General features: G+C 49.6%; 3 protein-coding genes across 7 annotated transcripts; 2 read left to right on the top strand and 1 right to left on the bottom strand.

Moving 5' to 3' along the window:
- The first annotated feature begins 38982 nt into the window (after positions 1–38982).
- nr2c2ap (nuclear receptor 2C2-associated protein) lies at positions 38983–52732 on the top strand. 3 transcript variants are annotated; one of them, XM_070860749.1, is made up of 5 exons: positions 38983–39061; positions 41332–41422; positions 47508–47613; positions 51141–51224; positions 52342–52732. In XM_070860749.1, exons 1-5 carry the CDS (start codon positions 39024–39026, stop codon positions 52377–52379), a joined length of 357 nt encoding a protein of 118 aa, XP_070716850.1. In that variant the 5' UTR covers positions 38983–39023; the 3' UTR covers positions 52380–52732. The 3 variants fall into 3 exon arrangements, with proteins under 3 accessions (XP_070716850.1, XP_070716849.1, XP_070716851.1); XM_070860748.1 differs by having other exon boundaries at positions 51141–51208; positions 52340–52732; XM_070860750.1 differs by having other exon boundaries at positions 51141–51205; positions 52339–52732.
- Positions 52733–55391: 2659 nt separating this feature from the next.
- Positions 55392–83169, bottom strand: rfxank (regulatory factor X-associated ankyrin-containing protein). 3 transcript variants are annotated; one of them, XM_070859532.1, is made up of 10 exons: positions 82916–83166; positions 68420–68502; positions 67670–67994; positions 66636–66755; positions 65109–65174; positions 64288–64388; positions 62892–63017; positions 61506–61572; positions 57891–57971; positions 55392–55857 (listed from the first exon to the last, which is right to left on the bottom strand). In XM_070859532.1, exons 3-10 carry the CDS (start codon positions 67977–67979, stop codon positions 55733–55735), a joined length of 996 nt encoding a protein of 331 aa, XP_070715633.1. In that variant the 5' UTR covers positions 67980–67994; positions 68420–68502; positions 82916–83166; the 3' UTR covers positions 55392–55732. The 3 variants fall into 3 exon arrangements, with proteins under 3 accessions (XP_070715633.1, XP_070715632.1, XP_070715634.1); XM_070859531.1 differs by lacking the exon at positions 68420–68502 and having other exon boundaries at positions 82916–83165; XM_070859533.1 differs by lacking the exons at positions 55392–55857; positions 57891–57971; positions 68420–68502 and adding an exon at positions 60676–60873 and having other exon boundaries at positions 82916–83169.
- Positions 83170–83785: 616 nt separating this feature from the next.
- LOC139228482 (uncharacterized) lies at positions 83786–114057 on the top strand. Its single transcript, XM_070859530.1, has 9 exons — positions 83786–83866; positions 86942–87094; positions 88028–88133; positions 90248–90374; positions 92894–96355; positions 97875–98037; positions 103875–104034; positions 109996–110125; positions 111664–114057. The coding sequence occupies exons 1-9, from the start codon at positions 83805–83807 to the stop codon at positions 111834–111836; spliced, it is 4536 nt and encodes a 1511-aa protein (XP_070715631.1). The 5' UTR covers positions 83786–83804; the 3' UTR covers positions 111837–114057.
- The last annotated feature ends 9017 nt before the right edge of the window (positions 114058–123074 follow it).

The raw sequence follows: 123074 nt of genomic DNA on the forward strand, positions 1-123074 counted from the left end.
GCCATGGGATCTTTTACGTCCACCTGAGAGAGCAGACAGGGCCTCGGTTTAATGCCTCATCCGAAAGACGGCACCTCTGACAGTGTAGCACTCCTTCAGTACTGCACTGGGCATGTCAGTCTGGATTTATGTGCTCAGGTTCTTGGAGCGAGACTTGAATCCACAACCTTCTGACTCAGAGGCGAGAGTGCTGCCCACTGAGCCACGCTTAGGCAACACTGCTTATAAATATGGATTTATAATGGGAATACAAAAATAAGGACAGAATGTATGACTTTAAAATGGGGATTGAATTATGTCTGTATATGTACGTGGTCCAATTATTCTGCGGCCTCTAACCCCCCCCGAGACTACACTAGCCGTGACTCTCCGTATGTAACCCCTTGGGAGATTGACTGGTGCACAATATTGTTTTGGCTTTATTTTAAGCGCCTTGACGTACTGAGTTCAACATCCCCAAATTGCTCCGAGGTCTCGCCCCACACTATCGCTCTACCAGGGCTGGATTCGGGGAAACTGATCCCCACGGGCCGATAGTTATCTTTGTTCATGTTCATTACATTACATACAGGATTCTGATTCTGAATATGGAAATATAGGCCAGGATATTCAACAATGAAAGCAGATATATCAAATGCATAAATATAATAACAAATTACTCTGGTGGACTTATACTATAATATAACGATCTTGGGCTAGACATTGATAATATTTTTTTTCAGGATTGCCGGAATATCACCCATTTTAAAACCCACTGGTTTCCATTTTTTAACCTGGGCGTTAGGCATAGCGGTGTGAAACGGGCGTTAGTGATTTACTCCATCGTGCAAGGCGTTAAACTCAATCTCAGCAGTTAAATGGGAGGTAACTGGGCGATCCCGATGGATAGTCTAGCCCCTTGTCTCTGCAAAAATCGGTATGTACACGTTCGGCCAATAAACAATATTTTACTCGGTCGTGTTTTTCCTCTGATTGTCGATTCTATACAGCCTATTTGGGAGGCCTTATATTTTTTTCTCCTACATTTATTTGATGGGCCTGGAGCTGCAGCCCCATCCGTCCCGCGGTTAATCTTCCTCAATGTTAATCCTCCTCACAGTTAATCCTCCCCGTGGTTAATCCGCCCCACGGTTAATCCTCCTCACGATTAATCCTCCCCATGGTTAATCCGCCCAACGTTTAATCCGCCCCACGGTTAATACACCCCACGGTTAATACGCCCCACGGTTAATCCGCCCCACAGTTAATCCTCCCCGTGGTTAATCCTCCCCGTGGTTAATCCTCCCCGTGGTTAATCCGCCCCACGGTTAATACGCCCCTGCTCTCCACCCTCCTCCAGTCTTACATCCTTGCCCTCGCCCATCCCTCTAAGTGTGGCCTTTTCTGCATCCTCCCTTCCTTTAAGCCCAGTGTTTGTGGGAGAGCTCTGAGCCTCCTCGATCTTTCTCCCTCACCCTCACCCAATCCCAACCCTCTCTGCACCTTTCAAAACCTTCTCAAATTCTAATCTGGAGTGGGGCTCGGTCAGGCCCTCCCCCCGGAGTAACTGCATCAGTGCTGGCCCTCGCCCCGCGCGGAGGATATGTCGGCCTTGGAGGGGGAGTAGCGCAGAGTCACCAGAATCATACCGGGGGCTTGAGGGCTAAATTGTGAGGACAGGCTGCACAGACTGAGTTGTACTCCCTTGTTTATAGAAGATTGATGGATGAGGGGTCTTGTCTCTCAATCCCACACAAAGGGTAGTGGAAACCTGGAACCCTCTCCCCAAAATGCTGTGGGAGGTGATGATCAATTGGAGCTTTTCAAGACAGAAATAGATGGATTTTTGTTAGACAACGATATAGATTTAAAGTAATGGCTAGAGGGATTAGAGGAGATTTGAGGAGAACTTTTTTCACCCAGAGGGCGGTGGGGGTCTGGAACTCACGGCCTGAAAGGGTGGTAGAGGCAGAAACCCTCACCACATTTAAAAAGTACTTGGATGTGCACCTGAAGTGTCGTAACCTACAGGGCTACGGACCCAGAGCGGGAAAGTGGGGTTAGGCTGGGGAGCTCTTTGTCGGCCGGCGCGGACACGATGGGCCGAATGGCCTCCAGTTCCTAATGTTCCCATGCTCCGGTTTTTTGACGAAGATTTTGTAGCGTCCTAACTCTGACACCAGGTGTCTAGTCATCTTTTCTCCCCCTTCACGGCTGAGTGTCAAATTCCACTCCAGGAACAGGAGCACAAAATATCTAGGCTGACACTCCCAGTGCAGTACTGAGGGAGTGCCTCACTATCAGAGGGGTAGTACTGAGGGAGTGCCTCACTGTCAGAGGGGCAGTACTGAGGGAGTGCCGCACTGTCAGAGGGGTAGTACTGAGGGAGTGCCTCACTGTCAGAGGGGCAGTACTGAGGGAGTGCCTCACTGTCAGAGGGGCAGTACTGAGGGAGTGCCTCACTGTCAGAGGGGTAGTACTGAGGGAGTGCCTCACTGTCAGAGGGGTAGTACTGAGGGAGCGCTGCACTGTCGGAGGGGCAGTACTGAGGGAGTGCCACACTGTCAGAGGGGTAGTACTGAGGGAGCGCTGCACTGTCGGAGGGGCAGTGCTGAGGGAGCACCGCACTGTCAGAGGGGTAGTACTGAGGGAGCGCTGCACTGTCGGAGGGGCAGTGCTGAGGGAGCGCCGCACTGTCGGAGGGGCAGTACCGAGGGAGTGCCTCACTGTCAGAGGGGCAGTACTGAGGGAGCGCCGCACTGTCGGAGGGGCAGTACTGAGGGAGTGCCGCACTGTCGGAGGGGCAGTACTGAGGGACTGCCACACTGTTGGAGGGCCAGTGCTGAGGGAGCGCCGCACTGTCGGAGGGGCAGTACTGGGGGAGTGCCGCACTGTCGGAGGGACAGTACTGAGGGAGTGCCGCACTGTCGGAGGGGCAGTACTGAGGGACTGCCGCACTGTTGGAGGGCCAGTGCTGAGGGAGCGCTGCACTGTCGGAGGGGCAGTACTGGGGGAGTGCTGCACTGTCGGAGGTGGTGTCTTTTGGATGAGACATAAAACCGAGGCCCTGTCTGCTCTCTCAGGTGGATGTAAAAGATCCCATGGCACTATTTCAAAGGGGAGCAGGGGAGTTATCCCCGGTGTCCTGGGGCCAATATTTATCTCTCAATCAACACAACAAAAAGAACAGATTATCTGGTCATGATCACATTGCTGTTTGTGGGAGCTTGCTGTGCGCAAATTGGCTGCTGCGTTTCCCACATTACAACAGTGACTGCACTCCAAAAGTACTTCATTGGCTGTAAAGCGCTTTGAAACGTCCGGTGGTCATGAAAGGCGCTATATAAATGCAAGTCTTTGTTTCTTTCTAAAATGATTAGGCTGGATAGCTCTTTGTTGGCAGCATGAACACGATGGGCCGAATGGCCTCCATCTGTGCCATAAAGTTCTACGATTGTATGATCAAAGGACATGGAGCGAAGGCAGGTAAATGGAGTTGAGGTGCAGATCAGCCGGGATCTAACTGAATTGCAGAATAGGCTCGAAGAGCCGAATGGCCTCCTCCTAGAACCCTAGAAATGTACAGCACAGAAGGAGGCCATTCGGCCCATCGAGTCTGCGCCGGCCGACAAAGAGCTACCCGGCCTAATCCCACTTTCCAGCTCTCAGTCCGTAGCCCTGTAGGTTACAACACTTCGTGCACATCCAAGTACTTTGTAAATGTGAATAGGTGTTCCTCATGTTCCTTCTTTTTGATCCAGATTTTTGGAGCCGCCTAACTTTGACACCATGTCCGGGTGTCTAGTCATTTACTGTATCGTTTCTCCGCCCTCTCTGTATTAAAGGTGCGGAGTGCAAGTCGTTGTTCGATCTCATTCATCAATAATAAATTCTGACATTTCTGAATGGCCATTTTTCCACTGATCCCGAGGAGTTGTAAACGGACTGCCCTTTACATCACAGCTTTATTGCGGTGGCAACGCTTGTGTTGTTTCGAACTGACGTGCTGCTCTGCTGGTTGTGCTTCACTGCATTTCTATTGATTCCTCTTTTGTCAAAAACATCCTGCAGCACAAAATAAAAAATATATATATTTTTTAATAATAGTTACTTCTCATACAAGAACTCACTTTTAGAGGGTGCCTTACAGCTCAAGCAAAGGATTTGCATTTCCTCAGGACATCCCAAAACATTGTCACAGCCAATGAGGTGCTTTCGGAGTATAGTCACTGTTGTAATGTGGGAAACGCAGCAGCCAATTTGCGCACAGCAAGCTCCCACACACAGCAACGTGATAATGACCAGTTAACTGGTTTAGTGATGCTGGTTGAGGGGTGAATACTGGAAAAGACACCAGGAGAACTAACCTACGCTTCTTTAAATAACATTAGGAGAGTTTTATATCCTCTTGAGAGCAGACGGGGCCTCGGTTTAATGTCTCATCCGAAAGCTGGCACCTCTGACAATGCGTCACTCCCTCAGCACTGCCCTGGGAGTGTCAGCCAAGATTTATGTGCTCAAGTCCCAGGGATGGCACTTGAACACACAACCTTCTGGCTCAGAAGCGAGGATGCTGCCCACTGAGCCACAGCTGACACTACATCCCAGCTGGTGAATGGACCACCCAGTTGGCACAGAGACATACAGACACAGAGGTCCATCCTCACAGAGGAGACTTTGATCACATCTGGGGCAGGGCCCTTGACCGGAGTATTTTCTGGGCTAAGAGGTGGGGCAGGGGTGAGGGGGGGATTGTCCAAGATTCCTGTGTGAATGTGCATTTATGGGCTATGGGCTCGGTTGTGTTAAACACCCCATGCCCGAATAGGCTGTCGACACTGGGACTCCCACACGAAGAATGGCCAATTGGCAAGATATGGAAGAACATAACAAAAGAACATAAGAATTAGGAGCATGAGTAGGCCGTTCGGCACTTCGAGCCTGCTCCACCATTCAATCAGATAATGGCTGATATGTATTTGAAGTCCATCGCCCTGCCTTGGTTCCGTAACCCTGAATACCCTTGCCCGACAAAAACCTATTAATCTCAGTTTAGAAATTTTCAACTGACCACCCCGCGTACCCCCTCCCCCCCTACCCCAACACACCAACCCGACCCCCACCACCCACCGAAAACCCGCCCCAGCCCCACCCTCAAAAGCTAGTTCCAGATTTCACAGGATGATACAGCACAGGGTGATACAGCACAGGATACAGCACAGGGTGATACAGCACAGGGTGATACAGCACAGGATACAGCACAGGGTGATACAGCACAGGGTGATACAGCACAGGGTGATACAGCACAGGATACAGCACAGGGTGATACAGCACAGGGTGATACAGCACAGGATACAGCACAGGATGACACAGCACAGGGTGATACAGCACAGGATACAGCACAGGGTGATACAGCACAGGATACAGCACAGGGTGATACAGCACAGGATGATACAGCACAGGGTGATACAGCACAGGATACAGCACAGGGTGATACAGCACAGGGTGATACAGCACAGGGTGATACAGCACAGGATACAGCACAGGGTGATACAGCACAGGGTGATACAGCACAGGATACAGCACAGGATGACACAGCACAGGGTGATACAGCACAGGATACAGCACAGGGTGATACAGCACAGGATACAGCACAGGGTGATACAGCACAGGATGATACAGCACAGGGTGATACAACACAGGGTGATACAGCACAGGGTGATACAGCACAGGATACAGCACAGGGTGATACAGCACAGGGTGATACAGCACAGGATACAGCACAGGGTGATACAGCACAGGATACAGCACAGGGTGATACAGCACAGGATGATACAGCACAGGATACAGCACAGGATGACACAGCACAGGGTGATACAGCACAGGGTGATACAGCACAGGATACAGCACAGGATACAGCACAGGATGATACAGCACAGGGTGATACAGCACAGGATACAGCACAGGGTGATACAGCACAGGATGATACAGCACAGGATACAGCACAGGATGACACAGCACAGGGTGATACAGCACAGGGTGATACACCACAGGATACAGCACAGGATACAGCACAGGGTGATACAGCACAGGATACAGCACAGGATACAGCACAGGATGATACAGCACAGGGTGATACAGCACAGGATACAGCACAGGGTGATACAGCACAGGGTGATACAGCACAGGGTGATACAGCACAGGGTGATACAGCACAGGGTGATACAGCACAGGATGATACAGCACAGGGTGATACAGCACAGGATACAGCACAGGGTGATACAGCACAGGATACAGCACAGGGTGATACAGCACAGGGTGATACAGCACAGGATACAGCACAGGGTGATACAGCACAGGGTGATACAGCACAGGATACAGCACAGGGTGATACAGCACAGGGTGATACAGCACAGGGTGATACAGCACAGGATACAGCACAGGGTGATACAGCACAGAATGACACAGCACAGGGTGATACAGCACAGGATACAGCACAGGGTGATACAGCACAGAATGACACAGCACAGGGTGATACAGCACAGGGTGATACAGCACAGGGTGATACTGCACAGGGTGATACAGCACAGGATGATACAGCACAGGGTGATACAGCACAGGATACAGCACAGGGTGATACAGCACAGGATGATACAGCACAGGATACAGCACAGGGTGATACAGCACAGGATACAGCACAGGGTGATACAGCACAGGATGATACAGCACAGGGTGATACAGCACAGGCTGATACAGCACAGGATACAGCACAGGATACAGCACAGGATGATACAGCACAGGATACAGCACAGGATACAGCACAGGATGATACAGCACAGGATACAGCACAGGACGATACAGCACAGGGTGATACAGCACAGGACGATACAGCACAGGGTGATACAGCACAGGATGATACAGCACAGGGTGATACAGCACAGGATGATACACCACAGGATACAGCACAGGATACAGCACAGGATGATACAGCACAGGATGATACAGCACAGGATGATACAGCACAGGGTGATACAGCACAGGATGATACAGCACAGGATACAGCACAGGGTGATACAGCACAGGGTGATACAGCACAGGGTGATACAGCACAGGATACAGCACAGGGTGATACAGCACAGGGTGATACAGCACAGGGTGATACAGCACAGGATACAGCACAGGACGATACAGCACAGGATGATACAGCACAGGATGATACAGCACAGGGTGATACAGCACAGGATGATACAGCACAGGGTGATACAGCACAGGGTGATACAGCACAGGATACAGCACAGGATGATACAGCACAGGATGATACAGCACAGGATACAGCACAGGCTGATACAGCACAGGATACAGCACAGGCTGATACAGCACAGGATACAGCACAGGGTGATACAGCACAGGGTGATACAGCACAGGATACAGCACAGGATGATACAGCACAGGATACAGCACAGGGTGATACAGCACAGGGAGATACAGCACAGGATACAACACAGGATACAGCACAGGGTGATACAGCACAGGATACAGCACAGGATGATACAGCACAGGATACAGCACAGGGTGATACAGCACAGGGAGATACAGCACAGGATACAACACAGGATACAGCACAGGGTGATACAGCACAGGGTGATACAGGACAGGATACAGCACAGGATGATACAGCACAGGCTGATACAGCACAGGATGATACAACACAGGATACAGCACAGGATGATACAGCACAGGATACAGCACAGGCTGATACAGCACAGGATGATACAGCACAGGATACAGCACAGGATACAGCACAGGGTGATACAGCACAGGAAGATACAGCACAGGATACACCACAGGGTTATACAGCATAGGATGATACAGCACAGGGTGAAACAGCACAGGATGATACAACACAGGATACAGCACAGGATGATACAGCACAGGATACAGCACAGGCTGATACAGCACAGGATGATACAGCACAGGAAGATACAGCACATGATACAGCACAGGGTGATACAGCACAGGATGATACAGCACAGGATACAGCACAGGATGATACAGCACAGGATACAGCAGAGGATGATACAGCACAGGATGATACAGCACAGGATACAGCACAGGATGATACAGCACAGGATACAGCACAGGATGATACAGCACAGGGTGATACAACACAGGATGATACAGCACAGGATACAGCACAGGATGATACTGCACAGGATACAGCACTAGATAATACGGCACAGGATACAGCACAGGATGATACAGCACAGGATACAGCAGAGGATGATACAGCACAGGATGATACAGCACAGGATACAGCACAGGATGATACAGCACAGGATACAGCACAGGATGATACAGCACAGGATGATACAGCACAGGGTGATACAGCACAGGATGATACAGCACAGGATACAGCACAGGATGATACAGCACAGGGTGATACAGCACAAGGTGATACAGCACAGGATGATACAGCACAGGATGATACAGCACAGGGTGATACAGCACAGGATAGAGCACAGGGTACAGCACAGGGTGATACAGCACAGGATACAGCACAGGATGATACAGCACAGGGTGATACAGCACAGGATACAGCACAGGGTGATACAGCACAGGGTGATACAGCACAGGATACAGCACTAGATAATACGGCACAGGATACAGCACAGGATGATACAGCAAAGGGTGATACAGCACAGGATGATACAGCACAGGGTGATACAGCACAGGATGATACAGCACAGGATACAGCACAGGATGATACAGCACAGGGTGATACAGCACAGGAAGATACAGCACAGGATACATCACAGGGTTATACAGCACAGGGTGATACAGCACAGGATACAGCACAGGATGATAGAGCACAGGGTGATACAGCACAGGATGATACAGCACAGGATACAGCACAGGATGATACAGCACAGGATGATACAGCACAGGATACAGCACAGAATGATACAGCACAGGATACAGCACAGGATACAGCACAGGATGATACAGCACAGGATGATACAGCACAAGATACAGCACAGGATGATACAGCACAGGATACAGCACAGGATGATAGAGCACAGGGTGATACAGCACAGGATGATACAGCACAGGATACAGCACAGGATGATAGAGCACAGGGTGATACAGCACAGGATGATACAGCACAGGATACAGCACAGGATGATACAGCACAGGATGATACAGCACAGGATACAGCACAGGGTGATACAGCACAGGATACAGCACAGGGTGATACAGCACAGGATACAGCACAGGGTGATACAACACAAGGTGATACAGCACAGGGTGATACAGCACAGGATACAGCACAGGGTGATACAGCACAGGGTGATAGAGCACAGGATACAGCACAGGATGATACAGCACAGGGTGATACAGCACAGGAAGATACAGCACAGGATACAGCACAGGATGATACAGCACAGGATACAGCAGAGGATGATACAGCACAGGAAGATACAGCACAGGATACATCACAGGATGATACAGCACAGGATGATACAGCACAGGATGATATAGCACAGGGTGATACAGCACAGGGTGATACAGCACAGGGTGATACAGCACAGGATACAGCACAGGATACAGCACCGGATGATAGAGCACAGGGTGATACAGCACAGGATGATACAGCACAGGATACAGCACAGGGTGATACAGCACAGGATACAGCACAGGGTGATACAGCACAGGATACAGCACTGGATAATACAGCACAGGATACAGCACAGGGTGATACAGTACAGGATACAGCACAGGATACAGCACAGGATACAGCACAGGGTGATACAGCACAGGATACAGCACAGAATGATACAGCACAGGATACAGCACAGGATGATACAGCACAGGATACAGCACAGGATGATACAGCACAGGCTGATACAGCACAGGGTGATACAGCACAGCATGATACAGCACAGGGTGATACAGCACAGGGTGATACAGCACAGGTAGATACAGCACAGGGTGATACAGCACAGCATGATACAGCACAGGGTGATACAGCACAGGGTGATACAGCACAGGGTGATACAGCACAGGGTGATACAGCACAGGATACAGCACAGGGTGATACAGCACAGGTAGATACAGCACAGGGTGATACAGCACAGGATGATACAGCACAGGATACAGCACAGGGTGATACAGCACAGGTAGATACAGCACAGGATACAGCACAGCATGATACAGCACAGGATGATACAGCACAGGGTGATACAGCACAGGGTGATACAACACAGGGTGATACAGCACAGGATACAGCACAGGGTGAAACAGCACAGGATACAGCACAGGGTGATACAGCACAGGGTGATACAGCTCAGGATACAGCACAGGATACAGCACAGGGTGATACAGCACAGGGTGATACAGCACAGGATACAGCACAGGATACAGCACAGGGTGATACAGCACAGGATGATACAGCACAGGATGATACAGCACAGGGTGAAACAGCACAGGATACAGCACAGGGTGATACAGCACAGGGTGATACAGCTCAGGATACAGCACAGGATACAGCACAGGGTGATACAGCACAGGGTGATACAGCACAGGATACAGCACAGGATGCAGCACAGGGTGATACAGCACAGGATACAGCACAGGGTGAAACAGCACAGGATACAGCACAGGGTGATACAGCACAGGATACAGCACAGGGTGAAACAGCACAGGATACAGCACAGGGTGATACAGCACAGGATACAGCACTAGATAATACGGCACAGGATACAGCACAGGATGATACAGCACAGGGTGATACAGCACAGGATGATACAGCACAGGGTGATACAGCACAGGATGATACAGCACAGGATACAGCACAGGATGATACAGCACAGGGTGATACAGCACAGGAAGATACAGCACAGGATACATCACAGGGTTATACAGCACAGGGTGATACAGCACAGGATACAGCACAGGATGATAGAGCACAGGGTGATACAGCACAGGATGATACAGCACAGGATACAGCACAGGATGATACAGCACAGGATGATACAGCACAGGATACAGCACAGAATGATACAGCACAGGATACAGCACAGGATACAGCACAGGATGATACAGCACAGGATGATACAGCACAAGATACAGCACAGGATGATACAGCACAGGATACAGCACAGGATGATAGAGCACAGGGTGATACAGCACAGGATGATACAGCACAGGATACAGCACAGGATGATACAGCACAGGATACAGCACAGGATGATACAGCACAGGATACAGCACAGGGTGATACAGCACAGGATACAGCACAGGGTGATACAGCACAGGATACAACACAGGGTGATACAACACAAGGTGATACAGCACAGGGTGATACAGCACAGGATACAGCACAGGGTGATACAGCACAGGATGATACAGCACAGGGTGATACAGCACAGGAAGATACAGCACAGGATACAGCACAGGATGATACAGCACAGGATACAGCAGAGGATGATACAGCACAGGAAGATACAGCACAGGATACATCACAGGATGATACAGCACAGGATGATACAGCACAGGATGATATAGCACAGGGTGATACAGCACAGGGTGATACAGCACAGGGTGATACAGCACAGGATACAGCACAGGATACAGCACAGGATGATAGAGCACAGGGTGATACAGCACAGGATGATACAGCACAGGATACAGCACAGGGTGATACAGCACAGGATACAGCACAGGGTGATACAGCACAGGATACAGCACTGGATAATACAGCACAGGATACAGCACAGGGTGATACAGTACAGGATACAGCACAGGATACAGCACAGGATACAGCACAGGGTGATACAGCACAGGATACAGCACAGGATGATACAGCACAGGCTGATACAGCACAGGGTGATACAGCACAGCATGATACAGCACAGGGTGATACAGCACAGGGTGATACAGCACAGGTAGATACAGCACAGGGTGATACAGCACAGCATGATACAGCACAGGGTGATACAGCACAGGGTGATACAGCACAGGGTGATACAGCACAGGGTGATACAGCACAGGATACAGCACAGGGTGATACAGCACAGGTAGATACAGCACAGGGTGATACAGCACAGGATGATACAGCACAGGATACAGCACAGGGTGATACAGCACAGGTAGATACAGCACAGGATACAGCACAGCATGATACAGCACAGGATGATACAGCACAGGGTGATACAGCACAGGGTGATACAACACAGGGTGATACAGCACAGGATACAGCACAGGGTGAAACAGCACAGGATACAGCACAGGGTGATACAGCACAGGGTGATACAGCACAGGATACAGCACAGGATACAGCACAGGATGATACAGCACAGGATACAGCACAGGGTGATACAGCACAGGGTGATACAGCACAGGATACAGCTCAGGATACAGCACAGGATGATACAGCACAGGGTGATACAGCACAGGGTGATACAACACAGGGTGATACAGCACAGGATACAGCACAGGGTGATACAGCACAGGATACAGCACAGGGTGAAACAGCACAGGATACAGCACAGGGTGATACAGCACAGGATACAGCACAGGGTGAAACAGCACAGGATACAGCACAGGGTGATACAGCACAGGATACAGCACAGGGTGAAACAGCACAGGATACAGCACAGGATACAGCACAGGGTGATACAGCACAGGGTGATACAGCACAGGGTGATACAGCACAGGGTGATACAGCACAGGATACAGCACAGGATGATACAGCACAGGCTGATACAGCACAGGGTGATACAGCACAGGGTGATACAGCACAGGATGATACAGCACAGGGTGATACAGCACAGCATGATACAGCACAGGGTGATACAGCACAGGGTGATACAGCACAGGGTGATACAGCACAGGATACAGCACAGGGTGATACAGCACAGGGTGATACAGCACAGGGTGATACAGCACAGGATACAGCACAGGGTGATACACCACAGGGTGATACAGCACAGGGTGATACAGCACAGGGTGATACAGCACAGGATGATACAGCACAGGATACAGCACAGGGTGATACAGCACAGGTAGATACAGCACAGCATGATACAGCACAGGGTGATACAGCACAGGGTGATACAACACAGGATACAGCACAGGATACAGCACAGGATGATACAGCTCAGGATACAGCACAGGATACAGCACAGGGTGATACAGCACAGGGTGATACAGCACAGGATACAGCACAGGATACAGCACAGGGTGATACAGCACAGGATACAGCACAGGGTGAAACAGCACAGGATACAGCACAGGATACAGCACAGGGTGATACAGCACAGGATACAGCACAGGATACAGCACAGGATGATACAGCACAGGATACAGCACAGGGTGAAACAGCACAGGATACAGCACAGGATACAGCACAGGGTGATACAGCACAGGATACAGCACAGGATACAGCACAGGGTGATACAGCACAGGATACAGCACAGGATACAGCACAGGGTGATACAGCACAGGATGATACAGCACAGGATACAGCACAGGATGATAGAGCACAGGGTGATACAGCACAGGATGATACAGCACAGGATACAGCACAGGATGATACAGCACAGGGTGATACAGCACAGGATACAGCACAGGAAGATACAGCACAGGATACAGCACAGGGTGATACAGCACAGGATGATACAGCACAGGATACAGCACAGGATGATAGAGCACAGGGTGATACAGCACAGGATGATACAGCACAGGATACAGCACAGGATGATACAGCACAGGGTGATACAGCACAGGATACAGCACAGGATGATACAGCACAGGGTGATACAGCACAGGATACAGCACAGGAAGATACAGCACAGGATACAGCACAGGATGATAGAGCACAGGGTGATACAGCACAGGATACAGCACAGGAAGATACAGCACAGGATACAGCACAGGATGATAGAGCACAGGGTGATACAGCACAGGATGATAGAGCACAGGATGTTACAGCACAGGGTGATACAGCACAGGATGATACAGCACAGGATGATACAGCACAGGATGATACAGCACAGGATACAGCACAGGGTGATACAGCACAGGATGATACAGCACAGGATACAGCACAGGGTGATACAGCACAGGGTGATACAGCACAGGATGATACAGCACAGGATACAGCACAGGATGATACAGCACAGGATACAGCACAGGATGATACAGCACAGGGTGATACAGCACAGGATACAGCACAGGATGATACAGCACAGGGTGATACAGCACAGGATACAGCACAGGAAGATACAGCACAGGATACAGCACAGGATGATAGAGCACAGGGTGATACAGCACAGGATACAGCACAGGAAGATACAGCACAGGATACAGCACAGGATGATAGAGCACAGGGTGATACAGCACAGGATGATAGAGCACAGGATGTTACAGCACAGGGTGATACAGCACAGGATGATACAGCACAGGATGATACAGCACAGGATGATACAGCACAGGATACAGCACAGGGTGATACAGCACAGGATGATACAGCACAGGATACAGCACAGGGTGATACAGCACAGGATGATACAGCACAGGATACAGCACAGGATACAGCACAGGATACAGCACAGGGTGATACAGCACAGGATACAGCACAGGGTGATACAGCACAGGATACAGCACAGGGTGATACAGCACAGGATGATACAGCACAGGGTGATACAACACAGGGTGATACAGCACAGGGTGATACAGCACAGGATACAGCACAGGGTGATACAGCACAGGATACAGCACAGGGTGATACAGCACAGGATACAGCACAGGGTGATACAGCACAGGGTGATACAGCACAGGATACAGCACAGGGTGATACAGCACAGGATGATACAGCACAGGATGATACAGCACAGGGTGATACAACACAGGGTGATACAGCACAGGATACAGCACAGGGTGATACAGCACAGGGTGATACAGCACAGGATGATACAGCACAGGATACAGCACAGGGTGATACAGCACAGGATGATACAGCACAGGATACAGCACAGGATGATACAGCACAGGATGATACAGCACAGGATGATACAGCACAGGATACAGCACAGGATACAGCACAGGGTGATACAGCACAGGATGATACAGCACAGGATACAGCACAGGATACAGCACAGGGTGATACAGCACAGGATACAGCACAGGATGATACAGCACAGGGTGATACAGCACAGGATGATACAGCACAGAATGATACAGCACAGGATGATACAGCACAGGGTGAGACAGCACAGGTGGCCATTCAGCCCATTGTGTCTGTGCTGGCTCTGTGAAAGAGCGATCCGTTCATTCCCACTCTTTGTCCATAGCCCTGCAGACTGCAACGACCCACTGTGCAAAACGCTAGCACTCAGATGTTTTTAGTGGCTCAGGTTAAACCTCCTTCATCCATGACCCTCGGGACCTGGCCTGTTCTGGATAAGGGATTTTTGCCAGACGCGGGGTGGTCATGTTAAGCCGAATGGTATGGGTACTGAGCAAAGGGATATCAGGGCTGGCTGGCTTGGGGCTGGGAGAGCGGCAGAGAGATCATTGAGGGAGAAGGAGGGGGTGGTCAGGCCAGCGATTGCGGGAGTCGGCAGAGAGGAAGGACTTCAATTTGTTCATGTCGGAGTTCTGCGCATGCGCCATCCCGTGGCCGGGAATGGTTCTGGACAAGGGATGGTTCCGGATAAGGGAGTTCTGGATAATGGAGGTTCTGCCTGTAATACGTATCTAAGTGTGAGCATAGAATAGTCAACTCCCCATTGACCAAGTATCTATAACCGACTTCTAAGATTCTGAATGACCTTTAGTAACCTTGTACATGGAATGCTGAGGTTTGCAAAGACAGGCAGGATGATGGGATCTTGTGAGAGCCCACGATGGGATCTTGTTAAAGACCATATGTGGACATTAATTTAATCAAACGTTGAGCAAGAAAAAGGATGAAAAACCCGGAACACAAAGGAGAGCGTAACACTGACACTCACACTCACACTCACACTCACACTCACACTCACACCGACACTCACACAGACACTCACACTGACACTCACACTGACACTCACACTCACACTCACACCGACACTCACACTCACACTCACACCGACACTCACACTCACACTCACACAGACACTCACACAGACACTCACACTGACACTCACACTGACACTCACACTGACACTCACACCGACACTCACACTCACACTCACACTCACACTCACACTCACACCGACACTCACACAGACACTCACACTGACACTCACACTGACACTCACACCGACACTCACACTGACACTCACACTGACACTCACACTGACACTCACACTCACACTCACACCGACACTCACACTCACACTCACACAGACACTCACACTGACACTCACACCGACACTCACACTCACACTGACACTCTCACCGACACTCACACCGACACTCACACTCACACTCACACTGACACTCTCACCGACACTCACACTCACACCGACACTCACACCGACACTCACACTCACACTCACACTGACACTCACACCGACACTCACACCGACACTCACACTCACACTCACAGACACTCACACTGACACTCTCACCGACACTCACACTCACACTGACACTCACACCGACACTCACACTCACACTCACACAGACACTCACACTGACACTCTCACCGACACTCACACTGACACTCACACCGACACTCACACTCACACCGACACTCACACTCACACTGACACTCACACTGACACTCTCACCGACACTCACACTCACACTCACACTCACACTCACACTCACACTCACACTCACACTGACACTCACACTGACACTCTCACCGACACTCACACTGACACTCACACTCACACTCACACTGACACTCACACTGACACTCTCACCGACACTCACACTGACACTCACACTCACACTCACACAGACACTCACACTCACACCGACACTCACACTCACACTCACACTCACACTGACACTCACACTGACACTCACACTGACACTCACGCAGACACTCACACCGACACTCACACTGACACTCTCACCGACACTCACACTCACAGTCACACTGACACTCACACAGACACTCACACAGACACTCACGCAGACACTCACACCGACACTCACACTGACACTCTCACCGACACTCACACTGACACTCTCACCGACACTCACACTTACACCGACACTCACACTCACAGTCACACTGACACTCACACTCACACTCACACTCACACTCACACTCACACTCACACTGACACTCACACCGACACTCACACTCACACTGACACTCTCACCGACACTCACACCGACACTCACACTCACACTCACACTGACACTCTCACCGACACTCACACTCACACCGACACTCACACCGACACTCACACTCACACTCACACTGACACTCACACCGACACTCACACCGACACTCACACTCACACTCACAGACACTCACACTGACACTCTCACCGACACTCACACTCACACTGACACTCACACCGACACTCACACTCACACTCACACAGACACTCACACTGACACTCTCACCGACACTCACACTGACACTCACACCGACACTCACACTCACACCGACACTCACACTCACACTGACACTCACACTGACACTCTCACCGACACTCACACTCACACTCACACTCACACTCACACTCACACTCACACTCACACTGACACTCACACTGACACTCTCACCGACACTCACACTGACACTCACACTCACACTCACACTGACACTCACACTGACACTCTCACCGACACTCACACTGACACTCACACTCACACTCACACAGACACTCACACTCACACCGACACTCACACTCACACTGACACTCACACAGACACTCACACTCACACCGACACTCACACTCACACTGACACTCTCACCGACACTCACACTCACACTCACACTCACACTCACACTCACACTCACACTCACACTCACACTCACACTGACACTCTCACCGACACTCACACTCACACTGAAACTCACACTGACACTCTCACCGACACTCACACTCACACTGACACTTACACTGACACTCTCACCGACACTCACACTCACACCGACACTCACACTCACACTGACACTCACACTGACACTCTCACCGACACTCACACTCACACTGACACTCACACTGACACTCTCACCGACACTCACACTCACACTGACACTCTCACCGACACTCACACTCACACTCACACTCACACTGACACTCACACTGACACTCACACTCACACTCTCACCGACACTCACACTCACACTGACACTCTCACCGACACTCACACTCACACTGACACTCACACTGACACTCTCACCGACACTCACACTCACACTCACACTCACACTGACACTCACACTGACACTCACACTGACACTCTCACCGACACTCACACTCACACCGACACTCACACTGACACTCTCACCGACACTCACACTCACACTCACACTCACACTGACACTCTCACCGACACTCACACTCACACCGACACTCACACAGACACTCACACTCACACCGACACTCACACTCACACTGACACTCACACTGACACTCTCACCGACACTCACACTCACACTGACACTCACACCGACACTCACACTCACACTCACACTGACACTCACACCGACACTCACACCGACACTCACACAGACACTCACACTCACACTCACACTCACACTCACACTCACACAGACACTCACACTGACACTCACACCGACACTCACACAGGCACTCACACAGACACTCACACTGACACTCACACTCACACCGACACTCACACTCACACCGACACTCACACAGACACTCACACTCACACTCACACAGACACTCACACTCACACTCACACTGACACTCTCACCGACACTCACACTCACACTGACACTCTCACCGACACTCACACTCACACTGACACTCTCACCGACACTCACACTCACACTGACACTCTCACCGACACTCACACTCACGCAGACACTCACACTGACACTCACACAGACACTCACACTCTCACCGACACTCACACTCACACCGACACTCACACAGACACTCACACTCACACTCACACTGACACTCACACTGACACTCACACCGACACTCACACAGGCACTCACACAGACACTCACACTGACACTCACACTCACACCGACACTCACACTCACACTCACACTCACACTGACACTCACACCGACACTCACACCGACACTCACACAGACACTCACACTCACACTGACACTCTCACCGACACTCACACAGACACTCACACTGACACTCACACCGACACTCACACAGGCACTCACACAGACACTCACACTGACACTCACACTCACACCGACACTCACACTCACACCGACACTCACACAGACACTCACACTCACACTCACACTGACACTCACACCGACACTCACACAGACACTCACACTGACACTCACACTCACACCGACACTCACACTCACACCGACACTCACACAGGCACTCACACTGACACTCACACTGACACTCACACTGACACTCACACCGACACTCACACTCACACTCACACTGACACTCACACCGACACTCACACCGACACTCACACAGACACTCACACCGACACTCACACCGACACTCACACTCGCACCGACACTCACACTCACACTGACACTCACACTGACACTCTCACCGACACTCACACCGACACTCACACCGACACTCACACCGACACTCACACCGACACTCACACCGACACTCACACCGACACTCACACTCACACTGACACTCACACTCGCACCGACACTCACACTCACACTGACACTCACACCGACACTCACACTCACACCGACACTCACACAGGCACTCACACTGACACTCACACTGACACTCACACTGACACTCACACCGACACTCACACTCACACTCACACTGACACTCACACCGACACTCACACCGACACTCACACAGACACTCACACCGACACTCACACCGACACTCACACTCGCACCGACACTCACACTCACACTGACACTCACACTGACACTCTCACCGACACTCACACAGACACTCACACCGACACTCACACCGACACTCACACCGACACTCACACCGACACTCACACCGACACTCACACCGACACTCACACTCACACTGACACTCACACTCGCACCGACACTCACACTCACACTGACACTCACACCGACACTCACACCGACACTCACACAGACACTCACACCGACACTCACACCGACACTCACACTCACACTGACACTCACACTCGCACCGACACTCACACTCACACTGACACTCACACTGACACTCTCACCGACACTCACACTCACACTGACACTCACACTGACACTCACACTGACACCCTCACCGACACTCACACTCACACTGACACTCACACTGACACTCACACAGACACTCACACTCACACCGACACTCACACTCACACTGACACTCACACTGACACTCTCACCGATACTCACACTCACACTCACACTCACACTCACACTGACACTCACACTGACACTCTCACCGACACTCACACTCACACTGACACTCTCACCGACACTCACACTCACGCAGACACTCACACTGACACTCACACTCTCACCGACACTCACACTCACACCGACACTCACACTCACACTGACACTCACACTCACACTCACACTCACACTGACACTCACACCGACACTCACACCGACACTCACACAGACACTCACACTCACACTCACACTCACACTGACACTCACACTGACACTCTCACCGACACTCACACTCACACTGACACTCTCACCGACACTCACACTCACGCAGACACTCACACTGACACTCACACTCTCACCGACACTCACACTCACACCGACACTCACACTCTCACCGACACTCACACTCACACTGACACTCACACTCACACTCACACTCACACTGACACTCACACCGACACTCACACAGACACTCACACTCACACTCACACTCACACCAACACTCACACTCACACTCACACTCACACAGACACTCACACTGACACTCACACTCACACCCACACTCACACTGACACTCACACCGACACTCACACTCACACTCACACAGACACTCACACAGACACTCACACAGACACTCACACTCACACCGATACTCACACTCACACTCACACTGGCACTCTCACCGACACTCACACTCACACCGACACTCACACTCACACTCACACTCACACTGACACTCACACAGACACTCACACTCACACTCACACCGACACTCACACTGACACTCTCACCGACACTCACACTCACACCGACACTCACACTCACACCGACACTCACACTGACACTCTCACCGACACTCACACTCACACCGACACTCACACTCACACTGACACTCACACTGACACTCTCACCGACACTCACACTCACACTGACACTCACACTCACACCGACACTCACACTCACAGTCACACTGACACTCACACAGACACTCACACAGACACTCACACTCACACTCACACTGACACTCACACTGACACTCACACTGACACTCACGCAGACACTCACACTGACACTCACACTGACACTCTCACCGACACTCACACTCACAGTCACACTGACACTCACACAGACACTCACACAGACACTCACGCAGACACTCACACCGACACTCACACTGACACTCTCACCGACACTCACACTGACACTCTCACCGACACTCACACTTACACCGACACTCACACTCACAGTCACACTGACACTCACACTCACACTCACACTCACACTCACACTCACACTCACACTGACACTCACACCGACACTCACACTCACACTGACACTCTCACCGACACTCACACCGACACTCACACTCACACTCACACTGACACTCTCACCGACACTCACACTCACACCGACACTCACACCGACACTCACACTCACACTCACACTGACACTCACACCGACACTCACACCGACACTCACACTCACACTCACAGACACTCACACTGACACTCTCACCGACACTCACACTCACACTGACACTCACACCGACACTCACACTCACACTCACACAGACACTCACACTGACACTCACACCGACACTCACACCGACACTCACACTCACACTCACAGACACTCACACTGACACTCTCACCGACACTCACACTCACACTGACACTCACACCGACACTCACACTCACACTCACACCGACACTCACACTCACACTCACACTGACACTCACACCGACACTCACACTCACACCGACACTCACACTCACACTGACACTCACACTGACACTCTCACCGACACTCACACTCACACTCACACTCACACTCACACTCACACTCACACTGACACTGACACTCACACTGACACTCTCACCGACACTCACACCGACACTCACACTCACACTGACACTCACACAGACACTCACACTCACACCGACACTCACACTCACACTGACACTCTCACCGACACTCACACTCACACTCACACTCACACTCACACTCACACTCACACTCACACTCACACTCACACTCACACTGACACTCTCACCGACACTCACACTCACACTGAAACTCACACTGACACTCTCACCGACACTCACACTCACACTGACACTCACACTGACACTCTCACCGACACTCACACTCACACCGACACTCACACTCACACTGACACTCACACTGACACTCTCACCGACACTCACACTCACACTGACACTCACACTGACACTCTCACCGACACTCACACTCACACTGACACTCTCACCGACACTCACACTCACACTCACACTCACACTGACACTCACACTGACACTCACACTCACACTCTCACCGACACTCACACTCACACTGACACTCTCACCGACACTCACACTCACACTGACACTCACACTGACACTCTCACCGACACTCACACTCACACTCACACTCACACTGACACTCACACTGACACTCACACTGACACTCTCACCGACACTCACACTCACACCGACACTCACACTGACACTCGCACCGACACTCACACTCACACTCACACTCACACTGACACTCTCACCGACACTCACACTCACACCGACACTCACACAGACACTCACACTCACACCGACACTCACACTCACACTCACACTGACACTCTCACCGACACTCACACTCACACTGACACTCACACCGACACTCACACTCACACTCACACTGACACTCACACCGACACTCACACCGACACTCACACAGACACTCACACTCACACTCACACTCACACTCACACTCACACAGACACTCACACTGACACTCACACCGACACTCACACAGGCACTCACACAGACACTCACACTGACACTCACACTCACACCGACACTCACACTCACACCGACACTCACACAGACACTCACACTCACACTGACACTCTCACCGACACTCACACTCACACTGACACTCTCACCGACACTCACACTCACACTGACACTCTCACCGACACTCACACTCACACTGACACTCTCACCGACACTCACACTCACGCAGACACTCACACTGACACTCACACAGACACTCACACTCTCACCGACACTCACACTCACACCGACACTCACACAGACACTCACACTCACACTCACACTGACACTCACACTGACACTCACACCGACACTCACACAGGCACTCACACAGACACTCACACTGACACTCACACTCACACCGACACTCACACTCACACTCACACTCACACTGACACTCACACCGACACTCACACCGACACTCACACAGACACTCACACTCACACTGACACTCTCACCGACACTCACACAGACACTCACACTGACACTCACACCGACACTCACACAGGCACTCACACAGACACTCACACTGACACTCACACTCACACCGACACTCACACTCGCACCGACACTCACACAGACACTCACACTCACACTCACACTCACACTCACACTCACACCGACACTCACACAGACACTCACACTGACACTCACACTCACACCGACACTCACACTCACACCGACACTCACACCGACACTCACACAGACACTCACACTCACACTCACACCGACACTCACACAGGCACTCACACTGACACTCACACTGACACTCACACTGACACTCACACCGACACTCACACTCACACTCACACTCACACTGACACTCACACCGACACTCACACCGACACTCACACAGACACTCACACCGACACTCACACCGACACTCACACAGGCACTCACACAGACACTCACACTGACACTCACACTCGCACCGACACTCACACTCACACTGACACTCACACTGACACTCTCACCGACACTCACACTCACACTGACACTCACACTGACACTCACACTGACACCCTCACCGACACTCACACTCACACTGACACTCACACTGACACTCACACAGACACTCACACTCACACCGACACTCACACTCACACTGACACTCACACTGACACTCTCACCGATACTCACACTCACACTCACACTCACACTCACACTGACACTCTCACCGACACTCACACTCACACTGACACTCTCACCGACACTCACACTCACGCAGACACTCACACTGACACTCACACTCTCACCGACACTCACACTCACACCGACACTCACACTCACACTGACACTCACACTCACACTCACACTCACACTGACACTCACACCGACACTCACACCGACACTCACACAGACACTCACACTCACACTCACACTCACACTGACACTCACACTGACACTCTCACCGACACTCACACTCACACTGACACTCTCACCGACACTCACACTCACGCAGACACTCACACTGACACTCACACTCTCACCGACACTCACACTCACACCGACACTCACACTCTCACCGACACTCACACTCACACTGACACTCACACTCACACTCACACTCACACTGACACTCACACCGACACTCACACCGACACTCACACAGACACTCACACTCACACTCACACTCACACCAACACTCACACTCACACTCACACTCACACAGACACTCACACTGACACTCACACTCACACCCACACTCACACTGACACTCACACCGACACTCACACTCACACTCACACAGACACTCACACAGACACTCACACAGACACTCACACTCACACCGATACTCACACTCACACTCACACTCACACAGACACTCACACAGACACTCTCACCGACACTCACACTCACACCGACACTCACACTCACACTCACACTCACACTGACACTCACACAGACACTCACACTCACACTCACACCGACACTCACACTGACACTCTCACCGACACTCACACTCACACCGACACTCACACTCACACCGACACTCACACTGACACTCTCACCGACATTCACACTCACACCGACACTCACACTCACACTGACACTCACACTGACACTCTCACCGACACTCACACTCACACTGACACTCACACTCACACCGACACTCACACTCACACCGACACTCACACAGACACTCACACTCACACTCACACTGACACTCTCACCGACACTCACACTCACACTGACACTCTCACCGACACTCACACTCACACTGACACTCTCACCGACACTCACACTCACACTGACACTCTCACCGACACTCACACTCACGCAGACACTCACACTGACACTCACACAGACACTCACACTCTCACCGACACTCACACTCACACCGACACTCACACAGACACTCACACTCACACTCACACTGACACTCACACTGACACTCACACCGACACTCACACAGGCACTCACACAGACACTCACACTGACACTCACACTCACACCGACACTCACACTCACACTCACACTCACACTGACACTCACACCGACACTCACACCGACACTCACACAGACACTCACACTCACACTGACACTCTCACCGACACTCACACAGACACTCACACAGACACTCACACTGACACTCACACTCACACCGACACTCACACTCACACTCACACTCACACTCACACTCACACAGACACTCACACAGACACTCACACAGACACTCACACTGACACTCACACCGACACTCACACAGGCACTCACACAGACACTCACACTGACACTCACACTCACACCGACACTCACACTCACACCGACACTCACACAGACACTCACACTCACACTCACACTCACACTCACACCGACACTCACACAGACACTCACACTGACACTCACACTCACACCGACACTCACACTCACACCGACACTCACACCGACACTCACACAGACACTCACACTCACACTCACACCGACACTCACACAGGCACTCACACTGACACTCACACTGACACTCACACTGACACTCACACCGACACTCACACTCACACTCACACTCACACTGACACTCACACCGACACTCACACCGACACTCACACAGACACTCACACCGACACTCACACCGACACTCACACAGGCACTCACACAGACACTCACACTGACACTCACACTCGCACCGACACTCACACTCACACTGACACTCACACTGACACTCTCACCGACACTCACACTCACACTGACACTCACACTGACACTCACACTGACACCCTCACCGACACTCACACTCACACTGACACTCACACTGACACTCACACAGACAGTCACACTCACACCGACACTCACACTCACACTGACACTCACACTGACACTCTCACCGATACTCACACTCACACTCACACTGACACTCACACTGACACTCTTACCGACACTCACACTCACACTGACACTCTCACCGACACTCACACTCACGCAGACACTCACACTGACACTCACACTCTCACCGACACTCACACTCACACCGACACTCACACTCACACTGACACTCACACTCACACTCACACTCACACTGACACTCACACCGACACTCACACCGACACTCACACAGACACTCACACTCACACTCACACTCACACTGACACTCACACTGACACTCTCACCGACACTCACACTCACACTGACACTCTCACCGACACTCACACTCACGCAGACACTCACACTGACACTCACACTCTCACCGACACTCACACTCACACCGACACTCACACTCTCACCGACACTCACACTCACACTGACACTCACACTCACACTCACACTCACACTGACACTCACACCGACACTCACACCGACACTCACACAGACACTCACACTCACACTCACACTCACACCAACACTCACACTCACACTCACACTCACACAGACACTCACACTGACACTCACACTCACACCCACACTCACACTGACACTCACACCGACACTCACACTCACACTCACACAGACACTCACACAGACACTCACACAGACACTCACACTCACACCGATACTCACACTCACACTCACACTGGCACTCTCACCGACACTCACACTCACACCGACACTCACACTCACACTCACACTCACACTGACACTCACACAGACACTCACACTCACACTCACACCGACACTCACACTGACACTCTCACCGACACTCACACTCACACCGACACTCACACTCACACCGACACTCACACTGACACTCTCACCTACACTCACACTCACACCGACACTCACACTCACACTGACACTCACACTGACACTCTCACCGACACTCACACTCACACTGACACTCACACTCACACCGACACTCACACTCACAGTCACACTGACACTCACACAGACACTCACACAGACACTCACGCAGACACTCACACTGACACTCACACTGACACTCACACAGACACTCACACTCACACTCACACTGACACTCACACTGACACTCACACTGACACTCACACTCACACTCACACTGACACTCACACTGACACTCACGCAGACACTCACACCGACACTCACACTGACACTCTCACCGACACTCACACTCACACTCTCACCGACACTCACACTTACACCGACACTCACACTCACAGTCACACTGACACTCACACTCACACTCACACTCACACCAACACTCTCACCGACACTCACACTGACACTCACACTGACACTCACACAGACACTCACGCAGACACTCACACTCACACTCACACTCACACCGACACTCACACTCACACTCACACTCACACTGACACTCACACTGACACTCACACAGACACTCACACTCACACTCACACTCACACCGACACTCACACAGACACTCACACTGACACTCACACTCACACTCACACTCACACAGACACTCACACCGACACTCACACCGACACTCACACTGACACTCACACAGACACTCACACAGACACTCACACTCACACAGACACTCACACCAACACTCACACCGACACTCACACAGACACTCACACAGACACTCACACTCACACTCACACTCACACTCACACTCACACAGACACTCACACTCACACAGACACTCACACCAACACTCACACTGACACTCACACCGACACTCACACCGACACTCACACAGACACTCACACTGACACTCACACTGACACTCACACTGACACTCACACAGACACTCACACAGACACTCACACTGACACTCACACCGACACTCACACAGACACTCACACTGACACTCACACTGACACTCACACAGACACTCACACAGACACTCACACAGACACACACAGACACTCACACTCACACTCACACAGACACTCACACCGACACTCACACAGACACTCACACAGACACTCACACTGACACTCACACCGACACTCACACCAACACTCACGCAGACACTCACGCAGACACCACAAAAAGCCAAGAGCGAGAGGATAGACTGAAGACAACATCATCTGTGTCGGAGAGGCTCCAGAAACTAAGGGCTGTGAGCAACTCATCAAATTGTTGTTCAATAGATCACACTGTGAGCTTGATAAACTCCTGATCTAATATTCGAACATCAGTTGTTGCTGCCTGTTTTTATGTCTTGTCCAAGAGAACTCTGAAAAATCTTACGCCATTGTGTGAAGAGGTGCTTCCTGACATCGCCCTGAGTGGCCCCGCTGTAATGTGCTGTCTTGTGCTGGGTATAACAGAGTGATTGGAACTAGCAGAAGCAGGCCCAGGAACCAGTGGGCAATTAGACCCACGGACCAGAGCTTCCAGCAAGTCAGGTTGATTCACCCGCGACAGTTGTGTTTTTAAACGCAGCGATGAACGAGACAGTAACTGGATTACTTTCCTACAGCTTTTCACTCTTAGTTCCTCCTCTCCAAACTCCTCCCCTCAACGGAGCGATTTCCCTGCCCTTTGCCCTCAGGGGCTGGGCGCCGTCCCTGATTAAAGGCAATTAAGGCAAACGGTTTCCTCAAGTCTAGCCTCGGTCAGTCTCAGAGTTTATATAACTTCCTAAAGTTGTAGCCCTATCGCGGATACAGAGTTCTCAAAATTCCGTGGCTCACATATCTTTCCCTCTCGCGCTCTGTTACAGCACATATTTTGGGGCATGGGAAAAGGCCATCACTCCATCTGGCTGACCCTTCCAAACATCCTAACTGTGATTCTGGAACTAACCCCCTTCCGACCAGGAATTAATTCAGTCCTTTTGTAAAACCCTCCATAATCTTGTCCGCCCTCTCCATCTGGTACTCTGTCTCATAATCCTATCACTCCTACCTACCCCACCCTCGTTCTCCAGAGCCACGTCAGTTGTGGCTCAGTGTGAAGCACCATCGCCTCTGAGTCCACTGACACTTAGTGCGGTACTGACAGTCTTTTCTTCTTCTCTCGGGCAGTCCCTCGGAGGCGAGGATGACTTGCTTCCACACTAACAATGAGTTCTCCGGTGACTGATGAGCCCAATGCAGGACCGACAGTCTCTGTCACAGGGGGGCAGACGGTGGTTGATGGAACGGGTGGGCGGGGGGCCTGGGTTGCCGTGCGCTCCTTCCGCTGTTGGCGTGGGCTTCAGATCACTCCCGGCGATGGCACTCCAGCTGTTCGGCACCTTCCCTGGGGCTTTTCCTCCACTTTGGTCTTGGGTCAGGGACTCCCAGGTATCGGTAGGGATGTTACATAGAAACATAGAAACATAGAAAATAGGTGCAGGAGTCGACCATTCGGCCCTTCGAGCCTGCACCACCATTCAATAAGATCATGGCTGATCATTCACCTCAGTACCCCTTTCCTGCTTTCTCTCCAAACTATATCATATCTAACTCCCTCTTGAATATATCTAACGAACTGGCCTTAACAACTCTCTGTGGTAGAGAATTCCACAGGTTAACAACTCTCTGAGTGAAGAAGTTTCTCCCCATCTCGGTCCTAAATGGCTTACCCCTTATCCTTAGACTGTGACCCCTGATTCTGGACTTCCCCAACATCGGGAACATTCTTCCTGCATCGAACCTATCCAGTCCCGTCAGGATGTTCTATGTTTCTATGAGATCCCCTCTCATTCTTCTAAACTCCAGTGAATACAGGCCCAGTTGATCCAGTCTCTCCTCATATGCCATCCCGGGAATCAGTCTGGTGAACCTTCACTGCACGCCCTCAATAGCAAGAACGTTCTTCCTCAGATTAGGAGACCAAAACTGCACACAATATTCCAGGTGAGGCCTCACCAAGGCCCTGTACAACTGTAGTAAGACCTCCCTGCTCCTATACTCAAATCCCCGAGCTATGAAGGCCAACATGCCATTTGCCTTCTTCACCGCCTGCTGTACCTGCATGCCAACCTTCAATGACTGATGTACCATGACACCCAGGTCTCGCTGCACCTCCCCTTTTCCTAATCTGCCACAATTCAGATAATATTCTGCCTTCATGTTTTTGCCCCAACAGTGGATAACCTCACATTTATCCACATTATACTGCATCTGTCATGCATTTGCCCACTCACCTCTTAGCATCGTCCTCACAGCTCACACCACAATCCGGCTTTTTGTCATCTGCAAACTTGGAGATATTACACTCAATTCCTTCATCTAAATCATTAATGTATATTGTAAATATCTGGGGTCCCAGCACTGAGCCCTGCGGCACCCCACAAGTCACTGCCTGCCATTCTGAGAAGGACCCGTTTATCCCGACTCTCTGCTTCCTGTCTGCTAACCAGTTCTCTATCCATGTCAGTACATTACCCCCAATACCATGTGCTTTAATTTTGCACACCAATCTCTTGTGTGGGACCTTGCCAAAAGCCTTTTGAAAGTCCAAATACACCACATCCACTGGTTCTCTCTTGTCCACTTTACTAGTTACATCCTCAAAAAATTCTAGAAGATTTGTCAAGCATGATTTCCCTTTCATAAATCCATGCTGACTTGGACCGATCCTGTCACTGCTTTCCAAATGCGCTGCTATTTCATCTTTAATAATTGATTCCAACATTTTCCCCACTACTGATGTCAGGCCAACCGGTCTATAATTACCCGCTTTCTCTCTCCCTCCTTTTTTAAAAAGTGGTGTTACATTAGCTACCCTCCAGTCCATCGGAACTGATCCAGAATCGATTGACTGTTGGAAAATGATCACCAATGCATCCACTATTTCTAGGGCCACTTCCTTAAGTACTCTGGGATGCAGACTATCAGGCCCCGGGGATTTATCGGCCTTCAATCCTATCAATTTCCCGAACACAATTTCCAGACTAATAAGGATTTCCTTCAGTTCCTCCATCTCGCTAGAAACTCGGTCCCCTAGTATTTATTTGTGTCTTCGTTTATGAGACAGAACATAAGAACATAAGAACATAAGAATTAGGAACAGGAGTAGGCCATCTAGCCCCTCGAGCCTGCTCCGCCATTCAACAAGATCATGGCTGATCTAGCCGTGGACTCAGCTCCACTTACCCGCCCGCTCCCCATAACCCTTAATTCCCTTATTGGTTAAAAATCTATCTATCTGTGACTTGAATACATTCAATGAGCTAGCCTCAACTGCTTCCTTGGGCAGAGAATTCCACAGATTCACAACCCTCTGGGAGAAGAAATTCCTTCTCAACTCGGTTTTAAATTGCCTCCCCCGTATTTTGAGGCTGTGCCCCCTAGTTCTAGTCTCCCCGACCAGTGGAAACAACCTCTCTGCCTCTATCTTGTCTATCCCTTTCATTATTTTAAATGTTTCTATAAGATCCCCCCTCATCCTTCTGAACTCCAATGAGTAAAGACCCAGTTTACTCAATCTATCATCATAAGATAACCCCCTCATCTCCGGAATCAGCCTAGTGAATCGTCTCTGTACCCCTCCAAAGCTAGTATATCCTTCCTTAAGTAAGGTGACCAAAACTGCATGCAGTACTCCAGGTGCGGCCTCACCAATACCCTGTACAGTTGCAGCAGGACCTCCCTGCTTTTGCACTCCATCCCTCTCGCAATGAAGGCCAACATTCCATTCGCCTTCCTGATTACCTGCTGCATTTGCAAACTAACTTGTTGGGATTCATGCACAAGGACCCCCAGGTCCCTCTGCACCTCAGCATGTTGTAATTTCTCCCCATTCAAATAATATTCCCCTTTTACTGTTTTTTTTCCCAAGGTGGATGACCTCACACTTTCCGACATTGTATTCCATCTGCCAAAGCTTAACACATTCGCTTAACCTATCTAAATCTCTTTGCAGCTTCTCTGTGTCCTCTACACAACCCGCTTTCCCACTAATCTTTGTGCCATCTGCAAATTTTGTTACACTACACTCTGTCCCCTCTTCCAGGTCATCTATGTATATTGTAAACAGTTCTGGTCCCAGCACCGATCCCTGTGGCACACCACTAACCACCGATTTCCAACCTGAAAAGGACCCATTTATCCCGACTCTCTGCTTTCTGTTCGCCAGCCAATTCTCGATCCATGCTAATACATTTCTACTGACTCCGCGTACCTTTATCTTCTGCAGTAACCTTTTATGTGGCACCTTATCGAATGCCTTTTGAAAATCTAAATACACCACATCCATCGGTACACCTCTATCCACCATGCTCGTTATATCCTCAAAGAATTCCAGTAAATTAGTTAAACATGATTTCCCCTTCATGAATTCATGCTGTGTCTGCTTGATTGCACTATTCCTATCTAGATGTCCCGCTATTTCTTCCTTAATGATAGTTTCAATCATTTTCCCCACTACAGATGTTAAACTAACTGGCCTATAGTTACCTGACTTTTGTCTGCCCCCTTTTTTAAACAGAGACGTTACATTAGCTGCTTTCCAATCCGCTGGTACCTCCCCAGAGTCCAGAGAATTTTGGTAGATTATAATGAATGCATCTGCTATAACTTCTGTCATCTCTTTTAATACCCTGGGATGCATTTCATCAGGACCAGGGGACTTGTCTACCTTGAGTCCCATTAGCCTGTCCAGCACTACCTCCCTAGTGATAGTGATTGTCTCAAGGTCCTCCCTTCCCACATTCCTGTGACCAGCAATTTCTGGCATGGTTTTTGTGTCTTCCACTGTGAAGACCGAAGCAAAATAATTGTTTAAGGTCTCAGCCATTTCCACATTTCCCATTATTAAATCCCCCTTCTCATCTTCTAAGGGACCAAAATTTACTTTAGTCACCCTTTTCCGTTTTATATATCTGTAAAAGCTTTTACTATCCGTTTTTATGTTTTGTGCAAGTTTACCTTCGTAATCTATCTTTCCTTTCTTTATTGCTTTCTTAGTCATTCTTTGCTGTTGTTTAAAATTTTCCCAATCTTCTAGTTTCCCACTAACCTTGGTCACCTTATACGCATTGGTTTTTAATTTGATACTCTCCTTTATTTCCTTGGTTATCCACGGCTGGTTATCCCTTCTCTTACCGCCCTTCTTTTTCAGTGGAATATATTTTTATTGAGCACTATGAAAGAGCTCCTTAAAAGTTCTCCACTGTTCCTCAATTGTGCCACCGTTTAGTCTGTGTTTCCAGTCTACTTTCGCCAACTCTGCCCTCATCCCACTGTAGTCCCCTTTGTTTCAGCATAGTACGCTCGTTTCTTACACAACTTCCTCACCCTCAATCTGTATTACAAATTCAACCATACTGTGATCACTCATTCCGAGAGGATCTTTTACTAGGAGATCGTTTATTATTCCTGTCTCATTACACAGGACCAGATCTAAGATAGCTTGCTCCCTTGTAGGTTCTGTAACATACTGTTCTAGGAAACAATCTCGTATGCATTCTATGAATTCCTCCTCAAGGCTACCCCGTGCGGTTTGATTTGACCAATTGATATGTAGGTTAAAATCCCCCATGATTACTGCCGTTCCTTTTTTACATGCCTCCATTATTCCCTTGATTATTGCCCGCCCCACCGTGAAGTTATTATTTGGGGGCCTATAAACTACGCCCACCAGTGACTTTTTTCCCTTACTATCTCTAATCTCCACCCACAATGATTCAACATTTTGTTCTTAGAGCCAATATCGTCTCTCACAACTGCCCTGATATCATCCTTTATTAACAGAGCTACCCCACCTCCTTTCCCTTCTTGTCTATATTTCCGAATCGTCAGATACCCCTGTATGTTTAATTCCCAGTCTTGGCCACCCTGCAACCACGTTTCTGTAATGGCCACCAAATCATACCCATTTGTAATGATTTGTGCCGTCAACTCATTTACTTTATTTCGAATGCTGCGTGTGTTTCGGTAGAGTGTTTTAATACTAGTTTTTAAACCATGATTTTTAGTTTTGACCCCTCCTGCAGCCCCTTTATATTCAGTGGCCCTTTTTGTTTTTTGCCTTGGGTTTCTCTGCCCTCCACTTTTATTCATCTCTTTTCGGTCTTTTGCTTTTGTCTCCTTTTTGTTTCCCTCTGTCTCCCTGCATTGGTTCCCATCCCCCTGCCATATTAGTTTAACTCCTCCCCAACAGCACTAGCAAACACTTCCCCTAGGGCATTGGTTCCGGTCCTGCCCAGGTGCAGACCGTCCAGTTTGTACTGGTCCCACCTCCCCCAGAACCGGTTCCAATGCCCCAGGAATTTGAATCCCTCCCTGCTGCACCACTGCTCAAGCCACGTATTCATCTGAGCTATCCTGCGATTCCTACTCTGACTAGCACGTGGCACTGGTAGCAATCCCGAGATTACTACTTTTGAGGTCCTACATTTTAATTTAGCTCCTAGCTCCTTAAATTCGTCTCGTAGGACCTCATCCCTTTTTTTACCTTTATCGTTGGTACCAATGTGCACCACGACAACTGACTGTTCACCCTCCCTTTTCAGAATGTCCTGCACCCGCTCCGAGACATCCTTGACCCTTGCACCAGGGAGGCAACATACCATCCTGGAGTCTCGGTTGTGGCCGCAGAAACGCCTATCTATTCCCCTTACAATTGAATCCCCTCTCACTATCGCTCTCCCACTCTTTTTCCTGCCCTCCTGTGCAGCAGAGCCAGCCACGGTGCCATGAACTTGGCTGCTGCTGCCCTCCTCTGATGAGTCATCTCCCTCAACTGTACTCAAAACGGGGACCCCTGCACTACCTTCCTTGCACTGCTCTTCCTGCTGGTCTTCCATTCCCTAGCTGGCTGTGGACCCTTCACCTGCGGTAAGACCAACTCACTAAACGTTCTATTCACGTCATTCTCAGCATCGTGGATGCTCCAAAGTGAATCCACCCTCAGCTCCAACTCCGCAACGCGGTCTGTCAGGAGCTGGAGGCGGATACACTTCCCGCACACGTAGTCGTCAGGGGCACCGGAAGTGTCCCTGAGTTCCCACATGGTACAGGAGGAGCATAACATGTGACCGAGCTCTCCTGCCATGACTTAACCCTTAGATACACTTAAATTGGCAACAACAATGCTAAAGTTTACTTACTGTTATAGAAGAGAAAAAAGAAAAACTACTCACCAATCACCAGCCAATCACTTACCCTCTTGGCTGTGATGTCACCTTTCTGTTTCTTTATACTTCTTTTTTGCCTTCTCCCTGTAGCTGCACAAGCCTCTCGCCGACCCCGGACTCACGCTGCTCCGAGTTCCCGCCTCCTCGACTGACTGCTCGAACTGCCTGACTCCCGCTGGCCTTTATAGGCCTCTCGCCGACCCCGGACTCGCGCTGCTCCGAGCTCCCGCCTCCTCGACTGACTGCTCGAACTAAAGTATTTGCTCAATTGGTCTGCCATTTCTTTGTTCCCCATTATAAATTCACCTGATTCTGACTGCAAGGGACCTACGTTTGTCTTCACTAATCTTTTCCTCTTCGTATATCTATAGAAGCTTTTGCAATCAGTTTTTATGTTCCCAGCAAGCTTCCTCTCATACTCTATTTTCCCCCTCCTAATTAAACCCTTTGTCCTCCTCTGCTGAATTCAACATTTCTCCCAGCCCTCAGGTTTGCTGCTTTTTCTGGCCAATTTATATGCCTCTTCCTTGGATTTAACACAATCCCTATTTTCCCTTGTTAGCCACGGTTGAGCCACTTTCCCCGTTTTATTTTTACTCCCGACAGGGATGTATAATTGTTGAAGTTCATCCATGTGATCTTTAAATGTTGCACTTTATCAAGGAGGCTTTGAGGGTGTCCTTGAAACGTTTCCTCTGCCCACCTGGGGCTCGTTTGCCGTGTCAAAGCTCCGAGTAGAGCGCTTGCTTTGGGAATCTCGTGTCGGGCATGCGGACAATGTGGCCCGACCAACGGAGCTGATTGAGTGCGGTCAGTGCTTCGATGCTGGGGATGTTGGCCTGAGCGAGGACACTGACATTGGTGCATCTGTCCTGTCAATGGATTTACAGGATCTTGCGGAGCCAGCGTTGGTGGTATTTCTCCAGTGTTTTGAGCGCTGCACTGTCGGAGGGGCAGTACTGAGGGAGTGCCGCACTGTTGGAGGGGCAGTACTGAGGGAGCGCTGCACTGTCGGAGGGGCAGTACTGAGGGAGTGCCGCACTGTCGGAGGGGCAGTACTGAGGGAGTGCCGCACTGACGGAGGGGCAGTACTGAGGGAGCGCTGCACTGTCGGAGGGGCAGTACTGAGGGAGTGCCGCACTGTCGGAGGGGCAGTACTGAGGGAGTGCCGCACTATCGGAGAGGCAGTACTGAGGGAGTGCCGCACTGTCGGAGAGGCAGTACTGAGGGAGTGCCGCACTGTTGGAGGGGCAGTACTGAGGGAGCGCTGCACTGTCGGAGAGGCAGTACTGAGGGAGCGCCGCACTGTTCGAGGGGCAGTACTCGAACTAATCTTTTTCGGAGGGGCAGTACTGAGGGAGCACTTCACTGTCGGAGGGGCAGTCCTGAGGCAGCGCTGCACTGTCGGAGGGGCAGTTCTGAGAGAGTGCTGCACTGTTCAAGGGGCAGTACTGAGGGAGGGCCGCACTGTTCGAGGGACTGTACTGAGGGAGCGCTGCACAGTTGGAGGGGCAGTACTGAGGGAGTGCTGCAATGTCTGAGGGGCAGTACTAAGGGAGCGCCGCACTGTCGGAGGGACAATACTGAGGGAGCACCGCACTGTCGGAGGGGCAATACTGAGGGAGCGCCGCACTGCCGGAGGGGCAGTACTGAGGGAGCACTGCACTGTCGGAGGGGCAGTACTGAGGGAGATCCGCACTGTCGGAAGGGCAGTACTGAGGGAGCACTGCACTGTCGGAGGGGCAGTACTGAGGGAGCACTGCACTGTCGGAGGGGCAGTACTGAGGGAGCACTGCACTGTCGGAGGGACCGTCTTTCATTTAAGGCATTAAATTGAAGCCCTGTCTGCCCTCTTAGGTGGATGTAAAAGATCCTATGGCACTATGAACTTCATCAGCAGGTTTCAGAGTCGGAGATGTGTACCGATGGTTCCTTTTTTCTATATGCTAAATGTGCATCCAATCTATTGCAGCTTTGGAAAGGTGACTAGCTCCATCTTGTGGTGCGCTCTAGGGTTAACCAACACTAAACAGTGTTCCTGTGAGATCTGAATGGTGCACCTTTGCATGGGTGTGCATGTGTATATTCACACGTATGTGGATATGCAAAGTATATATTGTATGTGTGAAAAAGAGCCAGGCTGTATTTGGGGCGGTGATTGTGGACATTAAACCGAGGCCCCGTCTGCTCTCTCAGGTGGATGTAAAAGATCCCACAGCACTATTTCGAAGAAGAGCAGGGGAGTTCTCCCCGGTGTCCTGGGGTCAATATTTATCCCTCAATCAACATCACTAAAACAGATTATCTACCCATTATCACAATGCTGTTTGTGGGAGCTTGCTGTGCACAAATTGGCTGCTGTGTTTCCCACATTACAACAGTGACTACACTCCAAACAGTATTTCCCTGGCTGTAAAACTCTTTGGGGCGTCCTGAGGCCATGTAAGGCGTTAAAGAAATTCAAGACTTTCTTTCCTACTCCTTTTAAATCCACAAAAAAGCGTTTTAGAAGTTTGGAAGCCTTTTTTTTTTTGACTGGCCTTCAGTCAAAAGATTGTGGCTTCAAGTTGCACTCTCTGAATTGTGGCCATGATCTGGGCTGACACTTCAGTGCAATACTGCAGGAGTGCTGAGGTGCCATCTTTTGGTGGAGCTGTTAAACCGATGGCCTGTCAGTCTGGTGAAGTGGATGGAAAGGACCCCATGGCACTATTTAAAGAGCAGGAAGGTTCTCCCCGGCCATAATCGATTCCTCAATCACTGAAAGAAAAAGCGAATCACAGCTCTTTAACTTATTGCTGTTTGTGGGAGCTTGCTGTGCACAAAGAGGCTGATATGCTCGTCTCCTTAACAACAATTACTGTGTTTTTATTTATTGGGCGTGAGGTGCTTTAGGAAGTTTTGAGGAGGCATTAAGGCACTCTATAAATATATTCTTGTGCCTTTGATAAAATAGCTTTACTTTGCCATGCTTAACTGCAGAATAGAAGTATTCTATTAATAAAAACTTCTATTTGCAATAATTTATTGCTGCGATGCTTCAATGCATATACATTTCTATTAAAAATATTTAGTTTATTTAGATCCTCCCCCTAAATATTTTTAATAGAAATGTATATGCATTGAAGCATAGCAGCAATAAATTATTGCAAATAGAAATTTTTAGTCTATCACTAATGTGCAGGAATGCAGGAGGGGAATGCGGCTGCGCAGCGCCTGGGGTGATTGACAGGGTCACGTGGAGGGCCCGGGAGCGACAATCCGCTTTACGGCGCTTCGCCCAAAGTGTCGCAAAGGGAAGGGCAGGATGGCGGGATCGGTGATTTGTGGGGAAACCGGGAGCAGGTGATGGGGGAGGGGAGAGAGTGGGGTACCAGGGGAGAGGGGGAATGGGGTACCAGGGGGGCGGGGGAGAGTGGGGGGAGGGGAGGGGAGAGAGTGGGGGGAGGGGAGAGAGTGGGGGGAGGGGAGAGAGTGGGGGGCGGGGAGAGAGTGGGGGGAGGGGGTACCGGGGGGGAATGGGGTACCGGGGGGGCGGGGGCACCGGGGGGGGAATGGGGTACCAGGGGGGCGGGGGGAGGGGCTACCGGGGAGGCGGGGTGACGGGAGAGAGTGATGGGGGGGAGGGGGGTTCAGGGATAATGGAGGGCGGGTTTGGGACAAAAACCCCGTCTGAGGGATATCTGTGCTATGGGGAGGGGTCCGTGCGGTTGCTATGGGGAGGGGTCCGTGCGGTTGCTATGGGGAGGGGTCCGTGCGGTTGCTATGGGGAGGGGTCCGTGCGGTTGCTATGGGGAGGGGTCCATGCGGTTGCTATGGGGAGGGGTCCATGCGGTTGCTATGGGGAGGGGTCCATGCGGTTGCTATGGGGAGGGGTCCATGCGGTTGCTATGGGGAGGGGTCCATGCGGTTGCTATGGGGAGGGGTCCATGCGGTTGCTATGGGGAGGGGTCCATGCGGTTGCTATGGGGAGGGGTCCATGCGGTTGCTATGGGGAGGGGTCCATGCGGTTGCTATGGGGAGGGGTCCATGCGGTTGCTATGGGGAGGGGTCCGTGCTGTTGCTATGGGGAGGGGTCCATGCGGTTGCTATGGGGAGGGGTCCATGCGGTTGCTATGGGGAGGGGTCCGTGCTGTTGCTATGGGGAGGGGTCCGTGCTGTTGCTATGGGGAGGGGTCCGTGCTGTTGCTATGGGGAGGGGTCCATGCGGTTGCTATGGGGAGGGGTCCATGCGGTTGCTATGGGGAGGGGTCCATGCGGTTGCTATGGGGAGGGGTCCATGCGGTTGCTATGGGGAGGGGTCCATGCGGTTGCTATGGGGAGGGGTCCATGCGGTTGCTATGGGGAGGGGTCCATGCGGTTGCTATGGGGAGGGATCCGTGCTGTTGCTATGGGGAGGGGTCCATGCGGTTGCTATGGGGAGGGGTCCATGCGGTTGCTATGGGGAGGGGTCCATGCGATTGCTATGGGGAGGGGTCCGTGCTGTTGCTATGGGGAGGGGTCCATGCGGTTGCTATGGGGAGGGGTCCGTGCTGTTGCTATGGGGAGGGGTCCATGCGGTTGCTATGGGGAGGGGTCCATGCGGTTGCTATGGGGAGGGGTCCGTGCTGTTGCTATGGGGAGGGGTCCATGCGGTTGCTATGGGGAGGGGTCCATGCGGTTGCTATGGGGAGGGGTCCATGCGGTTGCTATGGGGAGGGGTCCATGCGGTTGCTATGGGGAGGGGTCCGTGCTGTTGCTATGGGGAGGGGTCCATGCGGTTGCTATGGGGAGGGGTCCATGCGGTTGCTATGGGGAGGGGTCCATGCGGTTGCTATGGGGAGGAGTCCATGCGGTTGCTATGGGGAGGAGTCCATGCGGTTGCTATGGGGAGGGGTCCATGCGGTTGCTATGGGGAGGGGTCCATGCGGTTGCTATGGGGAGGGGTCCATGCGGTTGCTATGGGGAGGGGTCCATGCGGTTGCTATGGGGAGGGGTCCATGCGGTTGCTATGGGGAGGGGTCCGTGCTGTTGCTATGGGGAGGGGTCCATGCGGTTGCTATGGGGAGGGGTCCATGCGGTTGCTATGGGGAGGGGTCCATGCGGTTGCTATGGGGAGGGGTCCGTGCTGTTGCTATGGGGAGGGGTCCATGCGGTTGCTATGGGGAGGGGTCCATGCGGTTGCTATGGGGAGGGGTCCATGCGGTTGCTATGGGGAGGGGTCCATGCGGTTGCTATGGGGAGGGGTCCGTGCTGTTATGGGGTGGTCCATGCTGTTGGTATGGGGAGGGGTCCATGTGGTTGCTATGGGGAGGGGGTCCATGTGGTTGCTATGAGGAGGCGTCCGTGCTGTTGCTATGGGGAGGGGTCCGTGCTGTTGCTATGGGTGATGGGGGCTGATCATGCACAGTGTGTATAAACAGATTACCTGGTCATTATCACATTGCTGTGTGTGGGATCTTGCTGTGCCCAAATTGGTTCCTGTGTTTCCCACATTACAACAGTGACCACACTCCAAAAGTACTTCATTGACTGTAAAGTGCATTGGGACGTCCTGAGATCGTGCAAGGCGCTATAGAAATGCAAGTTCTTTTCTGATCATGTTGTCAAGCCTGTGTTCCATTCTTTCTTCACAGGGTGAGTTCTGTCCTGAACCGTGATGTGAAGCTATTTGGAAAGAAGTTCTTGTTTGACCGAAATGAGGAGACCTGCTGGAACTCTGACCAGGTAATAACTTGGACAGACTGGGAAGAGATGGGATCGAGGGAGCTGTTTTACATTGCCTCGCTGTTGATAGTTAACTTCAAAGAAAAGACAAAATGGTTTGCATTTATCATGGAATCATAGAAATTTACAGCACGAAAGGTGGCCATTTCGGCCGACAAAGAGCTACCCAGCCTAATCCCACTTTCCAGCTCTAGGTCTGTAGGTTACAGCACTTTGTGCACATCCAAGCATTTTTAAAATGTGAGGGTTTCTACCTCTCCCACCCTTTCAGGCAGTGAGTTCCAGACCCCCACAACTCTCTGGGCAAAAAGGTTCCCCTCAAATCCCTTCTAAACCTCCTACCAATTACTTTAAATCTATGACCCTGGTTCTTGACCCCTGGATGGGTCAGTCCTGTTCCATCCTCTCCTGACCGCGTTGTCTCCTTTCACACAACACAAAAGCAAAATACTGCGGAGGCTGGAATCTGGAATAAAAACACAAAATGCTCGAAACACTCAGCAGGTCGGGCAGCATCTGTGGATAGAGAAACTATAGAGTTAACGTTTCAGGTCTGTGACCCTTCGTCAGAACTGGAAAAAGTTAGAAATTTAACAGGTTTTTAAGCATGTGTTGGGTCAGGGAAAGTGGGGGTGGGAGGGGGGAGGAGGAAAGAGCAGAAGGGAAGGTATGTGATCGGGTGGAAGGCAGGAGAGATTAGGGAGATGGGATTATGGTGCAAGGCAAAAGGAGATGGTAATGGGACAAGTTAAGAAACAAGATGAGTCTGGAGAGGGTGTAAATGGAGATGGCAGTTCTCTTGGTCAGATGCAGTTCCACATACCTTGTACATGAGGCTATTCTGTGATCATAAGCAGTGTATTTGAGTGTTCGGAGACGACGTATCCTTGTCTGATATCCATTTTGCAGCAGGGATCAATGAATTACGATTGTGAGCAGGGACTTTGGCTGTTTTTTCCCTGACCCGGCAGTGTGGAGCCAAATTATCCCTCGGATCAAACCTGCGAGCTCCCTGCTATCGGAAGAACTAAAGCGAATCTTTATGATGCTGGTTTTTATTCCGAATGTATCACTCACTCCTGATTTCTCCTTCCCCTTTTATTTGTATGTCCCATGCGACACATCTCCTCGGCGCAGAGAATGATGAAGGGAGATTTAATAAAGGTGTTCGCCCATTTAAGACAGAGTTGAGGAGGAATTTCTTCTCTCAGAGGGTCGTGAATCTTTGGAATTCTCTGCCCCTGAGAGCTGTGGAGGCTGGGTCATTGAATATATTTAAGGTGGAGATAGACAGATTTTTGAACTATAGGTGTCAAGGATTATGGGGAGCGGGCAGGGAAGTGGAGTTGAGTCCAAGATCAGATCAGCTATGATATTGAATGGCGGAGCAGGCTCAAGGGGCCAAATGGCTGACTCCTGCTCCTATTTCTTATGTTCAAAATGATATGGGGTTCTGGTCGAGTAAATCATCATCATCATCATCATAGGCAGTCCCTCGGAATCGAGGAAGACTCGCTTCCACTCTAAAAATGAGTTCTCAGGTGACTGAACAGTCCAATACGGGAATTACAGTCTCTGTCACAGGTGGGACAGACAGTGGTTGGAGGAAAGGGAGGGTGGGACTGGTTTGCTGCACGCTCCTTCCGCTGCCTGCGCTTGGTTTCTGCATACTCTCGGTAACAAGACTCGAGGTGCTCAGCGCCCTCCCGGATGCACTTCCTCCACTTAGGGCGGTCTTTGGCCAGGGACTCCCAGGTGTCGGTGGGGATGTTGCACTTTATCAGGGAGGCTTTGAGGGTGTCCTTGTAACGTTTCCTCTGCCCACCTGAGGCTCACTTGCCGAGTAGGAGTTCCGATTAGAGCGCTTGCTTTGGGAGTTTGTGTCGGGCATGCGGACAATGTGGCCGCCCAGCGGAGCTGGTCGAGTGTGGTCAGTGCTTCGATGCTGGGGATGTTGGCCTGATCGAGGACGCCTGAGGAAGAGAGTGTTCGAAGATCAGGCCCTCAAATCTGGCACCAAGCTTATAGTCTACAGGACGGTAGTAATACCCGCCCTCCTGTATGGCTCAGAGACAGCAGAGTAAATAGGGATTAACGGTTTCCAGGGGCAGGAGGGTCGGTAACCAGAGGGCACAGATTAAAAATGATTGGCAAAAAAGCCGGAGTGGGATGAGATTTTTTTTAACAAAATGAATTTTAACCCAGAATGCGCTGCCTGAAAGAGCGGTGGGAGCAGATTCAATAGTAACTTTCAAACGGGAATTGGATCCCTACTTAAAAAGGAAACATTTGCAGAGCTATGGGAAAAGCTCAGATCATCTAAATGGCCGATTCCTGCTCCTAATTCTTATGCTCTTATGTTCGAAAAGCACAGCGGGTGTGGGTCTAAATGGATGGCTCTGTCACACAGGCACGATGGGCCGAATGGCCTCCTTCTCTGCTCTGACTCTCCTGCCAATGACCGGAATCTGCGCAGAAGCACACTGCACATTCATCTGGAACCCGAAGATTCTTTTTTTTCCCCACACTGAGCATTTATCCCCCGCAACCCGCTCCCCCCAACCCAGTCCCCTCCCCCCCACCCCCCCCCCATGACAAACCGGCAGCACACATGCGCAGTCTGCTTCCTGTTTGTTGGCAGCAGTCGCATCCATAATATTGGTCTCCGTATTTAAGGAGGGATATACTTGCAATGGAGGCAGTTCAGAGAAGGTTCACTCGGTCGATACCTGGGATGAAGGGATTGTCTTATGAGGAAAGGTTGAGCAGGTTGGGCCTATACTCATTGGAGTTTAGAAGAATGAGAGGTGATCTTATTGAAACATATAAGATTCTGAGGGGGCTTGACAGGGTAGATGCAGAGAGGATGTTTCCTGTCATGGGGGAATCTAGAACTAGGGAGCATAGTCTCAGAATAAGGGGCCGCCCGTTTAAGAAGGAGATGAGGAGGAATTTCTTTGAGGGTCATAAATCTTTGGAATTCTCTGCCCCAGAGAGCTGTGGAGGCTGGGTCATTGAATATATTCAAGGTGGAGATAGACAGATTATTGAACAATAGGGGAGTCAAGGGTTATGGGGAGCGGGCGGGGAAGTGGAGTTGAGGCCAAGATCAGATCAGCCATGATCTTATTGAGTAGCGGAGAAGGCTCAAGGAGCCGAATGGCCGACTCCTGCTCCTATTTCTTATGAAACATAGAAACATAGAAAATAGGTGCAGGAGTAGGCCATTCGGCCCTTCGATCCTGCACCACCATTCAATGTGATCATGGCTGATCATGCAACTTCAGTACCCCATTCCTGTTTTCTCTCCATACCCCTTGATCCCTTTAGCCATAAGGGTCACATCTAACTCCCACTTGAATATATTTAGTGAATTGGCCTCAACAACTTTCTGTGGTAGAGAATTCCACAGGTTCACAATTCTCTGAGTGAAGAAGTTTCTCCTCATCTCAGTCCTAAATGGCTTATCCCTTATCCTTAGACTGTGACCCCTGGTTCTGGACTTCCCCAATATCGGGAACATTCTTCCTGCATCTAACTTGTCCAATCCCGTCAGTATTTTACGTGTTTCTATGAGATCCCCTCTCATTCTTCTAAATTCCAGTGAATACAGGCCCAGTCAATCCATATGTCAATCCTGCCATCCTGGGAATCAGTCTGATGAACCTTCGCTGCACTCCCTCAATAGCAAGAACGTCCTTCCTCAGGTTAGGAGACCAAAACTGCACACAATACTTCAGGTGAGGCTTCACCAAGGCCCTGTACAACTGCAGTTATGAGGGGCCTGGATAGAATGGACAGTAAGAACCTGTTTCCCTTAGCAGAGGGGTCAATAACCAGGGGGTGGAGATTTAAAGTAATTTTTAGAAGGTTTAGAGGGGAGTTGAGGAGAACTTTCTTCACCCAGAGGGTGGTGGGGGTCTGGAACTCAGGCCTGAAAGGGTGGTTGAAGCAGAAACCCTCACCACATTTAAAAAGTACTTGGATGTGACCTTGAAGTGCCGTAACCCACAGGGCTACGGATCGAGAGCTGGAATGTGGGATTAGGCTGGGTAGCTCTTTGTCGGCCGGCACGGATACGATGGGCCGAATGGCCTCCTTCTGTGCAATAAATTACTGTGACTCCTGAGCTTCATCAGTGCAACTCCCATGGCGGCCACCGAGAGGCGCAAGAGAGCAGCTAAGCTTTGACCAACTTCAGACCTTAACTAAAGGACGCAAATCCTTCACTTTGTCAATTGCGACACTGTCACTAAAATAATAGAGAATGCTGATTGTCTGTAAAGAGAAAAGACGGTTTGATGTTTTGGAGGGTGCAAGACTTCCTCAGAATTGAAAACTGAAAGATAAATAACAGGAACACAACATTCTTCTAAGTCTCTTGAGCAAATTGTTGTGATCAAACAGCAGATATATATTCCAAGTCGGGAAATGTATTCCTCCTTCTGGTGATCTGGGGTCCTTGTACATGAAACACAAACCGTTAGCATGCAGGAAAGCAAATAGAATGTTGGCCTTTATTGCAAGGGGGATAGAGTATAAAAGCAGAGAAGTCCTGCTACAACTGTACAGGGTATTGGTCTCCGTATTTAAGGAAGGATATACTTGTATTGGAGACTATTCAGAGAAGGTTCACTTGGTTGATTCCTGGGATGAAGGGGGTTGTCTTTTGAGGAAAGGTTGGGCCTGTACTCATTGGAGTTTAGAAGAATGAGAGGTGATCTTATCGAAACATATAAGATTCTGAGGGGGCTCGACAAGGTAAATTCTGAGAGGATGTTTCCCCTCATGGGGTAATCTAGAATTAGGGGGCATAGTTTCAGAATAAGGGGTCGCCGATTTAATTTTTGAATGATAAGGGAGTCGAGGGCTTATGGGGAGCGGGCAGGGAAGTGGAATTGAGGCCAAGACCAGATCTTATTGAATGGCCTCCTCCTGTTCCTATTTCTTATGTTCTTCCTCCCTGTCTCCCTCCCCCGAATCCTAGCTGCACCAATGTTCTGTAGCTCAACTGGCCAACCGACAGCTCGAACAGCCTTGGCTCAATGGGTAGCATGCACGCCTCTCATAGAATCTCAGAATGATTACGGCACAGAAGGCCATTCGGCCCATCGAACCTGTGCCAGATACAAAAGTTGATCTTGCTGCTAGCAAAGAATGTCAGAAGAAAGACTGACTTGCATTTATATAGCACCTTTCACGACCACTGGACGTCTCAAGGCGCTTCACAGCCAATGAAGTACTTTTGAAGTGTAGTCACTGTTGTAATGTAGGAAATGCAGCAGCCACTTTGTGCACAGCAAGCTCCCACACACAGCAATGTGATAATGACTGGATAATCTGTTTTAGTGATGTTGATTGAGGGATAAATATTGGCCCCAGGACACCGGGGAGAACTCCCCTGCTCTTCTTCGAAATAGTGCCCTGGGATTTTTTATGTCCACCCAAGCGGGCAGACGAGGCCTTGAGCCCACAACCTTCTGACCCAGAGGCGAGCGTGCTATCAATTGAGCCACGGCTGACCCTACAGGTCATGGGTTCAAGTCCCACTCTGGAGACTGGAGTAGAAAATCTAGCCTGATACTGCACTGTGGGAGGTGCTGTCCTTCGGTTGGGACGTTAAACCGAGGCCCCGTCTGCTCTCAGGTGGACGTTAAAGATCCCACAGCACTATTGGAAGAATAATGTCCTGTCCAACATCTATTATTCAACCAATATAACAAAAACAGATTCTCTGGTCATTCAGATTGCCGTTTGTGGGAGCTTGCTGTGCGCAAATTAACTGCCACGTTTCCTACATTACAACACTTCAAAAATACGTTATTGGCCGTGAAGTGCTTTGGGAGGTCCTGAAGACATGAAAGGCGCTATATGCAAGTCTTTCTTTAACTGATGTGTTCTTTACCAGCTCTGAATCATTCCCTTATCTTGCTCTTTCAGAATCTAACTGACCTGCTGTGCATGTTTGTTTTTTTATTACCAGGGTGTGAGTGAGTGTGTGAGTGATTGAGTGTGTTTTCGCCCATAGCCTGCGTTTCTATGTACTTACCATGATCCTTACTGTGTTTTCCTCCCCACATTTCAGGGATCTGCCCAGTGGGTGATACTCGAGTTCCCTCAGTCTGTAAAGGTGACTGAATTGCTGCTCCAGTTCCAAGGTGGATTTACAGGTAGAGCGTGCAGGCTCGAAGGTAAATGCAGACTGAACCATGAGTAACATTCCCCACTCTCCCGCACAACCGCACCCAGTACTGCCATCGCCTGACGTCCTCGCGCAAGCACACATTCCAACCAATGAGCAGTGACCCCGACTTATCTCTCCCCCTGCACCCACCCAACCATCCCCACTCTTTAGCCCAGAGTTACTGAGACCAAGTACGGTGACCCCCTTCTCCACCCTGGCTCACATCAAGGGATTGAACCATGGACTGTCCAGGGTCCTTGTAGGAAGAATAAAAAAGCAAATGATTATTTAAATGAAGAGAGACTGCAGGATGCTGCAGTACAGAGGGACCTGGGGGTCCTTGTAAGTGAAACACAAAAAGTCAGTATGCAGGTTCAGCAAGTAATTGGGAAGGCCAATGGTATGTTGGCCTTTATTGCAAGGGGGATGGAGTATAAAAGCAGAGAAGTCCTGCTACAACTGTACAGGGTATTGGTGAGGCCACACCTGGAGTACTGCGTACAATTTAGGTCTCTGTATTTAAGGAGAAATATACTTGTATTGGAGGCAGTTCAGAGAAGGTTCACTAGGTTGATTCCTGAGATGAAGGGGTTGTCTTATAAAGAAAGATTGAGCAGGTTGGACCTATACTCATTGGAGTTTAGAAGAATGAGAGGTGATCTTATTGAAACATATAAGATAATGAGGGGGCTCGACAGGGTAGATGCAGAGAGGATGTTTCCCGTCGTGGGGGAATCTAGAACTAGGGGCATAGTTTCGGAATAAGGGGTCGCTCATTTAAAACTGAGACGAGGAGGAATTTCTTCTGTGAGGGTTGTAAATCTGTGGAATTCTCTGCCCCAGAGAGCTGTGGAGGCTGGGTCATTGAATATATTTAAGGTGGAGATAGACAGATTTTTGAGCGATAAGGGAGTGAAGGGTTATGGGGAGCGGGCGGGGAAGTGGAGCTGAGTCCATGATCAGATCAGCCATGATCTTATTGAATGGTGGAGCAGGCTCGAGGGGCCAAATGGCCAACTCCTGCTCTTATTTCTTATATTCTTATGTCGGTTCTTCAAAAGAACCATGAGTGAGATTACAGGAAAGTAGTGCATTGTTACGATCGGGAACTGGCTGAAATGGCGTTCGAAGCAGATTCAATAGTAACTTTCAAAATGGGAATTGGATCAATACTTGAAAAGCCCAAATTTCAGGGCTACGGAAGAGCTGGAGAGAATGTAGGACTAATTGTATTCAAAGACCCAGCACAGACAAGATGGGCCAAGTGGCCTCCTTGCGTGCTGTAAGATTCTATGGCTCATTTCCACCCTGAATTCGTCAACTGCGCTATCGGAAGAGGCCCAGTCTTAAATGTTCGAAAGGGCGATGCCAGGTTGGTGTCTGCCACTCTTCTGTTTTGTGTTTTAATGATGCCAATTAGAAGCAGCCAGATAGCGTGAATGGCAACGCAGGGCCATGGGTAGCATCTCCCGTCTTACTCGAGGTCAGTATCCAAGCTTAATTGCATGGAGCCTCAGACACTGCGTCTAAAGTTTAAATCCCTGTCCCCGTTAAAAAAGAAAGACTTGCACTTCTATAGCACCTATCATGATCACTGGACATCTCAACACGCTTTACAACGAATGAAGTACTTTTGGAGTGCAGTCACTGTTGTAATGTAGGAAACACGGCAGCCAATTTGTGCACAGCTAGCTCCCACAAACAGCAACGTGATAATGACCAAATAATCTGTTTTTTGTTATGTTGATTGAGGAATAAATATTGACCCAGATCACCGGGGATAACTCCCCTGCTTTTCTTCGAAATAGTGCCCTGGGATCTTCTACAGCGACCTGAGAGGGCTTCAGTTTAACATCTCATTGGAAAGACTGCCCCTCCGACAGTGCGGGGCTCCCTCAGCACTGCCCCTCCGACAGTGCGGGGCTCCCTCAGCACCGCCCCTCCGACACTCCCTCAGTACTGCCCCTCCGACACTCCCTCAGTACCGCCCCTCCGACACTCCCTCAGTACCGCCCCTCCGACAGCGCGGCGCTCCCTCAGTACCGCCCCTCCGACAGCGCGGCGCTCCCTCAGTACCGCCCCTCCGACAGCGCGGCGCTCCCTCAGTACCGCCCCTCCGACAGCGCGGCGCTCCCTCAGTACCGCCCCTCCGACAGCGCGGCGCTCCCTCAGTACCGCCCCTCCGACAGCGCGGCGCTCCCTCAGTACCGCCCCTCCGACAGCGCGGCGCTCCCTCAGTACCGCCCCTCCGACAGCGCGGCGCTCCCTCAGTACCGCCCCTCCGACAGTGCGGCGCTCCCTCAGTACCGCCCCTCCGACAGTGCGGCGCTCCCTCAGTACCGCCCCTCCGACAGTGCGGCGCTCCCTCAGTACCGCCCCTCCGACAGTGCGGCGCTCCCTCAGTACCGCCCCTCCGACAGTGCGGCGCTCCCTCAGTACCGCCCCTCCGACAGTGCGGCGCTCCCTCAGTACCGCCCCTCCGACAGTGCGGCGCTCCCTCAGTACCGCCCCTCCGACAGTGCGGCGCTCCCTCAGTACCGCCCCTCCGACAGTGCGGCGCTCCCTCAGTACCGCCCCTCCGACAGTGCGGCGCTCCCTCAGTACCGCCCCTCCGACAGTGCGGCGCTCCCTCAGTACTGCCCCTCCGACAGTGCGGCACTCCCTCAGTACCGCCCCTCCGACAGTGTGGCACTCCCTCAGTACCGTCCCTCCGACAGCGCGGCGCTCCCTCAGTACCGCCCCTCCGACAGTGCGGCGCTCCCTCAGTACCGCCCCTCCGACAGTGCGGCGCTCCCTCAGTACCGCCCCTCCGACAGTGCGGCGCTCCCTCAGTACTGCCCCTCCGACAGTGCGGCGCTCCCTCAGTACTGCCCCTCCGACAGTGCGGCACTCCCTCAGTACTGCCCCTCCGACAGTGCGGCACTCCCTCAGTACTGCCCCTCCGACAGTGTGGCACTCCCTCAGTACCGCCCCTCCGACAGTGCGGCGCTCCCTCAGTACCGTCCCTCCGACAGTGCGGCGCTCCCTCAGTACCGTCCCTCCGACAGTGCGGGGCTCCCTCAGTACCGCCCCTCCGACAGTGCGGGGCTCTCTCAGCACCATCCCTCCAACAGTGCGCACTCCCTCAGTACTGCACTGGGAGGGTCAGCCTGGATTTTTGTGCGCAAGTCCCTGGAGTGGGACTCGAACCCACAACCTTCTGACTCGGAGGCGAGGGTGCTGCCCACTGAGCCACTAATACCCGTACAGGAAGTTGTTGAGAATAACTTGGGATTTATCCATCAGTGAGACAACAACGCTAAAATCAGCCCTTTCCAAATCTTCAGGTCCCGGAGATTGAAACAGGGCACACCAGAGAGTGAGAAATATTGATGCCAATAGATGTGAGCAACCCAAGCTTTGTGAACTTGGGCTGATAAAGTTTGGTTTTGTCTTTCCTCTGTGACTTGAAACCCAACAGGTCTCACGGTTTGCCATGGTCTTGCTCATGTTGGAAATAGCTCCAGGACTGAAGTTATTTATCTTTTCTCTTAGGTGGCAGGAAGGGAGCCGATTTGGTGAAAATAACTGATTTCTACCCTGAAGACACCAACCGCCTGCAGATATCCTTCAGAGAGTGTGAATCCGCAATCGGTTCCTTTTGCACATAAGAACACAAGGGGTTGGCCATTTCGGACTGAGATGAGGAGAGATTTCTTCACTCAGAGGGTTGTAAATCTTTGGAATTCTCTCCCCCAGAGGGCTATGGATGCTGAGTCGTTGAGTATATTCAAGGCTCAGATCGATGGATATTTAGACTCGAAGGGAATCGAGGGATATGGGGATCGGGCGGGAAAGTGGAGTTGAGGTCAAAAATCAGCCATGATCTTATTGAATGGCGGAGCAGGCTCGAGGGGCCGAATGGCCGACTCCTGCTCCTAATTCTTACGATCTAACAGAAGAAATAGCAGGAGTAGGCCATGCTTGCAATGGGCCACGCACTGAAAAAAAACCTTGATGGGGTGGGGGGGGGACATGGAGCGTTGTTCTAAACGGCAGTGGCAGCCCAGTTGGCGCTCTGAATATGTGGTGCCACAGAGCTGAAGGATGCCATATCCTATCCTGCACAGCAAGCTCCCAGTCTCGGCTACACCGCAATGCAATGCATTGCCAAAACAACGGGCATTGCACCAAACGGAAGCAAACCACATCTTGGATGACTGCTTATTGTATTCAGTGCTGTCGATGTTTAGCATTGTCAAATCAATGGAATGGATTGCTATCCCCACAAACCCCTCCCACTCCCGCACCTGGTACCACACCCAAATAGCCATTTTTCATGCACCTATCCAGACATTGAGTGTAGTGCATGCTATTTGACCATGGAAGCATCACAGCAGCGCCCAATCCCATTCTCACCTTACGTTCACACACGGCACTTTCCTGCTATGGGGGAATTAAGCGGGGTGAGTGGGGGTAAGGAGAGAGAGAGCCTGGTTTATTCTTGTCCGACCCTCTCGCCCCGGGCCAGCTGCTGCCCAACTGAGCAAATTCAGCCCAGACTGGGGACTGAATGATGGGCTGTGTGGATGGGTTTAACAATGGACAGCACCTTTATCCACTGGTCCATCAGCAGTGCTCCAGGAGTGCTCTTTAATGGTGAATGTTTGCATTTATGGACGCTGGGAGTGGGTTCTCTATAAATTGTTCTTCGTCAAATAAATCACACTCTTCTTCCTTAACCTGCGACTCACAGATTCTCCATCCAAGAGGTATCCATCGCCGACAAACTAAAAGTCATATTTGAGAAAAGCACGGACTTCTTTGGAAGAATTGTTCTCTATCATCTTGATGTTCTTGGTGAGAAATTGTTGTGACGCATCAGATTACACACGCGGCCAGGAGAACTAAGCAATGGACCAAAAACCAGCCGGATATTGGGGTGCCCCGATCACACTGTATCAGTGCCTCATGAGCCATAAACTCTAGCCTGATGCTTTGCCTGGTTTTCGCTGTTTGGCTAATCAATACTGAAACTTGCCTTGGATCAATGAGAAGGGGAAAAGACTATGTCTGATAAAGATGGAGAAAAAATGGCTGGATTAATGGTATTTTAAAAAAAAATAAAGTAGCACACATTTTTATTACATTTTTTCCACATCTGATGTGTTCACAAATTAATTTACTTTTGGAGTACGGTGTAGGGTCATAGAATAGAATCACATAGCACAGGAGGCCATTCGGCCCATCATGCCTGTGCCTGTGCTTTGACAGAGCGATCCAATCAGTCTCACTCCCCCCCGCTCTTTCCCCACAGCCCGGCACATTTTCCCCCTTCAAGTATTTATCCAAGTCCCGTTTGAAAGTTACTATTGAATCTGCTCCCACCGCCCTTTCAGGCAGCGTGTTCCCGATCACAACAACTCGCTGAGTTAAAAAAAAATTACGTTTCCTCATCTCCTTCTCTGGTTCTTTTGCCAATGACTTTAAATCTGTGTCCTCTGGTTACCGGGCCGCCTGCCAATGGAAACCGTTTCTCCCCATATACTCTATCAAAGCCTCTCAGAATGTTATTATAATATACCAGCAGTGATCGTTGTTATGTAGGCAGACATACTGGGGCAGCAATGTCCCACAAACAGCAATGAGATTAATAACGATGTCCTAAATCTAGTTTATTGTTCGATGAGAAATGTTGGTCAAGAGACTGGAGAACTCCCTGTTGTTGCTTCATGGTGTACAAGGCTCTGGGGTATCCTGTATATCTCTATCAAAGTCCATTCTTAATTGCCTCCTTTCAGACTGAAGAGTTTATAACCTTTCCTTATTGCTCAGCCCACTGAGACTTGGGGATTAACCGTCTATCCTTTCTCATTATAACTACTTTGGCTCACAAAGGATTGGCGTACAAGAGTCAAAAAGTCTTACCACACCTGGAGTATTGTGCACAGTTCTGGTTTCCTTGCCTAAGGAAGAATATACTTAATGTGGAGGGAGTGCAACGAAGGTTCTCTAGGCTGATTCCTGGGATGGGGGGATTGTCCTCTGAGATTGAGGAGATTAGGCCGATATTCCCTAGAATTTAGAAGAATGAGCAATGATCTCATCAAAATCTATAAAATTCTTATAGGGTAGATGCTGGGAGGATGTTTCCCCCGAGCTGGGGAGTCCAGAACCAGGGGTCACAGTCTCAGGATAAGGGGTCGGCCATTTAGAACTGAGATGAGGAGGAATTTCTTCACTCAGAGGGAGGTGAATCGTTGGAATTCTCTGCCCCAGAGGGCTGTGCAGACTCATTAAGAATATTCAAGACAGAGATCGATATATTTTTGGATAGTAAAGGAATGGGGGATATGGGGATCGGGCGGGAAAGTGGAGTTGAGGTAATGATCAGCCATGATCTCATTGAATGGCGGAGCAGGCTCAAGGGGCCGAATGGCCTACTCCTCCTTCTATTTCTTATGTTCTTATGTAATGTATTACTTTGTTGGTAAAATGGAGCTGTGTGTAACCTTGTTCATCCCTTTAAAATTACAAGATGTATTTGTAAAGTCACTTAGAGGCTAATTGCACACCCAGAGGTCAATGAGAGACTAATTGCTCCGCACCGTAGAGAGAGGGTTGCCACCTTTAAGTCAAGTCCAAAACAGCGCGGAGAACGGTATCCAGGCTTCAGTTCTTGGCTCAGTTGGTAGCGCTCCCTCCTGAGTCAGAAGCTCATGGATTCAAGCCCCACTCCAGGATGTAGGCACCTAATCTAGGCTACCACTTCAGTGCTGCACTGTCGGGGGTGCCCGTCTTTTGGATGAGACGTTAAACCGAGGCCCCGTCTGTCTGTTCAGCGTAGTATTCCAAGAAGAACGGGGAGAAAGTTTTGGTTTCCATATTTAAGAAAGGATATACTTGCTTTGGAGGCAGTTCAGAAAAGGTTCACTCGGTTGATTCCAGGGTTGAGGGGGTTGACTTATGAGGAAAGGTTGAGTAGGTTGGGCCTCGACTTATTAGAATTCAGAAGAATGAGAGATGATCTTATGGAAACGTATCAGATTATGAGGGGGCTCGACAAGGTGGATGCAGAGAGGATGTTTCCACTGGTGGGGGAGACTAGAACTAAGGGGGCATAATCTTAGAATAAGGGGCCACCCATTTAAAACTGAGATGAGGAGAAATTTCTTCTCTCAGGGTTATAAATCTGTGGAATTCTCTGCCCCAGAGAGCTGTGGAAGCCGGGACATTGAATAAATTTAAGACAGAAATAGACAGTTTCTTAAACGATAAGGGAGTAAAAGGTTATGGGGAGCGGGCAGGGAAGTGGAGCTGAGTCCATGATCAGATCAGCCATGATCTTATTAAATGGCGGAGCAGGCTCGAGGGGCCGTATGGCCTGCTCCTGCTCCTATTTCTTATGTTCTAAAAGGTACCTTGACCAACATCATTGAAAACTTCTTGTGTTGCTGCTGGTGGGATCTTGCTGTGTGCTGCTGCGTTTGCCTACGGAACAACAATGGCCGCATGCCAAAAAGTAATTAGTCCGCTGAGCAGCGCTCCGGAAGGTCCCGAGTATGTGAAAGGTGTCGTATAAATGCACACCGCTCTTCCCATGACCATTGACACAGATGCTAATCGACAGGAAACTGTAACCACATCACGAGCAATGTTTCCCGTTAATCTGCGCGGCGGTCTGGAAGTCACGCACAGGCCGTTCACTAGGGGGGGGGGGGACAACCGCGCACAAGTGCAAATTGACGGGGCCGCACACCCAAAAAATAAATTAGAGGGAACATTGATCACGAGACGGAGAAGTGACTGGGAAGACAAAAAAATTGACTTTTTAATTATTATATTAAAAAAATAAACTTTTACATGTCTTTAGAAATCTGCAGATAGCCCACTCCCAAAATAAAACCTGACCAGTGCAAATTGGTCAGCTACAAGCCCGTTATTTACAGAGCAGTTTGTGTAACAGTTACTGTGTGTCTGGGACCGGTCCACCTCCATCAGAAATCGCCTCCGGCTGTTCCCCTTGATCTTGTAGGCCTTTAAAGCCCTGTTGATTTTATTTCAATGTAGCAGATGGGCAAGAGTTGCCCTTCGAAAGTCTCTGAGGCTCCCGATGAGCTTCACGCAGGCCACGAGGAAATGCCTGACTAGTGTTTGTTGACTGTTGTTGCTTGTACCTGCGGCTGTTGTCTGGTTCCGTTGCTCGCGCCCTTTGAGCACTCTTTGTTGTTCCCAAGCAGCTTCAGGACGTGGTTTTCAATGGCTTGTTGCACTAAAACACAAAGAATCAACAAAGTGAAAGTGAAAAGTGGCAACCAGTAACTAGTGGGGTGCTGCAGGGATCATTGCTGAGACCCCAACTATTTACAATCTATATTACCGACTTGGAAGAAGGGACTGAGTGTAATGTAGCCAAGTTTGCTGACGATACAAAGATGGGAGGAAAAGCAATGTGTGAGGAGGACACAAAAAATCTGCAAAAGGACATCGACCGGCTAAGTGAGTGGGCAAAAATTTGGTTGATGGAGTATAATGGTAGAAAGTGTGAGGTCATGCACTTTGGCAGAAAAAAAATCGAAGAGCAAGTTATTATTTAAATGAAGAAAAATTGCAAAGTGCTGCAGTACAGCGGGACCTGGGGGTACGGTGCATGAAACACAAAAGGTTAATATGCAGTTACAGCAAGTGATCAGGAAGGCCAAATGGAATCTCTGCCTTTATTGCAAAGGGGATGGAGTTTCAAAGCAGGGACGTCTTGCTACAGTTATACAGGGTATTGGTGAGGGTACACCTGGAATACCGCGTACAATTTTGGTTTCCATATTTAAGAAAGGATATACTTGTTTTGGAGGCAGTTCAAAGAAGGTTCACTCGGTTGATTCCGGAGATGAGGGGGTTGACTTATGAGGAAAGGTTGAGTCGGTTGGGCCTCTACTTATTAGAATTCAGAAGAATGAGAGGTGATCTTATCGATTATGAGGGGGCTTGACAAGGTGGATGCAGAGAGGATGTTCCCACTGATGGGGGAGACTAGAACTAGAGGGTATGGTCTTAGAATAAGGGGCCGCCCATTTAAAACTGAGATGAGGAGGAATTTCTTCTCTGAGGGTTGTAAATCTGTGGAATTCTCTGCCCCAGAGAGCTGTGGAGGCTGGGACATTGAATATATTTAAGGCGGAGATAGACAGATTTTTGAGCGATAAGGGAGTGAAGGGTTATGGGGAGTGGGCAGGGAAGTGGAGCTGAGTCCATGATCAGATCAGTTAGATCATGTCTGATCTGTATCTTAATTCCATCTACCCGCCTTAATTCGATAAACCTTAATACCTTTACTCAACAAAAATTGGTCAATCTCAGTTTTGAAATTTCCCAATTGACACCCAGCCTCGAGCATTTTGGGGGAGAGAGTACGGATGAGGCTGGCAACACACGCACACACTCAACTCCACTCTCAAGCACTGACCACCCTCAGCGATCCTCACCGAAGTGACTATTCTTCATGTGTCAGTCTTGGCAGCAGGTTATTCAACCGTGACCAGCTCAGCCTAGCCTTAAAGTGTTCTTACCACACACACACACCTTCCAAAACTGAACAAAACCTCCAAAGGCCATTCCTTCATCGTCGCTGGGTCACAATCCTGGAAACTCCCTCCCCAACAGCACTGTGGGAGCACCTTCACCACAGGGACTGCAGCGGTTCAAGAAAGTGGCTCACCACCACCTTCTCAAGGGCAATTAGGGATGGGCAATAAATGCCGGCCCTGTCAGCGACACCCACATCCTGGAATGAATAAAAATAAAACTGGATAGCAATCAGGAGTAGAAGCCCTAGCTGATTATCTCCATGCATGATGTTTGCAGGGTGACCAGTTCTGGTGATTAAGCAACCCTTTCTTCATTATCCACATAGCTGCTGATTTGCTGCGACTCTTTAATGAATCAGCCCAGTGTGTCCCCAGGCCTGTCGGTTCTCACCTGGACCATTGATGGAGCATCTTGGCTGAGAGGGAAGGCGAGACCCTCATTTCAAACCACCTCAAATGCACCCCCTTGCTGCTGGACAGCTGGTGACCTGTAGAACGTGAATAGGATTGGACAGAGCCAACACAATTTATGAAAGGGAAATCATGTTTGACAAACCTTGAGGTTGTAACTAGCAGAATAGATGAGGGGGAACTAGTGGATGTGGTGTATTTGGATTTTCAGAAGAGAGGGAAGAAAATTGGGAGTGAGCTGCGGGTTGGGAGGGAAAGATGATGAACAAGGAGCTGGAAGAGATTGCTGAAAGGAATGTTGAAGACTTGCCTTTTTTAAAGCCCAGAGCTACAGCCAGGTCCATCGGACTGTAGCCAGAGTCTGCCTCCATTGTTAAATCTGCCCCATTGGCTGTTGAAATAGAGAAACACAAAACTACCATTAAACTCAATCACTCAATAAATCTGCACTAAAACACAGACAATGCTGCAACTACTCAACCAGTCGGGCAGCATCTGTGGAGCCATGTTGTAGGTTTGAAGAGATAATGGGGGTGCATAGATTATCATCTTTCAAAATTCTGTTGATTCTGGAACGGTTCCTGCAGATTGGAAGGTTGCAAATGTAACCCCGCTTTTTAAGAAAGGAGGGAGAGAGAAAATGGGGAACTACAGACCAGTTAGCCTGACATCTGTAGTAGGGAAAATGCTAGAATCTATTATTAAGGACGTGGTAACAGGGCACTTAGAAACTAATAATAGGATTGGACCGAGCCAATACAGATTTATGAAAGGGAAATCATGTTTGACAAATCTGTTAAGAGTTTTTTGAGGTTGTCACTTGCACAATAGATAAGGGGGAACCAGTGGATGTGATGTATTTGGATTTTCAGAAGGCATTCGATAAGGTGCCACACAAGATGTTATTGAACAAAATTGGGGCTCATGAGATTGGGGGTAATATACTAGCATAGATTGACGATTGGTTAATGAATAGAGACTAGGAATAAACGGTTATTTTGGGGTTGGCAGGCTGTAACTCGTGGGGTACCACAAGGATCGGTATTGGGGCCCCAGATATTCACAATCTGTATCAATGATGTGGATGAGGGGACCCAATGTAATATATCCAAGTTTGCTGATGATACAACGCTCAGTGGGAATGTAAGTTGTGAGGAGGATGCAAAGAGGCTTCAAGGGGATATAGACAGACTGAGTGAGTGGGCAAGAACATGGCAAATGGAATATAATGTGGAGAAATGTGAAGTTATCCACTTTGGTGAGAAAATAGAAAAGCAAAGTAATTTTTAAATGGTGAGAGATTGGGAAATGTTGGTGTTCAGAGGGACCTGGGGGTCCTTGTACACCAATCACAAAGTTAACCTGCAGGTACAGCAAGTGATTAAAGCAAATGGTATGTTGGCATTTATTACAGGAGGATTTGAGTATAAGAGTAAAGAAGTCTTACTGCAATTATATCGGGCCCTGGTGAGACCTGGAGTATTGTGCACAGTTTTGGTCTCCTTACTGAAGGAAGGATATACTTGCCATTGAGGGAGTGCAACGAAGGTTCACCAGACTGATTCCTGGGATGGGGGGATTGACCTATGAGGAGAGATTGAGCAGACTGGGCCGATATTCTCTAGAGTTTAGAAGAATGAGAGGTGATCTCAGTGAAACATACAAAATTCTTACAGGGCTTGACAGGGTAGATGCAGGGAGGATGTTTTCCCCGGGCTGGGGAGTCTAGAACCAGGGGTCACTGTCTCAGGATAAGGGGTCGGCCAATTAGGACTGAGATGAGGAGAAATTTCTTCACTCAGATTCACCATCTTTGGAATTCTCTGTCCCAGAGGGCTGTGGAGACTCAGTCGTTGAATATATTTAAGTCAGAGATCGATAGATGTTTTTGATATTATGAGGATTGGGCGGGAAAGTGGAGTTGAGGTCGAAGATCAGCCAGGATCTTGTTGAATGGCGGAGCAGGCTCGAGAAGCCGAATGGCCAACTCTTAATTCGTATGTTCTTAAGCAAGTGCAGAGGCAGGGAAAGAGGGGAGCGAGGAAAGAACAAAAAGGATAGGGTGGAAGGCAGGAGAGATTAAATGACAAAAGAGCTGATGGTGTGAGGCGAAAGGAGATGGTAATGGGACAGGTATAGGAACACAAGATGGGTCCAGAGGAGATGTAAACGGCAGAATCAGCCACAGCTTCCATCAGAAAAACTGGAGGTTCTGGTCTGCAATTGTTCAACTCAGTGTTTAGTCCGGAAGGCTGTCATGGCCTAATCGAAAGATGAGATGCTGTTTCTCTGCACGCTTGGTACAGGCCCTCTAGGGGTCACTGTTTGCTTCTGTCTATTTGCAATGAGCTTATAAAAGTAAGAATTCAACGCAACGTTTTCAAGATGATGAAGGGAACTGACAAATTGATTTCTATGGTGAAGGGTTCAAATCCCAAGGGACCCGAGTTAAAAATGAGTTTGTAAGAAGGAAAGTTGGACAAAACTTTTAAACACAAAGGGTGGTATCGCGAAGTTGTGTAATAATTTACCAGAGATCTTCTTTGAAGCGGAACAGGGTAAAAAGGGATTAAGAAATAGTTGGATGGGTTTCTGGAGAAACGGGTTGAGGGACATGGTGGGCAGCACCCTCCATAAAATCCGACTGGAAATTCTGCCGCACACATCCTGTCCCACATGGTAGTTCTGCTCGCCCATCACACTGCCCCCACTGCTTCTCTGTCGAACACGTTCAAAATCCTCATCCTGTAAATCCTTTCATGGCCTTCCCTTGCTCTGTATCTGCAACTTTGTCCCTTCCCAAACTCAGGTTCCCAACTCTGGTTGGAGATATTCCTGGAGGTGTCATCACATGACCTGTCTCCAACCATCCCATGCTCTCACGCCATTGGTTGCCCAACATGTCCATCCTTGCGGAGCCCCACCTTCCCACGACCAATCGGAATGCAAACAGACTCTTCGCTACCCCGATTGGATAATTTTTGACTGTCAGTCGAACAGACGTTTTCCTTATCTCTGATATTTTTATGACTTAAAAAAAAATGTTTTAAAACACAATTTTTAACGGCCTATGATTTTTCTTCCGGGAGTTGCTCACATCTGAGTCCTGGAGATTGATTTTTCATTGCTGGAGACACCAGGGAAATCCTGGAGAGTTGGCAGGTCTTCTCCCGATCACTCTCTTCCTCTCGACCCCAACCTTCTGCGCGTCCTCTCTCCCTTTGCTCAACCTTCAGCCACCTCAGCCCGACTCTCTGGCTCTCCCTCACACTCACGGCCGTGCAGCACCTGACCTGCCAACGTTTGATGCCGATTGTATTACTGTTGAAGTGCCATCACTGGTTTTATGCAGGAAAACACGGCAACCGGTTTGCACACAGCAAGTGTCCACAAAGAGCAACAAAATGAGCGACCACTTAATCACTTTTATTTTTGGTGTTGTTGCTGGGGGGAGGAATATTGGCCAGGACACCAGGAGAACTCTCTGCGAAAGCACTTCAGTCCTTGGCACTCAAGTTTTTAAAATTTGTTCATGGAATGTGGGCGTCGCTGGTGAGGCTGGTATTTATTGCCCATCTCTAATTGCCCTTGTCCTTCTAGGTGGTGGAGGTCATGGGCTTGGGAGGTATATTGTGGTGAATCTCTGCAATTCTCTGCCCCAGAGGGCTGTGGATGCTGAGTCTCTGAGGTGGGTAGATTTTTGGGTCCAGGGGAATCGAGGGATATGGGGATCGGGCGGGAAAGTGGAGGTGAGGTCGAAGATCAGTCATGATCTTATTGACTGGCGGAGCAGGCTCGAGGGGCCGAATGGCCGACTCCTGCTCCTGTTTCTTATGTTCTGCCAAAGTGCTTTATAAATGCAAGTTCTTTCTTTCTAAATGAACACTCCCCCAACCCACCCCCTCCCCCATCAATTCAGACTTACCCAGTAGAACTTCCACACACCGTACGTGATTTCCATGCACTGCGTATAGCAGCGGAGTTCCCCCATTCTGCGGGAAGGACACAAACAGCTTGTTACAGGCTCGGTACCACAGGGTCTAAGGAGACACACAGCTACCCCCGTAACTCTCAGCTGTCCCAATTACAGCCCATAAGCTGTAGGTGCATTTAACGGGAAGCTGGATGAACAAAGAGGGAGAAAGGAATCGGAGGATATGGTGATGGGGGGAGAATGAAGAGGGGTGGGAGGGAGGGGAGAGAATGAAGAGGGAGGGAGGAGGCCCGTGTGGAGCATAAACACCGCACGGACCGGCTGGGCCGAGTGAGCCGTTTTGGTGCTGCCCATTCGATGTAATATATATCCGACCATTTCTGGTGTGCAAATACTTTGGTGCTAGCCCTCCTCAATTGTCTGTGAAACAGAACATTAAATTCATGAACTAGTACCAGCAGATTCAAACAGTTTGTAACTTAACCTGGGGTCAGCCAAAAGGACTTTAAATTTACCGTTTGGTACATCTGTACCATAGGGCGTTGGTGAGGTCACACCTGGAGTACTGCGTACAATTGTACAGGGTATTGGTGAGGCCACACCTGGAGTACTGCGTACAACTGTACAGGGCATTGGTGAGGCTACACCCGGAGTAATGCACACAGCTTTGGTCTCCTTATTTAAGGGAGGGATACACTTGCATTGGAGGCTGTTCAGAGAAGGTTCACCAGGTTGATTCCTGAGCTGAAGGGATTGTCATTTGAAGAAAGGTTGATTAGGTTGGGCCTATACACATTGCAGTTGAGAAGAATGAGAGGCGATCTTATTGAAACATAAGATTCTGAGGGGGCTTGACAGGGGAGATGCTGAGAGGATGTTCCCCTTGTGGGGGAATCTAGAACTAGGGGGTATAGTTTCAGAATAAGGAGTCTAAAACAGAAATGAGGAGAAATTTCTTCTCTCAGAGGATTGTAAATCTGTGGAATTCTCTGCCCCACAGAGCTGTGGAGGCTGGGCCATTGAATATATTTAAGGCGAAGATAGACAGATATTTGAATGATAAAGGAGTGAAGGGTTATGGGGAGCGGGCGGGGAAGTGGAGCTGAGTCCATGATCAGATCAGCCATGATCTTATTGAATGGTGGAGCAGGCTCAAGGGGCCGAATGGCCGACTCCTGCTCCTATTTCTGATGTTCTTTATATACAGTCCGCAGGGCTCCACCGTGCAAAGCTAAGTGGCCCAAACCAAAGACAGAGGTGTCACAATGTTTTAACAGTCTTCATTGTTTAAAAACGGCGTCCACAGCAACGTAATCCCCTTGCCCGCCTTCCCCCAAGGCACAAGTGTCGGGCAGGACAGCAGGAGTTTAACCTCACCCAGTCATAAATGTTGACATCCACCCCGTGTTCCAGCAATAGCAGGACGATGTCCATGTAGCCCTGGATGCTCGCCAGTGACAGCGTGCTCTCGCGCTCCTTGGCCAGAGAGTGTGGGTCAGCACCCTGTAAGAACAGCAACATCAGTGCGTCGGGTAGACTATTTCACCTGCAACACTCTGTTTATCCATTTACATTCGTTATGTATTGGGGTTCAATTCAATTCAAATCCCCCTCCCCCTTTCCTTGGCGTACAGTTCCACTGGGCGCTGGCAGTGCCCTGGTTCCTCACCCGGGTGGCTATTCTGTGCCTAGTCACTGAGTAGTCCATTGGCTATTCAACTGCGTAGTACTTCACAACGGACCACAATCCTGTCCCATTGCTTTCTCCGATAGATCTTCCAGCGGTGCTCACAAGATTATTACTTGTAATAATAATAATGAGTGATTACGCTCACTAATACAGGGATACTGAGGACAGTTGCAGTGCTCCGACTGTGCGCTCAGACTGGGATCGAGCCTGCGGCCTTCGCGGTCTGCGCACTTCAGTAGGACACCGGGCATTGCTATTCGACAAGGAGCTGCTCGCAGAGCCCACAGCAGGCAGCTTGAACTCTATCTGACGGGCAGAACGGCAGGTAGGAATGGCACACAGCTGATCCCGAGATCCTAGTCCCGGCTGTTGGGCTGTGGGGGCAGCACCTAGCACACGCTGGACATGTCCCCCCTTCCCATCCCTTCTAGTGTAGAGGGAGCTTTACTCTGTATCTAATCCCTGTTGTTCCTGAGTTGGGAGTGTTTAATACTGACATTTGTTGCCTGAAATGAAAAGTGTTCCTTTCTTCATTGTTGCAAATTAATGTGTAAAATTTCCCCAAACAATGGTTTAAGCGGCCCTGGCATTGCGACTGACTGCACCGCCCCCATCGATGGGCACGGATGCCTTTTCAAAGCAGCGCAGTGAAAAACCTGATTTCAAAATTTTCATCCTTATTTTCAAATCCCTCCATGGCCCTCGCCCCTCCCTATCTCTGTAATCTCCTCCAACCCCACAACCCCCCCAGATCTCTGCACTCCTCTAATTCTGGCCTCTTAACCATCCCTGATTATAATCGCTCCACCATCGGTGGCCGTGCCTTCTGTTGCCTGGGCCCCAAGCTCTGGAACTCCCTCCCTAAACCTCTCCGCCTCTCTACCTCTGTCTCCTTCTTCAAGATGCTCCTTAAAACCCACCTCTTTGACCAAGCTTTTGGTCACTTGCGCTAATTTCTACTTATGTGGCTCAGTGTCAAATTTTTATCTTATAATCCTCCTGTGAAGCGCCTTGGGTCGTTTCACTACGTTAAAGGCGCTATATAAATACACGTTGTTGTTGTTAATGATGCCTTGGACTCACCATTTCCAGCAAAAACTTCACAACAGTAATCTCCCCAAAAGCTGCGGCCCACATTAGTGGCGTGAAACCTCTCTCATCCGCCACATTGAGCAGGGAGCTCCCTGAAAGATGGAAGAACAGGAACATCGGCATTTTGCAGGAAGAGAGCAACAGGACCGGAGCCATTCAGCCCATCAAACCTGCCCGCACCATTGTCTTCACCATGACAGGTGACTGGAGCATCACATGATTACTATTGGCCAATGAGATTGCATACAGAGAGCGAGAGCGACACACACACAGATTTAGGAACAGGTGGAGGCCATTCTGCGCTCCTCTAATTCTGCCCTCCTGACCATCCCTGATTATAATCGCTCCACCATCGGTGGCCGTGCCTTCTGTTGCCTGGGCCCCAAGCTCTGGAACTCCCTCCCTAAACCTCTCCACCTCTCTACCTCTCTCTCCTCCTTCAAGACACTCCTTAAAACCGACCTCTTTGTCACCTGCCGTAATTTCTACTTAGGCGGCTCGGTGTCGAATCTATTTATTTTGTTTTATATCACTCCTGTGAAGCGCTTCGGGACGTTTTACTACATTGTCCTTGCCCGGCCTGACTCTAATCCCACACCAGCATGGTTGGCTTTTAATTCCCCTCAACAGTTGTATCAAAGCAGCAACTACTGGTTTAAGAAGGGCAGCCCATCACCTTCTGGGGGATGGGCAATAAATGCCGGGCTTCCCAGCGACACATCCCGAGAGTGAATAACCGACAGAACTCGCGAGGAGACCACACAAGCCTCCATAAGAGTTGGCATCAAAGCAGCTCAATTTCCAGTGCTCACCTTGATGAAGATGTTCCATTAGTTGGGACAGGTCTCCCTGAGCAGCGAGCTGGTGAATCGATAGTGCTGTGAGAGGAGCAAGAAGAATATTTGTCACATTAAGTATCAAAAGTCTGGTGGGGTTCCGAATTTTATAAATGTCTGGATTTGAATCCCTCTCCATTGGACCTGTCTCCTCTCAGACTCAGGTATGAGTCCAGCCCTGAATGGTAACACGAGTATCTGTGTCCTCTTGTGTGGCTGTAAGCCGTGACTCAGTGGGTAGCACCCTCGCCTCTGAGTTAGAAGGTTGTGGGTTCAAGTCCCACTCCAGGGACAAGCACAAAAATCTAGACTGACACTCCCAGTGCAGTACTGAGGGAGCCCCGCACTGTCGGAGGGGCAGTACTGAGGGAGTGTAGCACTGAGGGAGCCCTGCACTATCGGAGGGGCAGTACTGAGGGAGCGGCACACTGTCGGAGGGGCAGTACTGAGGGAGCGCCGCACTGTCGGAGGGGCAGTACTGAGGGAGCGCAGCACTGTCGGAGGGGCGGTACTGAGGGAGCGCTGCACTGTCGGAGGGGCAGTACTGAGGGAGTGCAACACTGTCGGAGGGGTAGTACTGAGGGAGTGCAACACTGTCGGAGGGGCGGTTCGGAGGGGCAGTACTGAGGGAGTGCAACACTGTCGGAGGGGTAGTACTGAGAGAGCGCTGCACTGTCAGGGGGGCAGTACTGAGAGAGCGCTGCACTGTCGGAGGGGCAGTACTGAGGGAGCGCCACACTGTCGGAGGGGCAGTACTGAAGGAGTGCCGGAGGGGCAGTACTGAGGGAGTGCCGCACTGTCGGAGGGGCAGTACTGCGGGAGCCCCGCACTGTCGGAGGGTGCCGTCTTTCAGATGAGACGTTCAACCGAGGCCCCGTCTGCTCTCTCAGGTGGACGTAAAGGATCCCATGGCACTATTTCGAAGAAGAGCAGGGGAGTTCTCCCCGTTGTCCTGGGGCCAATATTTATCCCTCAATCAACATCACTAAAACAGATTATCTGGTAATTTATCTCATTGCTGTTTGTGGGAGCTTGCTGTGCACAAATTGGCTGCCCCGTTTCCCACATTACAACAGTGACTACATTTCAAAGCAAGTACTTGATTGGCTATTCAGCGCTTTGGGACTTCCTTCGATTGCGAAAGGCATTATACAAATGAAGTTCTTTCTTTTAAGCATCCTAAGTTAGGGGCATTCTAAAGCCTGTTAGAGACTAATTGGCATCAATTTACAGTCTCATTGGGACAGGCGACAGGTTGGTTCCTGTCGGAGGTGTAAGTATCACGCTGATGTCATAGTGTCCCAGCTTTTGGTATTTGCAGCCTGCAGGTAAAAATAAAGTCTTGCATTTCTATAGCGTCTTTCACGACCTCAAGGCGTCCCAAAGCGCTTTACAGCCAATGAAGTAGTTTTTGAAGTGTAGTCACTGTTGTGATGTGGGAAACGCGGCAGCAGAAAGCCGGTTCAGAGTAGCCGGTGTGGAAACAGTTGCCGGGGTGCTCACTGTCCAGATTTGCCGGCCGCGATGAGATCTCGTTCCCTCGCTGTCTGTTAGTGAGCGTCGTGGCGTACTTGTACGTGGCACTGGATTTCTCCGGAAGCGAGCTTGGTATCGTTAAAGGTTCTGGGGAAAGAGAAACCATCCACAGCAGTTAGTACAACAGAAGGCAATAAGAACATAAGAAATAGGAGCAGGAGTCGGCCATTCGGCCCCTCGAGCCTGCTCCGCCATTCAATAAGGTCATGGCTGATGTTCAGCTGTACTTTGCTGCCCGATCCCCATATCCCTTGATTCCCTTAGTAGGTTGGGTGAAGGAACAGCGATGGGTTTTGACATGTCACTATTTGGGACCAGCGCTCCCCTTTCCTCCTGCCAAGGCTTCAATCTGAAGTAGCAGGTCAAGATTTACCTTTCCGATATCATTTAATATATTTACAGCTGGAAGATCGTCTCAGCCCCTCCTTATATAGAATTCGCAGCACTGAAACTGGCCCAATAAAAGACTCAATTAAACCCCAGCCAGTCGGGTTCGGGGGATCCACGATGGGGCAAGTGGTTGTGAGCCTGGTGGATTAACCGGTAATGTGTCGTGTGATTGTTAAACCTTTGCTAATAAACCAACTAGTTCTTAATAGCAATGTGTTGCTATGAATTCTTAAGCAAAGAACCCGTGAGGCGAGTTCCACATTCTCACCACTCTCTGGGTAAAGAAGTTTCTCCTGAATTCCCCATTGGGTTTATCGGTGACTGTCTGATACTGATGGCCCCGAGGTTTGGTCTCCCTCACAAGGGGAAACATTCTCTGTACATCTATTGAGCTCTTTCATAAAGATCTGTATCAGGTCACCCCTTGGCCCAGCCTCTTCAGTCTTTCCTGATACAGGGTAGTTAGAACTCTCAGTTCTGGTATTTCAAAGACTAAAGAGGCCCAGTTGCTGTAACTCCACCCTCTTGGCATTAGGGACCGGTCTCGTGACTCCCACCTTTTCTAAAAATGGACATTAGCTTTCGCCAAGGTGCCTTACGTTGTGACTTACCATTGGGTAGTACAGAGACCACCTCAGGTTCAGAGGTCATTTGATCCTGCTCCCGTTCTTGAATGCTTTCAAGATTAAGTGTTATGACTTGTTGTAAGTGCTCATTGAGCTGCAGAGTTGCACACTTTATCTGGATTATGCTGCTTGGTGCAACTTCTGCTGCTGGTTCCTTCTTGACAGGTTTATTTGAAAACGTGTTCTGACTGTGAGCGTGATCTCCATTACGGTACGGCAGTGGTTCGCCAGTTGGGCCTTCGACAACACTGATGGTTCCACCTGCAGGTCGGGGATCACTTTCCTCTTCATCCATTTAGCCGTGGTTCCTCTGAAATGGTATCATGGAGTCAAGAGTTTACAGCAGTACGTTGTAGACTTTTGTAATACAGATTGAACCTCCCTTACCCGGAATCCTCGGGACCTGCCTGCTCTGGATAAGGGATTTTTCCGAGGGAGGGATGGTCACGTTAAATTGGATGATACAGGTACTGAGCAAGGAGATATCGGGGCTGGCTGGCTTGGGGCTGGGAATGTAGCAGAGAGATGGTGGATCACGGGGTCAGGCCAGCGATTGCGGGAGTCGGTTACGAGGAAGGACTTCCAATTTGTTCATGTCGGAGTTCTGCGCATGTGCCATCCGGTGGCCGGGAATGGTTCCGAACGAGGGGTGGTTCCAGATAAGGGAGTTCTGGATAAGGGAGGGTCACCCTGTATGTATATTGCTGGTAGCTTTTCGTGTTAGACAGGCTGTACCTCCTAGTGTCAACGGTGTCTCATTGGGTAGCACTCTCGCCACTGAATCGGAAGGTTTGTGGGTTCAAGTCCCACCCCAGCGACTTGGGGAAAGAAAAAGAGAAAGACTTGCATTTATATAACGACTTTCACAACTTCAGGACGACCCAAAGCATTTTACAACCAATGACATACTTTTGAAGTGCAGTCACTGTTGGAGGAACTTGAGCACAGTGCCAGTACTGAGGGAGTGCCGCACTGTCGGAGGGGCAGTACTGAGGGAGTGCCGCACTGTCGGAGGGGCAGTACTGAGGGAGTGCCGCACTGTCGGAGGGGCTGTACTGAGGGAGCGCTGCACTGTCGGAGAGTCAGTACTGAGGGAGTGCTGCACTGTCGGAGAGTCAGTACTGAGGGAGCGCTGCACTGTCGGAGTGTCAGTACTGAGGGAGGGAGTGCTGCACTGTCAGAGGGGCTGTACTGAGGGAGCGCTGCACTGTCGGAGAGTCAGTACTGAGGGAGTGCCGCACTGTCGGAGAGTCAGTACTGAGGGAGTGCTGCACTGTCGGAGGGGCTGTACTGAGGGAGTGCTGCACTGTCGGAGGGGCTGTACTGAGGGAGCGCTGCACTATCGGAGGTGCCGTCTTTTGGATGAGATTTTAAACCGAGGCCCTGTCTGCTCTCTCAGGTGGGTGTAAAACATCCCATGGCACTATTTCGAAGAAGAGCAGAGGAGTTCTCCCCGTTGTCCTGGGCCCAATTTTTACCCTCAATCAACATCACTAAAACAGATTATCTGGTCATTATCACATTGCTGTGTGTGGGAGCTTGCTGTGAACATAAGAACATAAGAACATAAGAATTAGGAACAGGAGTAGGCCATCTAGCCCCTCGAGCCTGCTCCGCCATTCAACAAGATCATGGCTGATCTGGCCGTGGACTCAGCTCCACTTACCCGCCCGCTCCCCGTATCCCTTAACTCCCTTATTGGTTAAAAATCTATCTATCTGTGACTTGAATACATTCAATGAGCTAGCCTCAACTGCTTCCATGGGCAGAGAATTCCACAGATTCACAACTCTCGGGAAAAGAAATTCCTTCTCAACTCGGTTTTAAATTGGCTCCCCCGTATTTTGAGGCTGTGCCCCCTAGTTCTAGTCTCCCCGACCAGTGGAAACAACCTCTCTGCCTCTATCTTGTCTATCCCTTTCATTATCTTAAATGTTTCTATAAGATCACCCCTCATCCTTCTGAACTCCAACGAGTAAAGACCCAGTCTACTCAATCTATCATCATAAGCCGAGTGAATCGTCTCTGTACCCCCTCCAAAGCCAGTATATCCTTTCTTAAGTAAGGTGACCAAAACTGCATAGAAACATAGAAACATAGAAAATAGGTGCAGGAGTAGGCCATTCGGCCCTTCTAGCCTGCACCGCCATTCAATGAGTTCATGGCTGAACATTCAACTTCAGTACCCCATTCCTGCTTTCTCACCATACCCCTTGATCCCCCTAGTAGTAAGGACCTCATCTAACTCCTTTTTGAATATATTTAGTGAATTGGCCTCAACAACTTTCTGTGGTAGAGAATTCCACAGGTTCACCACTCTCTGGGTGAAGAAGTTCCTCCGCATCTCGGTCCTAAATGGCTTACCCCTTATCCTTAGACTGTGACCTCTGGTTCTGGACTTCCCCAACATTGGGAACATTCTTCCTGCATCTAACTTGTCTAACCCCGTCAGAATTTTAAATGTTTCTATGAGGTCCCCTCTCATTCTTCTGAACTCCAGTGAATACAAGCCCAGTTGATCCAGTCTTTCTTGATAGGTCAGTCTCGCCATCCCGGGAATCAGTCTGGTGAACCTTCGCTGCACTCCCTCAATAGCAAGAATGTCCTTCCTCAGGTTAGGAGACCAAAACTGTACACAATACTCCAGGTGTGGCCTCACCAATGCCCTGTACAACTGTAGCAACACCTCCCTGCCCCTGTACTCAAATCCCCTTGCTATGAAGGCCAACATGCCATTTGCTTTCTTAACCGCCTGCTGCACCTGCATGCCAACCTTCAATGACTGATGTACCATGACACCCAGGTCTCTTTGCACCTCCCCTTTTCCTAATCTGTCACCATTCAGATAATAGTCTGTCTCTCTGTTTTTACCACCAAAGTGGATAACCTCACATTTATCCACATTATACTTCATCTGCGATGCATTTGCCCACTCACCTAACTTATCCAAGTCGCTCTGCAGCCTCACAGCATCCTCCTCGCGGCTCACACTGCCACCCAACTTAGTGTCATCCGCAAATTTGGAGATACTACATTTAATCCCTTCATCTAAATCATTAATGTACAGTGTAAACAGCTGGGGCCCCAGCACAGAACCTTGCGGTACCACACTAGTCACTGCCTGCCATTCTGAAAAGTACCCATTTACTCCTACTCTTTGCTTCCTGTCTGACAACCAGTTCTCAATCCATGTCAGTACACTACCCCCAATCCCATGTGCTCTAACTTTGCACATCAATCTCTTGTGTGGGACCTTGTCGAACGCCTTCTGAAAGTCCAAATGTACCACATCAACTGGTTCTCCCTTATCCACTCTACTGGAAACATCCTCAAAAAATTCCAGAAGATTTGTCAAGCATGATTTCCCTTTCACAAATCCATGCTGACTTGGACCTATCATGTCACCTCTTTCCAAATGCACTGCTATGACATCCTTAATAATTGATTCCATCATTTTACCCACTACCGATGTCAGGCTGACCGGTCTATAATTCCCTGTTTTCTCTCTCCCTCCTTTTTTAAAAAGTGGGGTTACATTGGCTACCCTCCACTCCATAGGAACTGATCCAGAGTCAATGGAATGTTGGAAAATGACTGTCAACGCATCCACTATTTCCAAGGCCACCTCCTTAAGTACTCTGGGATGCAGTCCATCAGGCCCTGGGGATTTATCGGCCTTCAATCCCATCAATTTCCCCAACACAATTTCCCGGCTAATAAGGATTTCCCTCAGTTCCTCCTCCTTACTAGATCCCCCGACCCCTTTTATAACCGGAAGGTTGTTCGTGTCCTCCTTCGTGAATACCGAACCAAAGTACTTGTTCAATTGGTCCGCCATTTCTTTGTTCCCCGTTATGACTTCCCCTGATTCTGACTGCAGGGACCTACGTTTGTCTTTACTAACCTTTTTCTCTTTACATATCTATAGAAACTTTTGCAATCCGTCTTAATGTTCTCTGCAAGCTTCTTCTCATACTCCATTTTCCCTGCCCTAATCAAACCCTTTGTCCTCCTCTGCTGAGTTCTAAATTTCTCCCAGTCCCCAGGTTCGCTGCTATTTCTGGCCAATTTGTATGCCACTTCCTTGGCTTTAATACTATCCCTGATTTCCCTTGATAGCCACGGTTGAGCCACCTTCCCTTTTTTATTTTTATGCCAGACAGGAATGTACAATTGTTGTAGTTCATCCATGCGGTCTCTAAATGTCTGCCATTGCCCATCCACAGTCAACCCCTTAAGTATCATTCGCCAATCCATCCCAGCCAATTCACGCCTCATACCTTCAAAGTTAGCCTTCTTTAAGTTCTGGACCATGGTCTCTGAATTAACTGTTTCATTCTCCATCCCAATGCAGAATTCCACCATATTATGGTCACTCTTCCCCAAGGGGCCTCGCACAACGAGATTGCTAATTAATCCTCTCTCATTACATAACACCCAGTCTAAGATGGCCTCCCCCCTAGTTGGTTCCTCGACATATTGGTCTAAAAAACCATCCCTTATGCACTCCAGAAAATCCTCCTCCACCGTATTGCTTCCAGTTTGGTTAGCCCAATCTATGTGCATATTAAAGTCACCCATTATAACTGCTGCACCTTTATTGCACGCACCCCTAATTTCATGTTTGATGCCCTCCCCAACATCACTACTACTGTTTGGAGGTCTGTACAGAACTCCCACTAACGTTTTTTGCCCTTTGGTGTTCTGCAGCTCTACCCATATAGATTCCACATCATCCAAGCTAATGTCCTTCCTAACTATTGCCTTAATCTCCTCCTTAACCAGCAATGCTACCCCACCTCCTTTTCCTTTTATTCTATCCTTCCTGAATGTTGAATACCCCTGGATGTTGAGTTCCCAGCCCTGATCATCCTGGAGCCACGTCTCCGTAATCCCAATCACATCATATTTGTTAACATCTATTTGCACAGTTAATTCATCCACCTTATTGCGGATACTCCTTGCATTAAGACACAAAGCCTTTAGGCTTGTTTTTTTAACACCCTCTGTCCTTTTAGAATTTTGCTGTACAATGGCCCTTTTTGTTCTTTGCCTTGGGTTTCTCTGCCCTCCACTTTTCCTCATCTCCTTTCTGTCTTTTGTTTTTGCCTCCTTTTTGTTTCCCTCTATCTCCCTGCATTGGTTCCCATCCCCCTGCCATATTAGTTTAACTCCTCCCCAACAGCACTAGCAAACACTCCCCCGAGGACATTGGTTCCGGTCCTGCTCAGGTGCAGACCGTCCGGTTTGTACTGGTCCCACCTCCCCCAGAACCGGTTCCAATGCCCCAGGAATTTGAATCCCTCCCTGCTGCACCACTGCTCAAGCCACGTATTCATCTGAGCTATCCTGCGATTCCTACTCTGACTAGCTCGTGGCACTGGTAGCAATCCCGAGATTACTACTTTTGAGGTCCTACTTTTTAATTTAGCTCCTAGCTCCTTAAATTCATTTCGTAGGAACTCATCCCTTTTTTTACCTATGTCGTTGGTACCAACGTGCACCACGACAACTGGCTGTTCTCCCTCCCTTTTTAGAATGTCCTGCACCCGCTCCGAGACATCCTTGACCCTTGCACCAGGGAGGCAACATACCATCCTGGAGTCTCGGTTGCGGCCGCAGAAACGCCTATCTATTCCCCTTACAATTGAATCCCCTATCACTATCGCTCGCCCACTCTTTTTCCTGCCCTCCTGTGCAACAGAGCCAGCCACGGTGCCATGAACTTGGCTGCTGCTGCCCGCTCCTGATGACTCATCCCCCTCAACAGCACTCAAAGCAGTGTATCTGTTTTGCAGTGGGATGACCACAGGGGACCACTGCACTACCTTCCTTGCACTACTCTTCCTGCTGGTCTTCCATTCCCTCGCTGGCTGTGGACCCTTCTCCTGCGGTAAGACCAACTCGCTACACGTGATACTCACGTCATTCTCAGCATCGTGGATGCTCCAGAGTGAATCCACCCTCAGCTCCAACTCCGCAACGCGGACCGTCAGTAGCCGGAGGTGGACACACTTCCCGCACATGTAGTCGTCAGGGACACTGGTGTTGTCCCCGTGTTCCCACATGGTACAGGAGGAGCATATCACGTGACCGAGCTGTCCTGCCATGACTTAACCCTTAGATACACTTAAATTGCCGACAACAATGTTAAAAGTTACTGACTAATAAAGAAAAAGAAAAACTACTCACCAATCAGCAGCCAATTACTTACCACGTTGGCTGTGACGTCACCTTTTGATTTCTTTCTACTTCTTTTTTGACTTCTCCCAGCTGGAGCTGCACAAGTCACGCCTCTCTGGACTCCCGCCTCTCTGGACTCTCCCCGGACTGCTGAGCCTTTTATAGGCCGCTGCCTCTCTCGACTCCCGCCTCTCTCGACGCTGCCCGGACTGCTGAGCCTTTTATAGGCCGCTGCCTCTCTCGACTCCCGCCATGCAGTACTCCAGGTGCGGCCTCACCAATACCCTGTACAGTTGCAGAAGGACCTCCCTGCTTTTGTACTCCATCCCTCTCGCAATGAAGGCCAACATTCCATTCGCCTTCCTGATTACCTGCTGCACCTGCAAACTAACTTTTCGGGATTCATGCACAAGGAACTCTCCTGATCTTTGGGCACCCTGTGCGGAGGGGAGTGGGTAGGTCCGAGGGCCTCCTCGTAGGACTGCTCCTGGGCACGGCCAAGGGTGCCATCAGCCGGTCCAGGCAGCGGGCGGTCGAGGGGGTCGTTCAACCTGACTGCCTGCCTCTCTTCCGTTCTTACATCCGGTCCAGGGTGTCCTTGGAGATGGAGCACGCGGTGTCCACCGGTACGCTCGCGGCCTTCCGCGAGAGGTGGGCACCGGAGGGACTGGAGTGCATCATCACGCCCGGCAACCAAATTTTAATTTGATTTTACGTTTTAAAGTTAATTTGTTTTAATTGCCGGTGCTTTTAGTGTCCCCTTCCCTTTTATAGGGGGCACTGGGGAAAAATTGTGATTTTAGTGCCCAAAAAAAAAAGAAAAAGAAAAAAAGAAAAACACAAAAAAAAACAAAAAAAAAGGGGGGGAAAAAAAGGGCCTTGTAAATGTCTGGAGTGTCACCCAGGTCGGGTGGCACCGTTTAATGTTTTATGTTTTGCAGGTGAACTCCAAAAAGAGTTTCATGCACAAGGACCCCCAGGTCCCTCTGCACTGCAGCATGTTGTAATTTCTCCCCATTCAAATAATATTCCCTTTTACTGTTTTTTTTCCCAAGGTGGATGACCTCACACTTTCCGACATTGTACTCCATCTGCCAAACCTTAGCCCATTCGCTTAACCTATCTAAATCTCTTTGCAGCCTCTCTGTGTCCTCTACACAACCCGCTTTCTTACTAATCTTTGTGTCATCTTCAAATTTTGTTACACTACACTCTGTCCCCTCTTCCAGGTCATCTATGTATATTGTAAACAGTTGTGGTCCCAGCACCGATCCCTGTGGCACACCACTAACTACCGATTTCCAACCCGAAAAGGACCCATTTATCCCGACTCTCTGCTTTCTGTTCGCCAGCCAATTCTCTATCCATGCTAATACATTTCCTCTGACTCTGCGTACCTTTATCTTCTGCAGTAACCTTTTGTGTGGCACCTTATCGAATGCCTTTTGAAAATCTAAATACACCACATCCATCGGTACACCTCTATCCACCATGCTCGTTATATCCTCAAAGAATTCCAGTAAATTAGTTAAACATGATTTCCCCTTCATGAATCCATGTTGCGTCTGCTTGATTGCACTATTCCTATCCAGATGTCCCGCTATTTCTTCCTTAATGATAGTTTCAAGTATTTTCCCCACTACAGATGTTAAACTAACCGGTCTATAGTTACCTGCCTTTTGTCTGCCCCCTGTTTTAAACAGAGGCGTTACATTAGCTGCTTTCCAATCCGCTGGTACCTCCCCAGAGTCCAGAGAATTTTGGTAGATTATAACGAATGCATCTGCTATAACTTCCGCCATCTCTTTTAATACCCTGGGATGCATTTCATCAGGACCAGGGGACTTGTCTACCTTGAGTCCCATTAGCCTGTCCAGCACTACCCCTCTAGTGATAGTGATTGTCTCAAGGTCCTCCCTTCCCACATTCCCGTGACCAGCAATTTTTGGCATGGTTTCTGTGTCTTCCACTGTGAAGACCGAAGCAAAATAATTGTTTAAGGTCTCAGCCATTTCCACATTTCCCATTATTAAATCCCCCTTCTCATCTTCTAAGGGACCAACATTTACTTTAGTCACTCTTTTCCGTTTTATATATCTGTAAAAGCTTTTACTTTCCGTTTTTATGTTTTGCGCAAGTTTACCTTCGTAATCTATCTATCTGTGCGCAAATTGGCTGCTGCGTTTCCCACATTACAACAGTGACTACACTCCAAAAATACTTCATTGGCTGTAATGCGCTTTGGGACGTCCTGAGGTCGTGAAAGGCGCTATAGAAACGCAAGTCTTTCTTTCTTTAACAGTACCCGGAGCACCATCATGGCAGCCAGCGGCTGTTCAACAGTCTGAGAGACCAAATACAATTCTCTTCAAAATGTATAATAAATCTGTGACATTGTTTTATGTTTCATCTCCCAACACCTGCAGCATATTCAGAAATTCATAAACCTTTATGTGGAGGTCAAAGACCCCCCCCCCCCCCAGCTAATCTGTCATCAGCTCTAACATTCTGCTTGTCTGGTTCCTGCAGAGTTGGAATTATTCCTTTTGTGCAAATTGTGTACTGGTCCATTCCACAGGCCCGTTTAGGGGTGACATTCACTAATTTTGGTTTAAAATGTTACATATCACTTTTAAAAATAAATAAATGTAACTCCTGGTTTGAATGAAGAAGTCTGTTCAGCCTATTTGATCTAATCTTTCTAGAATAAAATTTTCACAGCCTTCGGCATCTGATTGTTAAATGAATCCCACACTTCCTGGCAATTTGTTTCAGCTGTCAACTACCCTCTGTGTAAGGAAAGACTTCCGGGCATCTGCCTGGCGTCCTTGTCTTGTCTTCCCTGGATATCTGGAAGCCTCCATTTCAAAATTCTCATCCTTATTTACAAATCCTTCCATGGCCCTCGCCCCTCCCTATCTCTGTAATCTCCTCCAGCCCCACAACCCCCCGAGATGTCTGTGCTCCTCTAATTCTGCCCTCCTGACCATCCCCGATTATAATCGCTCCACCATCGGTGGCCGTGCCTTCTGTTGCCTGGGCACCAAGCTCTGGAATTCCCTGCCTAAACCTCTCTCCCTTTATTTCCTCCAAGTCGCTCCTTAAAACCGACCTCATTGACCAAGCTTTTAGTCACCTGCGCTAATTTCTACGTATGTGGCTCGGTGTCAAATTTTTATCTCATTATACTCCTGTGAGGCGCCTTGGGACATTTCACTACATTAAAGGTGCTATATAAATACAGGTTGTTGTTTTTGTTTATTAGGGGAATACTTTCTGTATTATAACAACATAAGATTTAGGTACAGGAGTAGGCCATCTAGCCCCTCGAGCCTGCTCCGCCATTCAACAAGATCATGGCTGATCTGGCCGTGGACTCAGCTCCACTTACCCGCCCGCTCCCCGTAACCCTTAATTCCCTTATTGGTTAAAAATCTATCTATCTGTGATTTGAATACATTCAATGAGCTAGCCTCAACTGCTTCCTTGGGCAGAGAATTCCACAGATTCACAACCCTCTGGGAGAAGAAATTCCTTCTCAACTCAGTTTTAAATTGGCTCCCCCGTATTTTGAGGCTGTGCCCCCTAGTTCTAGTCTCCCCGACCAGTGGAAACAACCTCTCTGCCTCTATCTTGTCTATCCCTTTCAATATTTTAAATGTTTCTATAAGATCACCCCTCATCCTTCTGAATTCCAACGAGTAAAGACCCAGTCTACTCAATCTATCATCATAAGGTAACCCCCTCATCTCCGGAATCAGCCTAGTGAATCGTCTCTGTATCCCCTCCAAAGCTAGTATATCCTTCCTTAAGTAAGGTGACCAAAACTGCACGCAGTACTCCAGGTGCGGCCTCACCAATACCCTGTACAGTTGCAGCAACACCTCCCTGCTTTTGTACTCCATCCCTCTCGCAATGAAGGCCAACATTCCATTCACCTTCCTGATTACCTGCTGCACCTGCAAACTAAAAAAGAGTTTCATGCACAAGGACCCCCAGGTCCCTCTGCACCGCAGCATGTTGTAATTTCTCCCCATTCAAATAATATTCCCTTTTACTGTGTTTTTTTCCAAGGTGGATGACTTCACACTTTCCGACATTGTATTCCATCTGCCAAACCTTAGCCCATTCGCTTAACCTATCGAAATCTCTTTGCAGCCTCTCTGTGTCCTCTACACAACCCGCTTTCCCACTAATCTTTGTGTCCTCTATTAAGCCACAACACCTTGCATTTATATAGCAACTTTAACATTGCTTCACCGGAGCGATTATCAAACAAAATGACACCGAGCCCCGTAAGGAGATATTAGGACAGGTGACCAAAAGCTGGGTCAATGAGGTCGGTTTTAAGGAGCGTCTTAAAACATCAGCGAGAATTGGAGAGGTTTACATAGAAACAGAGAAACATAGAAAATAGGTGCAGGAGTAGGCCATTCGGCCCTTCGAGCCTGCACCACCATTCAAATAAGATCATGGCTTATCATTCACCTCAGTACCCCTTTCCCGCTTTCTCCATACCCCTTGATCCCTTTAGCCGCAAGGGCCATAACTAACTCCTTCTTGAATATATCCAACGAACTGGCCTCAACAACTCTCTGTGGTAGAGAATTCCACAGGTTAACAACTCTCTGAGTGAAGAAGTTTCTCCTCATCTCAGTCCAAATGGTCTGCACCTTATCCTTAGACTGTGTCCCCTGGTTCTGGACTTCCCCAACATCGGGAACATTCTTCCCGCATCTAACCTGTCCAGTCCCGTCAGAATCTTATACATTTCTATGAGATCCCCTCTCATCCTTCTAAACTCCAGTGAATACAGGCCCAGTCGATCAGTTTCTCCTCATATGTCAGTCCTGCCATCCCGGGAATCAGTCTAGTGAACCTTCGCTGTACTCTCTCAATAGCAAGAATGTCCTTCTTCAGATTAGGAGACGAAAACTGAACACAATATACCTAGTGAGGCCTCACTAAGGCCCTGTACAACTGCAGTAAGACCTCCCTGCTCCGATGCAGTAAGACCTCCCTCTCCTATATTAAAACACTCTACCTAAATGCACGCAGCATTCGAAATAAAGTAAATGAGTTGACGGCACAAATCATTACAAATGGGTATGATTTGGTGGCCATTACAGAAACGTGGTTGCAGGGTGGCCAAGACTGGGAATTAAACATACAGGGGTATCTGACGATTCGGAAGGATAGACAAGAAGGGAAAGGAGGTGGGGTAGCTCTGTTAATAAAAGATGATATCAGGGCAGTTGTGAGAGACGATATTGGCTCTAATGAACAAAATGTTGAATCATTGTGGGTGGAGGTTAGAGATAGTAAGGGAAAAAAGTCACTGGTGGGCGTAGTTTATAGGCCCCCAAATAATAACTTCACGGTGGGGCGGACAATAATCAAGGGAATAATGGAGGCATGTGAAAAAGGAACGGCAGTAATCATGGGGGATTTTAACCTACATATCGATTGGTCTGATCAAATCGCACAGGGTAGCCTGGAGGAGGAATTTATAGAATGCATACGGGATTGTTTCTTAGAACAGTATGTTACAGAACCTACAAGGGAGCAAGCTATCTTAGATCTGGTCCTGTGTAATGAGACAGGAATAATAAACGATCTCCAAGTAAAAGATCCTCTCGGAATGAGTGATCACAGTATCGTTGAATTTGTAATACAGATTGAGGGTGAGGAAGTAGTGTCTCAAACAAGCGTACTATGCTTAAACAAAGGGGACTACAGTGGGATGAGGGCAGAGTTGGCTAAAGTAGACTGGAAACACAGACTAAACGGTGGCACAATTGAGGAACAGTGGAGGACTTTTAAGGAGCTCTTTCATAGTGCTCAACAAAAATATATTCCAGTGAAAAAGAAGGGCGGTAAGAGAAAGGATAACCAGCCGTGGATAACCAAGGAAATAAAGGAGAGTATCAAATTAAAAACCAATGCGTATAAGGTGGCCAAGGTTAGTGGGAAACTAGAAGATTGGGAAAATTTTAAACGACAGCAAAGAATGACTAAGAAAGCAATAAAGAAAGGTGGTGGTCCCTTCGAAGATGAGAAGGGGGATTTAATAATGGGAAATGTGGAAATGGCTGAGACCTTAAACAATTATTTTGCTTCGGTCTTCACAGTGGAAGACACAAAAACCATGCCAAAAATTGCTGGTCACGGGAATGTGGGAAGGAAGGACCTTGAGACAATCACTATCACTAGGGAGGTAGTGCTGGACAGGCTAATGGGACTCAAGGTAGACAAGTCCCCTGGTCCTGATGAAATGCATCCCAGGGTATTAAAAGAGATGGCGGAAGTTATAGCAGATGCATTCGTTATAATCTACCAAAATTCTCTGGACTCTGGGGAGATACCAGCGGATTGGAAAACAGCTAATCTAACGCCTCTGTTTAAAAAAGGGGGCAGACAAAAGGCAGGTAACTATAGGCCAGTTAGTTTAACATCTGTAGTGGGGAAAATGCTTGAAGTGATCATTAAGGAAGAAATAGCGGGACATCTAGATAGGAATAGTGCAAATTAAGCAGACGCAACATGGATTCATGAAGGGGAAATCATGTTTAACCAATTTACTGAAATTCTTTGAGGATATAACGAGTATGGTGGATAGAGTTGTACCGATGGATGTGGTATATTTTGATTTCCAAAATGCATTCGATAAAGTGCCACACAAAAGGTTACTGCAGAAGATAAAGGTACGCGGAGTCAGAGGAAATGTATTAGCATGGATAGAGAATTGGCTAGCTAACAGAAAGCAGAGAGTCGAGATATATGGGTCCTTTTCGGGTTGGAAATCGGTGGTTAGTGGTGTGCCACAGGGATCGGTGCTGGGACCACAACTGTGAACAATATATATAGATGACCTGGAAGAGGGGACAGAGTGTAGTGTAACAAAATTTGCAGATGACACAAAGATTAGTGGGAAAGCGGGTTGTGTAGAGGACACAGAGAGGCTGCAAAGAGATTTGGATAGGTTAAGCGAATGGGCTTAGGTTTGGCAGATGGAATACAATGTCGGAAAATGTGAGGTCATCCACCTTGGGAAAAAAAACAGCAAAAGGGAATATTATTTGAATGGGGAGAAATTACAACATGCTGCGGTGCAGAGGGACCTGGGGGTCCTTGTGCATGAATCCCAAAAAGTTAGTTTGCAGGTGCAGCAGGTAATCAGGAAGGTGAATGGAATGTTGGTCTTCATTGTGAGAGGGATGGAGTACAAAAGCAGGGAGGTCCTGCTGCAACTGTATAGGGTATTGGTGAGGCCGCACCTGGAGTACTGCGTGCAGTTTTGGTCACCTTACTTAAGGAAGAATATAGTAGCCTTGGAGGGGGTACAGAGACGATTCACGAGGCTGATTCTGGAGATGAGGGGGTTACCTTATGATGATAGATTGAGTAGACTGGGTCTTTACTCCTTGGAGTTCAGAAGGATGAGGGGTGATCTTATAGAAACATTTAAAATAATGAAAGGGATAGACAAGATAGAGGCAGCGAGGTTGTTTCCACTGGTCGGGAAGACTAGAACTAGGGGGCACAGCCTCAAAATACGGGGGAGCCAATTTAAAACCGAGTTGAGAAGGAATTTCTTCTCCCAGAGGGTTGTGAATCTGTGGAATTCTCTGCCCAAGGAAGCAGTTGAGGCTAGCTCATTGAATGTATTCAAATCACAGATAGATAGATTTTTAACCAGTAAGGGAATTAAGGGTTACGGGGAGAGGGCGGGTAAGTGGAGCTGAGTCCACGGCCAGATCAGCCATGATCTTATTAAATGGCGGAGCAGGCTCGAGGGGCTAGATGGCCTACTCCTGTTCCTAATTCTTATGTTCTTATACTCAAATCCCCTAGCTATGAAGCCCAACATACCATTTGCCTTCTTCAATGCCTGCTGTACCTGCATGCCAACTTTCAATGACTGATAAACCATGACACCCAGGTCTCGTTGCACCTCCCCTTTTCCTAATCTGCCGCCATTCAGATAATATTCTGCCTTCGTGTTTTTACCACCAAAGTGGATAACCTCACATTTATCCACATTACTCTGCATCTGCCATGCATTTGCCCACTTGCCTAACCTGTCCAAGTCACCCTGCAGCCTCTTAGCGTCCTCTTCACAGCTCACACCACCACCCAGCTTAGTGTCATCTGAAAACTTGGAGATATTACATTCAATTCCCTCATCCAAATCATTAATGTATATTGTAAATAGCTGGGATCCCAGCACTGAACCTTGCGACACCCCACTAGTCACTGCCTGCCATTCTGAAAAGGACCCGTTTATCCCGACACTCTGCTTCCTGTCTGCCAACCAGTTCTCTATCCACGTCAGTGCATTACCCCCAATACCATGTGCTTTAATTTTGCACACCAATCTCTTGTGTGGGACCTTGTCAAAAGTCCAAATACACCACATCCACTGGTTCTCCTTTGTGCAATCTACCAGTTAGAGGGAGTTCCAGAGCTTCGGGCCCAGACAGTTGAAGGCACGGCCACCAATGGTAGGGTGAAGAACGTGGGGGTTAGGCCATGAGCCCCCAGAGTTGGAGGAACTCTGTGATCTTAGAGGGTTGTAAAGCTGGAGGAAGTTACAGATAGGGAAAGGGGAGGCCATGGAGGGATTTGAACAGAAGGATCAGGAAGTACTTTTTAAACCTCTCTGAGACTTCTCTTTCTGAGGCTGAACAGCCTTTGCAAAGTTTAAATGGTTTTACACTCTAATTTGTGATCATTACCCTCACTCATCGTGACATTTCATTAATGCTATCAGGCCTGTCCATACCTTTCAAAGCACATTTTCAGCTTTCTAACTAATTGCAGACTGAGCACAGAAATGACCCAGATATAAATCTTTGCCATTGATAACTATGTTGTAACAATTTGTACAGGTCTGCAAGTTGACAACTACAGAAACTCAAAATGCATCTCTGAATTCTACAAATACTGTCTCAATACAGGATTCCAAATTCATTCAACCTTCTGCTCAATTTTGCTGCAATTAAAGCACTTTTAAAACATATATTTTTTCAAATGCATGCACAATACCTGGTAATATAAGGAATCTTTGCAAATCAGCTCCAAAAATGTGGGGATAAAATGCAATCTCCCTGAACAGAATACTCATGTGGTGCAGAGTGTTGGGGCTGTAAACACTTCCCAGCAAAACTGAAAGTAACCTGCCAATATCCCACAATGCAGTTGAGCAGATTTAATGTTATTTTACTACAAAGTGATGGATGTGTGACCCTGTGACCCTGCATGTGTGTGACCCTGTGACCCTGCATGTGTGTGAGCCTGTGACCTGTGACCCTGCATGTGAGACAGCCCGCAGGGTGCATGGCTCAGCAGCACAAGGCTTTATTCCTATTGTCCCCTGCACAGCCCACCCCTGGAGCCTGGGACCCTGAGTGACAGCACTGGGAACCAATCAGCATCAGCATTGATCTCATACAGCCAATCCAACAAAAGCAGAGGGGCGGGACTAAATAAAGGGGCTCTGGAGCAACATTCTGATTGGCTGCCGCACCCAGCAACAACAACAACAACAACTGGAGGATCTGCACATTAAATGGAACATGGATTTTAAAAACTTGGCCCAGCCCCCAATGTACATCCGGGTCCTGTCAATCAGACCCAACCACCAGCACTGTGGGGGGGGGGAGGGTCCATGCTGCTTCACCCCCCCCTCCATGGTGCAGCTGGTTGGCTCCGACTGCCGGCCCCGTGCTGTGATTGGCGGAGCGGGGAGTCGCCGTGCTGTGATTGGCGGAGCGGGGTGTCGCCGTGCTGTGATTGGCGGAGCGGGGTGTCGCCGTGCTGTGATTGGCGGAGCGGGGAGTCGCCGTGCTGTGATTGGCGGAGGGGCGGGCGGCGCCAGGGCGCCAAGGTTTGAATGGGACCGGGGGCCGGGGCCGATGGCGGCGGCCTGGGGGCGATGATCGCGGGGCTGGCGGCGGCCAGGCGGCTGCACCGGGCTGTGCGGGAGGGGGATACAGAGTAAGGGCGTTAGTGTCACAGGCCCGTGTGTCGGAGGGGCAGTACTGAGGGAGTGCCGCACTGTCGGAGGGGCAGTACTGAGGGAGTGTCGGAGGGGCAGTACTGAGGGAGTGCCGCACTGTCGGAGGGGCAGTACTGAGGGAGTGCCGCACTGTGGGAGGGGCAGTACTGAGGGAGTGCCGCACTGTCGGAGGGGCAGTACTGAGGGAGCGCCGCACTGTCGGAGGGGCAGTACTGAGGGAGCGCCGCACTGTCGGAGGGGCAGTACTGAGGGAGTGCCGCTCTGTCGGAGGGCTCAGAGACATGGACCGTGTACAGTAGACACCTCAAGTCGCTGGAGAAATACCACCAACGATGTCTCCGCAAGATCCTACAAATCCCCCGGGAGGACAGACGCACCAACGTTAGCGTCCTCGACCAGGCCAACATCCCCAGCATCGAAGCACTGACCACACTCAAGCAGCTCCGCTGGGAGGGTCACATTGTTCGCATGCCCAACACGAGACTCCCAAAGCAAGCGCTCTACTCGGAACTCCGACACGGCAAACGAGCCAAAGATGGGCAGCGGAAACGTTACAAGGACCACCCTCAAAGCCTCCCTGATAAAGTGCAACATCCCCACCGACACCTGGGAGTCCCTGGCCAAAGATCAGTCTGCCCTAAGTAGAGGAAGAGCATCCGGGAGGGCACTGAGCACCTCGAGTCTCGTCGCCGAGAGCGTGCAGAAAAGAAACAGGAGAGTGCGGCAAACCAGACTCCCCACCCACCCTTCCCTCCAACCACTGTCTGTCCCACCTGTGACAGACTGTAATTCCCGTATTGCTCTGTTCAGTCACCTGAGAACTCACTTTTAGAGTGAAAGCAAGTCTTCCTCGATTCCAAGGGACTGCCTATGATGAGTGGGCAGCACCCTCACCTCTGAGTTAGAAGGTCGTGGGTTCAAGTCCCACTCCAGGGACTTGAGCACAAAAAGTCCAGGCTGACACTCAGTGCAGTGCTGAGGGAGCGCCGCACTGTTGGAGGTGCTGTCTTTTGAATGAGATGTTAAACCGAGGCCCTGTCTGCTCTCAGGTGGACATAAACAATCCCACGCCACTCTTTCAAAGAAGAGCAGGGGAGTTATCCCCGGTGTCCTGGGGCCAATATTTATCCCTCAATTAACATCACTAAAACAGATTATCTGGTCATTCTCTCATTGCTGTTAGTGGGAGCTTGCTGTGCGCAGATTGGCTGCCGCGTTTCCTACATTACAACAGCGACTACACTTCAAAAAGTACTTTATTGGCTGTAAGGCGCTTTGAGACATCTGGTCGTGAAAGACGCTATCTAAATGCAAGTCTTTTTATTCCCACTAAACTGGCTCCCATGTCAGCTGACATTGTTAACGGTTCTCTCTCAGGTACTATCTCCCTCTCCCTCAAATCTGCCGTCCTCACCCCTCTCCTCAAAAAAAACAACACTTGACCCCCTCCGTCCTTGCAAACTACTGCCCATCTCCAACCTCCCTTTCCTCTCAAGTCCTTGAACCAAATCCGTGCCCACCTTTCCCGCAATTCCAGGTTTGAATCCCTCCAATCCGGATTCCCCGCCCGCCACATTACCGAAACGGCTCTCATCAAAGTCACAAATAACATCCTTTGTGACTGTGACACAGGTAAACTCTCCCTCCTCGTCCTCCTCGACCTGTCTGCAGCCTTTGACAGGGTTGACCACTCCAACCTCCTCCAACGGCTCTCCACCGTTGTCCCGCTGGTTCCATTCTTATCTATTTAATCGTAGCCAGAGAATCACCTGCAACGGATTCTCTTCCTGCCCCCGCATCGTTACCTCTTCTGTCCCCAAGGAGCTATCCTTGGCCCCTCCTATTTCTCATCTACTTGTGCCCCTTGACAACATCGTCCGAAAACACAGCGTCAGTTTCCACATGTACGCTAACGCCCAGCTCTCCCTCACCCCCACTTCTCTCCACCCCTCCACGGTCTCTAAATTGTCAAACTGCTTGACCGACTTCCAGTTCTGGATGAACAGAAATTTTCTTCCAGTTAAATATTGCGAAGCCTGAAGCCATTGTTTTCGGTCCCTGCCAAAAACTCCGTTCCCTAGCCACTGACTCTGACCCTCTCCCGAACTTCTGTCTGAGGCTGAACCAGACTGTTCACAACCTTGGGGTCATATTTGATCCTGAAATGAGCTTTCGACCACATATCCACAGCATAACTAAAACCGCCTATTTCCATCTCCGTAACATCGCCCGTCCCTGCTCTTACCTCAGCTCATCCGCTGCTGAAGCCCTCATCCATGCCTTTGTTACCTCTAGACTTGACTATTCCAACGCACTCCTGGCTGGCCTCCCACATTCTACACATGTAAGCTAGAGGTGATCCAAAACTCGGCTGCCCGTGTCCTAACTCACACCAAGTCCCGCTCACCCATCACCCCCTGTGCTCACTGACCTATATTGGCTTCTGGTTAAGCAACGCCTCGATTTTCAAAATTCTCATCCTTGTTTTCAAATCCCTCCATGGCCCTCGCACCTCCCTATCTCTGTAATCTCCTCCAGCCCCAAACCCCCCCGCGATCTCTGCACTCCTCTAATTCTGCCCTCCTGAGCATCCCTGATTATAATCGCTCCACCATCGGTGGCCGTGCCTTCTGTTGCCTGGGCCCCAAGCTCTGGAACTCCCCCCTAATCTCTATAACTCTCTCCTTTTAAGATGCTCCTTAAAACTTACATCTTTGACCAAGCTTTTGGTCATCTGCCCTAATATCTCCTTATGTGGCTCAGTGTCAAATGTAGTTTGATTACGCTCCTGTGAAGCACCATGGGACGTTTTTCTGCATTGAAGGTGCTATATAAATTCAAGTTGTTGTTGTGCATGTATGTCAGCTGAGGACAGGTTGAGGCTGGGCTGTGCTGCCCACTCGTACTGAAATAGACCCAGCGCCCTAGGCGGGAACGAGACGGAGAGAAATCCACCAAAAAAGGTCAATCTGTCAATGATCCGAAATATGTTTCCCTGACGATGGCTTGTGAGCTGACTTTATCCCACTTATTTTTTTTATCATCCTTCCCAGGTCCTTGGAGGGGTGGTTGACGGGAGCTGCAGACCCCGATCTGGTCGTACCCGAGGGTGTGGCAGCTCTGCACCTGGCATCCGGGAAAGACACTGAAGGGGGAATCCGTTGTTTAAAGCTGCTCCTTCAGCACGGGGCAAATCCGAATGTCAGGTTAGCAGCGCCTTGTTATAGCACCTGTGACACTGGGCTGATTGTGTGTGCGGTATAGTGGTTCTGTTACTGGACTAGTAAACCAGAGACCTGGACTAAAGATCCAGACCGTGAGCGCAAATCCCATCACGGCAGCTGGGGAATTTAAATTAGGTTAATTAAATAAATCTGGAAGTTGGTATGACCATGAAACATCCGATTGTTGTAAATACCCATCGGGTTCACTAATGTAATTTAGGGAAGGAAATCTGCTGCCCTTACCCAGTCTGGCCGATATGTGACTCCAGACCCACAGTAATGTGGTTGACCATTAACGGCCCTCTGAAATGGCCCAGCGAGACACTCGAGGGCAATTAGGGGCAGGCAATAAATGCCAGCCTTGGCAGTGATGCCAACATTCCAGGAACAAATTAAAAAGAAAAAGGTCTTCAAACCAGATCCCCCAAAATCCATTTTCAATGTGCTCGTTGTGACAGACCAGTACCCACCAGTACTGTACCCCAGTGTTATACAGTGACAGACCTGTACCCACCAGTACTGTACCCCAGTGTTATACAGTGACAGACCTGTACCCACCAGTACTGTACCCCAGTGTTATAGTGACAGACCTGTACCCCCCAGTACTGTACCCCGGTGTTATACAGTGACAGACCTGTACCCCAGTGTTATACAGTGACCGACCTGTACCCACCAGTACTGTCCCCTAGTGTTATACAGTGACAGACCTGTACCCACCAGTACTGTATCCCAGTGTTATACAGTGACAGACCTGTACCCACCAGTACTGTACCCCAGTGTTATTCAGTGACAGACCTGTACCCACCATTACTGTACCCCAGTGTTATACAGTGACAGACCTGTTTGTGGATATTACAGGAGAATAGTAGACCATCTGTACGTTCTAACCCAGTTCAGTACTTATTTATTTTGCAGGTCTAGTGAGGATCTCACTCCCTTGCATGTAGCTGCCTCCTGGGGGTGTGTCACGAGTGTGAAACTGTTGCTCAGAAATGGAGCAGATCCAACTCTCCTGGACCAGGTAACTGGGCACAATAACTGTTCTCCGTCATCAACCGGCCTGTCCGATGGCTCATTGAATACAGGCCGTGTCGACCCGAGCTGCACATTACAGAACGAAGGCCTTTGTGTTTATGCCGGTTTCCATTGGCGCAAGGGTTGATAACCAGAGGCACAGATTGTAGATCATCGGTGACAGGACCAGAGGGGGAGATGGGGAGAATGTGTTTACGCAGCGAGTTGTTGTGATCGGGAACGCGCTGCCTGAAAGGGCGGTGGGAGCAGATTCAATAGTGACTTTCAAACAGGAATTGGATAAATACTTGTAAAGGAAAATAATTTCAGGGCTATGGGGAAAGAGCAGGGGGCAGCGGGCTGGCGGGGGACTAGTTGGATTGCTCAACCAGAGAGGCAGCACAGGCACGATGGGCCGAATGGCCTGCTGTGCCGTAAGATTTTATGATTGTAGAGCATCTTTCTTGTCCTTGGGAGGTAACAAAGTCGGTCCGTTGTTTTTTTGACGTGTTCCTTATTTTGCAGGAAATGCCGCAGCCAATTTGTGCACAGCAAGATCCCACAAGCAGCAATGGGATAATGGACTGTTTTAAAAATTGATGGAGTGATGTTTAAAATGTTGAAGGGATTCAATAGGGTGGATATAAGGAAACTATTTCCCTTCTCAAACTATGTGCCATAATCTGGCAATTGGAGTTGGGCCAGTTTGGAGTAAAGGCAGGATAGTGGGAATCTGGAATTCTCTCCAAAGGGGTGGGGGCCACGATCTAAACAAATAGCAGAACAGGCTCAAGGGGCTGAATGGCCTCCTGCTCCTCTTCTGTTTTGGGATTGGTTGAGGGATAAATGTTGGCTTCGACACTGGACTCCCCCCATGTGATGGAATCCTTTGCCTGAAGAGGCTGAGAGCGCCTGGGTTTAATATGAGCTGAAACAGTGCAGCACTCCCTCAGTACTGCCGCTGTGCCAATCCTGGACTGGGCCGGCAGTACCCCAGGGGGCACGGGTGGTTGATCAGAGACTGTTGGCTGCAGACAGCTGTGTCAAATGTATTCAGCCGTATCACAGCGGTTGCCTGAACTCTCTCTATTGTATCCTGCTGGTGTCATGTGCAACACTTGAAACCCTCATCCGTGCCTTTGTTACCTCAGACTTAACTATTCCAACACACTCCTGGCCGGCCTCACACATCCTACCCTACGTAAACTAGAGGTGATCCAAAACTTGGCTGCCCCATGTCCGAACTCACACCGAGTCCTGCTCACCCATCACCCGCTGTGCTCGCTGCCCCGTGTCCTAACTCGCACCGAGTCCTGCTCACCCATCACCCCCTGTGCTCGCTGCCCCGTGTCCTAACTCACACCGAGTCCTGCTCACCCATCACCCCCTGTGCTCGCTGCCCCGTGTCCTAACTCTCACCGAGTCCCGCTCACCCATCACCCCCTGTGCTCGCTGCCCCGTGTCCTAACTCGCACCGAGTCCCGCTCACCCATCACCCCCTGTGCTCGCTGCCCCGTGTCCTAACTCGCACCAAGTTCCGCTCACCCATCACCCCCTGTGCTCGCTGCCCCGTGTCCTAACTCGCACCCAGTCCCGCTCACCCATCACCCCCTGTGCTCGCTGCCCCGTGTCCTAACTCGCACCCAGTCCCACTCACCCATCACCCCCTGTGCTCGTTGACCTACATTGGCTCCCGGTTAAGCAACGCCTCAATTTCAAAATTCTCATCCTTGTTTTCAAATCCCTCCATGGCCCTCGCCCCTCCCTATCTCTGTAATCTCCTCCAACCCCACAATCCCCCGAGATCTCTGTGCCCCTCTAATTCTGCCCTCCTGAGCATCCCTGATTATAATCGCTCCACCATCGGTGGCCGTGCCTTCTGTTGCCTGGGCCCCAAGCTCTGGAACTCCCTCCCTAAACCTCTCCGCCTCTCTACCTCTCTCCTCCTTCAAGTCGCTCCTTAAAACCCACCTCACCTGCGCTAATTTCTATGCAGCTCATGTCAAATTTTTAATCTCCTAATGCTCCTGTGAAGCGCCCTGGGACGTTTCACTACGTTAAAGGCGCTATATAAATGTAAGTTGTTGTTGTAAATCTCTGCTTGTTTGACTACAAATCTAGGATGGTCTGAGAGCAGTGGATTTGGCCAAAGAGCAAGGAAATGTGAAATGCTGCCAGATTCTGCAGGAATATCACCGTTACAGTCTGCTGGAGGACACCGAGGGACAACCTCTCTCCTACCAATATGGTCAGAATTCAATTCTTTCTCATACTTGGTTTTAAATCCTTATTAACTCGCATCGCTACTTTTAGTGATTTGTGTGTCTGTTACCCCCCTCAAGACACCCCAGCTAAGAATATAGGAACAGGACGAGGCCATTTAGCCCCTCGAGACTGTTCTGCCAATCGATGAGATGCGTGGCTGATCTGTGACCTAACTCCATGTGGCTCAGAGACGTGGACCATGTACAATAGACATCTCAAATCGCTGGAGAAATATCACCAACGATATAGAAACATAGATATAGAAAATAGGTGCAGGAGTAGGCCATTCGGCCCTTCGAGCCTGCACCGCCATTCAATGAGTTCATGGCTGAACATGCAACTTCAGTACCCCATTCCTGCTTTCTCTGCAAGATCCTGCAAATCCCCTGGGAGGACAGATGCACCAATGTCAGTGTTCTCGATCAGGCCAACATCCCCAGCATCGAAGCGCTGGGCAGGTCACATTGTCCGCTGGGCGGGGCCACGTTGTCCGCATGCCCGACACATGACTCCCAAAGCAAGCGCTCTACTCGGAACTCCTACACGGCAAGTGAGCCCCGGGTGGACAGTGGAAACGTTACAAGAACACCCTTAAAGCCTCCCTGATAAAGTGCAACATCCCCACTGACACCTGGGAGTCCCTGGCCAAAGACCACCCGAAGTGGAGGAGGTGTATCCGGGAGGGCGCTGAGCACCTCGAGTCTCATCGCCGAGAGCATGCAGAAATCAAGCGCAGGCAGCGGAAGGAGCGTGCGGAAAACCAGACTCCCCACCCTCCCTTTCCTCCAAACACTGTCTGTCCCACCTGTGACAGACTGTAATTCCTGTATTGGACTGTTCCGTCACCTGGGGACTCACTCTGAGTGGAAGCAAGTCTGCCTCGATTCCGAGGGACCGCCTATGATGATGATGAACTCCATATACCTGCCTTTGCCCCAGGTCTGACCTGTGAATGATGTAGCACAAAGGAGGCCATTTGGCCTATCGTGCCTACGCCGGCTCCTTGGTGAGCTACCCAGTTAAACCCACTCCCCCCTGCTCTTTCACAAGAGCCATGTAAAGTTTTTCCAACTCCCTTTTGAATGTTACGATTGAATCTGCTCCCACTGACCTTTCAGATGGGTCATTGAATAAATTTAAGGTGGAGATAGATAGATTTTTGAAGGATAAGAGAGTGAAGGGTTATGGGAGCGGGCAGGGAAGTGGAGCTGAGGCCAAGATTGGATCACAACAGCTCGCTGCGTTAAAAATATAAAATCCTCCTCGCCTCTGGTTCTTTTGCTAAGTACCTTAACTCTGTGTTCTCTGGTTACTGACCCTTCTCCCACTGCAAGGCAGATTCTGTGCTGTCATCACTGAGCCACTCACCAGCGGTCTGAAACTGATAGAAACTCACTTTGCTTTGGGCAGTGCACAGCCTTTATTTCCTTCAGTCTGAAATTGCAGTCGGATGAAATGAAAGATTGTCGATTCATTTATTTTGTTGAAGGACCTGCATATCACTGGCGTCAGAATTCTTTGTATATTTGTAATAATTGCACAGGAACTGTCAGCTTTTCCCTGTTTCCATTTGAACAGATTTCATTTTTTATATAGTTTGAGCTTTAAATCTTAATTTACAAACTTTCCCCGATCGTTTTGTTCCTCCAATAAAATTCTTCGATGCTGCTAACCAATCAGTGCTGCCCTTTATTACGTCCCTTGATAATGTTGCGATTTCTCCCTTCCTCCTGAATCCTTGGAGACTTCCTCCGCGGAACTTTACAGCAACGTGTATTTATATAGCGCCTTTAACAGTGAAACGTCCCACGGCGCTTCACAGGAGTGTTCTAAGACAAAAGTTTGACACAACTTTACATGCAAAGCCCCCCCCAATTTGGCCATTTCGGATTGGATAACACAGACGTATATCACAAGGGAGGGGGGGCTTGATGACAACAATAACAACAACTTGCATTTATACAGCGCCTTTAATGTAGCAAAACGTCCCAAGCGATTATCAAACAAAATTTGACACCATGCCACATTAGGGGATATTGGGACAAATGACCAAAAGCTTGATCAACTTGTTTGAACTCGTGTGACGACCCAGCCCGTGGTAATTTGCCATTCATTAACATTTTGTTAATGAATGGCAGGGGTGGAAGCGGAAGAGTTGGAGTGTCGGCAAAGCATCGTGTGATTTGTACATCGGCAACCCAGGGATTGATGACTCAGGGAATTTAGGGCTCGGGTTAAACCCTGTCAGAAGTAGATCCTCAAATGGAGAAAGCCAAGGGTTGGAAATTCAAGAGCCACCTGAACAGTGACAAACACAGTCCAAGTTGAGCTAGGTTCTGCGTTCCTCCAATTTTCCCTCTTCTTCTCGGGTGGAGAGGGGCGGGAGTGTAGCACTGCAGTTCCATTGGTGCCTGTCCACACTGAAACAGGAAATAACAATGTGTTGGGTGGACCGTTTAATTGTAATGTTACTAACTGTCAGCTTCTTTTTGGTTCTTGCAGTCTGCTATCGACGAGTGAGCAGCAACCTTCGTCTCTTCGCTGACCCAGCTGAGCGCAGCATCGGCGAGAGCTGCCAGGCTTCCAGGCTTCCCGCGAGAAGTGAAGAATTTCATCCCGTCAGCAGAGACCGGCAATCCTCGGCCCACAGACCATGGGAGCTCGGCACCGGCGGAATCGGTCAACGGCCGAGCGGCTACTCGACGGGAATAAAGGCAAGGGGCAGTCCTTTGGGAGAAGCCGTGTCGGCCTGGTCTCGATTGCCAAGGCCCCCGTCCCGATCGGGAACAAGGCAGCCAATGGGAACAGCAGGCCATCACGGGGGCATTGCTGAAGACTGGGGTGAAGACCAGGTCGTTGGTGAAACTACCGAACTGATCCTTGACAGCTGCGTATTGTCGAGCACCCATGTGTCCACCTTTGGGGCGTGTGAAGAGCGGACTTCGAACGGATTGAATTCTGCGACTGACTCCTCCGGGGATCCAACACCAGCGCACGAAGTGTTAACTCTTCAGGAAGACGAGAGTTTTCTTCCTGTGCTCACTGCCCTGCTCCCACCAGCTGCGGAGCACACACTCAACGCCTCAACTGATGACAAGAGCTTTTTGCCTCCATCTGCATCTCGACTGCGTCCGGCTGGGAACTACGGATTGAGTACCCTGGCTAATCGCCTCCCTGAAACCCAACACTTCCCGGTCGAACATGTCCGTGCCCAGCAAGCAACGATTGGTTCGGACCAAGAGATGGAAGTCTTTCAAGATGGTGACACTTCCGTCGGCACTGAGTGGCTGTCTGAATTGGATTGTACGACAGGATTGAAGGGCAGATCTCCGTCCCGTGTGTCTCTTTCAAACACTCTGCTTGACCTTGCCAAGTACAAAGGGTTTTGTGATGCCGAGCTTTTGATCAGACCATCCGGAAACAAAGGCATTGATATAACCTCGCCAGATCACGTCTACGTATTTGAACGTGCAAATTCAACCACTTTACCCGAGCTGGATAAGACCACTGCCGTTCTCTTTGAGGACAGTTTGGACCTTGCCGTGCAGGCGGGCGATGGTGGACTTCCTCCAAATGTTGGCGTTGCGCAGTGGGAAGGTGGCGATGCCAAAGCTTCAGCCTCAGCTTCTGGGTCAAGCAGCAGCCCCTACTGTAGCTGTGAAAGTGGATCGGAGATTTTCTCCAGTGCCATCGAAAACTTCAAGTATACAAGCCACACTCGGGAAGATCCAACGAGCCAGACAGACGAGGACTCCTGCTCAGCGGAGCGAGTTCCTTCAGGCACAAAGCAGGACCGTTCTGTTTCGGGGTGTCAAAGTGAGATCGCTGTGGCCACCATCCAGCCAGGACACGCTGGAGATCTGCCAACGCGCAACGCAGCAAATGCATCGCAGGAGATCCTGGCCTCTGCGCAGACCCACCTCGTTGAGCAAACGCCCGGCGACTCCCCTTTGTGGAGGGGTGGCACGCAGCCCGAGTGTCGTTGTCCGAGTCCCCGAAGGCAGCCTACCTACCGCGATGCAGGTCTTTGCTACAGTGCCCCGGCAAACCCAAGCAACAGCGTCCCACCGAGCTCGCGGGCAGGACCTACCTGTGCCGGCGGCGGTCCATGTACGGGGCGGTTAGCACCAGTCCCGTGCAGCGTGATACCACCAGCCAAGAAAGGGCAGGTGACACTCGATGGTGACGATGAATCCAGCCCAGAGATGCTGCCAGCCTTGGATACAAACGGCCGTAATCACCAGGGTACCCGAGAGGCTGAACCTGTTTCTGCCACGGGCCCGACAGAAGACGGGGATTTTCCAGGGTTGCCGATGCCGTCTGGCAAGAGATCTTCATCTTCCGCTGTTCATGTCGTCGAAGCAAGCCTTGGGGCATCACATGGAGATACTGCTTCTGTCCACAACCCTGCAGGCAACAAAATCCCGGCGGGTTTAGGTGAAGAACATTCTTCAGATGAAGAAGAAGGTGGCTCAGATTTGGCAAAGTTACTGAAGAACCTCCGGCTGTTGGCCACGACTGGACCGTCGCTGCAACTCATCGAGAACGGGTTGTCACCGTTCGTTACTCCGCGCTCCAGGAGCCGATTGGTCAGTGCCTCGTCACGGAGCCATGACTCGTTGCTTTTCGAGCAGTCTGTTGCCACGCCAACTCGAACTAGGCGAGTCCGCAACCCGCGGACAGAAGACGCCAGCGGGCCACCCGGCTGGATTGGCTCACGCAGCGATGGAACTGCTCTTTCCCAGGGAACAGGAGCTGAAGATCTCTCACTCTCCCTGGCTCACTCTTCAGATGATGAAGATACAGACTTTGACACCGTTCCCTTTGTCGGGTGCAATGATCACAAGAAATGGACAGCCCCACCATTGCCAGCAGCATGCCGAGACCAGGAAGATGCAGACTTTGACACCGTACTGTTGTTCAACGCTAATCCTGAAAAAAGAACTCGCCGACCTTCACCGCAAACATGTGATGCAAACGGCGACGGTCAGAGTGTCCGGTTGAAAAGTGTAACCGCCAGCAGCAGGGGAAACCAAACTGTACCTTTCCCAGCTCCGGTAAGCCCTGAAGAATCTGGAGATGCCAACCAAGGTGATTGCATTTGCCCGCCCATCAGGCAGTCGGTCACAGAGCCTGACGCGCCTGCCAGTGGTGTTGATCAAAGGAGATGCTGCAACCCTTCAGAGGAAGAGGATAGCACGTGGCTTTCTGAAGATAATGACCTGCGAGGTGAACTGGAAGTATCACCGAAAGAGCAGGGGCCGTTTGGCGCTGCGAGATGGCGTGGTGTTTGCTCACGCCCATCCTCTCCGTGTCTTGGTTCGGTGCCGGTATCTGGCCAACCCGAGGCGCAGAGCAAGGAGGGTCCCAGAAACGGCAATGTGTGTGAAAGTACCAGGCTGGAGAATACCAGTTGGCAGCTGGGAAACCCCTCACCAGTGCAGTCCCGGGACCCACAGTGCAGCCGTTCCAGACACTCGGTTGAGCGGCGTTTTTCAGAAATACCCAACTGCAGTACCGAGTGGCAAAGCCTGGTGGGCGAGCGCGACCTCCCGCTGTCCCCTGGCGGGCGTCCGGTTAACCACGGCGTGAGCGAGACACTGGAGTACCTGTACACCGATACCCAGGGCGGGCACACCTTGATTGAGCGGCGCTATCCTTGCCAGGACGCCAGCTTCGAAAACTCCAGCACTTCGGGCTCCGAGGAGACCGTCATTTATGACTGGAAGGCCTACAAGAGCAGGCCGGTCGGTGCCGGGGAGAAGGAAAACCTCAGGCCCAGCGAGGGATCGCCAAGGTTGTCTCCTCGCCTGCTGCTCCTGTCCAACGGGCAGATACTCAGGCAGCTGAGAGACCACGGAGAGGACCCCGGGCCAGTGACTGACCGCACCAGGAAGCTTTACCTCCATTGTCTGCACAGGATAAGGAAGGAGCCCCGCCCCAGGAAGCCGCTGCAGTCTGCAAGTAAGTTGAGGACTTGAGCTGTACTTGAGGGTTGTGATTGTCATCGTGGCCCAGAAACCTGCCCAGAGCATGACCACTGCGCCCGTACCCATATATCTGCTCTAAATTGCCCCCAAGAACATAAACAGGAGCAGGAGTCGGCCATTCGGCCCCTCGAGCCTGCTCCACCATTCAATAAGATCAAGGCTGATCTGATCATGGGCTCAGCTCCACTTCCCCGCCCGCTCCCCATAACCCTTTACTCCCTTATCGCTCAAAAATCTGTCGATCTCCACCTTAAATATATTCAATGACCCAGCCTCCACAGCTCTCTGGGGCAGAGAATTCCACAGATTTACAACCCTCTGAGAGAAGAAATTCCTCCTCATCTTAGTTTTAAATGGGTGACCCCTTTATTCTTAAACTATGCCCCCAGTTCTAGATTTCCCCCACGGGGGGAAACATCCTCTCTGCATCTACCTTGTTGAAACCCCTCGGTATCTTATACGTTTCAATAAAATCACCTCTCATTCTTCTAAACTCCAATGAGTATAGGCCCAACCTGCTCAACCTTCATCAGTCAATAAGCCCATTCTAGATAGACATAAGAATTAGGGGCAGGAGTGGGCCCTACGACCCCTCGAGCCTGCTCCGCCATTCAATACGATCACGGCTGATCTTCGACCTCAACTCCACTTCCCCGCCCGATCCCCATATCCCTCGATTTCTCTAGACTCTGAAAATCTATTGATCTCAGCCTTGAATATATTCAGAGACTGAGCAACCACAGCCCCTCCCAAAGAATTCCAAAGATTCACAACTCTGAGTGAAGAAATTCCTCCTCATCTCTGTCTTAGACGGCGTTCTTCCCCTATAACGTGCCTTGGCTCTGGGTAGCACTGTAGCCTCTGAGTCCAAGCAGACACACCCAGTGCAGTACTGCGGGAACACCGCACTGTCTGACACACCCAGTGCAGTACTGCGGGAACGCCGCACTGTCTGACACACCCAGTGCAGTACTGCGGGAACGCCGCACTGTCTGACACACCCAGTGCAGTACTGCGGGAACGCCGCACTGTCTGACACACCCAGTGCAGTACTGCGGGAGTGCCGCATTATCTGAGCTTTCCGTGCCTCAGGTGAGACGTTAAACCAAGGCCTCGTCCGCCTGAGAGATCCCATGACACTATTTCGAAGAAGAGCAGGGGAGTTCTCCCCGGTGTCCTGGGGCCAATATTAATCCCTCAATCAACGTCACTTTTTTTAAAAAAAGACACATGATCTGGTCATCATCACATGGCTGTTTGTGGGAGCTTGCCGTGCGTAAATTGGCTGCCGCGTTTCCCACATTCCAACAGTGACTGCATTTCAAAAGTACTTCATTGGCTGTAATGTCATTTCTGTCCTGTATGTAACTGGGTGGGTCAGAGGGAGCGAGATTATTACAGATTCTCGTTTGCTTTTCTGTAACTGATGGAAATCTCACTTGGTGCAAATGTCAGCCCAGCCTCCATCACTCAGTTGTTTATTTTTTACACAGGCTACAGTGCAGAGTTGTGTCAGAGTCTGGCCAAGTTTGTTTTCCCAGACTGCAGTCAGGATGAAAAGGCTTTAGTGCAGCAATTTGACCAGCCGGACAAGAGCCGCAAGTGGAGAGAAGGACACCTCAAATCCAGCTTCAATTACTTGCTCCTCGATCCCAGGTACAGTCTTAGAATAGAGAAAGTTTACAGCACAGAAGGAGGCCATTCGGCCCATCGTGTCCGTGCCGGCCGACAAAGAGCTACCCAGCCTAATCCCACTTCCCAGCTCTCGGTCCGTAGCCCTGTAGGTTACGGCACTTCAGGTGCACATCCCCAAGTACTTTTTAAATGTGATGAGGGTTTCTGCCTCTACCACCCTTTTAGGCCGTGAGTTCCAGACCCCCACCACCCTCTGGGTGAAAACATTTCTCCTTAAATCCCTCTACCAATTACTTTAAATCTGTGCCCCCTGGTTGTTGACCCCTCTGCTAAGGGAAACAGGTCCTTCCTATCCACTCTATCCAGGCCCCTCATAATTTTATACACCTGAATTAAATCTTCCCTCAGCTTCCTCTGTTCCAAAGAAAACAACCCCAGACTATCCAATCTTTCCTCATCGCTAAAATTCTCCAGTCCAGGCAACATCCTGGTAAATCTCCTCTGCACCCTCTCCAGTGCAACATCCTGGTAAATCTCCTCTGCACCCTCTCCAGTGCAACATCCTGGTAAATCTCCTCTGCACCCTCTCTTTTCTTCAAATTTAAATCCAGCTGAGAAATGTTCTTGCTCGCGAATGAAACAGTCCCACTTTAGCCAACTGTTATTGGCATCAAACACTCCCAGCGCAGGTACAGCACGGGATTAGATACAGAGTAAAGCTCCCTCAACACTGTCCCATCAAACACTCCCAGGGCAGGTACAACACGGGATTAGATACAGAGTAAAGCTCCCTCGACACTGTCCCATCAAACACTCCCAGGGCAGGTACAGGGGGTTAGATACAGAGTAAAGCTCCCTCTACACTGTCCCATCAAACACTCCCAGGGCAGGTACAGGGGGTTAGATACAGAGTAAAGCTCCCTCTACACTGTCCCATCAAACACTCCCAGGGCAGGTACAGGGGGTTAGATACAGAGTAAAGCTCCCTCTACACTGTCCCATCAAACACTCCCAGGGCAGGTACAGCACGGGGTTAGATACAGAGTAAAGCTCCCTCTACACTGTCCCATCAAACACTCCCAGGGCAGGTACAGGGGGTTGAATACAGAGTAAAGCTCCCTCTACACTGTCCCATCAAACACTCCCAGGGCAGGTACAGGGGGTTAGATACAGAGTAAAGCTCCCTCTACACTGTCCCATCAAACACTCCCAGGGCAGGTACAGGGGGTTGAATACAGAGTAAAGCTCCCTCTACACTGTCCCATCAAACACTCCCAGGGCAGGTACAGGGAGTTGAATACAGAGTAAAGCTCCCTCTACACTGTCCCAGGAACTCAACAGCACCTGGATTGAGACTGTGTAACTCATTTAAGGAAGGACCCTTGCAGCCAGCAGTGGAGGAGTTGTGTCGGGTGGAGGCGAGGTGAAACCCACCTGCACCGTCCTGCCCCCAGGTTTAGATTTGAAGGGTTTGTTGTGAGCCCCTCTTGCAGCTCGGTGCGTAAATCCTGTCGAGAAACTGAGCCCAGGAACCCGCGAGATTGCATGGTCTGTGTCTGACCTGTGACGGGTTTACCGATCGCGCCCAGGGTTGTGGTCAGGTTGCTGATGGTGGTCCTGGAATCCTACAACATAGGAGGAGGCCATTCGGTCACCATGCCCGTGCCGGCCCTTTGAAGGGTGTCCAATTAATCGCACTCCCAGCTTTCTCCCCATTACCCTGCAAATTCATCCACTTCAAGTACGCGTCCAATTACCTCTAAGTTCCTGTGGATTCTGATCCCACGACCCTTTCAGGCAGTGCGTTCAAAATCTTAACCCTCCGTGCGTGATAAATATTGTCATTTCCCCGCCAGTTCGTTTGCCAATTATTTTCATTGTCTGATTGTTGGTTACCAGTGGAAACCGCTTCTCCCTATTTATTACATCACAACATGTCTACATTTCAAAAGTATTTCGTTGGCTATAAAGCACATTGAGACGTCCAGTGGTCGTGAAAGGCGCTATATAAATCCATGTCTTTCTTACTCTATTAACCTCCCCACTGCCATAATTTTGAACCTCTATTAATTCTCCTCTTAACCTTCTCTGCTCTAAGGTCAACAATCCCAGCTTCTCCAATCTCTCCACATGACTTGTCCAATTCCGGCCTCTTACACATCCCTGATTTCCATCGCTCCGCCATTGGCAGCCGTGCCCCAAGCTCTGGAACTCCCTCGCTAAATCCCTACTCCTCTACTCTCTCTGCACCTCGAAGGCACTCCTCAAAACCTGCCTCTTTGTCCAAGCTTTTGACACCTGTCCTAATATCTCTATGTTTCTGTAGTGAGTGGTGATCACGTTTGCCTCACACCCAAAAGGTCCCTAGTTCGAAACCAGGCTGAAACATAGTGTTGGCCGTGGCTCAGTGGGCAACACTCTCGCCTCTGAGTCAGAAGGTTGTGGGTTCAAGTCCCACTCCAGGGACTTAAACACACAAATCTAGGCTGACACTCCCGGTGCAGTGCCGAGGGAGTGCTGCACTGTCGGAAGGGCTGTCTTTCGGATGAGACATTAAACTGAGGTACCATCTGCCCTCGGGTGGATGTAAAAGATTCCACGGCACTATTTTGAAGAGCAGGGGAGTTCTCCCCGGTGTCCTGGTCAATATTTATCCCTCAATCAACATTTTTTTTTTTAAACAGATTATCTGGGTCATTATCTCATTGTGTGTGGGAGCTTGCTGTGCACAAATTGGCTGCTGTGTTTCCCACAGTACAACAGTGACTACGCTCCAAAAGTACTTCATTGGCTTTAAAGCGCTTTGGAAGGTGCTATATACATTCAAGTCTTTTTATCTTTTATGTGGCTTGGTGACAAATTCTGTTGGATAACGCTCCTGTGAAGCGCCTCGGGATGTTTTACACCGTTAAAGGTGCTGTATAAATACAGATTGTTTGCGAGGACTAGTCCAGAATTTAATTGTCGTTGTGCCAGGATGCTCGATGGCGAACTGGATGGACCGTGGTCTTTTTATCGTCCAGCGATCCTTATGTTGCTAATCTGGGTTTGTACAGATCATGGAATCATATAGGAGGCCATTCGGCCCATCGAGTCTGCACCCGCTCTCAAAGATCAGACACTTGCCGGTATTATTTTTGATTAGGGTTAGGGTTAGGGCAATAATCAAGGGAATAATGGAAGCATGTGAAAAAGGAACGGCAGTAATCATCGGGGATTTTAACCGACATATCGATTGGTCAAATCAAATCGCACGGGGTAGCCTGGAGGAGGAATTTATAGAATGCATACGGGATTGTTTCTTAGAACAGTATGTTACAGAACCTACAAGGGAGCAAGCTATCTTAGATCTGGTCCTGTGTAATGAGACAGGAATAATAAACGATCTCCTAGTAAAAGATCCTCTCGGAATGAGTGATCACAGTATGGTTGAATTTGTAATACAGATTGAGGGTGAGGAAGTAGTGTCACAAACGAGCGTACTATGCTGAAACAAAGGGGACTACAGTGGGATGAGGGCAGAGTTGGCTAAAGTAGACTGGAAACACAGACTAAACGGTGGCACAATTGAGGAACAGTGGAGGACTTTTAAGGAGCTCTTTCATAGTGCTCAACAAAAATATATTCCACTGAAAAAGAAGGGCGGTAAGAGAAGGGATAACCAGCCGTGGATAACTAGGGAAATAAAGGAGAGTATCAAATTAAAAACCAATGCGTATAAGGTGACCAAGGTTAGTGGGAATCTAGAAGATTGGGAAAATTTTAAACGACAGCAAAGAATGACTAAGAAAGCAATAAAGAAAGGAAAGATAGATTACGAAAGTAAACTTGCGCAAAATATAAAAACAGATAGTAAAAGCTTTTACACATATATAAAACGGAAAAGAGTGACTAAAGTAAATGTTGGTCCCTTAGAAGATGAGAAGGGTGATTTAATAATGGGAAATGTGGAAATGGCTGAGACCTTAAACAATTATTTTGCTTCGGTCTTCACAGTGGAAGACACAAAAACCATGCCAAAAATTGCTGGTCACAGGAATGTGGGAAGGGAGGACCTTGAGACAATCACTATCACTGGGGGGGTAGTGCTGGACAGGCTAATGGGACTCAAGGTAGACAAGTCCCTTGGTCCTGATGAAATGCATCCCAGGGTATTAAAGAGATGGCGGAAGTTATAGCAGATGCATTTGTTATAATCTACCAAAATTCTCTGGACTCTGGGGAGGTACCAGTGGATTGGAAAGCAGCTAATGGAACGCCTATGTTTAAAAAAGGGGGCAGACAAAAGGCAGGTAACTATAGGCCGGTTAGTTTAACATCTGTAGTGGGGAAAATGCTTGAAGCGATCATTAAGGAAGAAATAGCGGGACATCTAGATAGGAATAGTGCAATCAAGCAGACACAGCATGGATTCATGAAGGGGAAATCATGTTTAACTAATTTACTGGAATTCTTTGAGGATATAACGAGCATGGTGGATAGAGGTGTACCGATGGATGTGGTGTATTTAGATTTCCAAAAGACATTCGATAAGGTGCCACACAAAAGGTTACTGCAGAAGATAAAGGTACGCGGAGTCAGAGGAAATGTATTAGCATGGATAGAGAATTGGCTGGCTAACAGAAAGCAGAGAGTCGGGATAAATGGGTCCTTTTCGGGTTGGAAATCGGTGGTTAGTGGTGTGCCACAGGGATCGGTGCTGGGACCACAACTGTTTACAATATACATAGATGACCTGGAAGAGGGGACAGTGTGTAGTGTAACAAAATTTGCAGATGACACAAAGATTAGTGGGAAAGCGGGTTGTGTAGAGGACACAGAGAGGCTGCAAAGAGATTTGGATAGGTTAAGCGAATGGGCTAAGGTTTGGCAGATGGAATACAATGTCGGAAAGTGTGAGGTCATCCACCTTGGGGAAAAAAAACAGTAAAAGGGAATATTATTTGAATGGGGAGAAATTACAACATGCTGCAGTGCAGAGGGACCTGGGGGTCCTTGTGCATGAATCCCAAAAAGTTAGTTTGCAGGTGCAGCATGTAATCAGGAAGGCAAATGGAATGTTGGCCTTCATTGCGAGAGGGATGGAGTACAAAAGCAGGGAGGTCCTGCTGCAACTGTACAGGGTATTGGTGAGGCCGCACCTGGAGTACTGCGTGCAGTTTTGGTCACCTTACTTCAGGAAGGATATACTGGCTTTGGAGTGGGTACAGAGACGATTCACATGGCTGATTCAGGAGATGAGGGGGTTACCTTATGATGATAAATTGAGTAGACTGGGTCTTTACTCGTTGAAGTTCAGAAGGATGAGGGGTGATCTTATAAAAACATTTAAAATAATGAAAGGGATAGACAGGATAGAGGCAGAGAGGTTGTTTCCACCGATAGGGGAGACTAGAACTCGGGGCACAGCCTCAAAATACGGGGGGAGCCAATTTAAAACCGAGTTGAGAAGGAATTTCTTCTCCCAGAGGGTTGTGAATCTGTGGAATTCTCTGCCCAAGGAAGCAGTTGAGGCTAGCTCATTGAATGTATTCAAGTCACAGATAGATAGATTTTTAACCAATAAGGGAATTAAGGGTTACGGGGAGCGGGCGGGTAAGTGGAGCTGAGTCCACGGCCAGATCAGCCATGGTCTTATTGAATGGCGGAACAGGCTCGAGGGGCTAGATGGCCTATTCCTGTTCCTAATTCTTATGTTCTTCTGATTGGGGCGGGGGGGTGGGGGGGGATAGAAATATATATTGATTCTTTTATTTCAACACGTTTAATCTGTTGTGCGATAAACCCTTGTGCATTTTCTTTTCGAGTTTTCCGTTATTTTTTATCTGTCTCCTCTCGTTCACTCCCGCGACTCCCAGGGTCACTAAGAACTTGCCGGTTCGGTGTCACACCCTGAGCCCTGTGGAAGGTTTCCGCACATTCGTCAGCTCCATCTTCTACGTGGGGAAAGGGAAACGTTCCAGGCCGTACTGTCACCTCTACGAGGCGCTGACGCATTTTACAACTGACCGTGAGCAGGTAAGCGGGACCGGGGTTGATCTTAAATCCCCCTCCACCCTCCCCCGGATCTGAGGGGTTTTTCTCCTTGTCTCCGATGGCAGCTGGTCATTACCCCGCCATTCACACCCTATCCAGACTAAACGTTTTCTAACTCCGGCTATTACTATCTCAAGTCGGCCCATCATCCCTGTTGTCTCTCTAATCTCTCCTGCCTGCCACCCTATCACAGACCTTCCCCTTTGTTCCTTCCTCCCCTCCCCCTTTCAGTGCTCCTTAAGAATCTGTTCATTTCTAACATTTCCCAGTTCTGACGAAGTGTCATCGACCTGAAACGTTAACTCTGTTTCTCTCCACAGATGCTGCCCGACCCGCTGAGATTTCCAGCGTTTTCTGTTTTTATTTCAGGTTCCAGCATCCGCAGTGTTTTGCTTTTGTGTCGATCTTCAATCGTTTGGCATTTGATTTGTAAACAAAGCAATGAATTGTGTGAATGTTTTATTTGTGAGGGAGATTGTGTGGGCTTTACGATTTTCTTTGCTGCCCGGGTGGTCTGTTGAAGCCCCTGCATCGTGATCGTGCACAGTAACCTTGCAGCTGGTGGCTGTAGAATTATTACTTTGCTGACCCTGGGCACTGAGGGCTGAGGCTGTCTAACAGCAGAGGGTCAAGTATCAAAAAAAAAAGCAATACTCACATTTATACAACGCCTATCACAACATCGGGCCGTCCCAAACACTTTACAGCCAATGAAATACAGTGTAGTCACTGTTGTAACGTAGGGAAACGCGACAGCCAATCTACGCACAGCAAGCTCTCAGAAACAGCAATGTGATAATAACCAGACAATCTGTTTTTTTTAGTGATGTTGATTTGAGGGATAAATATTGCCGAAGACACCGGGGAGAACTCTTCCTCTCCCCCCAACCATTGAACCCGGGGGCTACTTCCTTGGGCCTCAAACTCTCCTGAAACCCCTCCGTCTCGCTTCCTCCTTCCCCACCTTCAGAAAGCCTCCTTAAACTAGCCTCTTCGATATTTATTTGGGAATCCTCACCACTCTGCAGTGTGAAGCACTTTGGGATGTCTTGCTGTGTTAAATCCGCTATATAACGCTGAGCTGTTGCTAGGTAACCGTCACCGATGCAGCCAGTCACCACAAGCAACATCTTGCTCAAAGGCTTGTATTATAAAGAGGACATTGGAGCAGTGGAAAAGGTGCAATATAGATTCACTCCAGGATGGTATGTTGCCTCCCTGGTGCAAGGGTCAAGGATGTCTCGGACCGGCTGCAGGGCATTTTGAAGAGGGAGGGTGAACAGCCAGTTGTCGTGGTGCATATAGGTACCAATGGTATAGGTAAAAAACGGGATGAGGTCCTACAAGCTGAATTTAGGGAGCTAGGAGTTAATTTAAAAAGGAAGACCTCAAAGGTAGTAATCTCAGGATTGCTACCAATGCCATGTGCTAGTGAGATTTGGAATTGCAGGATAGCTAAGATGAATATGTGGCTTGAGGAGTGATGCAGGAGGGAGGGATTCAAATTCCTGGGACATTGGAACCGGTTCTGGGGGAAGGTGGGACCAGTACAAACCGGACGGTCTGCACCTGGGCAGGACCGGAACCAATGTCCTGGGGGAGTGTTTGCTCGTGCTGTTGGGGAGGGGTTAAACTAATATAGGGGGATGGGAACCTATGCAGGGAGACAGAGGGAAGTAGAATGGGGGCAGAAGCAAAAGATAGAAAGAAGAAAAGTAAAAGTGGAGGGCAGAGAAACCCAAAGCAAAAAACAAAAAGGGCCACATTACAGAAAAATTCTAAAGGGACAAAGTGTGTTAAGACAAGTCTGAAGGCTCTGTGCTTCAATGCGAGGAATATTTGTAATAAGGTGGACGAATTAACTGTGCAGGCAGCTATTAACGAATATGATATAATTGGGATTACAGAGACATGGCTCCAAGGTGACTAAGGCCGGGAACTCAACATCCAGGAGTATTCAACATTCAGGAAGGATAGACAGAGAGGAAAAGGAGGCGGGGTGGCGTTGCTGGTTAAAGAGGAAATGAACACAATAGTAAGGAGGGACATTAGCCTGGATGATGTGGAATCGGTATGGGTGGAGCTGCGGAATACCAAAGTGCAGAAAACGCTGGTGGGAGTTGTGTACAAACCACCAAACAGTACTAGTGAGGTTGGGGATAGCATCAAACAAGAAATTAGGAATGTGTGCAATAAAGGTACAGCAGTTATCATGGGTGACTTTAATCTGCATATTGATTGGGCTAATCAAACTGGTAGCAATATGGTGGAGGAGGATTTCCTGGAGTGTATTTGGGATGGTTTTCTAGACCAATATGTTGAGGAACCAACTAGAGGGCCCCCATCCCCCACCTTCAACACTCACTCCCTCCACCACCTTCAACACTCACTCCCTCCACCACCTTCAACACTCACTCCCTCCACCACCGGCGCACCGTGGCTGCAGTGTGTACCATCCACAAGATGCACTGCAGCAACTCGCCAAGGCTTCTTCGGCAGCACCTCCCAAACCCGCGACCTCTACCACCTAGAAGGACAAGGGCAGCAGGTGCATGGGAACACCACCACCTCCACGTTCCCCTCCCAGTCACACACCACCCTGACTTGGAAATATATCGGCCGTTCCTTCATCGTCGCTGGGTCACAATCCTGGAACTCCCTCCCTAACAGCACTGTGGGAGCACCTTCACCACACGGACTGCAGCGGTTCAAGAAGGCGGCTCACCACCACCTTCTCAAGGGGCAATTAGGGATGGGCAATAAATGCCGGCCTTGCCAGCGACGCCCACAGCCCAGGAATGGATAAATAAACAAAAATACTTATGATAAGAGGTCTAAAAAAATACAATCCGATATGCTAGAGCCGTGATGGAGGAGGAGAGACGTAATACAAGTGTGCGACTTACGAATAGCAAGAGGTTATTTCCAGTGGTCAGTGAGTGGTTAATGGCGGGGAGGGGGGGCGCTGAAACAAATAACTAGAAGCGTAAAAGGGAGCAGTTCAAAGACCTTTTTATGCAGAAGCGTTATTTCCATGTGATTCCGCAAGTGGCTGTTGAAACCAAGCAAATGATGGCATTTAGGAAGTGCATTAGATAAATGTTACTGAGAAGAAGAACCTGGGATTAGAGTCGGCCGCTCCGATATCGAACTAGGACAGGCTGCAGGAGCAGAATGGACACTTTCTATTTGATTCAAAGAGCTCTTTCTCCGTGTTAGACCCATTGGGGAAAGGCTGAGAAGACTGCGGGGTGACCGATTCGAGGCCTTTAAGCTTTCCACCTTGGGCTAGACCAGGATCAGGACACATCGCTATCGGATCGTCACCAATAATTCCAATTCAGGAGAAACTTCTTTACCCAGAGAGCGGTGAGAATGTGGAACTCGCTACCACAGGGAGGGGTTGAGGTGAATAGTATCGATGCATTTAAGGGGAGGCTCCAGGTCTATAACTGCAGTTTTCATTCAGGCAAAATACATGTTATCGGGGCTCAGGAGAGGCGAGAGTTCGGGGCTCGGGCAGCACGGACCAGCCCACACTGCGATATCTGTGCGCACTGGGTCCGTGCAGCAGAGCAGGTCTCCAGTCGTCCTGGTTAACCCTTGCCACTGGACCAAGACCTCGCTCTGTCAAGCCCGTGTGGTGGCTGGTGTGCAACGGTCACCCCACGTTAAAAAATCCACCCACAGGCATCTTCCACCCTTCAGGATGTAGTTCGGGATCTGAAATATTCGGTCCTTCATTGAAACACCTGGGAACTCATCCCTTCCTGGTGTGGAAGCAAGTCATCCTCGATACGTGGGACTGCCTATGACGATGATGATGGAGAAAGGAATGGAGGGATGGGGTGATGGGGTGAAATGAAGAGTGGTGGGAGGCCGATCGAGTGAAACATAAACCCCGGCACGAACTGGTTGGGCTGAAAAGCCTGTTCCTGTGTTGTAAATAATTTGTAGACTCCTCACTGGCTATCTGTGACCAAAAATTAATTTAGTTTTGTATTAGTTATTCTGTCATGCATAAGGGATTAAAAACAAAGTTTAAAGACTAGTGGAAGTACTGACTGGGGCTTTCTTCTGAGCCTGTAGGTTTGGGAACCGGAACTAACTTTGGTCGACCTACCAATCTTCGATCGCTCGACTGCTGACAGAGCCACACGAGTTTGTTTTTTTATTATTCAGTCATTCTCGGGATCTGGGTGTTGCTGGCAAGGCCCGGATTTATTGCCCAGACTGAGTGGCCTGCTCGGCAACTTCAGAGGACAGTTAAGAGTCGACCACATTAGTGTGGGTCTGGAGTCACCTATAGGCCCAGACCGGGTAAGGGCAGCAGGTATCCTTCCCTGAAGGACACTGGCGAACCCGTTGGGTTTTTTCCGACAGATCATTTTTACAAATCAGCTCTGATCTCAGTAAATTGTAGAACAGGCTCGAGTTATTTATTCGTTCACGTAATGTGGGTGTCGCTGGCAAGACCGGCATTTATTGCCCATCCCTAATTGCCCCTTGAGAAGGTGATGGTGAGCTGCTTGAACCGCTGCAGTCCGTGTGGTGAAGGTGCCCCCACAGTGCTGACCTTTGTCCCAGCGGTTTGGAACAACGCAGTGTCTCGCTGGGCCATCTCAGAGGGCCGTTTAATGGTCAACCACATCGCTGTGGGTCTGGAGTCACATATCGGCCAGACCGGGTAAGGGCGGCAGATTTCCTTCCCTGAAGGACATTAGTGAACCAGATGGGTTTACATAGAAAATAGGTGCAGGAGTAGGCCATTCGGCCCTTCGAGCCTGCACCACCATTCAATAAGATCATGGCTGATCATTCACCTCAGTACCCCTTTCCTGCTTTCTCTCCATACCCCTTGATCCCTTTAGCCGTAAGGCCATATCTAGTTCCCTCTTGAATATATCCGATGAACTGGCCTCAACAACTCTCTGCGGTAGGGAATTCCACAGGTTAACAACTCTCTGAGTGAAGAAGTTTCTCCTCCTCTCAGTCCTAAATGACTTACCCCATACACCTTATCCTTAGACTCTGTCCCCTGGTTCTGGACTTCCTCAACATCGGGAACATTCTTCCTGCATCTAACCTGTCCAGTCCCGTCAGAATTTTATATGTTTCTATGAGATCCCCTCTCATCCTTCTAAACTCCAGTGACTACAGGCCCAGTCGATCCAGTCTTTCGTCATATGTCAGTCCTGCCATCCCGGGAATCAGTCTGGTGAACCTTCGCTGTACTCCCTCAATAGCAAGAACGTCCTTCCTCAGATTAGGAGACCAAAACTGAACACAATATTCCAGTTGAGGCCTCACCAAGGCCCTGTACAACTGCAGTAAGACCTTCCTGCTCCTATACTCAAATCCCCTTGCTATGAAGGCTAACATACCATTTGCCTTCTTCACCGCCTGCTGTACCTGCATGCCAACTTTCAATGACTGATGAACAATGACACCCAGGTCTCGTTGCACCTCCCCTTTTCCTAATCTGCCGCCATTCAGATAAGAATCTGCCTTCGCGTTTTTGCCCCCAAAGTGGATAACTTCACATTTATCCAACAATCCGGCAGTTTCAGGGTCACCTTTACTGACACTTACTTTTTATTTCAGATTTATTTAATTAACTGAATTTAAATTCCCCAGCTGCCTTGGGGGAATTTGAGCTCATTTTCCTGATCATTAGTACAGACCTCGGGATTACTGGCCCAGTAACAGAACCACTCTGCCCCTGAATCCTACTCCTGTTCCTAACAGCATCATGGTCACTTTTACTGATAGCTCTTTATTTCCAAATTTTTAAAATTCAAATTTTCAATGTGCCACAGGGGAAGGATTTGAAGTGATGATTTGTAGGCCTCTGGATCTCGAGTCCAGTAACTCGCGGGTCAACCTGTCTGTTATGCCATTACCCTCCTGTGCTTACCGTTCCTCTCCTGCCCCCACATTCAGGTGGGCGCTAAGCTGAAGCACATTCTGGATATCTGGGCGAGCGGCCAGGGCGTGATCTCTCTGCACTGTTTCCAGAACGTTATTCCCGTGGAGGCATACACGCGGGAGGCCTGCATGGTGGATGCACTAGGTGAGTCAAGCTGTACAGATAATACGCTACCTGTTGCTTTCACAGCATGCCATGCCATTCCACCAGACACGCAGACTTGACTATTCCAACTCTGGCCACCCACTGTAAACGTGAGCTCATCCAACACTTGGCTGCCCCGTGTCCTAACTCGCACCCAGTCTCGCTCACCCATCACCCCCTGTGCTCACTGCCCCGTGTCCTAACTCGCACCCAGTCCCACTCACCCATCACCCCCTGTGCTCACTGCCCCGTGTCCTAACTCGCACCCAGTCCCGCTCACCCATCACCCCCTGTGCTCACTGCCCCGTGTCCTAACTCGCACCCAGTCTCGCTCACCCATCACCCCCTGTGCTCACTGCCCCGTGTCCTAACTCGCACCCAGTCCCACTCACCCATCACCCCCTGTGCTCACTGCCCCGTGTCCTAACTCGCACCCAGTCCCGCTCACCCATCACCCCCTGTGCTCAGTGTCCTAACTCACACCCAGTCCCGCTCACCCATCACCCCCTGTGCTCACTGCCCCATGTCATAACTCACACCGAGTCCCACTCACCCATCACTCCCTGCCCCGTGTCCTAACTCGCACCGAGTCCCGTTCACCCATCACCCCCTGTGCTCACTGCCCCATGTCCTAACTCGCACCCAGTCCCACTCACCCATCACCCCCTGTGCTCACTGCCCCGTGTCCTAACTCGCACCCAGTCCCGTTCACCCATCACCCCCTGTGCACACTGACCTACATTGACTCCTGGTTTGGCAATGACTCGATCTTTTTAAAAAAAAAACTCATCCTTGTTTTCAAATCCCTCCATGGTCCTCGCCCCTCCCTATCTCTGTAACCACCTGGAGCCCCGCGACCCTCCAAGATGTCTGCTCCCCTCCAATTCTGGCCTCTTGCACATCCCCTGATTTCCATCGCTCCACCATCGGTGGCCGTGCCTTCAGCTGCCTGGGCCCCAAGCTCTGGAACTCCCTCCCTAAACCTCTCCGCCTCTCTCTCCTCTTTAAAACCTCCCTCTGTGACCCAGCTTTTAGGTCACTTGTCCTACTATCCCCTTGTATGGCTTGGTGTCTAATTTTGTTTGAAAGTCACTCCTGTGACTGGGACGTTTTCCTACGCTAAACGTGCTACATTGTTGTTGTTGTTGCTTCTCCTGTCTATGGCTTCACACTGTGCTGAAACCAACACTCCAAAAATCACTCCTCATCCTCCCCCAGACATCCCTTCTGCCGAGAAGCTTAAAATCCAATCTTGGGTGATGCACTAAACAATTCGACAAGAATTTGCCTCTTGATCTCTAATATTAAAGGACATAAGAAATGGGAGTTTCCCTCAGCAACATCACGAGAAAAGAAAAAATAACATTATCTGCTCATTATCACATGGCTGTGTGTGGGAGCTTGCTGTGCGCAAATTGGCTGCTGCATTACAACAGTGACTACACTCAAAGTACTTCATTGGCTGTAAAGTGCTTTGGGACGTCCCGTGGTTGTGAAAGGCGCTATATAAATGCAAGTTCTCTCTGCTCTCTCACTAGGCCTGCAGATGTTGACCAACAAGAAGCGCGGTGATTACTATGGCGTTGCCGCGACCTGGCCGATGAAGCGGCAGCGGAGGCTGGGAATCCACATGCTGCACCGGGCCCTGCAAATCTTCCTGGCCGAGGGGGAGCGGCAACTGCGACCCGCCGACATCCGGACAGGGCGGTGAAAGGCGGCGGCCCCTCCGGACCCTCCCCGTACCGGCCACGGGTGGAACATCCCGCCGCGCCGATGGGCTTGTTTCGCCCGAGCGGGTGGCGCCGGACTGGCGACAACGCAGCCCTCGGTGTGGCACGGAGCGGGCGCCCAGCGCCATCGCACACGCGTTGCTTGCCGTGTTTCCGGTCGCAGGCTGTTTTCCATTCCCCCCACACATTCAGGAGGAGGAAGGGGCTACTGCAATGCAAGTCAGCACCCAGCCAGCTCGTGTGCACCTCCTGCTGGTGCATTGTCACAGCTGCATCGCCAAGGAGGCGGAGAGCGTGGTTGGCCGAGGAATTTTAAGGATGGTGTCACCGTCTGCAACAGTCTCTGAACAGCTGTCCCTTTTATAAAAAGTATATTATATATATATTATATATATGTAGTTCTGTACTTTCGCCCTCCTGCAGTCCCTGAACACCTTGGTGCAGTCACATCTCTGTCTGTATATTGTGGGCCCCTGCGGCCTGGCGTAACTCTTCCCTCCCAATGTGTCGGGGCGTCCGGGGGGGAGGGAAGTTACCTGCCTACCCTTCAGTGGGAGATCCGGGATTGAGGAAGACTTTCCCTGGGGAATTGCGGCTGAGAACTTCCCTCCTGCCGTGCCGTGGTGGAGCAGGTTAAAGACGGAACTGCCCCTTCTCTCCCACGTCTATTCCCTCTTTTTAACAAACTTTTTCATAAACTTTGTTTTTAAACTGTGCTGTTCTCTTGACCCCCTGAGGGGGCCCTGGTTTGAGGAGTTCCTGATCCCGGTGAGGTCCTTCGAGGGCTCCGGCACTAAGTGTCTGCGGTCCGAGCTCACCGAGTCTCTAACGCCTCTGGATGTTTCCTCCCGATGATTTGAGCGGGTCTAAGCTGATTAAATGAAAGTATACGAAGTTTTCTTTTTTTAAAAAGAGAAGTAACTGTACAAGAACAGTGGCCAGGTGGTTACAGTAACCAATCCCGCTGTGGCGTTGGGATAGTGAAGCAAGTGAGATCTGGTGATATTTGGGCTGGCAGCAAATCAAATAACTCTGAAAGTTGCCGCAATGTTGTATATTAAAAAAATTCCACTGGTTGACTAATGTCCTTGAGGGAAGGGAACCGGCTGTCCTTACCTGGGTCTGTACCTACACGTGACTCCAGTCCCTACAACCAAACACAAGAAATAGGAGCAGTAGTCGGCCATTCGGCCCCTCGAGCCTGTTCCGCCATTCAATAAGATTATGGCTGATCTGATCTTGGCCTCGGCTCCACTTCCCCGCCCGCTCCCCATAACCCGCGACTCCCTTACTGTTCAGAAAGCTGTCTCTCCACCTTAAATATACTCGGAGGTATTCAAAAGTGGTTGATTCTTAATAGCCACAGGGCAACTAGGGATGGGTGATAAATGCAGTCTAGCCAACAACATCCATATCCCAAGAACGAATACTATATATATATATATATATATATATATAAATGATTCTTTGTGAGTTATCGATGATGGGGAAAGGGTGAAGAAATATAATTGACAATTTTTCTAAACTTGCCCATTGATCCATTCGTGCCGTACGTGACTTGAGGGAGTGCGTTGTCTGGCGTTCCTGCTCCACAGGCGGCTGTGTCTTCATCCATTGAGCCTGGGAACGCCGAGTGTGAGCGGGCTATTCGGCAGTGGGAGGAAGCTCAACCACGCGCGAGAACTTTCCTTAAGGGGTCGCTAGACTATAGTGGCGATAGGTGGCTTTTTATTTTCTCCCCCGTCTCTCCCACTCTCCCACCCCCGTCTCTCCCACTCTCCCACCCCCGTCTCTCCCACTCTCCCACCCCCGTCTCTCCCACTCTCCCACCCCCGTCTCTCCCCCACTAGCTCAGGGATACTGAGGCCAATTGCAATGCCTCGACCTCGCCCCTGATTGGCAAACTCCACACAGCAGTTGACCATTTGACTTTCCCGTTCTGCGCGACTCAATTAGACACCGGACGATGAGTTTAACAGTTTAACAGGAGGCTCCAAAGGCAATTGTCTCTCTTTGTGACCTATCGACTCACCGTGACAATTAGAGTTTGATGTTTGAAAGGACTCAAACCAATAGATAGAGAAGACGTTCTGAATGTTATCCCCACAGCTGCTGCTGTTCTTAATGTTGATTTGTAAATAGTTCTTTTAAAACTGTGAAATAATGTTTCTTTTTTTTAAAAAAAAGGTCATTGTACTTCTGAGAAGACAATTAAAAATGAAAGCTCCTAGTTCGGTTTGTGTGGTTATATTTCAAACCTGGGTTTACGTTTGCCTGTCCATAAAGGTGGGTTTAAATGGATTTTAGATTTTCTCAAACACTCTAGCCTCTCACTGTCTCCGTACATGCTAAGTTCACCTCAAGTTTGAGGGAAGGCAACATTATTTTTGCAAAACATCTTCATAAATCTCCAGCGGGCTCAAGGTTTCCTGCATTATATGTTAACGTTTCTCAATGGACCGACTGTACTTTTCACCTTCAAATGCCTCCGTCCCATGGAATTAAAATGGATTTGACTTAAGTCACTAAAACAATAGTGCTGAATATTTTAAAAACATAAGAATTAGGAGCAGGATTGGGCCCTACGGCTCCTCGAGCCTGCTCCGCCATTCAATGAGATCACGGCTGATCTTCGACCTCAACTCCACTTCCCCGCCCGATCCCCATATCCCTCGATTCCCCCACCCCCGAGTCCAAATATCTATCGATCTCGGCCTTGAATATACTCCGAGACTGAGCCTCCACAGCCCTCTGGGGCAGAGAATTCCAAAGATTCACCACCCTCTGAGTGAAGAAATTCCTCCTCATCTCAGTCCTAAATGGCCGACCCCTTATCCTGAGACTGTGACCCCTGGTTCTAGACTCCCCAGCCCGGGGGGAACATCCTCCCTGCATCTACCCTGTCAATCCCCCTCAGAATCTTATGTTTTAATGAGATCGCCTCTCGTTCTTCTAAACTCCACAGAGTATCGGCCCATTCTACACAATCTCTCCTCACAGGCCAACCCTCCCATCCCAGGAATTAGTCTGGTGAACCTTCGTTGCACTGCCACCAAGCAAGTATATCCTTCCTTAGATAAGGAGACCCAAACTGTGCACAGTACTTCAGGTGTAGTCTCACCAGGGCCCTGTACAATTGTAGCAAGACTTCCTTACTGTTGTACTCCAACCCCCTGCAATAAAGGCCACCTTGCCATTTGCCTCCCTTATTGCTTGCTGTACCTGCATGCTCGCTTTCTGTGTTTCTTGCACAAGGGACACCCAAATCTCCCTGAACACCAACATTTAAATGTTTCTCCCCATTTTGTATAAACCAGGGCTCCCCTTCACAAGTGGTTCTTCCCCGCTGTCATTCTCTCCTCCCTCTTTCCTTGTGTGTGTGTGTGTGTCTCTGTCTGTTCCGCGCTCCCCCCCCCCCCATCCTGCTCTCTACCTTCCCCCCCCCCATCCTGCTCTCTACCTTCCCCCCCCCCCATCCTGCTCTCTACCTCCCCCCCCCCCCCCACCCATCCTGCTCTCTACCTTCCCCCCCCCCCACTCACCCTGCTCTTCTCCCTATGCCTTGTGGTCTCGCTCCCTCCCATCAGTCTTGCTCCCTTCTCTCCCCCTGTCTCACACTCTCTCGCTCTCTCTCTCTCTCCATTGCGTTGAAGGAGACGAACTCTAGGAGTAAACAGTTTTCAGTTTGAGAATAGGATTACAATTGGGCAGATCCTTTCCAATCAGAGGGCAATGGACTTGTGGAATGAGTTACAGAGGGCAGCTCTGGGTTTGAGGGAAACATAGAAAATAGGTGCAGGATTAGGCCATTTGGCCCTTCGAGCCTGCACCACCATTCAATGTGATCATGGCTGATCATTCCCTCAGTACCCCATTCCTGCTTTCTCTCCATACCCCTTGATCCCTTTAGCCATAAGGGTCATATCTAATTCCCTTTTGAATATATCCAACGAACTGGCCCCAACAACTTTCTGTGGTAGAGAATTCCACAGGTTCACAATTCTCTGGGTGAAGAAGTTTCTCCTCATCTCGGTCCTAAATGGCTTACCCCTTATCCTTAGACTGTGACCCCTGGTTCTGGACTTCCCCAACATTGGGAACATTCTTCCTGCATCTAACCCGTCCAATCAGAATTTGAAGTTTCTGTGAGATCCCCTCTCATTCTTCTAAATTCCAATGAATATAAGCCTAGTCGATCCAGTCTTTCATCATATGTCAGTCCTGCCATCCCGGGAATCAGTCTGGTGAACCTTTGCTGCACTCCCTCAATAGCAAGAATATGCTTCCTCAGATTAGGAGACCAAAACTGCACACAATACTCAAGGTGTGGTCTCACCAAGGCCCTGTACAACGGCAGTAAGACCTCCCTGCTCCTATACTCAAATCCTCTCGCTATGAAGGCCAACATGCCATTTGCTTTCTTCACCGCCTGCTGTACCTGCATGCCTACCTTCAATGACTGATGTCCCATGACACCCAGGTCTCGTTGCACCTCCCCTTTTACTAATCTGTCACCACTCAGATAATCTACCTTCCTGTTTTTGCCACCAAAGTGGATAACCTCACATTTATCCACATTATACTGCATCTGTCATGCGTTTTTCCACTCACCTAACCTGTCCAAGTCACCCTGCAGCCTCTTAGCATCATCCTCACAGCTCACACCACCACCCAGCTTAGTGTCATCTGCAAACTTGGAGATATTACATTCAATTCCTTCATCTAAGTCATTGATGTATATTGTAAATAGCTGGGGTCCCAGCACTGAACCTTGCGGTACCCCACTAGTCACTGCCTGCCATTCTGAAAACGACCCGTTTATTCCTACTCTCTGCTTCCTGTCTGCCAACCAGTTCTCTATCTGAACATGTTCTACATATTGCCCCTAGGCAACATCAACCAAAAGCACGACATCCTGTTCCACATGTACGCTGACGATACCCAGCGCCCTCTCACCATCACCTCTCTCGACCCCTCCATTGTCTCTAAATGCCAGTCTGCTTATCCGACATCCAGTCCCAGATGGGCAGAAATTTCCTCCCAACTAAATATTGCGACGACCAAAGCCATTCCCTTCGGTTCCCGACTCTGTCGCTCTCTCTGGCTGCTGTCTGAGGTTCAACCAGTTCGTTCACAATCTTGGCCTCCCATTGGACCCTGAGATGAGCTTCGGACCCCATCACCAAGACCTTTTATTTCCACCTCCGTAACATCAGTCCGTCTCCATCCCTGCCTCGGCCCATCAGCTGCTGAGACCCCTGCCCCTGTCTTTGTCACCATTAGACTTGACTTCCAAAATACTACTGCTAGCCAGCTTCCCCCCCTCCCTCCATAAACTTGTAGCTCATCCAAAACTCTTCACCAAATACCCCTCACCCCTGTGCTCACTGACTTACTTTGATTCTCAGTCCAGCAACGCCTCAATTTTAAAATTCTCATCCTTGTGCTCAAAACCCTTCGTTGTTCGTGTCCCTCTCTATCTCTGCAACCCCAATTTTAATCGCTTCACTGTTGGCTGCCATGCCTTCAGCTGCCTAAGCTCTAGAATTCCCTCCCTAATCCCCTCTCTCCTTTTTAAGATGCTCCGTAAAACTATTTCTTTGACCAAGCTTTTGGTCACCTATCCCAAGATCTCCTTATGTGGCTCGGCCTCAAATTTTGTCTGAGTACACCCGTGAAGTGTCTTGGGATGTTTCACTATATTAAAGGTGCTATATAAATGAAAGTTGTTAGAGAGCGGGCAGATGGGAGGGTAAATGTTCCAATCCACACTTGTGACGGAGAGTTACACTCGAAGGGAACATGGGCTGGAAAATCAGCACTGGAATAATGTAGCTTTCTCGGGACAGGAGGCCATTTAGCCCCTCGAGCCTGTCCTGCTGATCAATGAGGTCACAACAGACCTAACTCACTTTATTGCCCACCCTTGCCCCATATCACTTAATAATACGGAGAGACAGTTTCTTAATCGATAAAGGGTTATGGGGAGCGGGCGGGGAAGTGGAGCTGAGTCCATGATCGGATCAGCCATGATCATATTAAATGGCGGAACAGGCTCGAGGGGCCGAATGGCTGACTCCTACTCCTATTTCTTATGTTCTTATATACCCTTTGGTTAACGAAAATGTATCAATCTCAGATTATCTCCAGCTTATGTTCCCTTCAAAGCCAGTTAGAGCTGGGAGCAGAGGGCTGATGAATTCACCTGGTGGCTGGTTAGATTGAGGTCTATCAATAAGGATCGAGTTTGTCTGGAATCCAAATACCCTTTTCCTGTTCATCTTTGTAAAATCCTTGTGCTATTCCACTTCCAACCTTACCTCATCCTCCAGTTATACACCCGTTAGAAAGGTCCTTTCATCAGTAGGTCAGAATTAGAGAGCAGCACTTGTGAGTTGAATACACACAATTTTACAGCAGGTAAACAGGCCCTTCAGCCCAACATATCTGTAATGTATGCTCACAGGTCATTGGGAGTGGCTTAGCCCATCACATGATGTTCACAAGACTCAATAAAACCCCAGCCAGTTGGGTTCAGGGGATCCACGATGGGGCAGGTGGTTGTGAGCCTGGTGGATGAACCGGTAATGTGTAGCGTGATTGTTAAACCTTTGCTAATAAACTAACTAGTTCTTTAATAGCTATGTGTTGCTATGAATTCTGAAGCAAGAACCCATGAAGCAAATACATTACAATGTCTGTGCTGGTGTTTATGCTCCACACAAGCCTCTTCCCATCCGATCTCATCTCCCTCGATCAGCATAACCCTCTATTCCTGCCTCCCTCATATGTTTATCCAGCTTCCCCTTAAATGTATCTACACTATTCGCCTCAACCACTCCCTGTGGCAGCGAGTTCCACATTCTCATCACTCTTTGGGTAAAGAAGTTTCTCCTGAATTCCTTATTGGATGAATTGATGTCGATCTTATATTGATGGCACCTAGTTTTATAATCTCCCACAAATGGAAACATCTTCTCTACATCCACCCTATCAAAACCTTTCATCATTTCAAAGACTTCGATCAGGTCACTGCTCAGCAAGGTTTAGCCTAATATATTTGGGTGCATGGTCCCTTTAACTGGTTGCACAGCTCATTCAAAGATTCCCGCCTGCGGGAACCATCACATTGGAAAGGCCTGTCCGGGCAGTGTGAGACTGGCAGACAGCTGTGCAGCTTAGAGGGAACGTTGCCCCCTCAGCCTTTTTCCAGAGAAAACAGACCCAGCCTGTTGAGCCTTCCCTGATGGGTGTAACCTCTAGGTTCTGGTATCATCTGGAAGGGTTGGATAGGCTGGGTGGGCAAACGCATGGCAGATGCAGTATAATGTGGATAAATGTGAGGTTATCCACTTTGGTGGCAAAAACAGGAAGGCAGAATATTATCTGAATGATGAGATTAGGAAAAGGGGAGGTGCAACGAGACCTGGGTGTCATGGTACATCAGTCATTGAAGGTTGGCATGCAGGTACAGCAGGCGGTGAAGAAGGCAAATGGCATGTTGGCCTTCATAGCGAGAGGATTTGAGTATAGGAGCAGGGAGGTGTTACTACAGTTGTACAGGGCCTTGGTGAGGTCACACCTGGAATATTATGTACAGTTTTGGTCTCCTAATCTGAGGAAGGACATTCTTGCTATTGAGGGAGTGCAGCAAAGGTTCACCAGACTGATTCCCGGGATGGCAGGACTGACATATGAAGAAAGACTGGATCGACTCGGCTTATATTCACTGGAGTTTAGAAGGATGAGAGGGGATCTCATAGAAACATATAAAATTCTGCCAGGATTGGACAGATTAGATGCAGGAAGAATGTTCCCAATGTTGGGGAAGTCCAAAACCAGGGTCACAGTCTAAGAATAAGGGGTAAGCCATTTTAGGAGCAAGATGAGGAGAAACTTCTTCATCCAGAGAGTGGTGAACCTGTGGAATTCTCTACCACAGAGAGTTGTTGAGGCCAATTCACTAAATATATTCAAAAGGGAGTTAGATGTGGCCATTACGGCTAAGGGGATCAAGGGGTATGGAGAGAAAGCAGGAAAGGGGTACTGAGGTGAATGATCAGCCATGATCTTATTGAATGGTGGTGCAGGCTCGAAGGGCCGAATGGCCTACTCCTGCACCTATTTTTTACGTTTGTGTTGTTTTCTTTGAAACAGAGGAGGCTGAGGGGAGATCATATTGAGGTGTATAAAATTATGAGGGGCCTGGATAGAAAGGACCTATTTCCCTTAGCAGTGGGATCAACAACCAGGGGGCATAGATTTAAAGTTGGAGGTTTAGAGGGGATTTGAGGGGAAATGTTTTCACCCAGAGGGTGGTGGGGGTTTGGAACTCACGGCCTGAAAGGGTGGTAGAGGCAGAAACCCTCACCACATTTAAAAAGTACCTGGATGTGCACCTGAAGTGCCGTAACCTGCAGGGCTACGGACCGAGAGCTGGGAAGTGGGTTTAGGCTGGGTAGCTCTTGGTCGACCGGCGCGGACACGATGGGCCGAATGGCCTCCTTCCGTGCTGTAAATTTCTGAGATTGTATCTGTGTAAATCCTCTTTTACAGTTTTGCCGATTCTTCTACATCACATGGGAATGTATTTACAATATGCAAGTGCTGTGTATTGCAATTCAAGGTGCGTTATTCAAACACAATTGCGTAGATTGGGAGCAGCTGTTTATTAGTCAGTTTTATACCACAGTGAGTCACCACAATAATACAGAATCATTGCTCTTAATAAACTGTTTCATCAATTATTTTTGTTCCCTCACTGTGTGACAGATAGGATACATTAGCAGTGAGCATTATATCAGGTAGTACATAGCTCCTTCACTGAATCACAAAAATATATGCATATATATGTATGTACATATATATATACAAATATAGAGACATGTACAGTGGGACAGCGAACTTGCTACATGACCAAGCTAGGTTGAATAATTCTCCGGGTGTTTATTTCCTGTCAAATAATTAAATACGATGAAAGATTTGCAGGGCTACGGGGGAGGAGCAGGGGAGCGGGACTAATTGGATAGCTCTTCCAATGAGACAGCAGACGATGGGACCAATGGCCTGTTCTGTATGATCCAGATTAATGGCAAATGCACCAAACGAGGCCCTCTGCAGTTCGAGATATTGCCAAGTTGCTGTGCAAGAAAGGAATGCACAGTCCTGCAGCCTTGGCAAGGGACGCAGCACCGAGCTACTGACCGATGTCGACTAGTGTGTGGATAGGAAAAGATGACTCCACCCGCAATAAGCGCCATCTTACATGGACAGGGATCTGGTCATGTAGGGCCTCACCTGCTGTCACGTTCCGCAGCTCCCCTGAGCGATAGATGTTCCAGGGAGATGGAGGTATCCAAGTCAATAAATGGCGTGGGAGCAGTGCAACAGTTCTTCAATCTAAGCCGTGAAAGTAAGACCAGGGGGAACGCATAGGACCAACTTTGGAAGTTTTCCTGCAGACACAGCAGCCAACATCTGGAATAGACTCCTAGTTATGGGAATAGAGGCAGCAACCCCTGGAATGGTTTAAGAAATCGTTGTGTGCTGCAATAACACCTTTCTGGTTGGCTGAGCCAAGAAGAACCACATGCCCTTCCTCCTCTCAAGCTGCCCTGGGTGTAACGATACAGACGTAAACCTCTTGGGGTGAAATTGGACCCAGGCAGGGGGAGGGAGAACAGGCGGAATCGTACTTTGGGCGACTGATGCAGTACATCGCTCACCTTGTGTCCCCGACATTTCCACATTCGCCTCACAGGAAGAAGACCGTGTCTCCCCAAATACGGCCATCGCAACGTGACGTAACGTGTCCATGCATCAACGCTGAGTGATGGGATATAAGCGCTCTCCCATCCATCTCCCAAATGTGTTCATCAAGCTGAGGGGTGTTGGGGGAGGGGGGTAGGGAGAGGTGGGGGAGGGTAAAGGTTTGCCATCACCGCCTGGGCCGTAATCTGCCGTTGACTGTAGGACCCGCCCGAACATTTCGATGGGATGACAATCGGACGGGTTCTATGACGGACGAGCGAAATGCTTCAAGGGGTTACAACAACAACTTGTATCTATATAGCACCTTTAACGTAGTGAAACGTCGCAGGAGTCTGATCCAGCAAAATGTGACACCAAGCCACATGAGAAATTAGCAGGGAGGTTTTAAGGAGCATCTTAAAAGAGAGGCGGAGAGGTTTAGGGAGGGAGTTCCAGAGCTTGGGGCCCAGGCAACAGAAGGCACGGCCACCGATGGTGGAGCGATTATAATCAGGGATGCTCAGGAGGGCAGAATTAGAGGAGCGCAGACATCTCGGGGGGTTGTGGGGCTGGAGGAGATTACAGAGATAGGGAGGGGCGAGGGCCATGGAGGGATTTGAAAATGAGGATGAAAATTTTTTAATTGAGGCGTTGGTTAACCGGGAGCCAATGTAGGTCAGTGAGCAGGACTTGGTGCGAGTTAGGATACGGGGCAGCTGAGTTTTGGATGACTTCAAGTTTACGTAGGTGGGAGGCCGGCCAGGAGTGCGTTGGAATAGAAGTAACAACGGTGCAGTCGAGGGTTTCAGTCGCAAATGAGCTGAGGCAGGGGTGGAGTCGAGCGATGTTATGGAAGTGGAAATACAACCCAAGTAAGGATGAAAATTTACCCTACTCAGTGTCGGTATAAAGCACTCCTAGTACAGATGCTCAAGAATGGGTTATGTTGCTGGATCAGTAATCCCAAGGCTGGACTAATGATCCCGAGACACGAGTTCAACTCCCACCACGGCAGCTGGGGAATTTAAATTCAGTTAATTAAATAAACCTGGATTAAAAAGCTCGTGTTAGTAATGGTGACCGTGAAACTACCGGGTTGTCGGGAAAATCCCAACCGGTTCACGAATATCCTTTAGGGAAGGAAATCTGCCGCCCTTACCCGGACTGGGCCTATAGGTGACTCCAGACCCACAGCAATGTGGATGATTCAACTGCCCTCTGAAATGGCCCAGCGAGACACTCTTGTACCAAACCGCTACGACAAAGTCAGCACTGTGGGAGCACCTTCACCACACGGACTGCAGCGGTTCAAGAAGGCGGCTCACCACCACCTTCTCAAGGGGCAATTAGGGATGGGCAATAAATGCCGGCCTTGCCAACGACACCCACATCCCGTAAACAAAACCTTTTTTTTTTAAAGTTCAGACGATCGCGAATAAAGTTCCATTTACTCCGACCCTACTCCTCAG

This window comes from Pristiophorus japonicus, chromosome 18 (genome assembly GCF_044704955.1).
Source record: "Pristiophorus japonicus isolate sPriJap1 chromosome 18, sPriJap1.hap1, whole genome shotgun sequence".
Classification (NCBI taxonomy): Eukaryota; Metazoa; Chordata; class Chondrichthyes; family Pristiophoridae; genus Pristiophorus; species Pristiophorus japonicus.

What these genes read in the sequence shown, in the direction of transcription:
- nr2c2ap (XM_070860748.1), top strand. Translation starts at nt 39,024, where the DNA reads ATGGCGGGATCGGTGATTTGTGGGGAAACCGGGAGCAG. An exon ending in TGTGGGGAAACCGGGAGCAG is followed by an intron (nt 39,062 to 41,331) that starts GTGATGGGGGAG and finishes CTTTCTTCACAG; the next exon opens with GGTGAGTTCTGTCCTGAACC. An exon ending in TAGAGCGTGCAGGCTCGAAG is followed by an intron (nt 47,614 to 51,140) that starts GTAAATGCAGAC and finishes CTTTTCTCTTAG; the next exon opens with GTGGCAGGAAGGGAGCCGAT.
- rfxank (XM_070859532.1), bottom strand. Translation starts at nt 67,979, where the DNA reads ATGGATGAAGAGGAAAGTGATCCCCGACCTGCAGGTGGAACCATCAGT. An exon ending in ATGTCAACATTTATGACTGG is followed by an intron (nt 61,573 to 62,891) that starts GTGAGGTTAAAC and finishes TCCTTCCCGCAG; the next exon opens with AATGGGGGAACTCCGCTGCT. An exon ending in GTGTGTGGAAGTTCTACTGG is followed by an intron (nt 57,972 to 61,505) that starts GTAAGTCTGAAT and finishes CTATTTCAACAG; the next exon opens with CCAATGGGGCAGATTTAACA.
- LOC139228482 (XM_070859530.1), top strand. Translation starts at nt 83,805, where the DNA reads ATGATCGCGGGGCTGGCGGCGGCCAGGCGGCTGCACCGGGCTGTGCGG. An exon ending in GTGCGGGAGGGGGATACAGA is followed by an intron (nt 83,867 to 86,941) that starts GTAAGGGCGTTA and finishes CATCCTTCCCAG; the next exon opens with GTCCTTGGAGGGGTGGTTGA. An exon ending in GAAGCCGCTGCAGTCTGCAA is followed by an intron (nt 96,356 to 97,874) that starts GTAAGTTGAGGA and finishes TTTTTTACACAG; the next exon opens with GCTACAGTGCAGAGTTGTGT.